Here is a 143603-nt window from a genome sequence, read left to right on the forward strand (position 1 = left end):
TCAAGTAGGAGCACAAATTTACAATGCTATACTCATTCTATGACTAGGCAACATTTGTTGCCAAAATCATAGCAGAATATGGAATTGGAAAACAATTTTTGAGTACAGATTCAGCAATATTTATAAAGTCCTATATCGAAGAATGTACAATAAGAAAGTGAGATAAAATATTCATTCAGTTGAAGGCCTGAAGGGAAAATCCTGGCCTTTGGGAAACAGAGAAAACCTACAAAATTGAACTATATTTCACGAAATGTACCTCGGAATAAAATTATTATCCTCAACTCCTCAATTGAAGAATCTCCTCAACTCCATGTTACAAGATCTTTTTTACCCATTCTAAGCCCTTGACTAACTTTTTCCATTTAGAGCTTGTAACCACTAATAAAGCAACGAGACGTCTCTAGATTTAGAGAGATGGAGTACATAAAGGTTTCCAATGAATCACAAGAGACATACCAGGAAAGGGCACCCTCAAATCTGGTCAATGTAAGGAAAGCTGTTTAGCAGGTAGGCCATGGCAATTCTCAGTGACATCATCATTAGGCCCTGCCTAAAAAATCTCTTGTAATCTGGAGAGCTTTATCTTCTTCTGGGATTTAACAAGTGTTGTCATGACTGCATCTCCCTCTCAGGTATTCCTTCTATACCTCTAAGATTCAGTAATTGGCACCTAATTCAGAGTAAACAGCCATTTGAGAGTAAGAACAAAGAGATCAGAAATTTGGAGAAGGAAGTTGCCTTTCTGTCTTGGTCTATAAAAAGAGGAAGAAATATGTTTGCTTGGGAAAGCTCAGTGACTCCTTGGTAGGGGTTGAGTGGTATTGTTGAACAGATAACATTGACATGAGCCTTCCACAAATGGGAAGCAGCAGCTGGGGTCCTCTAAGAAGCATCTGGACTTCTCTGTTCTTATGGTTCCTTGAAGTCAGAGATTTTATATCATTCATTTCTTTATTCCAAAAGCCTAGTGATGGGAAGGGCACAGTTGTTTTCCTTATGGCACATGGCCTTTATTGCTTTTGACAAGAAGTAAAAGGATCTAAGGAAGAAAGGAGGGACAGTACAAGTATTGTGTCCCTAGCTCAGAGTAAACTCCTCCATGCTGCAGTTATCTATTGTGCAGGCTTTTTCTGACACTGATATCTAGGAGAGAGAAGTGCTTCTAGTTGAGGCTTCTCCATCTCAGTCTTTCCACTATTATATCTCTGACTACCATTCCCTGACAGTGACCCATTAGATTACTAAGTAAACAGCTTTGTTTAACTCGCAGTTTTCATTTATTTCTTATATATTTTTTACAAATTATATTTGTCTTTTTAAACAAATATACTCCTATATTTACATTTAAAATATTTCCTTTAAGAGTTTCCTCCCATAAGATCACTAACTGGTCCCTCTTCTCTTCTTCTATAAACCACCTTACACTCCCTTCACATTTCCTTTAACTGTGAATCAAACAAAGGGAGGACCAAGGCCTTCTACTTCCATTGGTGCCCAACAAGGCCATCCTCTGCTACATATGCAGTTAGATGCAATGGTCTGTCCACGTACAGTCTTTGAATATTGGTTTAGTACCAGAAAGCTCTGGTACATTGGCCTTTTTGTTCTTATGGGGTTTAAAGCTCCTTCAGCTCTTGTTATCCTTTCTGAGAATCTACCAAGAAGAGGTCCATTTTAGGTCACTGGTTTGCCAGTAGCATTCCCTTCTTTATATGACTTGTTCTAGCTGTGTTTCTAAGGGCATATCTATAACTGATTCCTAGCTGAATGCACTTCTTAGCTTCATCCATCTTACCTGGTTTAGGTGGCATGTACATATATATATATATATATATATATATATATATATATATATATATATATGTGTGTGTGTGTGTGTGTGTGTGTGTGTGTGTGTGTGTGTGTGTGTGTGTATGGTGCATATATATATATATACTTTTGTTGCCTCCTACAGCTATTTAGTTAGGTGATTAGTTGGAATGCTAACATGGATTCTGCACACCTATTTAAAGAATGTAGAATTTACAAATGACAATGTCAAATTGTCAATGTCCTGTACTTATGAAGGTATTGAAGTTGAGGTTTCACTGTTCCTCAAGCCTTTCTTTTCCCTGCCCATCCTCCTGTTTCTTATACTTGGACATAAGAAAAAATCATGTTAACACATCTAAAACCTTTAAGTCTAGCCATGGGAACACAGGAAGTTAGATAGTATAGTACAGATATCAAATGTGACTAGAGATCCAATATATAAAGCTTTATAGATGTCTGGTAATCTTTAGAATATATAAGGATTTGGGAGTTTATCATTTGAAGTAGGTACACAGTATTTACACTGTTATACTCATTCTATAGCTGTACCTCGTGTGTTGGCAAAATCATAGCAAAAAATGTAATTGGAAAACAGAATTAATGAGTAAGCATTCACCAATATTTATAAAGTCCCCTATTAGAAAATGTACAATATCCTTCAGCTCTTGTAATCCTTTCTCAAAATCTACCATCAAGAGATCTGCTTTCAGTTCACTGGTTTGCCACTACCATTCACTTCGGTATTTGATATGCTCTAGCTGTGTCTCTCAGGAAAGAGCTATATCAGTTTCTTCTAATCATGCTATTCTAAGCTTCATCAATCTTACCTAGTTTTGATGGCTGATATATACATATATGTGTGTGTGACCTACAGCTATGTGGTTAGATGGAATTTTGACATGGATTCTGGGAAACAAGATCAAGAAAGTAGTATCCACAAATGACAGTACCGAATAGACTCTCTCCTGTTCTTACGAAACTAATGAAGCTGAGGTTTCACTGGACCTCAAGCCATTCCTCATCCTGCACATCCTCCTGAATCTTGTGTTTGACCTGCAGAAAGTATAATGTAAAACATCCAAAACCCTCAAGTCTCTTCCTGGGAATACAGGGAGATGGATATTAGTGAACTGATATCTAATGGAACTAGAGAAACACATTCTATAGTCCATGCTATACTTTACTTTAATGATGTCTTTTAATTTTTGGATAAAATAAGAATTTGGGAGTTTATCATTTGAAGAAGATACACAATATTTACACTTTTATATTCACTCTATAGCTTTGCCCACTTTGTTGCCAAAATCAACGCAAAGAATTGAATTGGAAAACAGAATTTTTGAGTACACATTCAGGAATATATATAATGTCACCACCCAAGGAATGTAGAAAAAATTTAATACAATATTCATTCATTTGAATATCTGTAGCAAAAATACTTACCTTTGAGAAACAGAGAAAACCTAGGAAATTGAACGGTATGTCACAGGAATGGACCTGGGAATAAAATTATTATCTAGAAGAATCTCATCCAGACATATTTCTAGACATTTTCTACACATGCCAAGCCCCTGACTAACTTTCTCCATTCAGAGCATGTAAACACTAATGAAACAAATAGAAGTGCTTAACTTTAGAGAGATTTAGTACTAATGGTTTTCACTGTGTCACAAGAAACACTCCTGGAAAAGGTACCCTCGAAATTGGTCAATGTAAGGAAATCTGTTCAGCAGGTAGGCTATGACAGTTCTCAGTGACATCATCATTAGGCCCTGACTGAAAATCTCTTGTATCCTGGAGAGCCCCAGCTTCTTCTGTGATGTCACAAGTATTGTCCTGTCTGAAACTGCCTCTTGGATATCCCTTCATTGTCTATAGGGTTAACTAATTGGTCTCTAGCTCAGAGAAAACAGCAATTTGGGAGTGAGAACAAAGAGGATGAAAATCTCAGAGATGGGGAGAACGAAGATGGCCTTATGTTTTGGTATAAATAAGAAAGAAATATATCGACACTGGGAAATCTCACTGAGTCCTTGGCAGGAGTTGAGAAGGTACATTGACGTGATTGAATTGACCTGAGCCTTCCACACATGGTATCAGGAGCTCGGAGTCTGTCAGAAGCATCTGGACTTCCCCACTTCTAGTGGTTCCTGTAAGTCAGGGGGTTTATATCATCAATACCTTTATCCCAAAAGCCAGGTGTTGGGAAGGGCACTGTTCTTTTCCTTAGAGCTCATGGCTTTTATTTTTTTGTCCAGAAGAAAATGGTCCTAAGGAAGAAGTGAAAGACAAGTATTGTGTCCTCAGCTCAGAGTAAAGTTCTCACTTATTTTGATACCTATAGTGCAGTTTGTGTCTGATACTAGTATTTGGGAGAGAGACGTGTTTCTAGTCCATCATATCAGTCTTTCCAGTAGTATTACTCTGACTCCCATTGTCTGATAGTGACCCTTTAGATTTCTCAGTCAATCTGTGTGATTAGTTGGCAGTTTTCTTATTTTTAACTTATTTAACTGTTTTTTTATTTTTTAGCAATTTTTTGCTTTGATTTTTCCATATTTACATTTGTAATATTTTTGCCTTTCTCAGTTTCCTGCCCATAATATCCCTAACCGGTACCCTACCCTTCTTGTATAATTGCCTTTACTGCCCTTTGACATTCCCATGAATTGGTAATAAAACCTAGTTTAGGCCAAGAGCATCTCCTTCCATTGCTGCCCAACACGGCCATTCTCTTCTACATATGCAGTTGGAGCCATAGGTCTATTCATATACAATATTCGTATAGTACCAGAAAACTCTGGTTCATTGGCATTATTATTCTTATCTGACTGAACGCTCCTTCAGCTCTTGTAATCCTTTCTCAAAATCTACCAACAAGAGATCTGTTTTCAGTTCACTGGTTTGCCACTACTATTCACTTCTCTATTTGACATCCTCTAGCTGTATCTATCAGGAAAGACCTATATCTGTTTCTCCTAAATATGCAATTATAAGCTGCATCAAGCTTATCTATGAAGCTATGTAACCACTAACGAAGCAGAGAGAAGTCTCTAGCTTTAGAGAGATGTAGCATGTAATGGTTTCCACTGTTTCCCAGGAGACACTCCTGGAAAGGTCACCATTGAATCTGGTCAATGTAAGGAAATCTGTTTAGCAGGTAGGCCATGGCAGTTCTCAGTGACATCATCATTAGGCCCTGCCTGAAATATCTCTTGTATCCTGGAGAGTCCTAACTGCTTCTGTGACATCACAAATGTCATCGTGACAGTAACTGCATTTCAGATATTCCTTCCTTATATCTATGGTTTAATAATTGGCCTCTAATTCAGAGTATAGAGCCATTTTAGAGGGAGCACATAGAGGATGAAGAGATCAGAGATGTGGAGAATAAAGCTGGCCTTCTTTCTTGGTATAAAATAAAAGAAGAAATATGTCGATCTTGGGAAAATACCCTGGGTAGATGGCTTCAGTTCTTTTGTTCTCTAGGTTCACCGAGCTCTTGGAGAAGATGCTGAACATCCTAAAGACCTTTGGGCAAATGGTAAAGTTAATAGATTCCCCTTTTTATATTTCAATGGTCCTGGGGATTGTATGACTGATGGTAAATATTTCCCAGGAAGAGTGCTAGAGCCAGATTGATTTTTAGATGCTTTAGAAGACATGAAATTTTCTGATATACTTCGGCTAATGGCACAAGATCTAAATGTTTTTTTTTTTTCGATGTGGACTTTCTTTCAGACTTTTGGGAATATAAAAACGTTTTATATTTTTGAAGTCTAATTTGCACAATGTAAAAACACTTTGAGCATGGAGAACACTTTTTGGAGCCCTAAAGAGGGCTGAAAAAATTCCTGGAAACCCTGTGGCAGATGATGAACATGCCTTTTGGGTAGAGGAGGAGCTACTTGAGCATCTTTGGATGATATGGGATTTCCAGCATTCCCTTGTAAAGATTGGTAAATTTCCACATTTCCTTGATCATTTATGGACAATTCCAAAGCCCTTTGGACAGATGGAGAAAGGTGGGACTCACCTAAGGAGTAGTTGTAGCTTTTGGTGTCTCTTTTGCATAAGACGATGGCACAAGGTCCCTTTTGGGAGATGGGGGATGGTCAACTGTCTTCCTTTGAGGAGATATTTCTCAAGATTCCATCAGAATGAACAAATCTTAACACTATGTTTCTAGAAACTGGATGCATGTGGTCAAATTTGGTAGAGGGAGAATTTCAAATATTTCTCCCCAGAGTGGACAGGTGAAATAAATCTACTTGGGTAGATGGGGATAGTTGTAAAGCATGCTGTTCAGATGCAGTAGATCCTAAGACATCCTTCTCAGATGAGGAAGATCTTAATGTACCATGTATATGTGTAGAAATCCTGACTGTGATGTCAGAATGGGGGGAAAGTATTAGAGCTACCTCTGAAGATGTGACATCTCCTAGAGCATCCAGGACATATGTGAGAGGTCTGAGAGACTCTTGAGCAGATAAGGATGTTTCTAGATATCATTATGTATTTGTGGAAGATACAAGAAAAATTTCTCCTGCTGGAGAAGTGTAGACAGACTTTCGTATAGAAGTGTCAGGCTACCTAGCCTGATTGATAGGCAAAATAGGTTCCAAGGCCCCTTCAGAAAATTATGTAAAATCCAGAGCCTTTAAGGTATTTGGAAGATGTTCTGGGTCTGCTATTGGGTATAAATAAGGACTGACAACCCTTTGTGCACATTTGGAAGAGTGTTTACCAAATTCTCTAGTTGGGGAAGATCTTGAGGAGATAAGGAAGTTCCTATAGCCTCCTGTGAAATTTGCGAGGTTGTATGCATTCTTTCACACAAATGGAGTCCAGTGAATCCCTTTCTTCAGATGTCGAGGTTGCTACAGACACTGGTGTTTGCATATCATGTTCCACCACTCCTTTTCACATTTGGTTGGACCCAAGACGATCTCTACAGATGGAATATGTCCAAGGAAATCTTTTGTATATGTGTCACATCCACAAGCCTTTTCTAAAGATGTGGCTGTGGGTAGATCTCCTTTTATAGATGTTTCTTGCCCCACGGTTGTGTAATGTCTACCGATCCCCAAAGCCTGAAACATTGTGAAAACTGTCGTATTTTTCCCTAATGTGGGTCTTTGGTCACTATCCTTTTCATTGCTCATCTAAATTCTTTGATTCTCAAGTAGATCAGAGGACTACGTGAGCGAGTCACTCTCATGTAGAAGACCAAGGAACTTTCCGTACTTGCATGTATTTGCTCTTGGGAGCATGTAAATAAAACTTTCAGTTCCAAGAACAAATCACAGCCGTCCAATGGGAACTCATGAACCAAAATCTTTCTTTATGTCATCAGTGAACTTTAGCACACTGATAACAACGGAGACAATAATATAAAGGAATAATCTTGGAGTAATAATAATAATAATAATAATAATAATAATAATAATAATAATAATAATAATAAAATGACCTCGGGGGATCACAGATTAAGGAAAGTAAATGTTGAGCAGTGTTTCTCAAGGGGTATTGTATCCATGAAAGCAAATTTCCTCACACATGAAAATCACTCACCCTGTCACGGCTTCACAGCGAGAATCGAGAACCAGAGTGATCTTTTCTTAGGACAAGAGAAAGATTCGCCAACCTTCCAAAAAGAAAACCAATCCAGACAGTCTGTGTGAGGATGGTTAGCTTATGCATGACTAACAAGCACATACACACCACACGCGAACACACATGCATACACACACACATGCACACACACCCACATGCACACACACCCACATGCACACACACACACACACACACACACAAACACACACACACACACACACAAATCTCTGATGTTTGCTTCTTAGAGTGTCCAGGTGCACACCAGGTGTGAAAGGATGAAGTGGATCCAGGAACCAGTCGATCAGCAGAATCTTGGTCTGCCTGCAAGTGAGTTAGGGGTTCCTCCAAGGAATTCAGTGTCACAGCTCTTTGAGAAGGTATTCAGGGATGCGCTGTGTGCTTATATTTTACTCAGGGTGAATAAGGGCTACACAACACTTGGAGAGCAGGAAGGGGTTTTCGGGTGCATTTACATTGATGGAGGCCTCATTTGGTTGAGATTCTTTAATCTCTGTCCCAGCCTTGGTCTGTTATTCAGGGATTTCCATTTGATCTCTTCAGAAACCGACTCCACTGAATGTTCCCTATCCCCACCCCTGAGGTCTTGGTTGCTCGATATCAAAGGATTGCAGGTTCGGACTCTGCATTCTCCATCAGATTAAATCCTCATGAAGGTCGCCTTCTAGATGCCATGAACTAACCAGTGCATCAAGTTTCTTCATTAACCCGTATGTCCCCTAGTTCTGTCCGGTTCTCTCTGCACCGCGCTATCCCTCCATCTTCCCCACCGATCCTCTGCTCCTGTCCTCAGTCGCCCTCACTCACCCACAGAATCTGTTCCAGTTTTCCATTCAGAGAGGTCGATGCTTTCCCCCTCACCGACTTTCTCCTTTCCTGTGTCCTCTCTGCATTTGTAGATTTTAGATAGAATATGATTTGTCTCACAGCTGATACCATGCGTAGGTAAACGCTAGCCATGTTTGTGTCTCTAGGTCTCAGCTCCATCTCGGGCTGTTTTTTTTTTTTTTTTCTAGTTTCATCTATTTTACCTGAAGCTTCATGATATCATGCACCCATCCCTATGATATCATTCCCCCACCCCCATGATGTCATCCCCAACTCCCATGAAGTCATGCCCCACCTGTACGATGTCATGCCCCACCACCATAATGTCATACCTACGCCCCTTGCTAGAATGGTTGCATCCATTCACCAGGCAACATTCTGAATGCTGCCCTGTTACCACACTCCTCCAGGCTCCTACCATTTACAGTCCCTCTTTCTATCCTCTCCCCTTCTTCTCTGAGAGAGTTGAGGACGCCTCTGGGTGCACCCTCTCCCATGGCACATCAAATCTCTGCACGACTAGGTTCATCGTCTCCCACCAGGTCCTGAAAATGCAGCCCAGGTAGGAGAACAGGATCCACAGACAGGCGACGGGTTTAGTGAACCCAAGTGAAGACCATTATGCTCCTCTGCCTTTCTCAGTCCTTCCCTCAGCTCTTCAGTGAGACTCACTGGGCTCCATCCGATATTTGTCCATGCGCCTCTGCTTCTGTGTCAGTCGGCTGCTCGGTGGAGCCTTGAAGAGGACAAGAATGCTACCCTCCCGTCTGCAAACACAAGGATGGACCATTAATAATGTAAGTGTTTCCCATTTGCCCATAAGATAAGTCTCACATCCGGCCACTTATCCTTTGGCTATTCCCTCATTTCCTCTTCCATATCTGTCCCTGTGTCTATAATAGAGAGGGCAATTCCTGGGTCAAAATTTTGAGGGTGGGTTTGTGTCCTTATCCTTCCATCTTAGGTCCTCCGTGGCTATGGAAAGTGACCATTTCAGTATCCGTATCCCCACTGCTACAAGTCTCAGCTAAAGTCAACCTCATGGACACAGAGTAGCCTCACCCTCCCCAGATTGCAGGCAAATCATACAGATAGCACCCACCCTGGACAGTCATTGATTTCAGTTTATTCTCTTGGCCCTCTGTCTCTCTTGCCCTTCTCTCCCAAGAAATGATTCTCAAACCCCATTTCCCTTCCCATCCCCACATCCACCCAATCCTTTCCTTCCATCTGCCTCCTCTCATTATTTTATTCCTCTCTCTGAGTGAAATTCAAGCATTTTGGGGGGTCTTTCATCATGTTTAGCCTCTTTGGTTCCATAGATCGTAGTGTGTGAATTCCGTGCTTTTTGGCTAATACCCTCTTTTAAGTGAGTATGTACATGTTATTTTGGGTCTCAGTTATCTCATTCAGATCAATACTTTCTCATTCCATCTACTTGACCGCATCTTCACAATGTCCCTATTTTCATAGCTGCGTATTATTCCATAGTGTAAATGAACCACATTTTCTGTACCCATTCTTTGGTTGAGGGGCATCTGGGTTATTTCTATTTTTCTGCTCATTATGAAGAAAGCAGTTAGGAACCATATGAAGCACATGTCCTTGCGGAATGTCTGAGGTCTTTTCAGATATAAGGCCAGAAGTAGTATATCTGGGTCTTTAGGAAGAATATTCCTCATTTTCTCAGAAGCCACTGGATAGATATGCAAAGTCATTATTCGGATTTGATCTTCCCCCAGCAAATGGTATATGTGTCCTGATATTTATCTATTCTTCAAAGGAGATTGTCCCTGACTAGACCTCTATCATGGTTTATGGAGATCTCATATGAACATTCTGTCCATTTTAACTGTTCAGTAAATGCAAGAACCTATGTCAGGGAGCCAGAGGGGAAATTTGTTACTGAAGGGTTGAAGGTGGGGTTAGGTAGAGAGGGAGAAGTGAGTAAGAAAGGTATAGTATTATTACTATATAATAATTTAATATATTAACATAATATATTAATATTAATTATATTTTATCATGATATTAATAAATAACAATTTAATATATTAGTATATCCATATTTATTATTAATTATAATAATATAGTTTAATATATTAATATACTATAGTAATATTTATTATATATTATCATAATGTCGATATTTAACAACTTACTATGTTAATATAGTATATTAATATTAATTATATTATAATGATAGTATATAATAATTTAATATATTAATTTATTATAATATTTTATATATGTATACACACAGATACATATATATATATATATATATATATATATATATATTTTTTTTTTTTTTTTTTTTTTGGTGTGAAACATCCAAAAAGTTAACTCCAAGTGGAGTTCGCACGTTAATGGGAAATGCTGAAGGTAGAATATATTTTTTTTTCACTTCATTTTGCTTATATGGTGGATCACTTTGATGGGTTTTCATAGATTGATCTACTCCTGCAGCCTCAGTAGGAAGCCTATATATAAAATGGCACTGAATGGCAGTTTTCATATGCCATTTGATATTAGTTTCGAGCATTTTACCTAGTATTTTTTCCACCAATATTCGTAAGGGAAATTCATCTGAAATTCTTTTTTGTTGAGTTGTTGTGTTTTAGGTGTCAGGGTGACAGTACTGTCATGGAATCAGTTTGGAGTTTTCCTCCTGTTTCTGTTTTTGGGAGTAGGTTGAGAATTCTTTGAAAATCTGGTAGGAGTCTGCGCTCAGTCACTCTGGCCCTGAGGCTCTTTCAGTGGGGAAACTTAATTACTGTTTGTGTCTCTTTAGGAGTTGTACAGCTATTTACATATTTTATCTAACCTGAATTTACCTGTGGTCAGTGTAATCAGTCTACACAATCATCCACTTCGTTCAGAGTTTCGAATTTTGGAGGCAGCAGTTTTTTGAAGTGAGACCGAACGATTCTGTTCCCTTCATCGTTGTCCATTTATACGACTCCCTGTTCATTTCTGATTTTGTTATTTGGATGCTGTCTCTCCACCTATTACATTGTCTGTCTGAGGGTTTGTCTGTCGGGTTGATGTTCCCAAGGAACCAACTCTTGTTTTTTGACCTTTGTATTCTCTTTGTTTCTGATGGATCACTTTCACCCCGAGTCTGATAATTTTTTGCTGTCTCCTCCTTTAATATGTATTTGTTTTTTTTTTTTTCATTTTAGAGATTTAGGGTGTCCTGGGAAGTTGCTAGTGTGGGGTCTCTCCGATTTCTTTATGAAAACAACCTGTGCTGCATATGCATGTTCCTCTTAGCAGTGCTTTCCTTATTTCCCTTAAGATTGGAGAAGCTGTGCCTTCATTTTCATTAAATTTTTGAACCATTTTTGTTTTTCATGTCTTGTCTGAACTGGTGGTTTTTCAGTTGTGAGGTATTGAATAACAATGTGTTTACACAATTTTTCTTATTGTTGAATTCCAGTTTTAATCCATGGTGACCTGAGAAGTTCCAAAGGTTAGCACAGTCTTTCTGTATCTGTTGTGGCTTTTATAGAGTGAGAGAACATGGTCAGTATAGGATAAGGTTCCATGAGGTACTGAAAAGAAAGAGTGTACTTTTATGTTCGTGTAAACTATTCTGTAGATATCAGTGAGGTCAATTTTATTGAATGCTGTGTTAGTTACATCATTTATTTATTTATTTATTTTTAGTTTCGGTCTCAATGACCTGCCCTTGGTTAGAGTGGGACATTGAAGTCCACCACTATTAATGTGTGAGGTTTGATGTGATATTTAAGTTTCAGCAATATTTCTCTCACCAATGTTGCTGCTTTTGTCTTTGTCATATAGTCATCCAGAATCGAGATGGAATTTTGGTGTATTTTTCCTCTGATGCATATGAAGTGTCTTTCCCCCATCTCTTTTGATTACTTTTGGTTGAAAGTTTGATTTGCTGGATGTTAGAATGGCTACACCATCTTGTTTCTTCTGTCCCTGTGCTTGGAAAACCTTTTCCAAACCTTAGTCTGAGGTTGTGTCTATTTCGGTTGCTGGATTATGTTTCCTGAGTGCAAGAGAAGGATGGATCCTGTTTTTAAATCCATTGTGTTAGCCTGTGTCCTTTTACTGTTGAGTCCAGGCCATTAATGCATAAAGGTATTAAGGAGAAGTTATATTTAGTTCATGCTATTTTGATATTGCGGGAGCAGGGTTTTTTGCTTGCATGTTTTTGGTTTTTGTGTTTTCGATTGGGATGTTTGAGTGTGTATGTGAGTATTAGATCTGTTCTGTAGGGTGCATGGTTTTTTTTTTGTTTGCATGTTTTTGTTTTTGTTTTTTTTTGTGGAGGTGTTAGAGTACGCATTTAAATATGAGATCCTTTCTGTAGGTTTTGCTGTGTAATTATTAAATTCTAGTGGGAGGCAGAGATGGTTCAATTTCTGAAAATCCATCAATATAATCCACTATATAATGAAACAGAAAGAAAACAAAAATCACATGATAATCTCATTAGATGTTGAAAAGCATGCAAACATATTCCAACCCCCCTTCATGTTAAAAGCATGAGAGCAATTAGAGATATGAGTCCTATGCAGAAACATAATAGAGGCAATGGACATCAGGCCATTACCCAACATCAACCCAAATGGAAAGACGTAAAGCAATTACATTAAAGTCAAGGACAATGTAAGGCTGCCCACTCTCCCTATTCATTATAGTATTTGAAATACTATCCAGGGTAAAAGCATAGTTCAAATTTGGTTCTGACATGGAGTATGGCCAAGGCATGTGAAGAAGGATTGGCACAGAGCTTTAGAACTCCTGGGGTGTGCCCTACTCGTCAGCACAGTCTCATTGCACCTTGGTGAGTCATGAACCCCACGAGGACTTCAAGCAGAGTGTCGCTCAGTTATTGCCTCATTCTCTCTTAATCAGAGAAGTACATGAACATCCTCATGGAGCTTCCCACCACTCAGAAGGCAGTGCCATTGGCATTTGCAATAACAGTGGTCCAGGTCTTTTAGCAATTGCCCCTGGGCAGGTCAGTTCTCCTATCATTGCCCAAGGAAATGTAGAATGGACAGCCAGGACCACAACCATTAAAAAGCATTTGGAAAAATAAAATTGTTTGTGAAGCTGGCTAAGATCGTTTCCCTACTGACTCTTATATAAAAAACAATGTATGGAACAATTTGTAGTTCGGAAAGGCTGGGACCTTTTAAGGTCAGGGATCAAGAAAATTGGCGGCACAGACTAATGGTGTGACTGTCACAAAGGCTGGACAGTTGATGACTGATAGCTGACCCAGTTTTGCCCTCAGCTTCCTGATAGGATTTAATAAGGATTGCCAATCACAGATGAGCAATCTGATCATTTAAAGGAGATATGACATTTTTATACAGATGTTTATATTTGTTTTTTAAAAGATTCTTAAAAGAGTACTTTTAAGATAAATAATACAATACTTAACCATTTCTCTGTAAATTCAAATTGCTTACTTATGAAGTTACATTGGACTTGGGAATAATTTGTTTTCTTTAGGTATTTTTGTAATATTTGTTCTAATACTGTATTGGGTATCACTTTTTTCAGCACTATGCAAGAGAAGAAAACTAAAACATGATCAAATTTTTTGTAATGCAATATTCAATAAATTAATGGTCTATAGAGAAAATACTGCCCATTGGAAACATAGAAAACCTAGAAAATTTAACTGTATGTCACAGGATTGGACCTGGGAATAAAATTAATCTCCAGAAGAATCTCCTATACTTTATGTTCCTAAGTTATTTCTACCCATGCCAAGCCCCTGACTAACTATCTCCATTCAGAGCATGTAACCACTAATGAAGACAAGAAAAGCCTCTAGATTTAGAGAAATGTAGTATGTAAAGGTTTCCACTGTGTCACAGGAGACTCTCCTGGAAAAGGCACTATCGAAACTGGTCAATGTAAGGAAAGGTGTTTAGTAAGTAGGCCATGGCAGTTCTCTGTGACATCATCATTAGGCCCTTCCTGAGAAATCTCTTGGATCCTGGAGAGCCCTAGTTTCTTCTGTGATGTCACAAGTGTTGTGTCATCATCTCCCTCTTAGATATTCCATCAGTACCTCTAGAGTTTACTAATTGATCTGTAATTCACAGTAAACAGCCATTTGAGAGGGAGAACAAAGAGCATGAAGAGATCAGAAATGGGCAAAGGAAGCTGGCCTTCTGTCCTGCATAAAGAAAGGAAGAAAGATGTGATGTATGGGAAAGCTCAGTGAGACATGGGTAGGCATTGAGTGGGATAACTGAAGAGATAGCCTTCCAGATATGAGGATCAGGAGCAGGGAGCCTCTCAGAAGCATCTGGACTTCCCTCCTTGTTATTTTTCTTGGAAGTCAGAGCGTTTATATCATTAATTTCCATATCTCAAAAACCAAGTTTTGGAAAGGGCACGGTTGATTTTCTGAGAGCTCATGGCCTTTATTATTTTCGGCCAGAGGAAAAGTTCCTTAGGAAGAAGGGAAAGACAAGTATTGTGTCCAGAACTCAGAGTAAACTTGTCAATGCTTTGGATTCTTATAGTGAAGTTTGTGTCTGACACTGATATCTGGGAGAGAGAAGTGCTTCTGTCTGAGACTTCAGCATCTCAGTCTTTCTTTTTTTCCACTAGTATTACTCTACCATTCCCTGATAACGACTCTTTAGATTACTCAGTCAATAGTTGTGATTAGCTGGCAGATTTCATTTCTTTAATTTCTTTCATTTTTTTTTATTTTTTAGCAAATTATATTGTTTTTTAATTGGATATTTCTGTATTTACATTTTAAATATTATTTCTTTTTTCTATTTCTTGCCCACAAGATCCCTAACTGGTCCCCCTCTCCTTCTTCTACAGCCACCCTTACTGCGCCTTCACATTCCATTTTACTGGGAGTCAAAACTAGGGAGGACCAACGGCTTCTCCTTCCATTGGTGCCCAAACAGGTCATCCTCTGGTACAGATTCAACTGAGGCCTAGGACTGCCCATGTATAGTCGTTGAGTATTAGTTTAGTACCAGAAATTTCTGGTTCATTGGCATTGTTTTTCTTATGGGGTTAAAATCCCCTTCAACTCTTGTAATCGTTCCTCAAATACGAACAAGAGTCTGTTTTCAGTTCACTGCTTTGACACTAACATTCACTTTTTTATTTGATATACTCAAGCTGTGTCTCTCAGGAAATATCTATATTCGGTTCCTTGCAGAATACACTTCTAATTAGCTTCATCAATCTTATCTAGTTCTGGTAGCTGATATATATAGGGAGGACTAAGGGCTTCTCCTTCCAATGGTGCCCAACAAGGCCATCCTCTGTGACATAAGCATTTGAAACCATAGATCTGTCCACGAACAGTCTTTGATTATTGTTTTAGATCCAGACACTCTGGTTCATTGACATTGTTGTTCTTATGTGGATGAACGCACCATCAGCTCTTGTAATCCTTTCTCAAAATCTACCATAACTCTGGCGTCAGAAAAGGAATAAATCTGTAGTGTACCTTCTATTTTTAGTTCGTAGAATAGTTTGTAGAATATTGGTATTAGTTATTCTATGAAGGTCTGAGAGAATTCTGTTCTAAACCTTCCTTGTCCTGGGATCTTTTGTTTGGGAGACATTTAATGACTGCTTCTACTACTTTACAATTTCTGGGAGTATTTAGATGGTTTATCTGATCGTGATTCAAGATATGTTGGTATCTTGTATCTGTCTAGAAAATTATCCATTTAATCTTTACTTTCCAGTTTTGTTAAGTATAGGCTTTTATAGTAGGATCAGATAATTTTTTGAACTTCCTCATTTTCTATGGTTATATCTCTATTTCACTTCTGATTTTGTTATTTTTAATTTGAATATAAAGGATTTACCCGTCTTCTGGATTTTTCAAAGAACCAGCTCCTGGTTTTGTTGATTCTTTATATAATTCTTTTTGTTTCTACGTGGTTGATTTCAGTACGGAGTTTGATTATTTCCTGCTGTCTAGTCCGCTTGGTGTATTTGGATTTTTATTGGTTCTGAGATTTCAGGTGTTCTGTCAAACTGCTAGTGTATCATAGCTCCTATTTCTCTTTGGAGGCTCTCAGAGCTATGAGTTTTCCTCTTAGCATTGCTTTTTTGTGTTCCCAAGTTAGGCCTTCCATTTCACTAAATTCTAAGAAGTCTTTAATTTTTTTCTTTATTTCTTCTTTGAACAAGTTCTCATTGAGTAAATCATTCTTCAGCTACCATGTACATGTGGGAGTTTGGTTGTTCTTGTTGTTATTGAAGACTATTCTTAGTCTGTAGTGATCTCATAGGATGCATGAGATTAACTCAATCTTCTTGAATCTGTTGAGGCCTGTTTTGTGATGGACCATATTGTCAGTTTTGGAGAAGGTACCATGTGGGACTGAGAAGAAAGTGTCAGGTGGCACAACAGGACAAGCTAATAACTAGCAGGTGATCATCCTCAGATGGACAGCCTAGGATTGTTGGGCCCTATGCAGATAGAAATTTCAAGTCCAGTCTCAATAGCTCTATCTACAAATTGTCACTTGATTCAAGGCTGAGGAACATTACAGAAGAAAGGGCAAGAAGATTATAAGAGACTAAAGTTTACTGTTAGATGGTGACTCAAAGTACCAACAGAAATTACACTATGATATCTCACTAACACGAATGCCTCAACAACAATAGAGGAAGAGAGGGAATGGGGAGAATGAAAGTTTAGTTTTCTTTCTGTTTGAATTCCCTCCTCCTCCTCCTCCTCATCCTCCTCCTCCTCCTCCTCCTCCTCCTCTTCTTCTTCTTCCCCTCTCTCTCTCTCTCTCTCTCTCTCTCTCTCTCTCTCTCTCTCTCTCTCTCTCTCTCTGAGTCTCTCTGTCTCATTGTTGGGTATTTCCTGTTTACATTTCAAATATTATTCCCTTTTTCAGGTTTCCAGTCCATAAGACCCTTAACCCTTCCCCCTATCCTTCTATAAGGGAGTTCAAATCCCCACTCAGCCACCCTACACCTCCCCACATTCCCCTACACTGGGGGACAAACCATGTCAGAAAAAAATTGTTTCTCATTCCATTGTTTCTCAGCAAGGCCATCCTTTGCTACATGCAGTTGGAACCATGGGTCAGTCCATTTGTAATCTTCCTGTTGTGGTTTGGTCCCTGGAAGCTCTGGTTGGTTGCCATTGTTATTATTATGGGGTTAAAAATCCCTTCAGCTCTTTCAATCCTTTCTCTAATTCCTTCAAATGGGGTCTGAATCTTGGTTCAGTGGTTTGCTGTATGCATTTCCCTGTGTATTTGACATATTCTGGCTGTGTCCTTCAGGAGTGATCAATATCCAGTCATTGTCAGCCTGCACTTCTTAGCTTCATCCATCTTATCTAGTTTTGGTGTCTGTATATGTATGGGCTGCCTGTGGGCCAGGCTCTGAACGGCAGGTACTCCAGTCTCTGTTATAAACTTTGCCTCCTTATCGACTCCTAATGGTATTTTGGTTCCCCTTTTAAAGAAGTAGTGAAGCATCTGCATTTTGGTCATCCTTCTTGAATTTCATGTGGTCTGTGTATTGCATGATGGGTAATTCCAGTTTTGAATATCTACTTTTCAAAGAATGTATACCGAGTGTGTTTTTCTGTGATTGAGTAACCTCACTCAGGATGATATTTTCTAGTTCATTCCATTTGAATTTCATGAAGCCATTGCTTTGATAGCTGAATAATATTCTATAGTGTAGATGTACCAAATTTCTGTATCCATTCCTCTGTTAAAGGGCATCTGGGTTCTTTCCAGCTTCTGGGTATTTTTAATAATGCTGCAATGAACGCAGGCAGATATATTTCTCTGTTGTATGTTAGACCATATTTTGGGTATATGTGCAAGAAAGGTATAGCTGGGTCCTCAGGTCTTGGAATGTCAAATTTTCTGAGGAAACTTCAGACTGATTTTCAGAAGGGTTGTACAAGTCTGCAATCCCACCAACAAAGGAGGAGTGTTCCTCTTTCTCAACATGCTCACCAGCATCCTCTGTCACCTGAGATTTATATCTTAGCCATTCTGACTTGTGTGAGGTGGAATCTCAGATTTGTTTTGATTTTAATTTCCCTGATGACTAAGGATGTTGAACATTTATTTAGGTGTTTTTTTGGCCATTTGATAACATTCAGCTGAGAATGTTTAGTAACTCACTGTACCCAATTTTTCATGGTGTATTTTGGCTTTCTAGAGTATAATTTTTTAAATTCTTTGTATATTTTGGATATTAACCACTCTCAGTTATAGGATTGGTAAAAAAGTTTTCCCAATCTGTTGGTTGTAGTTTTACCCTAAATGACAGTGTCTTTTGCCTTACAGAACTTTGCTATTTTATTAGGTCCTATTTGTCCGTTCTTCATCTTAGAGCATAAGTCGTGGGTGATTTTTTCAGGAAATTTTCTCCAGTGCCCATGTGTTCAAGAGTCTTCCCCACCTATTCTTCTATTAGTTTGAGTGTATCAGGTTTGATGTGTTGGTCCTTGATTCACTTGTTCTTAAGCTTTGAACATGTTCATACAAAAGGGATAATTTGCATTCTTCTACATGCTGACTTCCAGTTGAACAAGCACTATTTTTGGAAAATGCTATATTTCTTCCTTTGGATGGTTTTATCTCCTTTGCCAAATATCAAATAATAGGTGTGTGGGTTCATTTCTGGGTCTTCAATTATATCCCACTGGTCTATCTATCTTTCTCTTTTCCAATACCATGCAGTTTTTACAACTGTAATACTGCTTGAGTTCAGGGGTGATGATTCCCCAAGAAGTTCTTTTATTGTTGAGGATAGTTTTAGCTATCCTGGCTTTTTCTTATTCCAAATGAATTTGCAATTTGATCTTTCTATGTCTATTAAAGAAGTTAGTAGGGCTTTGGGATTTAGCTCTGTGGTAGAGCACTTGCCTAGCACGTGCAAGTCCCTGGTTCAGTCCCCAGTTGTGAAAAAAAAGAAAAAAAAAAAGAAGTGAGTAGGAAATTTTATGGAGATTGCAGTGAATGTGTACATTGCTTTTGGCAAAATGGTCATCTTTACTATATTAACCCTGTCAATCTATGAGCATGGTAGCTCTTTCTATCTTCTGAGATCGTCTTCAATTTCTTTCTTCAGATACTTGAACTTCTTGTCATACAGATCATTCACTTGCTTGGTTAAACTTACACCAAGATATTTTATATTATTTGGCACTATTGTGAAGTGTGTGATTTCCTTATTTTCTTTCTCACCCTGTTTATCCATTGAGCATATGAAGGCTACTGATATGTTTGAGTTACTTTTATACCCTGACACTTTGCTGATGTTATTTATCAGGTAAAGAAAATCTCTGGTGGAACTTTTGGGGTCACTTATATACTATCATATCATCTGCAAATAGTGATATTTTGATATCTTCCATTCCAATTTGTATTCCTTTGACCCCCTTTTGCTGTTTGGTTTCTCTGGCTATGACATGGAGTCCTGTTTTGAATAACTAGGGAGAGTTGGGAAGCCTTGTCTAGTTCCTGATTTTAGTGGGATTGCTTCAAGTTTCTTTCCATTTAGTTTGATGTTAGCTACAGGTTTGGTGTATAATTCTTACATGATGTTTTGAGATGAGCCTTCAATTCATGATTTTTCCAGGACTTTTATCCCCTAGGGTTGTTGAATTTTGTCAAATGCTTTCTCACCATCTAATGAAATTATCATGTGCTCCTTATCTTTGAGTTTGTTTACATGATGGATTACATTTATGAATTTTCCTATATTAAACCATCCTTCCATCCCTCGGTTCAAGTCTTCTTGATCGTGGTGGAAGTTTTTTTGATGTGTTCTTATATTCGGATTGCAAGTATTTTATTGAGTATTTTTTCATCAATATCCATAAGGGAAATTTGTCTGAAGTCCTCTTTCTTTGCTGAGTCTTTGTGTGGGTTAGGTAAAAAAGTAATTGTGGATTCATATAAGGAATTCGGTAATGTGAAATCTGTTTCAGTTTTGTGGAAGAGTTTGGACAGCATTAGTGTGAGGTCTTCTAAGAAGGTCTGATAGAATTCTGCACTTAACCCATCTCGACCTGGGCTGTCTTTGGTTGGGAGACTTTTAATAACTTCTTCTATTTCTTTAGGAGTTATGGGGTTGTTTACATAGATTATGTATTCCCGATTTTCTTTGCTACCTGGTATCTGTCTACTAAATTTTCCATTTCCCCCAGATTTTGCAGTTTCGTTGAATATAGGCTTTTATTGTAGAATCTGGTGATTTTTTTTAATTTCTTCAGATTCTTTTGTTATGTCTCCCTATTCATTTCTGATTTTGTTAATTTGGATAAAGTCTCTTTGACATCTGATTAGTTTGGCTAAGGGTTTATCTATCTTATTGTTTTTCTCAAAGTAAAACTCCTGGTTTTGTTGATTCTTTGTATCATCCTTTGCATTTCTACTTTGTTGAAATCAGCTCTAAATTTTATAATTTCCTGCTTTCTACCCTCCTTGGGTATACTTATTTCTTTTTGTTCTAGAGCTTTTACATGTGCTATCAACCTCCTGACATTATGCTCTCTCCTGTTTCTTTCTTCCAAGCACTCAGAGCTATAAGTTTTCCTCTTAGCTCTGCTTTCATTGTGTCACATATGTTTGGGAATGTTGTATCTTCATTTTCATTAAGTTGTAAGAAGTCTTTAATTTCCTTCTTTATTTCTTCCTTGACCAAGTTGTCATGGAGTAAAGCATTTTTCAACTTCCATGGATACATGGGCTTTCTGTCATTATTGTTATTTTTGAAGACCAGTCTCAGTGTGTGGCAATCTTATAGAAGGCATGGGATTATTTCTATATTCCTTTATTAGTCAAGGTCTGTTGAGGGATCGATTATGTGGTCAATTTTGAAGAAGGTTCTCTGAGGTTATGAGAAGAATGTATATCCATACTTTTTAGGATGAAATGTTCTATAAATATCTGTTAAATCCATTTGGTTCGAAACTAATATTACTTTCTCTACGTCTCTGTTTAATTTCTGTTTCCATGATCTCTCCAGTGCTGAGGGTGGGGTGTTGAAATCTCCAACAACATCATGTCTGGTGCAATGTGTGCTTTTAGCTTTAATAAGGTATCTTTTATGAAGCCTCAGGATTTCTCGTGAATCATTTATATTGAACAAACTCATATGTAAATATAACATTCTGGTTCTTGAGTTGATATTCTGGAAATTTAACTGGGAGAGGCAAGGCCTCACTCTCTAACTAGCGAGCTACCTATACAAATACAAAAACTACTAATGAACAGGAAGTTGCTTTAAAAATATTTCAAAATAAAAATTTAGTCATTTTCTGTGTTGGCTATGGGAAGGTTGTTTATATGTTTTTGTTTGCTTGTTTGTTTTAATTTAATATGGAGAATATTTACAGTACATCAAAATAAGTGTGAAATGAATCACAATAGAATCCTATGCATTCCAGCGTTTTTTTTACAAGAACAGAGTCCACTGAATGGTCAAGTATATACAACAGCACTCCTGCTTCATAATTGCCAGAGCTTTAAGTCTACCCTATGTTCTCTACACTTAGATTTTTATAACTTTTGCATGAATGGGTCAGACCTAATCTGATAGATCTAATAAGCTATTATACCTGACTATGTCCCCTGATCCCGTGTGAAAACTATGTATTGTTTTTTTTTCTTGTTTTTTTGGGGGGAGCTGTGTTTTTCATTAATCCCAATAGAAAATTAATCTAGTGATCAATCAGTGAATGGAAACGAAAATTATGTATTATGATGAGAAATTCCCCAAAATAGATTGTACACAAAGGTAAATCTAAAATGTTTGTGGGTAGATATGCACACATGCTAATGAAACATGTATCTGAAAAGCATTCCACACACAATCAACTTAAGTGATTTGGGAATTTAAACTATTCACACAGAAGAAAACTCATGGGGAATACATTTTTTTTTCTTAGCTGTGTTTATAAGGGACCAAATGGTGAAGCAGGATGTAAAGAAATACTGTTATCCTTCATTGTTGCTTATACTAACTTTTTAATTCATGTACAACCTCTATGTGCTCTTTTTCTATTGTGTTTTTCTGTATCTCTGTCTCTGCATGAATATATAGGCACATATGTGTATGTGGCATACAAGTGTGTGTATTTTTGTTTGTATATGTGTGTGTGTGTGTGTGTGTGTGTGTGTGTGTGGTGTATGTGTGCATATGGGTGTGTGTCCTATATGGTATTTATGAACATAGGTAACATGTGTATTTACTTATAATTTGGAAATAGTGAATCACACATTTAATTTGTGGATCAACCATGTGCTGATCTACTCACATACCTCTGACATTTTATTATATCAAGTGAATAGAGAGAGAGCCTAACAGTCTGGTGATATCTCCTACTCTACTCTTGTCAGGAAAAAGTGGTGTATCATTTGGCAAGAAAACACAAACTTCAGCAAAGACATATAAACTCCACAAAACAGGAAAGGACATCTCATTTGAAGGGAAAAGTTATCAAACTGGGAAAAAATGTGTTTGTCACATTCCAATATTTGAGGGACATGAGACTGAACTTCAGAAGATATAATGGAAAGGGACAGGCAGAATCCCCAACGGACCAAATTAAGCTAAACACTGGAGCTTGTCATTACACAAGAGCTCAGAGATTGGTAAAGATGGTAAACATAATGATAAGAACTTTGCAGTCCATACTCAGTCTACATAAAAGGCAACAATGAGAACACGATGAAAAGTAGTCACCACTACAGTGCTAACAGCTACTTTAGCAGTTACATTGTGAAAAACAGAATGTAACTATACACAGAAGAGAAGGATGATATTTAAAAACAGAAAAGGCTGTGCTGGAACTGAACAGTTTTACATGTAGGTAACCAAACAAGAACACAGCAGGTGCCATATGCGAAAGTGAGCAAAGAGGAATGAACTGTATAGATACTATGTGTACAGATATACAGGTAATTTGCTGGAATTCTAAGATATTGAGATGAAAGAATAGGAAGGAATTTCTATTAAGCCGGTCACCATATTTGCTCTTAGAATACTCACATTCAAGAGACTGAGGGAGAGAAATTAGGAATTTCAGGTTAGCTTGGACTACATATCAAGACACTACATATTTTATTCTTTTTTTTCTTTATTTAATCAATCATCTGGTTGATAGAATATCATGGACAACATTAAGAAAGCAGATATTTAATGCCTACGCAGTGATACTCCTGCTAAGAAAACATGTTGTAAAAAGAGAGAGGAACTATTAAGTTACAAATACCAGCTGTCATATTGAAGGTTGTGGCATTAAGGGGTATGGTGTTGTTTGGACGATCCTTCTTGACTTTCATGGCTCACCTTACACATCTTAAAAAGCTTCTCTGATGATCTCATTACTGTGAAGACATCGATATGTGCCTTGCCTTAATTCTATGTATTAAAACCAGTAATCATTTATTTATCAAATGATTATTTGATTTTACTTTATCTTCAAAAATTATGAGTCTTGAGGAAATGATATCTTTATTGTATGGGTTTGAATATTCATAATAGCAATCAAAGAATAATCTGGGCCAAACACACACACAGGCTGGTTGGAAAGACTATACCTGTGGCAACATGAAAGCATAGAAATGAGTGTGTTGATCTGTTTTTCTGCATAACATTGATGACTAGTTAAAGATAAGAATGGGTAAAAATTGAGATACAGTAAAGCTTTTCTTTTCCTAAATTTGAATGATTCCTTTTGCAGCATGTGAAACTGAACTCAGACCCTTAGTAAACCATCTGCCTGAGCTTCATTAGTGCCAGGACTGCAAGTTTGCACCATCTCTGTAAATATTTGGACACTTGGCTCAATGCTTAGCACACTTTTGAAAATCCCCTGGTATTAACAGAGAAAGCATTAGATTTGAAAATCTGTGAGAATAAATCACTTCTACGCTTTGATTTTTGTTACTACAGAGAAAGACTTTGACTCTGATGTAACTGAGTGTCTAAAAGTATTAACAATTAATGTCTCTCATCTGCAAGAATCCTTCTAATGGCTTATTGCTCTGTCTTCCAGGAGATGAGTGTCAATTGTGTCAATTGCTCTTTGTGGCAGGAAAAGGAGCTCTTTGTGCTCTTGTTTGTCAAATGCTTTGCTATTGCCAAGAACTTTGAGGTTCCTGGAGAATGCTTCCTCCTGTTCTCCCTCATTCTGCTCTCATAGCCTTTGCTATCTACACTAGTCCATCTCTACACACCCCCATGCACTTCTTCTTGCAATCTTATGTATCCTGGAAATTGGTTACACTGGCTCTGTCATACCCAAGAAATGGAGAGCCTTGTAAGTGAGATCTGAGGAATCTCTCAGGAGGGATCTGCCACACCGATGTTGTTCTTCACACTTTTTGGTATAACTGAGTGCTCCCTATTGGCAACCATGGCCTTTGGCCACTGAATGGCCTTGCTTCACTATGCAACCCAAATTTGTCGTGAGGTATGAGCCCATTTGGTAATTGATTCAAGGGGAATAGGTTGCCTTGTAGGGTTTGAAAAAAACTACTTGAGACCCAAATCTAACAACACACAAGGAGTTGATAAATTCTTGGTCATCTTCCATACCACAGTGACATCCAGGCCTAACCTAATCATCTATAGCTTAATGAACCAAGAAGTCAAGGCAGTACTGAGAAGAACTCTGGGTCAGAAGAAAGTTCTCATAATAAATAGGTAATTAAGGATCCCAAAGTGCCCTATCACAAAGGTACAAAATCTGTGAAAGAAAGAAATAAAAACCACTGTGCTCTTTCTTGCTGTCTTGAAACAATCTTTAAGAAACATAAATTTATTTTAGAGTGTTCTCTTTATTCACCACCATGCTTAATTGCAATCAATTGTAAAGTATGCTTGCTACTAAATTACTTTAGTAAATTAGTCCAGTACTTAAACATTTTCATCGGGCAGAGTTTAAACCACATGTTAATGTCTCAGTGCCTTGAAAATACTCTGTATCCATTCACAGCTGTTTGGAAATCTTCCCGAAATTGTTTGTAAATGGTCTCAGCTCGTTATGCTACAATTCCATAATCTTCAGTACATGTAAATTCATTGCATTTCACTGGAACTGCTAAGTAGTCCTCAGAACAGTGAATTCTTAGACTCTGCTTTCTCTACCATTTGGTCAGTCCATACTTCAATTCTGGGCACCCAGGGCATATGATTTTGGAACAGGTGTAGTCTTTCCTCCACTATTTGATTTCTAATAGGGCAGTGGAAAAGAATTTCAGGCAGGTGATTCTCAACATCAACATCATAGTTTCAGATAAACACACACACACACACACAAACACACACACACACACACACAAGCAGGCATGCACACATTATACAGGAATTGAAGTGGGTTTACAAGTGACAGAATAAAAATATAAAAGGCAGCTAGTGTCTGATAATTAGATTCAGGTTGCTATTAAACAAGAAAATAAATTAACATAAAATTAGAATCTTGAGTCTTTATGAGTATAATGAAACAAAAGTAAATTCCATTTAAGTGTGCTGAAATTATGGACGACATTAAAAAAAATTACCGTGGCACTAACACTACAGTATTGTTTTAGGCATAAGTCACCAAACAAAGACAACAATTATATTTCCCTCCGACTCATTGTTCTGAGTCTACTTACATGCAATAAGGACCATTCAGGTCAAAATATTGGTTAAAAAATGACCGAGATGCTGAAAACAAAGCCTAAAGTTTTGAAGAGACACACAGCCTTTCCATAGGCTTTAAGGAATTCTCCTATAACTTCTAATACTTTAAAGTGAAATACAAAAGAAAAATACATTAAAATATTTTAACTACAAAAGGAAAATAATTTAAAATAATTTCATTGCTCCATAATTGGGTACTGTTAAGATGACAGGCATCCTCCTAATGCTTAACTGCCATAAGCATAGCAAGAAACACTTTTTGTTATCTGTGTCAAGTACATGTAATCTCAACATAAAAGAGAAAAAGCAATGGGCAAATCCAAATTAAAAGACATTCTAGCAAAGTAATTATTTATCTTCAAAGTTGTGGTCACATAAGATAAAAATAGTCATGAATTATCACAGAATAGAATGACGTAAGATATATAATAACTAAATTTCAACTGGATTTCTGGATTGGATATGGGCATAGAAAGTGTACAGTTCTAGAAACATTGTTGTTTACTGTGTTACTTGTAACATTTTTTTTCAATTTTCTGTTTTTTGAGAATTAGTCATTAGATTGATTAAAGTAAACAAAATTCAGGAATTATGTTACGATATAAAAACCATATTGTTTCCTATCTATTAAATCTGATTTTCTTGTATAGTTTGACTTCTGCTTTATTTATTGTATTTATTCATTTTACTAATTTATTTAGGTCTCAAATGTTGTCCTCCTTCCTGTTTTCCCCCACAGAGTCCCTTGCCCCAAACACCGTCCCTTTCTGACTTCTTCTTTCAAAAAGACAAAACAACAGTATTTACAAGGCATAATAGTAGTTATAATTGATAATAGCTGTTCATTCGGCCACTCATTTGAAAGCCTACAACATTGATAGTGCAGACATCAGGAAATACCCTCAAAAATGATCTTCAAAAATGAAATATTCTCCAGTTATCAGCTATCAGCTTTTAGTTTGACCAAAGTGGAAGAATACAAGAACAAAATTATCCTTGTAATGTATGTAGAGAAAATTGATCAGACAAGAAGGAAAAAAGATAGCAACCTACCTGGATTCAACACAAGAGTTCCTGTAGTGTATTCTGCATGAGTTTATAGAGTTTATGGGCTAATACCTGGAAATGAACTCCTAAAAAACCAACGAAGTAACATACAAAATAACCACAAACTGCAAGATTTATAAAAGCTGAACAAATATGTGGAAAGCATTATTTCCAACTGTATATGAGAATATTAATGTTTATTAATTTTTATATTAATAAAATTTTAATTTCATTACTGCAAATTTTTATTGCATTTTTTAAATAATAGATTTTAAGTGACTCATGTGATCAATAACGTTTAGTGGCTTTGATTGCACTATAGATCAATAAAGTGTTTATTTGACTGTGATCATCACTAAGAATATTCACGAAAATCAAATTATGTCAACCAGGGACTGCTCTTCTGTTTTTATACTTTTTGTTGTACATGTGTAAGAGGTTTACCTGCTTGTTCACGTGTGCAACACATCCATGCCTAGTTTCCAGGAGGTTGAAGAGGGTGTGATATTCCACCTGAAATTACAGCCACCTGTAGCTGTCACATGGGAGCTGGGTATCAGCCTCGGGTCTCTGGAAGAAGAGATAATGTTACTAATCCCCAAATCATTTCTTCATCTTCAGCAAACATCATTTTTTTTGTAAATATAGTGCCTAAGCTGACCTGTCTTCTGCTTAGACCACTGTTTTCTCAAATGTCATAATTTCATATTAAACGCATACACACCTGCTTTTTACCTTCATATATATATATATATATATATATATATATATTCAAACAGACACACACAGACACACAGACACACACACTCACATACGCAGACATACGCAAAACTGATCTTATCTTCAAGTTTACTTACTTACTTACACACACACACCTATTCTTATGTTAAAGTTTACTAAGTTACATAAACCCACACACACATACACACACACACACACACACACACACACACACACAACTGCTTCTTACCTTCAAGTAGACTTAGTTATTTTCATAGGTATTTATTTATTCACTTTACATGCTGCAGGTTGCCCCCCTCCAGTTAAACCCTCTCACAACACTCCTTCCAGCCCTTTCTCCTCTGAGAAGGAGGGAACCCCACGGGTATCTCCTCACCTTGCATATTTAGTCTCTGTGATCACATGCTCTGCTACTGAGGACAGACACAGCAGCCTAGATGGATAGGGGTGTGGACGTAGAGATAAATTCCAGAAATAGGCAGAGAACTGGGGTCAGAGTTGCCCATGAATCAATGGGTGTTTCCTTAGCTGAGACTCACAGCCTCAGTGATATGGACCTGAAGAAGCCATCTCCTGTAGCCAGAGAGCAACCCAAATAGAATGATTGAGACACCAACCTTTGACCCAAAATTTACTCTGACCACAAGAAATGAAAGGGCTGTGCATAGAGCAGAGAGTGAGGAATAATCAACCAATGCAGACTGAGAACCACCCCATGGATGAACACTGATCCCTGACACTATTAATAACACTCTTATGCTTGCAGAAAGGAATCTAGCATGGCTTCCCTCTGAGGGACTCCACTAAGCTGCTGACTCAGACAGAAGTAGACATCCACTAGCCAAATTATGGGTGGAGCTTGGGACTCTGATAGAAGAGCAGAATGAAAAGGATTATGGCCTCTAAGAGCATAGGCACTCCACAGGCTTTGTCTTCATGTGGGTCCCAAAGAACTAGGATTGGGCTTTTCCAAAACATGTTGTCTATAGGTGGATACATACCAATATCAGTGCTCCATCTTTAAGGTACGACAACACCCATTTCGGGGGAACCCGTAAAAAGACAAAGCTACACATTTCCTACCTATGTGCTGGGGGATCAAGTTCAGTCCATGTTCACTCTCTGGTTGGTGGTTCAGTCTTTGGCAAACCCCAAGAGTCCCCTTGAGTTGACCCTATTGTTATTCTTGTGGAATCCCTCATATCATCTGGGCCTCAATTCTTCACCGTTGTTTTTTTAATAAGATTCTCCAAGCTCCAGTTAATGTTTGGTGGTGAATCTTTACACTTGTTAGTCTCAGCTGTTGGTTGGAATCACTCAGAGGATAGTTATGCTAGGATTCTGTCTGAAATCATGATAGACTATCTTTACTAGGGTCAGGGAATGGTGAATGCCCACGGGGTAGGTCTCAATCTGTGCTAACCATTGGTTGGACGTTCCTTCCATGTCTACTCTACCTATCTTTGTCTCTGAAGGTCTTGTAGGCTCTGTTCATTTTGGATTTAAGGTTTTGTGGGTAGTTTTTTTTTTTCCTTGACACATCATCGGGAGTCATGCCTGACTACAGAAGTGGCAAATTAAGGATCTGTATCCCCACTGCTAGAGTCACCACAATAGACATCCTGGGGCCTGCCTTTCCCAGTTCTCTGGCACTTAATAGAAATGTGCACCCCACACTTGTGATTTCCGTTCCCTTTTTCCTGCTTTCCCTATACCTGATTCCTCCAAACCCACTATCCCTAATTCCTCCAAACCCACTATTCCTCCTACCCACTCCCTTCTCTACCTCCCCTCCCATTCAGTTTCCTCCCTCCCTGATTCCGCCTCAATATCTATTCTGCTGAATGCATTTTAAAGTCAATATTTAGGAAAAAAGACTGAGGAAGTATAGGAAGTATGCCATAAGTAATTGTGGTGGATGCTTAGACAAGATATGAACATATTAAATTTTATAGAGGCCAAAATTACTACATATATTGTTAGAAGAGACACTGTATTTATTACATTCAACATGGAGGGAAACCATTTATATATTCTATTAAGTTATACAAGGGAATCTGTTAAAAGTGTTAAACACAGCACACAAATTTATTACTTTGAAAGCTCTCTTTGTTGCAAATATTTACACAATGAAAAGTACAAAGGTTTAAACTCATGTGAGTGTACTTTGTTGTAAAGTTAAATTTATATATACAGGTTGATGAAAACAGTCATCTCAGATTCACAGGGGATAAATACATCAGAGAGTTCTCTATTACCTTACCTGTCTTCTTTCCTTAATTCCTGATGAAGACTCATCTCATTTGCAGCCCCTGCTGTGAGAGATGGATCAGAAAATGCCTGAGTGTCTACAACCCACAAGACATCGATAAAAATATAAAAGACAACATCTCCAAATAGTATATGCAATTGAAACTTTCTTGTAGATCTTGAAACAAAATGCAAAGAACAAACCCACATCCCAGGATATTACTACATATAGGAAATGGTAGCTGTAGGAAGCATTCTCAGGGGATTTTAAACTTCTGCACCTAAAACCAAAACTACCTCCGTGAACATGAAGATTTATTCCTTTGGCAAGAAAGTCAGTCTGTCTCTTAACAGTCGTGTTGTCTGTCCATCACTAGAGTGATGGCCATGCTTTATGAATGTGTACAGATAAACACATACCAGTTTTCACGTCTTCAAAGAATTTCTAGAAGAACCTGAAAGAGAATATATAATGTTACAGAGACGAAATATGGGAATTTAAAGTAGCCAGCATACATATGTTCTTAAAATTTTTTGCCTACTATTATTTAATAATTTTGACTATTCCTGCTATGAATGAAAAGATGGTTATGTATGTCTACATATCCCCAAAGCCTGAAACATTGTGAAAAACTGTCTTTGTCCCTAACTTGGGTCTTTGGTCACCAAACTTTTCATTTCCCATCTAAATTCTGTTTCTCAAATAGATCAGAGGACTACATGAGGGTGTCACTCTCATGTAGAAGACCAAGGAACTCTCTGTACTTGCATGTATTTGGTCTTGGGAATATGTAAATAAAATTTTCATTTTCAAGAACCAAAACATGGCCGTCCAATGGGACCCACGTGAACCAAATTCTTCCTGCCATCAGTGTACATTAGCACACTGGTAACAGCACAGACTATAATATAATGGAATAATCCTGGAATAATAATGATAATAATAATAATAATAATAATAGAATAATCCCCTCAAGGGATCACAGACAAAGGTAAGTAAATGTTGAGACGTGTTTTTCAAGGATTATTGTATCAATGAAAGCAATTTTCACTTGGACAGACTCCTCGTACATGAAAATCACTCAACCTGTCATGGCTTCACAGAAAGTTTTGATAACAGGGTGGTCTTTTCTAAGGACAAGAGAAAGATTTGACAACCTTCCAAAAGGAAAAGCAATCCAGACAGTCTGTGTGTAAGGATGGTTAGCTTGGGCATGAAACACACACACAAACATACACACACACACACACACACACACACACACACACTCACACACACATGCACACACACACATGCAAACAAACACACACAGACACACACACACACACACACACACACACACACACACACGTCTCATGTAGGCTTCCTAGAGTGTCCAGGTGCAAAAGGATGAAGTGACCCCAGGAACGAGTCGGTCAACAGAATATTGGTCTGCCTGCAAGTGAGTTTTGTAGTTGTTCCAAGGTATTCAGTGTCACAAATGTGTTAGAAGGTATTCAGAGACGCGCTGTGTACATATATTTTACTCAGGTTGAACAAGGGCTACACAAATCTTGGAGAGGGGGAAGGGGTTTCGGGTACATTTACATCGATGGAGGCTTAAGGTACCAGGAAGGCCTCATTTGTTTGAGCTTTTATAATCTCTGTCCCAGCATCGGTCTGTTGTTCAGGGATCTCCATTTGACCTCCTCAGAAACCGACTCCACTTAATGTGCCCCATCCCAAACCCTGAGGTTCTACTTGCTTGATTTCAAAGGATTGAAGGTTCGGACTCAGCGTTCTCTATCAGATTAAATCCTCGGAGGTTGTCCCCTAGATACCATGAATTAACCAGTGCATCCATCAAGTTTCTGCATTAACCTGTATGTCCCCTAATTCTGGCCAGTTCTCTCTGCACCGAGCTATCCCTCCATCTTCCCCACCGACCCTTTGTTCCTGTCCTCAGTCATCCGCACTCAACCACAGAATCTGTTACAGTTTTCCTTTCAGAGAGGTCGATGCTTTTCCCCTCATGGGCCTTCTCCTTTCCTGTGTCCTCTCTGGATTTGTGGATTGTAAATAGAATAAGATTTATCTCACAGCTGATACCATACATAGGTAAACGCCTGCCACGTTTGGGTCACTAGGTCTCAGCTCCCTCTCGGGCTGGTTTTTCTTTCTAGTTTCCTCTATCTTCCATGAATCTTCATGATATCATGCCCCCACCCCTATGACATCATTCCCCACCCCCATGATGTCATGCCCCACTCCCATGACGTCATGCCCCACACCCATGTTGTCACGCCCCAGTACCCGTGATGTCATGCCTACGCTTCTTGCTAGAATGGTTGTACCTATTCACCAGGTAACATTCTGAATGCTGCCCTGTCACCACACACCTCCAGGCTCCCACCATTTACAGTCCCTCCTCCTATCCTCTCCCGTTCTCTGAGAGAGTGAAGGACGCCTCTGAGTGCACCCTCTACCCTGGCACATCAAGTCTCTGCAGGACTAGATTCATTGTCTCCCACCAGGTCCTGGAAACACAGCCCGGGTAGGAGAACAGGATCCACAGACAGGCAACGGGTTTACTGAACCCACGTGAACACCATTGTGCTCCTCTACCTCTCTCAGTCCTTCCCTCAGCTCTTCATTGAGACTCACTGAGCTTCATCCGATATTTGGCCGTGTGCCTTTGCTTCTTTGTCAGTCGGCTGCTCGGTGGAGCCTTGCAGAGGACAATAATGCTACCCTCCTACCTGCAAACGCAAGAAAGGACCATGAATAATGTCAGGGTTTGCCGTATGCCCATAGGATAAGTCTCACATCCGGCCACTTATCATTTTGCCATTCCCTCATTTCCTCTTCCATCTCTGTCCCTGTGTCACTTATACAGAGGGCACTTTCTAGGTCAAAATTTTGGGAGTGGGATTGTCTCCTTATCCTTCCACCTTAGGTCCTCCGTGGCTACGGAAAGTGACCATTTCAGTATCTGTATCTCCACTGCTACGAGTCTCAACTAAAATCACCCTCATGGACGCAGGGGTAGCCTCACCCATCCCAGATTGCAGGCAAAAGATACAGATAGCACCCACCCTGGACAGTCACTGATTTCAGTTTATTCACTTGGCCCTCTGTCCCTCTTGCCCGTCTCTCCCAAGAAATGATTCTCAAACCGCATTTCCCTTCCCATCCCCTCAGCCACCCAATCCTTTCCTTCCATCTGCCTCCTCTAATTATTTTATTCCTCCTTCTGAGTGAAATTCAAACATTTTTATTGGGTCTTTATTCATGTTTAGCCTCTTTGGTTCCATAGATCGTAGTGTGTGAATTCTGTACTTTATGGCTAATACACTCTTTTAAGTGAGTATGTACAAGTTATTTTGTGTCTCAGTTACCCCATTAAGAACAATAATTTCTCATTCCATCTACTTGACAGAAGCTTCACAATGTCCTTATTTTTCATAGCTGCATATTATTTCATTGTGTAAATGAACCACATTTTCGGTAGAAATTCCTTGGTTGAGGAGCATCTGGGTTATTTCTATTTTCTGCTCATTATGAAGAACAAAGCTAGGAACATGATGGAGCTCATGTCCTAGTGGTATGGCAGAAATATTTTCTGATACAAGGCCAGAAGTAGTATAGCTGGGTCTTTAGGAAGAATATTCCGCATTTTCTCAGAATCCACTGGATAGATATTTAAAGTCATTATACAGATTTGATCTTCACCAAGCAAATGTTATTTGTATCCTAATATTTATCTGCTTCCTCAAAGGAGGTTGCCTTGACTAGACCTCTATCATGGACTCAGGTGATCGCATATGAACATTCTTCCCATTTTATTCGGTCAGTAAATTCTAGAGCCTATTACTGAGAGCCGGAGGGGAAAGTTGGTACTGGAGGGATGAGGGTGGGGTTAGATAGAGAGTCAGAAGAGGGTAAGAGAGGAGTTGGGGATTTATCTCAGTGGTAGAACGCTTGCCTAGCAAGCGCAAGGCCCTGGGTTTGGTCCTCAGCTAAAAAAAAAAAAGAGGGTAAGAGATATAAAATGTTATTACTATATAAAAATTTAATATACTAGCATAATATATTAATATTAATTACATTTAATCATGATATAAATATATACTTTACTATATTAATACAATATATTATGTATTATCATAATGTTGATATATCACAATTTAATATGTTAATATAATATATTAATATTAATTACATTATTATATGTTAGAATATGAAATTTTAATATATTAATTTATTATAATATAATATTTTATATATGTGTATGTACACACATACATATATATGTATACCTATATATACATATATATTTATACATACACACACACACACACACACACATATATATATATATATATATATATATATATATATATATATATATATGTATATTGCATTATAGGCAACTTCAACAAAGTTAACTCCATGTGAAGCTCACAAGTTAATGTGAAATGCTGAGGGCAAAATATATTTTTACAGTTCAGTTTGCTTATATGGTGTATCACCTTGACGGATTTTCATAGACTGAACCATTTCTGGAGCCTCAGGAGGAAGCCTACTAGATGGCACTGGATGGAGGATTCATATGTCCTTGGATTTTGTTTTCTCTAATTTTACCTAGTATTTTTTCGACCAATGTTCTTAAGGGAAATTCGTCTGAAATTCTTACTCTGTTGAGTCGTTTTGTGATTTAAGTGTCAGGGCGACTGTGCTGTCATGGAATCAGTTTGGCGATTTTCCTCCTGTTTCTGTTTTTTTGGAGTAGGTTGAGAATTCTTTGAAAATCTGGTAGGAATCTTCCCTCAAACAATCTGGCCTTGGGGCTCTTTCAGTGGGGAAACTTTTAATTACTGTTTGTGTCGCTTTAGTTGTTGTAGAGCTATTTACATAGTTTATCTTACCTCAGTTTACCTGTGGTCAGTGTTATCCATCTACACAATCATCCATTTCATTCAGAGCTTCTCATTGTGTAGACAGCAGGTTTTTGAAGTGAGACCTAAGGATTCTGTGACTTTCATCAGTGTCCATCGAAGCGGGTCCCTATTCATTTCTGATTTAGTCATTTGGATGCTGTCTTACCTACTATTACATTATCTGTTTAAGACTTTGTCTGTCTGCTTTATTTTCCCAAGGAACCAGCTCTAGTTTTTGTTAATATTTGTATTCTTTGTTTCTGATTGATCACTCTCACCCCGAGTCTGATCATTTCTTGCTGTCTCCTCCTTTAATATGTATTTGCCTCTTTTTATTCTAGAGTTTTCGAGTGTGCTAGGAAGTTGTTATTGTGTGGTCTCTCTGGTTTCTTTATGAAAGAGCTCTGTGCTGCATGTGCACATTCCTCTTAGCACTGCTTTTCTTAAGTAATTTAAGTTTGGAAATGATGTGTCTTCATTTTCATTGAATTCTATGAACGCTTTTTTTTTCATGTCTTCTCTTAACCAGTGGTTCTTAAGTAGTGTGCTGTTTAATTTCCATGAGTTTATAGACTTTTTCTTATTGTTGAAGTCCAGTTTTAATCCATGGCGATCTGACAAGGTCCAATGGTTAGTGCAGTCTTTCTGTATCTGCTGTGGCTTGTTTAGTGAGGGAGAACATGTCAGTTTAGGATAAGGTTCCATGAGGTACTGAAAAGAAAGAGTGTACTTTTGTGTTCATGTGAAATATTCTGTAGATATCAGAGAGGTCAATTTATTTGAAATGAGTGTTAGTTACAACATTTATTTTTTTGTTTTAGTTTCTGTCTCAATGACCTGCCCTTGGTGAGAGTGGGACATTGATGTCTCCTACTACTAATGTGTGAGGTTCGATGTGATGTGATATTTAAGGTTCAGCAATATTTCTCTCATCAATGTTGCTGCTTTTGTCTTTGGCATATAGACATCCAGAATTGAGATGACATTTTGGTGTATTTTTCCTCTGATGAATATGAAGTGTCCTTCCCCATCTCTTTTGATTACTTTTGGTTGAAAGTCTGATTTGCTGGATGTTAGAATGGCTACACCATCTTGTTTCTTATGTCCATTTGCTTGGAAAACCTTTTTCAATCCCTTAGTCTTAGGTTGTGACTATCTCTGTTGCTGGACTATGTTTCCTGAAGGATGGATCCTGTTTCTAAATCTATTGTGTTTGCCTGTGTCCTTTTACTGTTGAGTAGAGGACATTAATGCTTAAAGGTATTAATGAGAAGTGATATTTTGTTCATGCTATTTTGATGTTGCAGGAGCAGGATTTTTTGCTTGTAGATTTTGGTTTTTGTTTTTTTGGATTGGGATGTTTGAGTGTATATGTGAGTATTAGATCTGTTCTTTAGGGTGCATGGTTTTTTTGTTTGCATTTTTTTGTTTTTGTTTTTTTGGGGGCTGAGTATGAACGTGAATAGGAGATCTCTTCTGTAGGTTATGCTTTGCAAATATTAATTTCTACTGGGAGGCAGGGATGGTTCATGTTCTGAAAATTCATCAATTTAACACACTATATAATGAAACTGAAAGAAAAAATCACATGATAATCTCATTAGAAGCTGAAAATTTGCAAAAATATTCCATGGCCCCTTCATGTTAAAAGCATGAGAACAGTCAGGTAGCCAGTCCTATGCAGAAACATAATAGAAGCAATGGATAGCAAGCCAGTACCCAACATCAACCTAAATGGAAAGAAACATAAAGCAATTCCATTAAAGTCAAGGACAATGTAAGGATGCCCACTCTCACTACTCAGTATAGTATTTGAAATTCTATCCAGGGTAAAAGCATGGTTCAAATTTGGTTCTGACATGGAGTGTGGGCAAGGCCTGTGAAGGAGGAATGGCTTTAGAACTCCTGGGGTATGGCCCACTCTTCAGCACAGCCTCGTTGAAACTTGATCATTTATGAACCCAATGAGGACTTCATGCAGAGTGTCTCTCAGTTATTGCACTCATATTTATCTTAATCTAAGAAGTACATGAAAATCCTCATGGAGCGTTCTACCCCTCAGAGGGCAGCGCCATTGGCATTTGCAATAAGATTGATCGAGTTCTTTTAGGGATTGCTTCTGGGGCAGATCAGTGCTCCCATCATTTCTGAGAAATGTAGAATGGTCAGTGATGACAACCACCTTTAAAAAGCATTTGGAAAAATAAAATTGTTCATGAAGCTGGCTAAGATGTTTTCATCACTGACTCTGATGTAAAAAACAATTTATGGAACAATTTGAAGTTCGGAAAGGCTGGGACCTTTTAAGATCAGGGATCAAGAACAAGGGCGGCACAGGCTAATGGTGTGACTGTCACAAAGGCTGGACTGTTGATGACTCATTTCTGACAAAAGTTTACCCTCAGTTCCTGATAGGATTTAATAAGAATTGCCAATCACAGATGTGCATTCTGATCATTTAAAGCAGATATGACATTTTTATACAGATGTTTATATTTCTGTTTTTTAAAGATTCTTATAAGAGTACTTTTAAAGATAAATAATACAATACTTAATTATTGCTCTGTAAATTCAAATTGCTGCCTACAGTGAAGGGAAACCAACTGAAAAAGAGTACATTGCTTACTCTTTGTTACTCTACAGCAAATTGCTTACTTATGAAGTTACGTTTGCCATGGGAGTAATTTGTTTTCTCTACGTGTATTATGTAATACTAGTTCTCATACAGTATTGGGTAATACCTTTTTCAGCATTAAGCACAATAAGAAAACTAGTACATGATCACACTTGCAATTTTTCATGGCTTGAAAGATTTCACTAGGATAACAAAGCTACTTGTTGTGGTTTGCCCTGAAGTTGTCTGTTTTGATGCTAATTCCACTGCCCCAAGGACAGCTGAATAGTCCTGTACTCAGAACTCAGGTGACTACACCAGAAACACCTCACCATTGAATATGTAAAGTACAGGTGAGGGGCAGGTACAGGATAGAAGGAGGACTATTATTGAAGGAGAAGTAAGGATGGGTAAGAGAGATGTTTGAAGGAAGAGGAGGAGACTAGAGGATAAAGAAGAGATAGGAGGAGGAGAGGGTGAGAAGCCATGGCAGGTGAGGTTAAGATTTTGCTCTTTGTATTTACAGGTTTTTATTAATGTTCAAAAGGGATGGATGGTAAAGTGCTTGTATATTTAAGTGGGCAATTATATCTTATCAGTTGGGTCAAAATAAGTGTGTTGTGTGTTATTCTATGTGATGGTTTGAGTATAGGAAAGTGTGTGGCGGCAAGGGACACTGGGCCAACAGTGAGTAGGGATGTTTTTTCACCTTGATATCTACCAGATATATTTGGACACTATGGTGGTGCTAGTGATAGCAGGGTAAAAGACAAGTTTTCTTTTTTTCTTTTTTCTTTTCACAACATATGGCAAAACAAGGTGATTGGCAAGAATCCACTAGTAATCATAAAAGCTGAGAGAACCTTTTTATTTTCTAAGTAAGAGGACATAGGTGCCATATTAAGTCATGTGATAACTTTAGGGCTGGAAATCAAACAAAGAAATGGGGAAGCAGCCTGGGCTGACAGGATGTTGGTCCCCTGCTGTGTGATAAGTAATGGCAGCTCAGAGAGGTAAGAGATTAAAGCTGCTTTTTAAAGAAAGTTGTTTAGAAAGTCTTTCAGGATACTCATTTTCTTTTTAACTTGGGCTCCACAGGAATTTGGGTGGAAATCCTAGTTAAACAAGATACTTTTTTTCAGGTATTATTAAAAAGTGATTAAGTGTGTTGTTAGAAAGAAGAGAGTAGAGAGATTACCTGAATCAGGTAGGGATTTTCATCTACTGTTCAGAACTTAGGGAAAAATTAGTCACTACCAAGTAGAGAGTTGTGATGAAATGTCTGTAACACCAGGGAGAGTGAACACAGACATATATTGTAGAAGATTAAGGATGAAGAAAAATCTGTGGCTTCGGGTGGAGAGCTTAACAGATTGAGATATTTTGGGCAAAGGTCCTGGTTTGATGTTTTCTTGAATGATATTAGAATTGATAGAAGGTATTTGGTTAGTTTTATGAATTACCCCAGTATATGGCTTGTTGATGACGACTAGTGATGGTTTGTGGTTACTTTTGATATTTACCAAAATAGGAAGCGCAAATTCTCTAAACGTGGGCTCCACGGAAACTTTGGGTTAATTTCCTGATATCATCGAGTAAAGAGTGATATCAGGCTCATTGTTTACATAAATTCCTGTTTAAAAAATTGTTTAATCTTCATGATGGGTGTGACTGTGAGTTTTATGCTTATAATATTACTCTGGGAGAGAATGCAAGGTACAAGCTTTTCTTGTTTCAGACTAAAGGACAGAGTTTGTTGGAAAAAGATTTTGTCGTTTTGTTTTTAAAAATTGTGATTAGGCTCTGGAATCCCCACAGAGTCATACTGATCAGATTTGATAGCGGTAGACCGCCTGAAAAATATATTCAGGAGAATAAAACCAAAAGATATCTCGATTCTAAGCCTTTGTCTTAAGAGTTGTATTTTGCAGAGTGTACCTACTTGGAATCCTGGTCTCAGTGACTTTCACCTGGGTCCAGTCAGGACATATCTGCTATCGCATTTGCTTCATTCTTCCTACCCCCTACCCCTAAGGATATCTCAACGCCCAGGAACACCTTGAAGAAGTTATGGGGGAGTTGTTGTCTCAATTCCCTGGAATTTGTGTGGTGGGGCTGGAAGTGGTTAGTCTGAAGTTTTTTTTAAAAAGAATTTAAAATTGGTTGAAATTTAGCAGGGAGGAATAAGCTAGATTGAGTTATACAGTCAGAATCGCATTTGTTTACTAAGCTTAATCTTATCTTTGTTTGGGTATAGAATTTATTTGACAAAAAAAAAATTAAAAGTACAAGAGGCAATCCTAATATTGTTGTCATTACAAACTTCTGAGTTGATTACACCTGTGAGTTAAGATTCAAATAGCAAAGTCATGGCTCTCACTTTGTAAGAGTACTATCAAGACAAAATTAAGATATAAAGACAACATTCCAGATTGTCTTAGATAGATAGATGGTTTTCAAAATTGTCAGAAATCCACATAATTTGAGATTTAGAGCTATTATTTATCTTTAGTTTCTCCTAACTGTTCCCCTTTGGGAGATGAAATAAAGAATTTGAACATCTCTACCTCCAGGTGAGGCAATACTTTGTGGCTAGTCAGTCACTGGAAAAAATTCCTGTTTCATCTAGAGATTTATACTATCCACGAAAGGGCAAATTATGCAGAGAATTTGACTGATAAACCCTGCCAATACAGGGTAATCAGCCCTTTCAAGTCTGCATTTCAAGAGGCTGTCAGTTGATCTTGGGTCAGAAAGCTGAACACTTATGGTCACATGTTGCTAACAGGGGACTGTGCTAGTGGAGATTTGTCTCTACAACCTCTCAGTTCTAGAAGTCCTCTTAGGCTTCCTATGTGTATAGATATTTGGTCATTCTCAGATTTCTGATGGGGTTGGAGACTGATTATAGTCTCATTGCTTCTCAGGCTGTATAACTCTGAATATACATAGTGTATTGGATAGTTATCAGATAGTATACAAGCTAGCCAAGACACAATATAGATTTTAAGCCTCTCTGAAGCAGGAATGAAGAAATAAATGTTCTTTCTAACTGATATAGTGATGGACTGGGTGTTGAGTATATCATATGCTTTATAAATTGTAGAAAGGTAATAATTTTACTCAATTGATATATAAATGAAAAGGCTGTTTAACTGGACAAAGAGAGGAAAACGTTGTTTACACTGAAGTTATCTGTATTTTGATGCTAATCTACTGCTCCAAGGAGAGCTGCCTAGTCCTGTACTCAGAACTCAAGTGACTTCCCCAGAACCAATTCCCCATTAAATTTATGAAGTACAGGTGAGGGACAGGTACAGGGTAGAAGGAGGACTATCATTGGAGAAAAAGGAAGGATGGACAGTAAAGAAGTTTGAAGGAAGTAGAAGAGACTAGAAGAAAAAGGAGAGACGGGAAGAGGAGAGGGTGGTAAGCCATAGCAGGTAAAGTTAATATTCTGTTCTGTTTATTTACTGGTTGTTATTCATGTCCCTAAGGTATGGATAGTACCAGGCTTTGTATGCTTAAGTGGGCTATTATATCTCTTCAATTGGGTCAAAGATTATTGTGTTGTGTGTTCTTTTATGAGAGGTATTGAGTGGAATAACTTGTGTGGCAGTAAGAGACACTGGGCAGCTAAAGAGTGGAGATGTATTCAACCAAGATATCTAGCAGAGACCTGGGAAACTACGGTGCCATCGTTAGTGGGGAAAGGACTACTTTTTTATTTTTGTATGTTTGCAACAACACATTCACTTCTGTACTTGACATGCTCTAGGTGTGTCCCTTAGGAAAGACCTATATATGGTTCCTTACAGAATGTGCTTCTTAGGTTCATCAATCTTATCTAGTTTTGGTGGCATAAATATATATAATTTTGGTGGTTCCTCCAGCTATGAGATTAGATGGAATTTTAACATGGATTCTGAGCAGCTATGTCAAGAATGTAGAATCCACAAATGGCAATGAGAAATAGACTTACTCCTGTTCTTCTGAGGTGATTAAAGTTGAGGTTTCAGTGGACCTCAAGTTCTTCCCTCCCTGTCAATTCTCCTCTATCTTATCTTTGGCCTGAAGAAAGAATCATTTTAAAATATCCAAAACCATGAAATCTCAACCTTGGAATGCAGGAAGGTAGATATTACAGAAATGATATTTAATGGGACTACTGAACCACTTTCTATAGTCCATGCTGTACTTTGATTTACTCAGGCAATTATTTTTTTGCATAAAATACAAATTTGGGAGTTTATCATTTTAAGTAGGTACACAATATTTACACTGTTAAATTCACTTCATAGCTTGGCCACGTTTGTTGACAAAATCATTGCAAAAAAACAAGAATTGGAAAACAGAATATTTGAGTACACATTCAGGAATATCTATAAAGCCCCCTATCAAGGAATGAACAATTAGAAATGAAACACAATATTCACTCAATTAAACGTCTGTAGAGAACAAAGGACCTTTGGGAAATAGGAAAACCCTAGGAAATTGCACTGTTTGTCACAGGAATGGACCAGGGAATAGAGTTATTATCCAGAAGAATCTCATACAACCCATGTTCCTAGACCTTTTCTACCCAATACAAGCCCCTAAATTACTTTATCCATTCAGAGCCTGTAAACACTGATGAAGCAATGAGAAATCTCTAGCTGTAGAGAGATGTAGTACATAAATGTTACCACTGTGTCACAGTAGACATTCGTGGAAAGGACACCCTTGAATCTCGTCAATGTAAGGAAACTGTTTAGCAGGTAGGCCATGGCAGTTCTTAGTGACATCATCATCCCTGAACAATCTCCTGTAATCTGTAGATCCATATCTTCTTCTGTGATAACACAAGTGTTGTGGTTACCGAAACTGCCTCTCAGATACTCCTTCAGTACTTCTAGGGTTTCCTACTTGGCCTCTAATTCAGAGTAAACAGCCATTTGGGAAGGAGAACAAAGAGGATGGAGATATCAGATATGGGGAGAACAAAGGAAGCTGGCCTTCTGTCTTGGTATAAAAAAAGGAAGAAATAAGTGGTCCTTGGTACAGCTCAGTGAGTACTTGGTAGGAATTTAGAGGGATTGATAAAGAGATAGCCTTGATCTGAGCCTCCCACCTATGGGAATAAAAAGCTGGGAGCCTCTCAGAAGCATCTGACTCCTGTTCTTATGGTTCCTTGAAATCAGAGAGCTTATTTCATTAATTTCTTTATTCCAAAAGCCAAGTGTTGGGAAGGCCACAGTTGTTTTCCTGAGAGCTCATGGCCTTTACTCTTTTTGAACAGAAGAATTAGGTCCTATGGAAAAAGGGAGATAGGTATTCTGTCCCTAGCTCAGAGTAAACTCTTCCATGTTTTGGATATCTATCGTGCAGTCTGGGAAGCAGTAGTGCTATTAGTTGAGACTTCATCATCTCAGACTTTCCACTAATATTTCGACTGACTACCACTTAACTTTTCTGAGTCAATAGGTATGATTAGTTGTCAGTTTTCTCTTTTTTTATTTCTTTCATTTTTTTGTTTTAGCAATTTTTATTGCTTTTTTAACATGATGTTTCTACATCTACATTTAATATTATTTTGTTTGCCATTTTCCTGCCCATAAGATTCCTACCCGTATTCTTCTTCTTCTTCTCTTACCCTCCTGACTGGGCCTTCACATACCCTTGAAGTGGGAGACAAACCTAGAGAGGAACAATAGCTTCTGAGTCCATTCGTGATGAACAAGGCCATCCTCTGCCATATGCAGGTTGAGCCATAGCTCTGTCCATGTACATTCATTGAATATTGGTTTAGTACCAGAAAGCTCTGGTTCATTGACATTGTTGTTCTTATGGGATTGAAAGCTATTTCAGCTCTTGTAATCATTTCTCAAAATCTGCCAGCAAGAACTCTGTTTCAGTTCACTGGTTTGCCACTAGCATTCAATTCTGTAGTTGACATGATCTACCTGTGACTCTCAGAAAATATCTATATCCAGTTGCTGGCAGAATGCACTTTTTATCTACATCAATCTTATCTAGTTTTGGTGGCTGATTATATATATATATAGTATATATATATATAGTATATATAATATATATATACTATACTTTTGGTGGCTCCTACACCTATGTCGTTAGGTGGAATGGTAACATGGATTCTGAGCAACCAGGTCAAGAATGTAGAGTTCAGAAATAACAATGCCAAATAGATTCCCTAAAGTTCTTATGAACCTATTGAAGTTGAGGTTTCACTGGTCCTCAAGCCATTCTTCTCTCTACCCATCCTCTAGTATCTTATGTTTGGCCTACAGAGAGAATCATGGTAAAATATACAACCCTCAAGTCTAACAATGGGAACACAGGAAGGTAGATAGTGTACTGATACAAAACAGTAGTAGAGAAGTGAATTCTATAGTCATTTTGTCCTTTGCTTTGATGAAAATGGAATTGGAAACAGAATTTTTGAATATACATACAGGAATAGTAATAAAAACTCTTATCAAGGAATGTACAATTAGAAAGTGAAATACAATGTTCATTCAATTAAGGTCTTAGGCAAAATCCTGGCCTTTGGAAAATAGAGATCACCTGGGATATTGAATTGTATGTCACAGGAATGAACCTGGGAATAAAATATTATCTAGAAGAATGTCCTCAACTCTATGTTCCGAAATCTTTTCTAGCCATGCTAAGCCCCTGACTAACATTGTCCATTCCGAGCTCGTAAACACTAATGAATAAAAGAAAAATCTCTACGTTTAGAGAGATGTAGGACATAAAGGTTTCCACTGTGTCACAGGAGACTCTCCTGCAAAGGGCACCCAAATCTGGTCAATGTAAGAAACATGTTTAGCAGGTAGGCCATGGCAATTCTCAGTGACATCATCATTAGGTCTCCCTGAAAAATTTCTTGTATCCTGGAGAGACTTCACTTTTTCTGTGTTGTAACAATTGTTGCCTGACTGCAACTCCTCTCAGATATACCATCAGTACATCTAGGGTTTACTAATTGGCTTCTAGTGCATTGAAAACTGCCATTTGGAGAGAGAACACAGAGCATGAAGAGCATGGGGAGTAGGAAGCTGGCCTTCTGTCCTGGTATAAAGAAGAAGAAATACGTGGTCAATGGGAAAGCTCCTTGAGTCTTGGTTAGGGGTTGAATAGGTACAAAGAGATAGCCTTGATCTGAGCCTTCCACACATGGGAATCGGGAGCCGGGATCCTCTCAAAAGCATCTGGACTTCCCCGCTTGTTATTTTTCTTGGAACACAGATAGTTTATGTAATTCAATTCTTTATCCCAAAAGCCAGGTTTTGGGAAGGGCGCTATAGTTTTTTCTGAGAGCTCATAGCTTTTATCCTTTTGCCAAGAAGGAAAAATTCCTTAGGAAGAAAGGTAAGTCAAGTCCTCAACTTGTGGTCCATTTTGGTAGAGGGAGAATGTTGACTATTTCTCCCCAGAGTGGACATGTGAAATAAACCTACTTGCATAGATGGGGAGAGTTGTAAAGCATGCTGTTGAGATGCAGTAGATCCTAAGACATCCCTCTCAGATGAGTAAGGTCTCAATGTACCCAGTATATGTGTAGAAATCCGGACTGTGGGGTTGGGGATTTAGCTCAGTGGTAGAGCGCTTGCCTAGGAAGCGCAAGGCCCTGGGTTCGGTCACCAGCACCGAAAAAAAAGAACCAAAAAAAAAAAAAAGAAATCCTGACTGTGAGGTCAGAATGTGTGGAAGGTATTAGAGCTACCTCTGAAGGTGTGACTTCTCCTAGAGCATGATGGACATATGTGAGAGGTCTGAGAGACTCATGAGCAGATAAAGATGTTTCTAGATATCGTTGTGTAATTGTGGAAGTTCCAAAAAAATTTTTCTTCTGCTGGAGAAGTGAAAACAGACTTTCGAATAGAAGTGTCAGTTCTAGCCTGATTGATAGGCAAAAGAGGTTCCAAGGCCCCTTCAGAAGATAAGGTAAAATCCAGAGCTATTGAAGTATTTGGCTGATGTTCTGGGTCCTCTTGTGGGTATAAAGAAGGACTGGAAACTGTTTTTGCATAATTGGAAGACTGTGTAGCATATTCTGTAGTTGGGGAAGATGGATGATCTTGAGTAGATAAGGAAGTTCCCATAGCCTCCTTGAAGTTTGCGGAGGTCATATGCATTCTTTTGCACAAGTGGAATATAAGGAAGTTCCTTTCCTCAGATATCGACGATGCTACAGATACTGGTGTTTGCATATCATTTTCCCCTACTCCTCTTTCACATATGGTTGGATCCATAAACATCTCTACAGATGTAATATGTCCTAGAACATCTTTTGTATATGTGTCGCATCGACAAGCCATTTCTAAGATGTGGCTGTGGGTAGAACTCCTTTTGTAGATGTTTCTTGTCCCATAGTCTCTTTATGAGATAGAGTACAAATCAGAGAATCCTGTTCAGTTTTGGGAAATTCTAGCATCTCTGAGGTCTATGTGGAAAATTTTGGAGACTCTCCTTTCAATACAGAATTACCTGAGTCCCCTCAGGAGGTAGGGGATGTTTTATCTTCTCTGTACATTGTATAGATATGGAGTCTGCATGCCTCATTGACTGTGCGTTGTGAAAAACTGGGATTTTTTGGGTCTGATGACAAGTCAGGAGGGTCCTTTTTGGTGGTAGAGGATATTTGAATAATTTTCTGTTTTACAGGAACATTGGAGGTACTGGGGGTGATGGTGAGGGTGCTAGATCACATTATTTATGTGCAGAAGGCCCAAGAGTCCCTTGGGTAGACTGAGAATTTTCTACCACATCTTGGACTGGTTTGGAACCCTCAAGAGCCCCTTCTGAAACTGGCAATGGTCCTTGATTTAATGATGTCCATGCAGAAAATTTTTTCTCTGCTTGGGCTGGTATGTGAGTTATGAGGTTCACTTGGGGATTTGTGCCTGCATTTTGTCCCCCTTGGAGTATAAGTGATGATTTAAGCCCATTTTTAATATTGGAAGTCTTTGAAGATCCTCTTGGTTTGATAGGAAAATACTGAAATCCCCTTTGTCAGCAGAAGCAGGTTTCAAACTCATTTTACCCTAAGCAGATTGCATAAGGAACGTTGCTGGAAATGGGGGACAGCTTGACGGTTTTTGTGAGTGGACATAGCTCTCTGCCCTGCTTTGGCAGTTGGCGAAGTTAATAAAGTCTCATATGGAGAGGGAGCAGGAATTAATCCATTTCTGGAATATGAGAAATCAGTGAGATTACTTTTAAGAAAGAAATTTTGCAGCCCTCTTTGTCTGATGGTGCCTGTTGTACCTCCCCTTGACTACAGGGGTCTTCTCCACCACACTTTGGAGGAGAATTGGAAAGATTGGAGACCTGTAGGATAGGGAATGAACATTTGAATCTTCTTTGGAAACTCTGTGGGATAGAGAGCTGATCACCCAGTAGATTGGGCAATACTGAGACCTCAGGGAAGAATAGACTGCCACCTCTGCCCACCTGGGCCCACATCCCTAGCCCAAGAGGAAACATCATAGTGCCTCAGGACACATGAATATAGGAGCAATCAAGCTGCAGGAGCCCTGGAGTCCAAATTGCACCTGGAACTGAACTGGTCCAATCAGTATTCTACACCCAAATCTCTTGCGGTATGGGGAAGACTTAGACCATCAGACGGGTGGAAACCCCTGAGACCTCTGCTCACATTCCTGACTCAAGAAAAAACCACCAAGCTCCATCTAGGACTCCTGTGCACAGTGACCTAGGAGCAATCGGAGCAGGACATTTCTGGTTCCAGTCATCATGGAAAGCTGAAAGTCAGCCCAACGAGGGACTTCAGGCCTAGGATCAGAGGTGAATCCAACTTTTCTGCTTAAGTGACTTGACTTGTGGACTCAGGACATGCAAAGGCAGAACTCCTCTGGGACCAGGCACTTCCAGTTTCTAGATGGCTCCTGAACCTCGATGATCCCGACCTAGAACTCCCTGATCCTAGACTCTCTCGGAGAGACAGCTGATCACCCACGAGTGTGGGCAATACTGAGCATACAAGGCACAGAGACTGCCACTTTTGCCTACCATTACCCACATCTCTGGCCAAGACAAAACTGCATAGTGCCTCTGGACCCAGGAATATAGGAGGAGTAAAACTGCAGGAGCACCATGTTCCTGACTGTGCCTAGATCTGAACAGAATTGGTCAAACAGCTCCCTGCATACAAATCCTGAGGGTGGGGGAACTAGACCTTGAGAGGACCAGACACTCCTGGGAAACCAGAGGAGACTACACTCTTCCCAGACTCCTGACTAAAGAGAAAAACACCTTGTGCCATCTGTGCCCCCTCCCCAAACAGAAGGGCCTAGTAGAAGTATGGGAAATTCCTTCTAGATCCTGAACACAGGGACAGCAGAAAGCCAGTGGACAGGAGCAACTGCACGCATGAGAACAGAGTACTCTGTTCCCATAACTGGGAAAAAAAACATAAAACAGGAATACAGGTCTACAGCAGTCCTGACTAATGAGCCTACAGGACAGTGAAGCCATCGTCAGAAAGAGGTAGACAAGCTAACTCCAGAGACAACCTGATGGATAGAGGAAAGCACAGGGACACAAACAACAGAAATCAAGTCTACTTGTGCTCATCAGAGCCCAAATCTCCCAGCAAAGGTAACACTGGAGATCCAAACACACCAGACAAGCAAGATCTAGATTTAAAATCACATTTTATCATGACGATGGAGGATGTTAAGAAGGTCTTAAATAACTCCATTAAGAAAATACAGGAAAACAGAAAATACAGAAGTAAGCAAGTAGAAACCAAGAAAGAGGGAACACAAACATAACTTAAAGAACTACTGGAAAAAGAGCAAAACAGGAGAAGAAAATGAACAAAACCATCGAGGAGTTAAAAATGGAAATAGAAACAATAAAGAAAGCATAAAGGAAGACAACTCTGGAAATGGAAAACTGAGGAAAGTGACCAGGAGTCATAGATGTGATTATCACCAACAGGATAAAAGAGATAGAAGCCATAAACTAATGAAAAGAATACTCCATAGAAAATATTGACACAACGGTCAAAGATAATGTAAAACAGAAAAAAGCTCCTAACCCAAAATATACCGGAAATCCAGGACACAATGAGAAGATCAAACCTAAGGATAACAGGTATAGAAGAGAGAAAATACTCCCAACATCAAGGAAAAGTAATATCTTCAACAAAATTATAGAAGAAAACTTCCCTAATCTAGAGAAAGAGATGCCCATATACATACACAAAGCCTACAGAACTCCAAATAAATTGGACCAGAAAAGGAAATCTTCCCATCACATAATAGTCAAAATATCAAATGTGCAAAAAAAAATATTAAAAGCAGTAAGGGAAAAGGTTAAATAACATATAATGGCAAACCTATCAGAATTACACCAGAATTCTCACCAGAGACTATGAAAGCCAGAAGATCCTGGACAGATGTCATAGACAAACTAAGAGAAAAAAAAAAAAAAAACCGCTAGCCGAGTCTACTGTATCCAGCAAAACTCCCAATTAACATAGATGGAGAAACCAAGATATTTCATGACAAAACCAAATTTACACAACATTTTTCTACATATCCAGTAATACAAAGGACACTAACTGGCAAACCCCAACACAAGGGGGCAAGTAAAATCGTAGATAAAGGAAGAAATTAATCTTTTCAAAACAAAACAAAGAGAAGCACACAAACATAAACTAACCTCCAATTATGAGAATAAGAGAAAGTGACCATCACTATTCCTGAATATCTCTCAACTTCAATGGACTCAATTCCCCACTAAAAAGACACAGATTGACAAACTAGATATGTAATGAGAATCCAGCGTTTTGGTCTACAGGAAACACACTTCAGAGACAAAGACAGAGACTACCTCAGAGTAAAAGGCTGGAAAACAAATTTCCAAGCAAATGGTCTGAAGAAGGAAGCTGGAGTAGCCATTCTAATATATAAGTTTGACTTTCAACCAAAAATCTTCAAAAAGCATAAGGAAGGACACTTCAAATTCATCAAAGGAAAGATCCACGAAGATGAACTCGAAATCAAACATATCTGTGCTCCAAAATCAAGGGCACCTACATACATAAAAGAAACCTTACTAAAGGTCAAAGAACATATTGCACTGCAAACAATGATAGTAGGTAATTTCAACACCCTACTCTCATCACTAGACAGATCACAGAAACAGAAATTAAACAGAGACATAGACAGACTAAGAGAAGTCATGAACCAAATGGACTTAACAAATATTTTAGAACATTCTATCATAAAAAAAGTATATGGTTTCTTCTCACCACTTTATGGCACTTTCTCCAAATTTGATCATATAATCAGTCAAAAAGCAGGCCTCAAAGGATACAGAAAGATAGAAATAATCCCATGCATCCTATCAGACCCCCATTGGCTAAGGCTGTTATTCAATAACAATTAGGAAGGAACACCCAAAGATACTTGGAAGTTGAACAATGATCTACTCAATGTTAACTTGGTCAAGGAAGAAATGAAGAAAGAAATTAAAGACTTCTTAGAATTTAATGAAAATGAAGGTATAATATACCCAAATTTTTGGGGCACAGTGAAAGCTGTGCTAAAAGGAAAACTCATAGCTCTGAGTGTCTGCATAAAGATACAGGAGAGAGCATACAGCAGCAGCTTGACAGCACACCTAAAAGCTCTAGTACAAAAAGAAGCAAATATGCACAGGAGTAGTATAAGTCAGGAAATAATCAAACTCAGAACTGAAATCAACCAAGTAGGAAAAAGGGGACCATACAAAGAATGAACAGAACCAAAAGCTGGTCCTTTGAGTAAATCAACAGGATACATTAACCCATAGCCAGACTAACCAGAGAGGACACAGAGTGTGTCCAAATTAACAAAATAAGAAATGAAAAGGGAGACATAACAGCAGAATAAGGGCAAATTAAAAAAGTCATCAGATCATCCTATAAAAGCCTATATTCAACAAAACTTGAAAATCTGCAGAAAATGAAAATTTTCTAGATGAATGCCAGGTACCAAAGCTAAATCAGGAACAGAAAAAACGTTTAAACAACAAATAACTGCTAAAGAAATACAAGCAATCATTAAAAGCCTCACAACCAAAAAGAGTCCAGGATCACATGAGTTTAGTGCAGAAATCTATCCAAAATTCATAGAAAATTTCATAACAATATTGTCCAAACTATTTTACCAAATTGAAACAGATGGACCACTACTAATTCCTTATATGAACCCACAATTACTCTTATACATAAACCACACAAAGACCCACCCAAAAAAAAAAAAACTTCAGACCAATTTCCCTTATTAATATCGATGCAAAAATACTCAATGAAAGTCTTGCAAACCGAGTCCAAGAACACATCAAAACAATCATCCATCATGATCAAGTAGGTTTTATATCAGGGATGCAAGGATTGTTTTGTATAGGGAAACCATCAACGTAATTCATTATATAATCACTCTCAAAGATAAAATCCAATGATTCTTTTATTAGATACTAAAAATGCATTTGTCAAAATCTACAACCCTTCATGATTAAAGTCCTGGAAATTATAGGAACTTAAGGACCATTCCTCAACATATACAGCAAACCAGTAGCTAAAATTAAACTAAATGGAGAGAAACATGAAGCAATCCCTAAAATCAGGGACATGACAAGGCTGCCCACTCTCTCACAATTTATTCACCATAGTTCTAAACGTCTTAGCCAGAGGAAGCAGACAATAAAAGGAGGTGAAAGGGATATAGATTGGAAAGGAAGAAGTCAAAATAGCACTGTTTGTAGATGATATGATAGTATACTTAGTTACCTCAAAAGTACCACCAGAGAATTACTAAGCCTGATAAACAATTTCAGCAAAGTGGCTGGGTATAAAAATAACTCTTCACAAAAACTAAACAAACAGAAAAAGAAACTAGGAATATGACACCCTTCACAATAGTCCCAGATTATATAAAATATCCCAGGGTGACTTTATCCAAGCAAGTAAAAGATATGAACATATGAGCAGAATATCAAGTCTCCAAAGAAACTGAAGGAGATTTCAGAAGATGGAAAGATCTCCCATGTCCATGTATTGGCAGGATTAATAGAGTAAAAATGGCCATTATACCAAAAGCAACCTACAGATTCATTCCAATCCCCATCAAAATTCCAATCCAATTCTTCATAGAGTTAGACAGAACAATTCATAAATTCATCTGGAATAACAATAACACAGAGTAGCTAAAACTGTCCTCAACAATAAAAGGACTTCCTTGGAAATCACTATCCCTGAACTCAAGCAGTATTACAGAACAACAGTGATAAAAACTGTATGGCATTGAGACAGAGGCAGGTAAATAAACCCGTGGAATAGAATTGAAGACCCAGAAATGAACCCATAGACCCATGATCACTTAATTTTTAGTAGTCCAACATTGTCAGAAAAAAGTATTTCTCATTCAATTGTTTCTCAGCAAGACCATCCTTTGCTACATACTTTTGGAACCATGGGTCAGTCCATGTATAGTCTTTCTGTTGTGGTTTGGTCCCTGGATGTTCTGGTTGGTTGGCACTGTTATTATTATGGGGTTGCAAATCCCTTCAGCTCTTTCAATCCTTTCTCTAATTCCTCCAACTGGGGTCTGATTGTTGTTCAGTGGTTTGCTGATGGCATTTGACTCTGTTTTGTCATATTCTGGCTATGTCTGTCAGGAGGCATCAATATCCAGTTATTGTCAGCCTGCACTTCTTAGCTTCATACATCTTATCTAGTTTTGGTGTCTGTATATGTAGGGGCTGCATGTGGGACAGGCTCTGAATGGGAGGTCCTTCAGTCTCTGTTATAAACTTTGCCTCCTTATCCCCTTCCATGTGTATTTTGGTTCCCCTTTTAAAGAAGGAGTGAATCATCTGCATTTTGGTCATCCTTCTTGAGTTTCATGTGGTCTGTGTATTGCATGATGGGTAATTCAAGCTTTTTGGATAATATCTACTTATCAATGAATGTATTTCAAGTGTGTTTTTCTGTGACTGAGTAACCTCACTCAGGATGATATTTTCTAGTTCATTTTATTTGCGTATGAATTTCATGAACTCATTGTTTTGATAGCTGAGTAATATTCTACTGTGTACATGGACCAAATTTCTGTATCCATTCCTCTGTTGAAGGACATCTGTATTCTTTACAGCTTCTGGCTATTTTAAATAAGGCTGCTATGAACACAGGCAAATATATTTCTCTGTTGTATGTTGGACCATATTTTGTGTATATGCCCAAGAGGGGTATAGCTGGGTCCTCAGGTCATGGAATGTCCAATTTTCTGAGAAACCATCAGACTGATTTTCAGAAGGGATATTCGAGTTTGCAATCCCACCAAAAATGGAGGAGTGTACCTCTTTCTCCACATCCTTGCCAGCATCTGCTGTCACCCAAGATTTATATCTTAGCCATTCTGACTGGTGTAAGGTAGAATCTCAGATTTGTTTTTATTTGAATTTCCCTGAGGACTAAGAATGTTGAATAAGTTTTTTAGGTGTTTTTTGGCCATATGATAACCTTCAGCTGAGAATGTTTTGTAACTCACTATACCCTATTTTTATTATGGTACTTTTGTTTTCTAGATTTTAACTTCTTAAGTTCTTTGTATATTTTGGATTTTACCCACTATCAGATAGAGGATTGGTAAAAATCTTTTCCCAATCTGTTGGTTGCAATTTGTCTGAATGACAGTTTCTTTTGCCTTACAGATGATTTGCTGTTTCATGAGGTCCTATTTGTCAATTCTTCATCTTAGAGCATAAGTCACTGGTGTTTTGTTCAGAAAATTTTCTCCAGTGCCCATGTGTTCAAGACTCTTCCCCAAATTTTCTTCTATTAGTTTGAGTGCATCTGGTTTGATATGTGTCCTTAATTCACTTGGACTTATCCTTTGTACATGGTCATAAGAATGGGATAATTTGCCTTTGTCTACATGCTGGCTTCCAGTTGAACCAGCCCTATTAATTTTGAAAATGCCATGTTTCTTCATTTGGATGGTTTTGTCTCCTTTGCCAAAGATCAAATTATAAGTCTGTGGGTTCATTCCTGGGTCTTCAATTCTATTCCACTTGTTGTCCTGTCTGTCTCTGTACCAACACTATTCAGTTTTTATCACTGTTGCTCTGTAATACTGGTTGAGTTCTGGGGTGATGATTCCCTGAGCAGTTCTTTTATTGTTGAGGATAGTTTAATTATCCTGGCTTTTTCTTATTCCAGATGAATTTGCAAATTGCTCTATCTCTATTAAAGAAGTGAGTAGGAGTTTGATGAAGGTTGCATTGAATGGGTACATTGCTTTTGGCAAAATGGTCATCTTTACTATATTAATTCTGTCAATCCATGAGCATGGAAGCTCTTTCTATCTTCGGAGTTCTTCCTAAATTTCTTTCCTCAGATACTTGAACTTCTTGTCATACAGATCATTTACTTGCTTCCTTAATCTGACACCAAGATATTTTTTTTATTATTTGGGACTATTGTGAAGTATGTGATTTCATTATTTTCTTTCTCAGCCTGTTTATCCATTGAGGAGAGGAAGGCTACTCTCATCTTTGAGTTAATTTTATACACTGACACTTTGCTGAAGTTATTTATCAGGTTAAGAAGTTCTCTGGTGGAACTTTTGGGTTCACTTAAGTATATACTATCATATCATCTGCAAATAGTGATATTTTGATATCTTTCCTTCCAATGTGTGTCCCTTTGACACCTTTTGCTGTCTGGTTTCTCTGGCTATGATATGGAGTCCTGTTTTGAATAAGTAGGGAGAGAGTTGGGCAGCCTTCTCTAGTCCCTGATATTGCTTCAAGTTTCTTTCCATTTAGTTTGATGTTAGCTACAGGTTTGCTGTATATTTCTTACACTATGTTTTGATATGAGCCTTCAATTTGTGATATTTCAAGGACTTTTATCCACAAGGATTGTTGAATTTTGTCAAATGCTTTCTCACCATCTAATGAAATGACCATGTGCTCCTTATCTATGACTTTGTTTACATGATGGATTACATTTATGAATTTTCCTATATTAAACCATCCTTCCATCCCTGGGTTCAAGTTTACTTGATTATGATGGATGATTTTTTTGAAGTGTCATTAGAATCGGTTTGCAAGAATTTTATTGAGTATTTTTTCATCAATATTCATTAGGAAAATTGGTCTGAAATCCCCTTTCTGTGCGGAGTCTTTGGTGGGTTAGATATAAGAGTAATTGTGGATTCATATAAGGAATGCGCTAGTGCTCCGTCTGTTTCAACTTTGTGGAATAGTTTGGACAATATTAGTATGAGGTCTTCTATGAAGGTCTGATAGAATTCTCTACTGAACCCATTTTGACCTGGACTCTGTTTGGTTGGGAGACTTTTAATATCTGCTTCTATTTCTTTAGGAGTTTTGGGGTTGTTTAGATAGTTTATTTTTTTCCTGATTTAAATTTGCTTCCTGGTATCTGTCTACGAAATTATCCATTTCCGCCAGATTTTGCAGTTTAGTTGAATATAGGCTTTTATAGTAGATTGTGATGATTTTTTTTAAATTTCTTCAGATTCTGTTCCTTTTTTATTTCTTTTTTTTATTATTATTTTTTTATTAACTTGAGTATTTCTTATATACATTTCGAGTGTTATTCCCTTTCCCGGTTTCCGGGCAAACATCCCCCTCCCCCCTCCCCTTCCTTATAGGTGTTCCCCTCCCAACCCTCCCCCCATTGCTGCCCTCCTCCCATAGTCTAGTTCACTGGGGGTTCAGTCTTAGCAGGACCCAGGGCTTCCCCTTCCACTGGTGCTCTTACTAGGATATTCATTTCTACCTATGGGGTCAGAGTCCAGGGTCAGTCCATGTATAGTCTTTAGGTAGTGGCTTAGTCCCTGGAAGCTCTGGTTGCTTGACATTGTTGTACTTTTGGGGTCTCGAGCCCCTTCAAGCTCTTCCAGTTCTTTCTCTGATTCCTTCAACGGGGGACCTATTCTCAGTTCAGTGGTTTGCTGCTGGCATTTGCCTCTGTATTTGCTGTATTCTGGCTGTGTCTCTCAGGAGCGATCTACATCCGGCTCCTGTCGGTCTGCACTTCTTTGCTTCATCCATCTTGTCCAATTGGGTGGCTGTATATGTATGGGCCACATGTGGGGCAGGCTCTGAATGGGTGTTCCTTCAGTCTCTGTTTTAATCTTTTCCTCTCCCTTCCCAGCCAAGGGTATTCTTTTTCCTCATTTAAAGAAGGAGTGAAGCATTCACATTTTGATCATCCGTCTTGAGTTTCGTTTGTTCTAGGCATCTAGGGTAATTCAAGCATTTGGGCTAATAGCCACTTATCAATGAGTGCATACCATGTATGTCTTTCTGTGATTGGGTTAGCTCACTCAGGATGATATTTTCCAGTTCCAACCATTTGCCTACGAATTTCATAAACTCTTTGTATTTGATAGCTGAGTAATATTCCATTGTGTAGATGTACCACATTTTCTGTATCAGATTCTGTTCTTATGTCTCCCTTTTCATTTCTGATTTTGCTAATTTGGGTACAGTCTCTTTGACCTGTTAGTTTGGCTAAGGGTTTATCTACCTTATGTTTTTCTCAAAGAAAAAGCTCCTGGTTTTGTTGATTCTTTGTATCATCCTTTTCATTTCTACTTCATTGGTTTCAGCTTTGAGTTTAATTATTTCCTGCTCTCTACCCCACTTGTGAATACTTAGTTCTTTTTGTTCTAGAGTTTTACATATTTTATCAAGCTCCTGACATATGCTCTCTTCTGTTTCTTTTCACAAGCACTCAGAGATATAAGTTTTCCTGTTAGTTCTGCTTTCATTGTGTCACATATGTTTGGGAATGTTGTATCTTCATTTTCATTAGTTCTAAGAAGTCTTTAATTTCATTCTTTATTTCTTCCTTGACAAAGTTGTCATGAGGTAAAGCATTTTTCAACTTCCATGTATGTTTGGGCTTTCTGTCATTATTGAAGACCAGTCTTAATGTGTGGTGATCTGATAGAATGCATGGGATTATTTCTATCTTCATGTATCTGTTAAAGTCTGTTGAGGGATCAATTATGTGGTCAATTTTGAAGAAGGTTTCCTCAGGTTATGAGAAGAATATATATCCTTATTTTTTAGGATGGAATATTCTATAAATATCTATTAAATCCATTTGGTTCATATCTTCTAATACTTTCTCTACATCTCTGTTTAATTTCTGTTTCTAAGATCTGTCTAGTGATGAGGGTGGGGTGTTGAAATCTCCTACTATTTTCATGTCACGTGCAATGTGTGCTTTTAGCTTCAGTAAGGTTTCTTTTAGGAAACCTCAGGATTTCTTGTGAATCATTTGTATTGCAGAAATACAAATGTAAATATAGCATTTTGGTTCTTGAGTTGATATTCTGGAAATTTAACTCACAGAGGCAAGGCCTCACTCTCTAACTAAAGAGCTACCTATACAAATACAGAAACTACTAATGAAAAGGAAGTTGCTTTAAAAATACTTCAATTTAAAAATATAGTCATTTTCTGTGTTGGCTGTGGGAAGGTTGTTTATTTGTTTTTGTTTGTTTGTTTGTTTTAATTGAATATGGAGAAATATTTACAGTACATCAAAGTAAGTGTGAAGTGCATCACAATAGTTTCCTATGCATTGCAGCATTTTTTCAAGAAGAGCAGAATCCACTGGAGGCAAAGTATGTACAACAGCACTCCTGCTTCAAAAGCCAGAGCTTTCAGTCTACTCCATGTTCTCTACAGTTAGAGTTTTATAACTTTTGCATGAATGAGTCAGATCTAATCTAATAGATCTAAAAAACTATTATACCTGACTATGTCCCCTGCCCCCATTAGAAAACCATGTATTGTTTTTCTTTTTTTGTTGTTCTTGTTTTTTTGGGGAGTTGTGTTTTTCATTAACCCCAATAGAAAAATAATCTAGTGATCAATTAGTGAATAAAAACGAAAATTATGTATTATGGTGAGAAATTCCCCAAAATAGAGTGAACACAATGGTAAATCTAAAATATTTGTGGGTAGACATGCACACATGCTCCTGACCCATGTAGCTGACAAGCATTCCACACCCGATCAACTTAAGTGATTTGGGAAATTAACTTATCACACAGAAGAAAACTCATGGGGAATACATTTTTTTTTGTATCCGTGTTTATAAGTTACCAAATGGTGAAGCAGGATGTAAATAAATACTGTTATCCTTCATTGTTGTTTATACTAACATTTTAATACATGTACAATCTCTAAGTGCACTTTTTCTATTGTGTTTCTCTGTGTCTCTGTCTCTGCATGATTATATAGGCATACAAGTGTGTGTGTATGTATGTGTGTGTGTGTGTGTGTGTATGTGTGTGTGTGTTCATGTGGGTGTGTGTCCTATATGGTATTTATGAACATAGGTAAAATGTTTATTTATTTAAATTTTGGAAAGACTGAAACCCACATTTGATTTGTGGATCAACCATGTGCTGATCTACTCACATACCTCTCACATTTCATTATATCAAGTGAATAGAGAGAGAGCCTAAGAGGCTGGTGATATCTCCTACTCTACTCTTGTCAGGAAAAAGTGGTGTATCTTTTGGCAAGAAACCCAAACTTCAGCAAAGACATATACACCCCACAAAACAGGAAAGGTTATGTCATTTGAAGGGAAAAGATATCAGACTGGTAGAAAAATGAGTTTGCCACATATCCAATACTTGAGAGACATCAGATTGAACTTCAGAAGATATAATGGGAATGGACAGGCAGAATCCCTAAGGAGCCAAAGTAAGCTAAATACTGGAGCGTCTCATTACACGAGAGCTCATGGATTGATAAGGATGGTATACATAATGATAAGAACTTTGCAGACCATACTCAATCTCCATATAAGGCTACAATGAGAAAAAAGTGAAAAGTAGTCACCACCACAGTGCTAACAGCTACTTTACAGGTTACAGTGTGAAAAACAGAATGTAACTGTAGAAAGAAGAGACGAATAATATCTGAAAACAGACAAGGCTGTGCTGGAATTGAACAGCTTTCCATGAAATTAACCAAGCAAACACACAGCAGCTGCCCGATGCAAAAGTGAGGAAAGAAGAATGAACTGTATCTACTATTTGTACAGAAATACAGGCAATTTGGTGGAATTCTAAGATGTTAAAATGAAAGTATAGGAAGATATTTCTATCAAGCCAGGCACCACATCTTGCTCTTAGAATACTCACATTTAAGAGACTAAGGGAGAGGAATTAGGAATTTCAGGTTAGCCTGGAATACATATCAAGACAACACTCTTTTTTCTCTTTTTTTTTAAAATTTAAATCAATAGTCTGATTGATAGAATTCATGAACAATATTAAGAAAACAAAAATTTAATGCTTAGACAGTGATACTCTCACTAAGAAAACATGTTCTATAAAGAGACAGGAACTATTAAGTTACAGATAACAGCTGCCATATTGAAGGATGGAGTATGAAGGGTTATGGTCCTGTTTGGTTGAACCTTCTCTTTCATGGCTCAGATGTGTCTCTGACCACGTCATTATTGTGCAGATATCAAGATGTTCCCTGGCTTTAAATTTATGTATATAAACTAGTAATCATTTATTTATCCAATATTAATTTTATTTTACTTTATCTTCAAAAATGATGAGTCTTGAGGAAATGATACCTTTATTGTGTGGGTTTGAATATTCATAATTGCAATCAGAGAATAATCTGGGCCCAACACACACACGCACACAGGGTGTTTGGAGAGACTATAACTGTGGCATCAGGAAAGCATAGAGATGAGTGGGTCGATCAGTTTTTCTGTATAATATTTATAACTAGTTAATGATAAGAATGGGTTAAAATCGAGTTGCACTCAAGGTTTTTTTTTTTCCTTTGTTTGAATGATAGCTTATACTGCATGTGAAACTGAACTTAAACCCAAGGTAAATCTTTTGCCTGAGCTTCATTAGTGCCAGGACTACATGTTTCCACCTTCTATTGTAAATATTTGGACACTCGGCTCAATGCTTAGCACACGTTGAAAAATCCCCTGGTGTTAAGACAGAAAGTATTAGATATGAAATTATGTGAGAAAAAAATCTTTTCTAAGCTCTGATTTTTGTGACTGCAGACAAAGACTTTGATTCTGATGTACCTGAGCCTCTAAAATAATAAAAAATTAATATCGCTCAAGTGCAAGATTCCTACTAATTGCTTACTGCTCTGTGCTTCTGGAGATGAGTGTCAATTGTGTCAATTGCTCTTTCTGGAAGGAGAAGGCTTGTCTGTCAAATGCTTTGCAATTACCAAGTTCTCTGAGGTCCCTAGAGAATGCTTCCTTATGTTTGCCCTTATCATGCTCTCATTGCCTTTGCTATCTGCACCAGTCCATCTCTACACACCCCCATGAACATCTTTCTCGTGAACTGTTGTATCCTGCTTTGTACTTTTGTACTTTTTGTTGTACATATATAAGTGTATTACCTGCTTGTCTATGTGTGCAACACATGTGTGCCTAGTGCCCAGGAGGTAGAAGAGGGTGTAAGATTTAGTGATGCTGAAATTACAGCCACCTGTGAGCTGTAACATGGGAGCTGGGGATTGGCCCCGGGTTCTGGAAGAACCGATAGTGCTGTTATCACCGAATCATTTCTTCATCTTCAGCAAATGCCATTTTTTGTAAATATAGTCCTTAACCTGACCTGTTTTCTGCATAGAACACTGTTCTCTCAAATCTGATATTGTAATATTAAACACACACAACTGCTTCTAACCTTCATATACATATATATATATACTCACACAGACAATACATACAAACACACACACACAAACACGCACACACACGCGCGCACACACACGCGCGCACACACACACACACACACACACCCATACAACTGCTTCTTACCTTAAAGTAGACTAAGTTATTTTCATAGTTATTTGTTTATTTATTCACTTGACATGATGCACACTGTCCCCCTCCAGTTCACCCTTCTCACAATATTTCTCCTAGCCCTTTCTCCTCTGAAGAGTTTCAGACCCCACAGGGATATCCCCTCATGATGCATATCCAGTCTCTGTGATGTAATTACATCCTCTGCTACTGACTCCAGACAAAACAGCTAAGATGGATAGGGGTGTGGAGGTAGAGGTCATATCGAGAAAGAGTCAAAGAGCTGGGGTAAGAAAGATGCCCGAGAATCATTGGGTGTTTCCTTAGCTGAGAATCACAGCGTCAGTGATTCTACCTGAAGAGCCCTCCTCCTGTATCCAGAGAGCAACAAAAATGGAGTGATAGAGACACGAAATTTTGACCCAAAATTTATTCTGACCACAGAAAATGCAGGGTCCGTGCATAGAGTAGAGAGTGAGGAATGGTCAACCAATAGTTAGTAGAGATTGAGACATCCCCCATGGATCAGCACTGATCCCTGACACTATTAATGACACTTTGTTATGCTCACAGACAGGAGTCTAGACTGGTTTCCCTCTGAGAGACTCCACTAAGCAGCTCACCTAGACAGATGCAGAAACCCATTAGCCAAACCACGGGTGGGCTTGGGGACTCTGATGGAAGAACAGAATGAAAAAGATTATGGCGTCTAAGGATATATGCACTCCAAAGGCTTTGTCTTCATAAGGGTACCGAACAACTAGAATTGGGCTTTCCCAAAACATGTTGTCTATAGATCGGACATCTGTGTCTTTAAAATTCATTTATTTATTTACTCACTTTACATCCCAAAATCGGTGCTCCATCTTCAAGGTACACCAATACCCATTGTCGGGGGCACCTGTAAAAAAACAAAGCTATACATTTTCTATCTATGTCCTGGGGGCTCAGGTTCAGTCCATGTTCACTCTCTGTTTGATGGTTCAGTCTTTGGCATATGCCAAGAGTCCCCGTGAGTTGACTCTATTGGTCTTCCTGTGGAGTCCCTCATATCATCTCGATTCTTCATGGGCTCGATTCTTCACCGTTTTTATTTTTCCCCAAAGGACTCTCCAAGCTCTAGTTAATGTTTGGTGGTGAATCTTTACACTTGTTACTCTCAGCTGCTGGGTGGAGTCACTCAGAGGACAGTTATGCTAGGATTCGGTTTGCAAGCAAAATAGAGTATCTTTACTAGTATCAGAGATTGGTGCTTGCCCATGGGGTAAGTCTCAATATGTGCTAACCATTGGTTGGACGTTTCTTCCATGTCTGCTCTATCTTTGTCTCTGAAATACTTGTTGGTGGTGTTCATTTTAGATTGAAGTTTTTGTGGGTGGCTTTTTGTCCTTGTCACATCACTGGGAGTCATGCCTGGCCACAGAATTGGCAAAATAAGGATCTGTATCCCCACTGCTAGAATCACCCCAATAGACACCAGGTCTCTGAAACTTCCTAGAGATGCACACCCCACACTTGTGATTTACATTCTTTTTTCCCTGCTTTCCCTACACCTAATCCTCCAAAGTTCACTCCCTTCCCAACCTCCCCTCCCATTCTGTTTCCTCCCTCCCTCCATCCTCTTCAATATCTATCCTGCTAAATTCATTTTAAAGTCAATATTTAGGAAAAAAACACTAGTAAGTATAGGAAGTATTCCATAAGTAATTGTGGTTGATGTGTAGCCAAGATATGAACATATTAAGTTTTATAGAGGTCAAAATTAGTACATATATTGTTAGTAGAGACACTGTCTTCATTACATTCAACATGAAGGAATTCCATTTATATATTATTTTAAATCATACAAGGGAATCTATTAAATGAGTTACACACATCACAAAACTATTACTTTTAAAGCTCTCTTTATTGCAAATATTTACCCAATTAAAAGTACAAAGGCTTAAACAGATGTGAGTGTATTTTGCTTCAAAGTTAAAGTTTAGATATACAAGTTGATGACAACAGTCATCTCAGGCTCAGAGGGGATAAATACATCAGGGAGTTATCTATTACCTTACCTGTCTTCTTTCCTTTATTCCTGATGAAGACTCATCTCATTTACAGCCGCTACTGTAAGAGATGGATCAGAAAATGCCTGAAAGTCTACAACCCAGAATCCATCTATAGGAAAGAAAAAAGACAACATCTCCAAATAGTACACAGAGTGAAACTTTCCTGTAGATCTTAATACTTGAAACAAAATGCAAAGAGGAAACCCATTTCCTAGGATATTACAATATACAGGAAATGGTAGATGTACGAAATATTCTCAGGGAAATTTATACTTCTGCACCTAAGAACAAAACTGCCTCCATGAAGGTGAAGCTGTATTTCTTTGGCAAGAAAGACAATTTGTCTGTTGAGGGTTGTGCCGTCTGTCCATCACTAGAGCAACGGCGATGATTTATGAACAAATAAACACATACCAGTTTTCACTTCTTCAAAGAATTTCAAGAAGAACCTGAAAGAGAATATATAATGTTCCAGAGAAGAAATTTGGATATTTAAATTAGCCAGCATAAATATGTTGTTAAAATTTTCTGCCTTCTATTAATAATTTTGACTATTCCTGCTATGAATAAAAAGACGGTTATGTAATGTCTACCAATCCCCAAAGCCTGAAACATTGTGGAAAACTGTCTTATTCTCCCTAACTTGGTCTTTGGTCACCATAATTTCATTCCCCATCTAAACTCTCTGTTTCTCAATTAGATACAGGACTATGTGAGGGTGTCACTGTCATGTAGAAGACCAAGGAACTTTCTGTACTTGCATGTATTTGCTCTTGGGAGCATGCAAATAAATCTTTCAGTTCCAAGAGCAAAAACATGGCCATCCAATGGGACCCACATGAAATAAAATCTTTCTTCCTGCCATCAATGAACTTTAGCACACTGATAACAACACAGATAACAATATAATGGAATAATCCTCTAATAATAATAATAATAATAATTTAATAATTCCCGCGAGTGATCACGGAATAAGGAAAGTAAATGTTGAAATATGTTTTTCAAGTGATATTGTGTCCAGGAAAGCAATTTTTAATAGGACAGTCTCCTCACACATGAAAATCATTCAATCTGTCATGGTTTCACAGAGAGAGTTGAGAAACAGAGTGGTCTTTTAGGACAAGAGAAAGATTTGCCATCCTTCTTAAAAGAAAAGTAATCCAGACAGTCTGTGTGAGGTTGGTTAGCTTATGCATGACTAACACACACAAAAGCACACACATACACACACAGACACACACACAAACATGCAAACACACACACAGATACACAGACACACATAAAGAGACTTAGACAGACGAACAGACATACATACAGACACAGACAGACAGACACAAACACACAGACAGAGACACACATACACATACACAAACACAAACACACACACATATACACACACAGAGAGACACATAAACTCATACAGACACACACAGACACACACACATACACACACATATACACAAACACAGACACACAGATGATAACCAATATACAGATACACACATACACAGGGACACACACACAAACACACACACACACACACACACACACACACACACACACACATACACTCATCTCTTGTCTCCTATCTAGAGTATCCAGGTGCACAACATTTGTGAAAGGATGAAGTGGACCCAGGAAACAGTCAGTCAGCAGAATATTGGTCTGCCTATAAGTGAATTTTGGTTTCTTCCAAGGATTTCAGTGTCACAGCTCTGTTAGAAGATATTCAGGGACATGCTATGGTTGTGTGCATATATTTTACTCAGGGTGAAAAAGGTCTAAATGAACCTTGGAAAGCAGGAAGGGGTTTTCGTGTGCATTTACATCAGTTGCAGACTTAAGGTACCAGGAAGTCCTCTTTTGCTATATCTTTATAATCTCTGTCCCAGCATCGGTCTATTGTTCAGGTATCTCCATTTTACCTCCTCAGAAATCGACTCCACTGAATGTGGCCCCTCCCCACCCCTGACATCCTACTTGCTCGATTTAAAAGGATTGCAGGTTCGTACTCTGCATTCTCTGTCAGATTAAATCCTAAGGAACGTGGCCCTCTAGACACCATGAATTAACCAGTGCTTCCATCGAGTTTCCACAATAATCCGTATGTCCCCTATTTGTGGACGGTTCTCTCTGCACCACGCTATCCCTCCATGTTCCCGGCTGACCCTCCACTCCTGTCCTCAGTCGCCCTCACTCACTCACAGAATCTGTTACAGTTTTCCTTTCAGATAGGTCGATGCTTTTCCCCTTCTCCTTTCCTTTGTCCTCTCTGTATTTGTTGATTGTAGATAGAATGTGATTTATCTCACAGCCGATACCATGCATAGGTAAACACCTGCCATGTTTGTGTCTCTAGGTCTCAGTTCCCTCTTGGGCTGATTTTTTTCTAGTTTCCTCCATTTTCTCTTAAGCTTCATGATATCATGCCTCGATCACTATGCTGTCATTCCCCGACACCTATAATGTCATGCCCCACCCCCATGATGTCATGCCCCCATCCCCATGTTTCATGCCTTCGCCCCTTGCCAGAATGGTTGTATCTCTTCACCAGGTAACATTCTGAATGCTGCCCTGTCACCAAACTTCTCCAGGATCCCAACATTTACAGTCCCTCCTCCTATCCTCTCCCCTTCTACTCTTATAGAGTAGAGGACCCCTCTGGGTGTACCCTCTCCCATGGCACATCAAGTCTCTTCAGGACTAGATTCATTGTCTCCCACCAGATCCTGAAAATGCAGCCCGGGTAGGAGAACAGTATCCACAGAGAGGCAACAGGTTTAGTGATCCCACGTAGGACTATTGTGCTCCTCTACCTCTCTCAGTCCTTCCTTCAGTTCTTCAGAGAGACTTACTGAGCTCTGTCTGATACCAAGCCCTGTGCCTGTGCATCTGTATCAGTCAGCTGCTCGGTGGAGCCTTGCAGAGGACAATAATGCTACTCTCCCATGTTCAAACTTTAGAAAGGTCCATTAATAATGTCAGTGTTTGTCGTTTGCCCATAGGAAAATTCTCACATTCGGCCACTTGTCCTTTGGCCATTCCCTCATTTCCTGTTTCATCTCTGTCTTGTGGTTATTATAGAGGGGGCAAGTCCAGGGTAAAAATTTGGGGGGGGTGTTTGTGTCCTCATACTACCACCTTGGGTCCCCTGATGCTACAGAAATTGCCCATTTCAGTATCTGTGTCCCCACTGTAATGAGTCTCAGATAAAGTCACCCTCATGTATGCCAGGGTAGCCTCACTCGTCCCAGATTGCTGGCAAATCACAGAGATAGCGCCCACCCTGGAAAGTCACTGATTTCAGTTTATTCTCTTGGCCCTCTGTCCCTTTTGCTCGTCTCTCCCAAGAAATGATTCTCAAACCCCATTTCCCTTCCCATCCCTTAGGCACCCAATCCTTTCCTTCCATCTGCCTTTTCTCATTAGTTTATTCCTCCTTCTAAGTGAAATTCAAGCATTTTTCTTGGCCCTTTCTTCTTATCCTCTTTGATTGCGTAGATCTTAGTGTGTGAATTCTGTACTTTATGGCTAATACCCTCTTTTAAGTGAATATATACATGTTATTTTGGGTCTCAGTAACCTAATTCAGGACAATACTTTCTTATTCCAGCTACTTGACCGCAGCTTCTAAATGTCTTTATTGTTCATATGTGTGTAGTATTCCATTGTGTAAGTGAACCATGTTATCTGTAGCCATTGTTTGGTTGAGGGGCATCTGGCTTATTTCTATGTTTTGTTCATCATGAAGATATCCACTAGGAACATGATGGAGTACATGTCCTTGTGGTATGGCAAAGGTCTTTTCACATATAAGACCAGGTGTAGTATAGATATGTCTTTAGGAAGAATATTTCCCATTTTCTCAGAATCCACTGGATAGATATAAAAAGCATCATACGGTTTTGCTCATCCCCCAGCAAATGCAATTTGTATCCTGATATTTATCTGCTTCCTCTAAGGCGGTACCCCCGACTAGCCCTCTATCATGGACTCAGGTGATCGCATATGAACCTTCCTCACATTTTAACTGCTCAGTAAATGCTAGAGCCTATGTGAGGGAGCCAGAGGGGAAAGTTCGTACTGGAGGTATGACGGTGGGGTTAGGTAGAGAGGCAGGAGTGGGTAAGAGGGGAAAGGAGAGAGCTGAAGAAAAAGAGGAGGAAGTAATGATGGAAACAATCCATTTGGCATGGAGAAAGCACATGTAGCAAGGTGTTTTATGGTTGGGGAAAAAGTTATGATAATGTTAGATCTACCCAATACACGTTTATAGATCATAATTATTATAACCAGATTGTGTGTTTTCTTTATAGGCTCATTGGGTTTGGAAATTCCAACAAGCTTTCCTCAACAGTATGTATGAAAAGATGTTTTCCATCAGTTTTCCTCTTAAACTACAAGATGAATTTGTATTAAATAAACCTATGTAAATACACTTTGAAGGCTTTTCTGTGATTAGCTAAAGGGTTTTCCATTGTGAATGAAGAATGGTGGATTTCAGGCCAATACCACCTGCTCTCAGAAGATAAGACACAGAGAAATATACACAATAACAAATACTAAGGAACAATGAACTTGGAGAGAGTATTCTATGGAATATATAGAACAATAAATTTGACCTGTCTATTACTGGTTAGCTGGGGACTTCATTACGCATATCTATGTACATAAAAATATTTTCTTTTCCTTCTTAAGATTGTACGGTTGTTCTGAAAACTCTGGATTTTGTGTTAAGATCTTTGCATATTTAACAATAGTTTGAAATATTAGTGTTAAAATCAAAAGTCATGCTTTGTACATACTTTTTAAGCAACAAAAAAGAGAAGTGTCTGCTTGGGATTTATTAAGAAAGTAACTATGTTAAACATGAATTTATTTTTATGATATATACCTTCTTTTCATGTACCATGCTTGTTGATGAAACCTTAGGAAATAGAAATGAATAATAACCATCTTAGTAGAGTTTCAGGATTTTATTGGATCTTGTTTGACATGAGAATTTCTATTAAAATGCTATCTTTTTTCTAAGTCTCTTAATTTAACTGGAGAGGTTTTCAATAACTCCTAGTCCGTTGTTAATTCATATAACTGGTCTTTGGTGTTGTTATTGAACTTTTTGACAGCAATTTCCTAATGTTCTTTATTTTGAAGGTTTATTTAATATATATATGTATATATATATGCATATATGTATATCTAAAATATTTTATAAAAAGATAAAAATTTAATGGAAATATCACTTAGTGATTGACAGTTTTATAAGCATTCTCTAAAGTATTGAGTATTCTACATTTTTAATTAGTATAAAAATATTATAAATAGCAAATCCTTTATTAACTTTAACATACACTGCTCTAGTTAATATAATCACAAATATGTTAGTTATTTTTATCTTTGAAAATTTTTCTTAGTTTGTCAGTAATTAATCTTAACTTCTCTATCTGAGCATTCTCATCGTTATTCACAAAGAAATATATTTCTGTTTTATTGAGAATAGTAAGGAATGTTCATTGTTACGTAGATACATAAGAATGTGACAATATACACAATGGTATTTCATTCAGCCCTAGGAAAACTAAAGTATGATGGTTTCAGGAAAATAGATGTAAGTAGAAAATATACCGAGTGAGGTAACAAAGTCTCAGAAAGGTAAATATCATGTGTTCTTTCTCGTATAGATCAAAGATCTCTTTTTAATATATTCGTATTTATGTGAAGCTGTGGGTGGTTTGAGTTCTTTTAACTGGTATATGTCGCAGAGATTAGAAAGTAGGGTTGTAAACAGTGTGGTATGGAAGATATTGAACATGCAGGATATGAATGTCGAAGGAAGAATAATGAAGAGAGACTAGTATAAGTGGTGGGGGACATAAGACAGGTGGGAACAAAGAACTGAGGAATCGATGATGATGTTGAATGTCTAGAAAAATAACCTAAGGCAACCTGTTACTTTATAGGTTAGGTTAAAATAAATATCAAAATTTAAAACTAATACCATAATGTTTAATGCTATATACATCATGTTTGAGGAAAAATGCCAGCAAGTGATATCAAAATGAAAACAATATATTTATCTTATTTGATCTTAGTCATATTATCCATAATTATTTGCTAAAAACATCATTTGTCTGACAAATTTATGGCACCACTTGAAAATTATCTGTGGTATAATAATTCCTTATGATGGTAGAGAATTTTTAATATTAGGTCAATTTTTAAAATCTGTGATTTGATCTATGTTTTAAGTTTCTTTTAACTTTAATTTGCTCCTCCTGACATTCACTCATACTACATTATAATTTTCAATTTTAACATACTACAATAAAAATATGATTCAGCAGGGTTGTTGAAATTGCTCAATTATAAGTAATATTATACATAAACTACAGGACATCCTCCACAAAGCTCATAGTTACAAAAAAGATAAACAAGAAGAATGGCCAAGTGCATATGATTGACTCTATGTTGAATGGGGAATAAAATAGTCTAGGAGGCAAATTAAGGGAAGGAGCGAGATGGGAGATTGAAGGAAGAGGAGAATGAATCCTATGTGGGAAGGGACAGGAGATATGACCTGATAGTCAGTAGAAGGAAAGGAAATATTGAACTTTTAGAGTTGAGGAGGTAGGGGATATCTCCAGGAAGAGAAAGAGACCTGGGATAATGGATGTACCCACGAATCAATGGGGGTGACCTAAGCTGTGACTTACATTGGTGACAAGGAACATTAAGAGGTGAACTCCTGTACACTGGAAGGACGTCAAGTGGAGGAATAAAGACACAAATACACCCAAAAAATTTTCTAGGCAAAATTTTTGAAGTCTAAAAGAAATTCTGAACTACATTCTAGGGTCCATGTTGTCCTTTGCTTTATTGAAGGCTGGTAATTTCTGTATAAAATAAGGATTTGGGAGATTATCATTTGAAGTAGGTATACAATATTTATATTGTGATATTCACACTTTAGCTGGGCCCACTTTGTTGCCAATATCATTGCAAATAATAAAATTGGAAAACAGAATTTTTGAGTACACATTTAGGAATATATATAAAGTCCTTTTTAAAAGAATGAACAATAAGAAAATGTAATACAATATTCATTCAACTAAATGTCTGGAAGGAAAATATTGGACTTTGGGAAACAGAGAAAACTTAGGAACTTGAACTGTATGTCACAGGAATGGACCTGGGAGTGGAATTATTATCCAGAAGAATCTCCTCCACCCCATGTTCCTAGGTCTTTTTATCCATGCCAAGCCCCTGACCAACATTCTGTATTCCGAACGTGTAAGTACTAATGAACAAAGAGAAGTCTCTAGCTTTAGAGATATATAGTATGTAAAGGTTTACACTGTGTCACAGGAGACACTCTTGGAAAGGGCACCCACAAATCTGGTCAGTGTAAGGAAATCTGTTCAACAGTTAGACGATGGCAATTTCAATGAAATCTTCATTAGGCCCTCCCTGAATTTTTTCTTGTATTCTGGAGAGCCCTAGCTTTTCTGTGATGTCACAAGGGTCAAGGTGACAGCAACCACCTCTTGGATATTCTTTGAGGACCTCTAAGGTTAACTCATTGACCCCTTATTCCGGCGAAACAGCCGTTTGGGAGGGAGATAAAAGAGAAGAAGCTGGCCTTCTGTCTTTGTATAAAAAAAAGAAGAAATAAGTGGTCCCTGGGAAAGCTCGGTGAGTCTTGGGAAGCGATTGAGTGGGTTCGCTGAAGAAATAGCCTTGATCTGAGACTTCCACACATGGGAATCAGGATCTGCGATCTTCTCGGGTACTTCTGGACTTCCCTGCTTGATATGGTTCCTGGAAGTCAGAGAGTTTATATAATCAGTTTCTTCATTCCAAAAGCCAGTTGTTGGGAAGGGCACAGTTGTTCTCTTCAGACCTCATGGCTTTTACTCTTTTTGCCATGAAGAAAAAGGCCCAAAGAAACAACAAAAAGACAAGTATTGTATCCTCAGCTCAGTGTAAATGCCTCCATGCTTTGGATTCCTATAGTGAAGTTTGTGTCTGACACTGATATCTGGGAGAGAAGAGCTTCTAGTTGAGACTTAATCATCTCAGTCTTTCCGCTAGTATTACTCTGACTACCACTTCAGGTTTACAAGTCAAAATGTGTGATTAATTGGCAGAGTTTTCTTTCTTTTATAACATTCTTTTTTTTAGCAAATTTTAGTGGTTTTTTTTTAACTGGATGTTTCTATATTTTCATTTCAAGTATTATTTCCTTTCCCAGTTTCCTGCCCATAAGATCCTCACCCATTCCCATTTCCTTCTTCTCTATCCAGCCTTTCTCCCGCATGACATTCCCTTGAACTGAAAAATGTACAAGGGAGCACAAGGGATTCTCTTTCCAATGTTGTCCAAAAAGGCCATCCTTGGTCACAGATGCATTTGGAGCCATAGCTCAGTCCATGTACTTTCTTTGTATATTGGTATAGTATGAGAAAGCTCTGGTACACTGGCGTTGTTGTTCTTAAAGTGTTGAAAGTACCTTCAGCTCTTCTAATCCTTTTTCAAAGTTTACCAAGAACAGGTCCATTTTCAGTTCACTGGTTTACTACTAGCATTCACTTCTGTATTTGACATGCTGTATCTGTCTCTCAGGAAATATCTTTTTTCCGGTTCCTGGCAGAATGCACTTCTTACCTTCATCAATCTTATGTAGTTTGGTTAGCTAATGTATACATATGATTGGTGGCTCCTACATCTTGGTGGTTAAGTGGAATGTTAACATGGATTCTGCCCTACTATGTTAAGAATGTAGAATTCACAAATCACAATTTCAAATAGACTCCCTCCTCTTTTTGTGAACCTATTGCAGTAGACGTTTAAGTGCTCCTCAAGCCATGTTTCTCCCTGCACCTCATCCAGTATCTTAGGATTGGCCTGAACACAGAATCATGGTAAAACATCCTAAACCTTCTAGTCTGGTCATGGGAAAACTGGAAGCTACATAGTGCTGTACTGATATCATATGGGACAAGAAACCAAATTCAATAGTCCATGTTGTTCTTTGCTTTCCTGAGGTCTGGTAATTTTTCGATAAAATAAGGATTTGGGAGTTTATCATTTGAAGTAGCTACATAGTATTTACACTTTTATACTCACTCTATAGCTGGACCCACTTTTGACCAAAATCTTTGCAGAAAATGGAATTGGAAAACAAAATTTTTGAGCATACATTGAGGAATATTTAACAAGTCCCTTTTCATGCCCAACCTCGACCAGCAAGGAAGACATGACCAATGAAGATCTTCTTCAAGCAGTTTTACTCAGGAACCTCGATACAAAATTCTGACTCCGGGTAACTCCCGGAGCACACTTAAATAGCCAGTGCTGTCCAATCCCAGCATGCTACGAGAGTCATGAAGATAGGCTGTCATTATGTGGAAGCTAGCAGGCCAGGCAGGCATAGCCAAATAAGGACTTGCTTACTACTAGGAACACGCACATTTGTGAGGGTGGAAGGCAGACACCAGTGCCATCTTTGAGGGGTGTCACATCGCAGATGCCTATAGTTCCCCCTTTTTGTTTAATTAATCAAGCAGGCAAAGGCACTGCTGAGCATGGCGACCCGCCTCCAACCCCCTGTCTTAGGGACATCTGTTCATTTAACCAGTCTTAGGACACCTCGTCTCCCACAAGGTTCCATGCCTTAGATAGAAGGGAGGTTGCCCATCACTGGGCAGGGTCACTCACACATATTCAGGCCTGAGGTACAACAAAGTCTCCTGAATGACCTTAAGCCAGGCTTAAGGGTCTGTCCTGCTGCAAATGTCCTGCTGCAATGGCTGCAAATACCTGTAACACCATAACCGTGTGCCGCTTCTGTACAAACCTCATTCTACAGAGACACCAAAGGGTACAAGGGACACCAGCAGCAAGAGTCCAGCTAGGGTTCCCGTAATGCCTACTCCCTCAAATGATTCATAGCAGCAGCAATCCAAGATGACAATCCCGTAGCCAGTATATTATCTGCACATGTGGAATTCAGGGTCAGGATGGCTACATGTACCTGATCCATTAAGAAATCGAATTCTCACAGCCAATTGCCTAGAAGATAACTTGACAACTGTTTAAACAAATTAGAGGAGTGGGCTTAAAGTCATGACGTATCGGCATGAGTCTCAGGAACACTGATAGTATCCCCCACCGGGGCTCGGTTTGGATCAGCATTTGGGTCACACCAAGAAGTGTCAGCAGAAGCAGGATCTTCATTCTTTTTGCACCTCCTGGTCAATCATTCAGGGACCCACAACAGATCTTGCTGGTCCTGAGGAAACACACAAACAGACCCTCTTGCCCATGTCAACACGGGATCTGGTCCATGCCATAAGCCAGTGATCAAGTCTTTCCATTTCACATAAACTTTCAACATGCCCACCCGACACTGGTGTCGGTCAGCGGCAGAAATGACATCATCATCCAAAATTAAAAAAAATTAAGAGTAAACAGGGCTAAGGATATCTGTTCCTTGGGGGCTCTACCATGGCCTATTTCCCCTTTTTGTTTAATTACGCATTCCTTCAGGTACGATGTGCTTGCTCAACAATACCTTGACGTTGGGGATTATAAGGCAGGCCATGGTTCAACTGCACATCCGTGTGTTTATGCTGGGACATTATCAGTTTTTAAGTGTTGAGGCTTTCCCCAAGCAGCCCAGGCTTATAGGCAGTGTCCAATAACATTGCATGCATTTTCTCCACTCATAGGGGTAGCATGAATGACTCCTCAACAAGTATCCACAAAAACATGAAAGTATTTTAGAGTCCCAAATCCAGATATGTGAGTTACATCCATTTTTCCAATCTTTAGGGGCAAGAGGTCTCTAGGATTAACCCCTACACTAGGTTCATGGTGAAAAGTGATACACTGTTGACATCCTAAAACTATCTGTCGAGCATCTGCTCAAGACAGATGAAACTTCTGCTCTAAGGTCTTAGTAGGCATAGAAAATTGTTGATGAAACTGTCGGGCGTGATCCATTGATGAACTTAAGAATATAAACTCCATTCGGGTACATCTATCCACAAGATTATTTCACTCACTGAGAGGAACAGGCAAACCTTTATGAGCTCTAATATGTTGGACAAAAACTTGTGACCTCTTTTCCAGATCAATCCCTGAAGTTCCCTAAGCAGCTGGCATACCATGCTTTTAATTTTAATAGGGCAAGCCATTTCTAATATCTTAACTGCATTAACAAATATGATGAATCAGAGAGCAAATAAAAGGCAAAGGAACAACTTTGAATTCAATTATTTGTGGAGAGCCGGGTTGATATTGACACAAAATTGCCTCTTGTTGGTTAATCACATAAGCTCCACAGCCATTTTTGGATCCATGTGTAAAAATGTTTGGCGCCCCCTGTATAGAAACACTGGAGGTAACCTTAGAAAGATCATGGGATATTCTTTAAAGAAGGATAGCAAAGAGTGTTTTGGATAAGGATTATCTATTTCTCCATGAATCCACAGCGTAATATAGCCCAATCATTTACAGTGCCACACAAGATCTTCATATGTTGAGCTGTATAGGGCACTATGATCGAGGTTGGGGAAACACCAAAAAATTGTATGCACTGTTGGATCACATTCAGGGCTAATCGTGCAACAGCTGTAGGATAATACTCTATTGATCTAGCTGTAGAAGTCTTGGGATATACCCAAAGCAGAGGGACATCTTGCCACAACAATTCTGGGGACTGCATGTAGGTGGCTAGAATGCATAACAGAATTTCTGCACCCTGCTTCCATCGATGTAAAATGGCGCCTTGTAATCCTTTTCAACCTTCTTTAAAGCTTCCCTTGCTTCATCAGTCAATTGTCTAGGAGGATCCAAGTCGGAATACCCCAACTAAAGTATTATACATTGGTTTTACTTCATAATTTGGTAAATTTAAATAACATCTGACCCAATTAATATCTCCTAGTAATTTTTGAAAATCATTAAGAGTCTTAAGATTATCTCTAATGAATTCAACCTTCTGGGGGATAATGGTGTAAGGACATACTTTTGCTCTTAAATAATTTACAAGATTGCCCTTCTGTACCTTTCCTGGGGCAATAATCAATCCCCTAACTTCTAGCAATTTAACTAAATTTCAATATGCTAAATCTAAAATCTCTTCATTCTTTGCAGTTAAAAGGATATCATCCATAAAATGAATGCATCTCAGTGCAGGAAACTTCTGTCTAATTGGGGCCATGGTGTTGCCCACAAAAAGTTGACACATAGAAGGGCTATTGGCCATAACCTGTGGTAAAACTACCCATTCATATCGCTGCTCAGGTTCTTAATGATTGAATGATGGAAGAGTAAAAGCGAATCTTTCACTATCCCTTGGACAAAGAGATATGGAGAAAAAGCAATCTTTTATATCAATCACAATAACAGGGCAACAGACTGGCAGAGAGGATAAAAGAGGAAGTTCATGTTGCACTGGGCCCATAATTTGCATCTGTTGTTTACTAACTCATAAATAATTCCACAGTCTCCATTTCCCTGACTTCTTTTTAATCACAAATATTGGGGTATTAGAAGGTGATACTGATGGTTTTATATGCTTCATAAACAGCTTTTGCTGTGGCAAACTTCTCAGAAGAAAGCAGTCACTGAGGAATTCACACCAGTTCCTCTGTTTTCCAGGTAATATGAACCCTTCCTCAGTGGCCCCTAGGAAAAACCCAGGTCCTGATTCCTTTTTATCTCTTATGTAGTTATAGGGATATTCCTACCCTGCAGGTATTTCCCTATTCCTCTACCAGAAAAATAGCCCATACGTTTCGTAATCTTTAGTGAAGTTTCAGAATACTCACTGGTCAATTTGAAACACATATCTTTCAGCACATCTTTCTCCCAAAGGGAAATGGGCAAATCCAACTCATAGGGTTGCATAACTCCTGAATGCCCTTCCTGATCTCTCCAACTCAATTGTCTTGCACTCATGTCAGGAGTTCTGGCATAATCGATACCTTGAAATGTTTGAGATGAGGCCTGTACTGGCCATCCAGAGGGCCAATCTTTCTTAGATATTATATTTATATTGGCCCCTGTATCCAACAGTCCTAGGATCCTTTTACCATCTACCCTTAGCTCCATTACTGGGCATTGGTTTAAACCCAAGGCTAAAAATGTAAGGTCATAACCTGTGGAACTGAAAAAATTCTCTCCCCCCTCTATAGAATGGGCTACAACTCTTTCATGAAGGCTAGGCAAAAGTAATAGTTGGGCTACTCTGTCCCCAGAAGAAATGGCAGTAATCCCTTTCGGTTATTCTACAATGATCTTGACTACCCCGGTATAATCAGAGTCAATAACTCCTGGATGGGCATGTAGTCCTCTTAAAGCTGTAAATGATCTCCCTATAAGTAACCCTACTGTGCCAGGTTCATGGGGTCCTTTAAAATCAGTTTCTATAAACTGGACCCCCATCCAAGGAGTAAGTATGATCCTGGCAGTGGATCAGAGGTCCAGTCCTGCGGAGCCCTTAGTGGTTCTTCTTGGCCCCTCAGATGGCGAAGGAATGGCCATATCTTGTGACTCTGTTCTACATCCTGATTCTCAACTGGCCCATATATTTGTGGGCCCTGAGGTCATAGACCCTGCTGTCCATTTTTTGGACATGCTCCAGCAAAATCCAAGCTAAGAGGGTGTCCATTGATGTCTTTTACCGAGTGGCACTCATGAGCCCAATGGTTTCCCTTTTTGCAATTGGGGCACAGCCCTTGTTGCCTTGGGCATTGGCCACTTCCTGTACTGAATAGACTACTCCTTTCTGGACAATGCCTTTTTAGGCACCCATGTTGACCACACTTAACACACGCTTCTGAGCTTCCTCCTTTTCTCTGCGTCATCTGCATAAAAGCAGCCACAAGTTCAGCATTAGTAAAAGGTCCCCCTATTTCTCTAAAGACCTTCATCAATTCTCAAGTCCCTTGTTCTTGTGAGGAGTGATAGCGGCTCTACATTCCTTTGTGTACTGTTCATAGTCCAACTCTTTAATCAGGGGCATGGCTATATCAGGGTCTCCAAAGACTCTCCCTGCTGCTTCCGCTAATTGGGCTACAAAGTAAGAGAATGGCTCCATAGGTCTTTGAAGGGCCTTGGTGAGGTTTCCACTCACTTCTCCCTTATTAGGTAAGGATTTTCATGCCTTTGTTGAAGCTTCATTAATCTGCTGGTAAACCTGTCCTGGATACCCTGTCTGAGTATTGGCAAAGTGTCCCTGACCCAGCACAATATCTCTATCCCAGGCAGCCTGGCCTCCCCTTGCTGCCAAGTTGGTGGCCGCATGTTCATTAGCAAACTCAATAAGAAAAGCTTTCCAGCCCAAATACTGTCCTGGACTAAGACAGGCCCGAGCAAGGTTAGTCCAATCACTAGGAGTCATGTAAAATCTGTGTAAGGCCTCAACATGCACTATGGTAATTGAGACTGTAATACCATATGTCCTAACTGATTCCGCCAGGGACTTGATCACCTTAAAGTCTAAAGACTGATGATACCTTTGTTGTTTAGCATCCACATAAACAGAATAGGCCAGATGTAGTTCTGTGCAGACTGCTTTCCACACTTCTGGGCCGAAAGTATGCCCCTGGCTTCTACTTCTCCTTTCTACAGGATTAAATGGAGGAGGAGCAGATGGGTGTCATCCACGGGGCTTACCCTTCATCTTACACTTCCCCATTCCCTATGCTTTGACCTTAAAGTCTGTCTTTTCACTTGTCCTATTGATTCCTGTAACTCATCCACAACCTCTCTGTCTGTATCTGATCTTTCCATATCTGTTTTTTCCTACTTACTTGCTTTTCCGATCTTTCTTTATGGATCATTTCAAGAGCCACACGTCCCTTTTCTAAGGCTTCCTGACAGCACCTCTGATCCTCCAAGCAACAACGCACTAGACGCCAAAATTGGTGAACTCCTGGTTTTAAGATACATTGGGACCATGCTAGGTCTAAATCTTCGCCTAGATTGTCCCAACAAGCAACAGAAAGATTACCCGAGACTGTGAACCAGGATGCAATGGTATTAAATTCACTCAGAAACTTCTCTATGGTGCTCCTTTTCATCTTCAAATTTCTTGATATATACAGCTCCTGAAGAGCCAGAAAAATCGAGTGGGATTGTGAATTTCCCATCACAGCAATAGGCAAAAATGATTCCTAAATGAAAAAGCAGGTTTAGTAGCAGCTGCAAAATAAGGAGGATGAAAATGTCCATCAACTAAACGGCTGCCTGTTTTTACCTTAGGTTCACTACTACTGCTAACTTTCTTGCTCACTACCCTGAAACATTATACCTGCTAACTTCCCCTGGTCTTCATTGTCCCAGCTTACCTTGGGAACTTTTCCAGCTCTGTCCTGACTGTGAGAAGTTCTGATCTCCATCCCTGTATGGGCCACCACTTGTCACGGCCAATCTTGACGAGCAAGGAAGACAGGAACAGCGAAGATCTTCTTCAAGCAGTTTTACTCAAGAACCTTGACACAATCTTCTGACCTGGGAAATCCCTGCACCACACTTAAATAGCTACTACTAGCCAATCCTAGCAAGCCACGTGGGGACAGCAGATATGTTGTATTATATGGAAGTGACCAGGCCAAGCAGGAACAGCAAAATAAGGACTTGCTTATCCTAAGGACTTGTTTTTCTCAATGAGTGGAAGTGGGAAACCGGACTTTTTATTTTCTTAATAAGCCGATGGCAGAAACCAGAGTTGTTTTTCACAAGGAGCAGAAGGCAGAAACCGGCGCAATACCTGGGGTGGGGGATCTTGCAGCTTCCTATAGGGAAGAAGCTGCTTACATTGGAGGAACTGGGAAACAGTCAGCAAGAGATTGATGTTGGTCCACCACCTGATCCCTTGCTGAGAACAAAGTCTCCTCTTCACAGCCTGAAAACTGGGAAAGCTGAGTAAGCAGTCATAGCTAACAAGCCAATCCAGTTGTGTGAACGTTTGTCCATAGACAGGGTATAAAGGGAGAGCATTTCATTTAATTGACTAAGTTGAATATAGATCCTGTCCACTATGTTCTTATCACATACAAGGAAACTTTGGTGGATTTTGTCTATCCTGGGGTCCACAAAGATCGTTTCTCACTCTCATTGCCATTTCATCCCTGATATGATCCTTAAGATAACTGAGGGAGTCCAAGAAAGCCACAGACAAGAATATTCTACATTGTAGAGATCAAGACCTTCTCATAAGAAACACTTCCTTGAAGCTGTGAATTCAGCAGAGAGGCAAATTGCAACCAGTGCTTGATAAGGCAGCTGATATCTGGTATACAGGCTCGTTGACTAACTATTCTATTGGAGAAAGGAAGCATCAAAAGTTAGCATGAGATCAAAAAGCGACTTAAAACTGAGACAGAACTCTAATTAGTAGCAGTAAGTGTTCCCAGTGAGGGTCACAAATAACATGAAGTGTATTTGTTTGAGCAAGAGTTACTCTGCTGGAGTCCTGAGATTTCATATTTACTTAAAAATCTGTCACAGCAAACTGTATTGATATCATACACTAGTCCAGAAAGACCATACCCAAAAGTATAAAATTCCTTCTCAAATACAGTTTTGAAAATACTGAATATCATACATTTGTATGTGAGGCTAAAATTAATGTTCTACATATATGAAAGCATTCCCTCAATCCTTATATTAGTAACTTGTGTTTTTTTTTGTTTGTTTGTTTGTTTGTTTGTTTGGAAAATGGCTGAGTGTTCTTCTGTTCCACACCTGAACTGAACTGACTCTTCCTCAGATTGTATGCATAGTGGACATCTGAGTAGTAATTGACATTTTTAGCCAGGTGGGTCTCCCCATGGATCTTTTGGGCATGAATAAGCATTCATAGACATATTTTAGCTAAGAGATTCATGTAATAGCCTAAATATTACAGGATCCCTCTGCTGAAATAATTTTATTTTACACAGGTGAAGGAAGGTGTATCAAAGGCTGTGTATCAAACGTTGTAGATATTACAACATATATAGATGATTATATATCAAGAAGAATCCCTTAGGATTACACAGATTGATCTAGAAACTCCCACACGATTCTAATCCAGGAAAGTAATCACTTGGTTTAGAAATTTACAATAATTTAATACTGTGGAGCTATGTGGAGTGTTAATAGATAATGAGAAACCACCTAAATAGCACATGCATATGTATAAGATGCTATTCAAAAATTATCCAGAGGCAGTTTGGCAACCTATATTCAGAACAAAGAGATTGATTCTTCACTTCATAGATTCTGATCAGATCAAATGAGTATTAAGAAACTATATGAGAACTCACTTGTGTATCACATGACTGTACAACTAGGTAGTCACAGCAAACATGACATTCAGGAAGCATAGCCTGAACTTGCCAACAATGGACGGAGTGCATTTAGCTGAAGAGGTCTGACCTTGAAACTCAAATTTCAGAAATACCAGTTACTTTTGAATTTACAGAACAATGAATACTTTGGGGCAAAATTCTAATCTAAAGACTCCAAAAATTATTTATCAACCACCTCTTAATCCCTATGGAGTGAGTAATGGTCGATATAATGAATTTAATCTCTACCCCAGAGGTATTTGTAATTGGTGCAATTTGAAGTGATTTGATATGTTCAAGAGACATGCAAAACAAAGGAGGTCATGCTACCTTTGAACAGATTTGCTTCTCAAACATGTAGCACGTGTTACTGTGGAATGACCCACACACACACATGCACATATCCTACAATTAATTGACTTGCTCTGTGCTGTGTGTGGTATGGTGGATTTATCCAAGGTAGGAAGTATAATTACACAAATAATTTGAACCCAATATCAATGAAAAGAATTCAGAATTCCTCTTGTGAATGCCATCATAGATGAGTTAATCCAGATCAAAAAGGAAAAATGAGTTACATATTCACTTTAATCTGAATGCTAATTCTCTGAACTGTGTATCTGTATGATCAGTAGTGTAAGTGTCTAGTGAACCAGACTGTCCATATTTTGAGAAGTGCAAGTGTACTTATGTATTGGTGAAGACACAGTCAGGAAGAGGATTATCAAATGTGAAGAGACAGTGAAAAGAGCAACAATGAAGGGAATGTAGTATATACAGCTAAAATTGAGAGAAATTTGAGACATTGAAAAGAAACATAATGGAGTAGAAAGACAAAATATTTTTTAATTTTTTATCAACTAACTGAATATTTACTAGAGTTACAAGGACAGAAGATAAAATATTGAATGGTTTTATCTATGTGAAATTCAAATAATAAGTAAGTCACAACAATTATGGATTTAAACTTTCAGTAAACCTATGTTACAAATTATGACTGTGTAGTCAATAAAGAGAGAAAGGTGAACATCTCTGTTGGAAACATACATATATTATAAACATTAGATGTGTAAAATAATCTATGTATTTGTTTACATTTCAAAGTCATTTCCCATACTGGTCATCTTTCTTGAATCCCCCAAGCCTTTCTGATGCTCTTTGTTTCTATGATGATGCTCCTCCATCTATGTGCCCAGTTCCACTTTAGCCATCTAACATCCCCCTTCTTTGGGATATGACGTTTCCACAAGACCAATTGCCTTCCTTTCCAGAGATGGCAGATGAGGCAGTTGACTTCTCCATATGCTTTGCTATCTATATAGCAGTATCCATGTACTGGCCAAGTATACTCTAGTTAGTTAATTTCCTGAGACTCTGAAGGGTAAACTTAATTGATATTGTTTTTTTTTTTTATATTGGTTTCCAATCCCCTTAAGATCCTTTAGGCACTCGACTAACTCATCTTCTGTGGCTGTCAGTTCCTGTCAAATGTTTAGCTGTATCAGTCAGGTGATGGCAGAGCCCCTCAGAGAAAAGACATTAGGGTTTTATCTGCAAGTACATTTTGACATAAGGAATAGTGCGAGGATTTAAGGTGTGTGGATGAAATGATTCTTATGTTGGGGTAGTCTCTGAAGGGCCTTTCTTCATTCTCTGCTTTGTTTTTTACATTTTTTAGGCCTTGGATATTTATACGTTAAAAATTTTGAACTGTGTGGGCAGCACCATCCCTTCACTAGGGCCATGTCTAGCTACCAGAGGCTGTCTCTAGTGGTTCTCTCTCTTTGCTCCTTGGTATTTCAACTACCATCATCCCAGTAGGTGTATGGGAGCCTATTGCATTCCTTAAATCTAGGACTTTCCTGCGGATACCCAAGTTCACCACCCACCATTGATGATTATTGTTATTTATTCCAATTTTCCTCTGGATATCTCTCTCCTCTCTTTTCATTGTTGCTACTCCCTCCATTTTCTCCATCCTTCTCTACCTGTAGCTATGTCCCTCCTTCCCTCTCCTTTCTAAGTTTGTTGCATGCATCCACAATTGGCTTTCTTTTATGTTACTCTCCATGTGACAAAGGATTCTAATAGTGGATATTCTGAACTTTGTGGCTAACATCCAATTGTCCCTAAACACATCCCATGATATGACCTTTTCGATCTCTGTTACTTCACTATTATCCAGTTCCATTCCTTTGCCTACAGTGTTCATGGTGTCCTCATTTTTAATGCCTGAGTAGTGTTCCTTTGTTTTATTATAGCAAACTTTCTCTATTTATTCCTCAGTGGAGATGACATATATCACAATTGGTCCAGCATTTGACTAATATGAGTAAGAGTGCTTTGAACATGTGGATCAAGTTTGGGTATATGTGTTGAAGTGAGTGGTAAAGCTGGAACTTCAGGTAAACTATTTGCAATTTTCTCTGAATCTCCACCTTGATATCCAAAGTGACTATACAGATACCAATCCCACCAGCAGTGGAGGAGTGTCCTACTTTGCCTACATCCTAGCCCACTCTGTTAATGCACTACTTGTTTTATATCAGTCATTCTGTTTGGTGTAATGTAGAATCTCTGGTTCATTTTGATTTGCTTTTTTCTCATATCTGTGGATGGTGAACATTTCTTGATATGTTTCTCAGGTATTGAGATACCTCAGTTGAGAATTCTTGGTTTAGCTCTCTAACCCATTTAAAAGTTTGGATATTGGTTGTCTGGGGCAGTAAGGAAGTGGGTGTCAATATGGAGGGGACACCCATTATAAAACGGGAGTGGGAGATTAGGGTTGATGGACAGGAACTCAGGAAAGATAAAATCATTTGAAATGAAGATGAGAAATACCCTATTTAATGAAAATGGAAAAAAGAATAAACTTACACTTCTAAAATCTTACTGTTGTATAAATATAGCTTTTGAGATTTTAAAATATTTATTTCCCATGGAAATTAAAATTGTATGTGCACATGGAATAAAAGTGCTCAGCCCTGTATTAGCTAGTTATGGAGCCTGAGAATCAAACTTAAGTGTTCTATAACTATCTTTTAGAACATTTTTAGGAACTTATTTTAATTATTTCTATACCTTATCTGAGCCTGACACTTTTTTATTGACTATGTCCATTTGTTTTTACAAAGATACAGAAAACTTACTTAATCTTTTCACAAACATTGTCAAATATATTTCAGCACTGACTCAATAAGAATTAGAGTGGATATTATAAGGTTTTATTAACCTATTGTTTTCATATAAAAGCAAATACTGCACCTATTTATTTATTGAATCTTTTTACTTGTTTTACTGTAGGAAATATCAAATTATACATTTTCATTCATTATCATTTGCTTGAAAATATTAATTTCATTGATGATAATCTGGCCCAGATGCATTGGGAAATGGGAGAAATGTGAGGACTGCTGAGAAACGTAGGGTCTCCACTTTGTTAATCTTGGCCTAAACCAAAAACAGAGAGGTAGAGTGACTGATACTGATATGTAAAAATGAAGTAATTACAAATGGTGTATGTATTGTGAAAAATGATAAACATTCTTCAAATTTAAGATTTTTAAAATTAAAGGAAAAATTTATTTTTGATTCCTTTTAAAGATGTCCTTCTTAAGAGATTATTGGGTCTTAATATCCAATGCCCGCAAATATGATACCCTGCTCTGCTTATTATTTTTAAATGGAGTAGCTAAATGCTGAAAGAAGATTCATCCAGTATACTCCTGTCTGTTAAAAGAAAAGAATTATCTTTGGTTCCTTTATTGAATTTTCTTTAATGAAATAGATGTTTTCACAAGGAAATATTAAAGAATATAGCCATACCTGAACAAAATTTTATCACAGTTTATTGTTAGTGTTCTCACTCTGTGTAATTTCACTATAGAGTCATGAAATATTGTTACTATATCTGAGTCATTCATCACATTAAATGATCCACTAACCTTCAGCATGTTCAAATTGACAACATCCATATTGAAACCTCTAGCAACTTTTAACTTTATTTCCTTTTCTGCCCTATTACAATTTGATGCCATTTTTTCTAGTATTTACCATGGATTTGTAAATACACCTGCTTATGTAATCCACTCAGATTCACTTGTAATTATTTTTCAACAAATTTCAGTCAGTAAGAAAGTTCAGGTTTTCACACTTTTTTTTTACAATTGCATGAAGCACTTTCCTGCATGCGGTCTTCTACAAGCTCTGCTTTCTCTTCCAGAAGTGTTCTTCCTATGCTTCCTGTCACATAGACAGCTTTCAGTTCTAGGTCGGAGTAGAACTAGCACTTTGTAGCAACTTTGTTTTTCTTGTCTAAAATTTCAATGGAACAAACTTTTATTAGATAATTTATTGGGGGAAAAATAGATCATTTTATTATCTAAAAGAAAGAGAAATTATAAAGTGGTTGATGTTGAAAATTGTACTGAAATCACAGAAGGGGTAGTGATCACATTTGTAACAGAGAAATAATAGTTACGTGTATGAGAGCAATGATATTGAAGATAAAAAATGATGGATCATGATTAATTTTCTTGTTAGCACATGAGGATCTGTTGTATATTTAAATATAGTGATAGGATTTGAGGTAGAATGCAGAGCAGGGTGGAAAATGACTGAAGATTTGAACATGCAGACAAATTATGATGTTGTGCATTTAGGTAACAAAGACAAGATGCTGAAATATTTAGGCAGATTAATGTAAAGGAAGTTAAGTATTTCATGTCTGCTTTCTACCTGTGTGGAAGTGTCAAATATATATTTTATTTTAAAGATTATGGCCGATAAATCTCCCTTCAGGTATTAAAATATGAACACAATTCACATTTAATACTTTGCTCAATATTAGAAGATATTTATATCTTTCAATATTAATTACTTCATGACTGATGATTCTGAGTATGTGATATTTTTCTACTTATCATCTGTGATCTTTCATCAATGTAACTATGCATGTATGTATGTATGTATCTATCTATCTATCTATCTATCTATCTATCTATCTATCTATCTATCTATCCATCACTCTGATATATCTCATATACCAGTTCTTTGATATATTTTCTACCTCACATAGGTCTAGTATCCTGAAAGTATATCACATGCTGGAAAAGCTAATTAGTTATGTCTTATGCTAAAACATATAAAGTCACATAACTAAAGTAAATATTTAAGTTTTTATGAAATAGATGAATAATTTGATAGTATAAAAATTAATTATCTATATTGAATCTATTTTCTGAACTGTAACTTTAAAAAGAATCAAAATTTATGAAGCAGCTTTTAAAAATCTTGAGTACTAACGTATATATCAGAAAAGTTTCATAAAATTAGAAAATGGATTGCATTTGTATGTTATATATATATATATATACACATACACATATACAAATATATATATATATACACTTACAAATATATACATATATATATGTGACCACATACACACATATACATATACACATATATAAAAACATATAAACATATGCCCTTATGTACACATACACATGAACACATATATACACATACATACATACATACATACATACATACATACATACATGCTTTTACAAAGCAAAATCCTTGCTTTTAAAGAAATTGACAAGACATTATGTTTATGGTTTAGCCAAGTAAGAAAAAAATGATGTTAAGCTAAATGGCTCTGTCTGAGAACTCATGTCCGCTTGTTTAACATGATGATGGTTGTACCAATATGACTTCTATGTAATTGGGGATTGATATGATGTCCTTTGCTTCTCTAACTCACTCATACACTTTCTCCAAAAATAAGTGATTCCTTATCCCTACAACTAGATGGCATGTGCCTTTAGCCAAACATAATAGGAAAATTAACAGAGTAGCTTCATGTCTTACAAACATTATTTTATAAACTTGCTTGAAATCATAATTTTGATAATTATCATCTTGACCAAATGCACCATCAAGCTTACACATTCAAAAACACCGTGTTATCTCCTTTTTTTTAAACTAACTGTATTTTATTTCATACAAGAGTAAAAATAAGTAACTGCTATTGAGGTGGTTTTATGAGTATGCAGTACCATTACAGCTCATAGGTTGTAAGTGTTTTTAAACTCTTTATAATGGAAACATGGTCAAATGATCTACACTGTCTTGATTTTTCTCCTCTGATCACATATTGGATTTCCCATTTCAACATTAGCGGCAATAGCTCTAAATGATTGCAATAATCTCTATCCCTCTGAGGAGAAAATGATGAACAGGATTACTAAGCTACAGTAATATATTTGTCGCAGCAGAAACCATTCAAACATTTTATATTTTTCCAAGGAAAATCTGGCTGTAAATACTAAGACAAACAAATAAAGCAGCAGCAACAATATTTGTGCATCTTGACTCTCTGCTGATCTTCAATTCCCTGAGAGAAGCACAACATAGAACTTCTCTTTGTCCAGGCTACCAACAGAAGCTTGCTGTTTACTAGGTTTGCCACTGCTGCTGTTTCCTGTTTCTTATGACAACTCTGCAGAACTGAAATACTAGAGTATTCATGAATTGTTCGCTAATGGAACAAGCTGCCTGTTCCAACTTGCGAACTGAAATTCTGCTTTCCAGACAACAGAAATGGGAGTTGCTCCAATGAACCTTTCTAAACAGGGCCACCACCCTCACTCCCCAATGCCTCCCATCCTTTATTTTACTTCTGGTGCCTGGACGGGTACAGGGAGGTTACAGGTTTTTAGAGTCATCAGCAAATATCGATATTTATAAAGAATAAAGTTATAGTTTGAAGAGTTATCAGCTATTGTCTGTCCTTTGAGTGTAATAATACTCAGGTATTTGATGTATGCTGCATGGAAGGACCCTGAGGAGGCCAAGTTAACAGCAAAAAGACAGGTATTTTCTGGTCCAGCATATATCGGTGTATATAAAGTTTTTATCAACAATGGTAAGAAGAAGGAGGTTTGGGGTCTGGGAGGAGAGAGAAGGAAGATGGTTACTATGTGTAAACTGCATGGCTTCTCTGCTCCATAAATTCAGAGAGATCTGGGTCAGAGAGGGAGTGACAGGCACACACCAGAGATGCTGAGCACTATACCAAAAATGTTAAAGTGCTAAATTTTGTGCTGTATATATTTTGATACCAAACCAATCCAAAGAAAACAAAAAACAAATAAAGAACCATGATTGTGTATAACGATCTGCAGGAAGAACTTTGTCTGAGGCTCTCAATATTCAACACTAAATAAATAATGTCAAATAAATGATGACCCAGTCACTCATGGAGCTGGCCACCAAGTAATATTGGCAATAGTATTTTTAAACAGCGTTGAATCCCATGGCAAGTGTTCACTGCACAATATGTGGAAAATATATGCACTCTTTTTTTTTCCAGTGGGAACCCTGCTCTGGTTACATGTGTTCATGCATTTGTGTGAACTTTCAGCTTCCTGAGGTCCAGGCTCACTGACCATTGTTTTGCTGCTGCAAGGATAGCACTGACAGCAGTGAATCATAATAAGCTGCTGTCCAGTGAATGAAGAAGGAGGTGAGGGACTAAATACCAATCAAAGAGTATACATGGAGGCATCCATGGCTTCAGACTGATATATAGAAGAGGATGGCATTTTCCGGCATCAATAGGATGAAAGGCCTTGGTCCTATGAAATCTGGTTTCCCTTGTGTAGGGAATGCCAGAGTGTTGAGGTGTGAGTGGGCAGGCAGGATTGGTAGCAAACTCACAGAATCATTGGAAGGGTGGATGGGGAAGTGGAGAACCAGGAAAAGGTATAACATTTGAAATGTAAATACATAAAATATAAAATTAAAAAAGAAGGAAATTAGTGAGAAAGGAACAGGAGGCTTACCTCAAAGGAATGAGAGAGATTCTAGATGCTGGTATAAGTTAAAATATTCAAGAATCTTTGTCATGTATGAATGGCAAGAGTCAGCAGACTATAGTACCTCATGTTTTAAAAAAAAAAAAACAGTAACTGAAATAATAGTTCTATCTTCTTAAATGAACACACAGAATCATTGGAAAGAAAAATAGACAGCTGGTTTTATTGGTTTAATTGGTTAAAGAATCATTGGCATATCTTCCAATATAGCTTAAACCACACTCAGAAAGATTTTTATGGGATAAGACAGCAATAGAGAGTATTGGGTCAGTGTTGGGATACAGGTATCTTCCATGTGTTTTCAGTCACATACAAACAGCCTTTTAAACTGTGAAAATATAAAATTATTAATTGATTGAATGCAATCCTAACAATATAATTCCTTACATGAAGCAGTACTTTCTGTGTGTATGACTTTCGCTCTTAGAATAATATTAAGAGATGAATTCCTTTAAAAATTGATAAAAGTGCTGTGGTATAGTGGTTTAATAGAGCATCTAAAGTCTTACTGTCTAGGATGGAAGCCTGGCTCTCCATTATCTAATCATAAAGCAAATAAGAATGTAAAGAGACAAATGCCTCTGAGAAACCACTCACTATAAAATATAAAATGTCCTTATACATTAAAAAGAATAATATAAATATTTTAGATCTTCTAATAGGATATAAGGATGATCATTTTAGAATGGGTTCAAATTGCCATACAATATATTTTTTTAAAATTTAAAGCTCACACGTGTGAAGTTTTGTTTAGTAAGAACTGTTATTTAGCTAGTATGCATTAATCATCTACCTGACTTAACACTTTAATTCGAGTTGACTCATTTTTATTGCAACCTTTTCAATTGCGAAATTTTTGTCTGTTCTGGGATATCAACAACCATTTGTGTGCGGGTGTATTTGTCAAATATGTAGAGCCAGAATAACTCTGATGTGCCGTGGTGAATGGAGTTGCTACAATACCTAATGTTTACAGGATATATTTTGATAATAAGTACAAGAATAAAGAAAACACTGTAGTACATATATTTTTGCGAAATATATTTGTAAATATTTTGAGATAAAAATGCAAAGGCATGGTATTTCACCAAATGAGAATACCTGATTGCTAAAATGCCAGAAAATAAAAGATACTTATTCTGAATTGCAAGGGAATGCAAAATCAAAATTAACAAATATAATTTGATGGGATGGCTCTGGTATATGCAATATTTTTATGTCACAGAATTAAACCCATACATTAGTACTCCTTGGTACTTTAAAAAGCAAAGTGATCTAACTGCATTTTATTTCTTGTAAGGCAGCTGAAAAAGAACCCAAAAGCTCTCCCTTAAATCTATTAAAACTTGTTTTACATTAGATAAATATCTCCTTTATTAAGAGTAGAAGGACATTTTTATAAAGTACTTTTGTAATTTGAGACATTCAAAAATGAATTTTGTCATTCCCCAGCTCCGAAAAAAAGAACCAAAAAAATAAAAGCAAAAAAACAAAAATGAATTTTGCTTTCTTTTTTCAAAAGCCAAAAGCAACATACATGAAGAAAGTCCATCAGTAGTGAGAAAGATAATTATGCCGTTCTTCAATAATTATTTCCTTTGGTAAGTGGAATTTTATCCAGTTGTTTCAGAAGTAATCTAAATATTTCATTTCCATCAGTAGATGTGGACAAAACCATGATATAAACAAATTAAATTCACTGCTATGGTAAAATCTCATTAAAGTCAAACAATATATGCCAGCTACTGGAACTTTTCCAAGCAATTCCAATTGACATTCTTTCACAATTTATTTTTAGATTAACTGCAGTAAAAAAAAAATACTCCAGTACTAACCACAATATCTTTGGAGTTAAGTTCACAGTAAATTCAAATTTTTTCCTAGATACAGAGTATTTTTAGTTAAACTATCCTTTCTTTGTAAGGAAAAAAATAAGATCGATTGTCATGGGAAGCAGGTCACAATCAGAAGCATCACACACTTTGTGGTAATCTAACAGATTTGAATTTCATTTTTTCCATGAATGTTTAAACAAGATTCTCTCTTTTTAGTATTCCCAGTCTCTTGATTGCTTTCTGGATATCACAGATCCTGTAACCATTGGGTTAAAAAGTGTTCACTATGTCATGAATATAAACTTAGTCTTAGAAATTCCCTGTTGGTTGCTACTTCTGCATAAGGAAGTTTGAATCAGATCACTCAACTTGACTCCACAGAGATGTCATCCTTCTCTAATTAGCAGTTGCTCATTTTTGTCCATAATACCATGTCTTAGCCAGAGATTGTATAGCTGTTCTGAAATACCATGACCAAAGGGGAAAAAGAAAGTTGGGGAAGAAAGAGTTTATATAAGTTTAAATTTTCTTTTTTTAAACTTTATTTAATATATTTTTACAGTCCAGATATTATCCCGCTCCCAGGCCATACTCTGACTGTCCTACATACCATACCCACTTCCTTCATGTCCATCTGAATGAAGCTGTCTCCCACTCCATCCCCATTCTACCAGACCTCTCCACTACCTGGGGACTCAAGTCTCTTTAGGGGTAAGTGCATCTTAAATGGTTGTGTTCAGACTCTGCACTCCAGTCTTAGGGGCTTCATAGTTGCTGGTGCATGTTGCTGCATTCGTGGCTCATTGTCTCAAAAATCAGAAGTCCAGGTTAGTTAGCAGGGTTTGTCCTCCTCCAGGGTTGCTCCACTCCTCACCTTCCTCCAGCTTTTCCCTAGTTCAACCACAGGTGTTAGCAGCTTCTGTTCATTCGCTGAGTGTAAATGTCGGTATGTGACTCAGCTGGTTTTTGGGTGTTTTTGAAGGCAGTCATGACAGGTCTGTTTTGAGAACATGAAAAGAATGAGTAATATTGTCAGGCTTTGGGGGCCCCTACTTAATCTGGTTACCAGATATGGCAGGTCACTGGAATTCATTTTTCTCAAGCTCTTCTCTGGTTTTGTCCATGAAGATCTTTCAGACAGGAAAAATATGGGTCAGAGTTTTTATTTGTGGATTGCAAACTTATCGTTCACTTGATGCTCTCTTTTCCTTGTGTAGGTAGACTCAACAAGTTCTCTCTCCCTCTCCTGGACATTTCAGTTAGTCCTGATAGTCTCTTATCTGTCAGGTCTCTGGAATATTCTAGAGCCACCCCCCACCCACTTCCAACATGTTAGCTCCTGAGGTTGCCTGTTTCCATTTATTCTGCTAGCACTCAGGGCTTCAGTCCCATTACCCATCAATACCTGACCATGTTCCCCTCTTCCCCTCACTATCTCCTTTCTCATTCAGGTCACTCTCCCCTCCTGTTCTTCCTTTTTTCTCATATTGAGGCATCCTCACTATGGCTGTTCAGCTTGTTAAGCTTTTATTTTTCCTTGCTTTAACATTGGTTATTTTTCTTACATTTCCAATATCATTCACTCTCCAAGTTCTCCAGTCACAAGACTCCTATCACTCCCCCCCCAGTTTAAATGATGTTCCCCCTCATCAACCACCCCTATTTCCGCCACCACTGTCATTCCCCTGCATTAATTTTCTAGCTATAGTAGGCCAAAGACCTTCTCCTCCCATTGATGCCCAACAAGGCCATTCTCTGCTACATATTCAGTTGGAGCCATGTGTCTGTCATGTGTACCCTTTGAATGGTGGTTTACTCCCTGGGAGCTCTCGTTTATTGGTATTGTTTTTCTTATGAGGTTTCAAGCTCCTTCATCTCCTTCAATCCTTTCTCTTATTCCTCCAACTGGGACCCTATTCTTAGGTCAATCGTTGGAGGCTAGCATTCAACTCTCTATTTGACAGACTCAGGCTGTGCCTCTCAGAAGACAGTAATATCTGGCCCCTGTCAGCATGCACTTTTTATCTTCATCGATCTTACCTTGTTTGGTATATATATATATATATATATATATATATATATATATATATATATATATATATATATATTCCCCAGATGGGGATGGGACAGGCTCTGAATGGTCATTCATTTACTCTCTGTTCCAAACTTTGTCTCCATATACCCTCCTATGAATATTTCCCCCTTTTAATAAGGACTGAATTATATGCATATTGATTGTCCTTCTTTACCTTCAAATGATCTGTGAATTGTATCTTGGATAATTGGCACTTCAGGGCTAATATCCACTTATCAATGAGTGCATACCATGTGTATTTTTTCTGTGATTGGGTTACCTCATTCAGCATGATATTTTCTAATTCCATCCATTTGCCTATAAGAACAAGAATAGCAACAAACTAGAGCTCCCAGAGTCTAAACCACCATCCAAAGGGTACACATGGGCACACCAATGGGTCCGTCTTCATAGGAAGCAGAGGATGGCACTGTTGGGCATCAATGGGAGAAGACTTTGTCCTGCCAAAGCTTGACCCACTATGGTAAAGAAATGTCAGGGCAGGTAGGCAGGAAGGGTGGGTAGATGATAGGGGCATCACCCTTATAGAAGCAAGGGGAGGGGCATGGGATAGGGTGTTCATGGACGGTAAACAAGGGAATAGGAAAACATTTGAAAGATAAAGCTATATGCAGTAAAAAAATGAATTTGATAGCTTCTGGGAGAAGGAAAGACAAATTTCTTGTTAGTTAAAAATTACTTTACTTGTTATCATATGTATATCTTTATCATATATTTGTCAATATGTGCTTTGTGTAGGTGACAATGGACCCAGAGGCTCTGAATCCCCTGGAGCTAGATTTAAAGGCAGTAATGTGTTCATGACACGGGTACTGAGAATCCATCTTGGGTCACCTGGAAGAGTAAAGTATGCTCTTAAACACCAAGTATTTCCAACACACAAAGATTATTAGTTGTTTTCATTGGTGTGACCATCTCTTAGTCTAATCACAATCTAGGCCAAATCCAATTCTAAACTGTTGTTGAGAAACACAAATTGAACATGATGTTTGCTTTTTATGAAAAATAAAATACTCAAAAGTAGAAAACTTTAGTTACAGAGCTTAACAATGAATTCTCAATTGAGGAATGTTGAATGGGCTAGAAGCACCTAAATAAGTGTTCAACATACATAGTCATCAGGGAAATTAACATCAATATTGTCTTGAGATTCCACTGTACAAATATCAGAATGGCAAAAAAAAAAAAAAAAAAAAAAAAAAAAACCTCAGGCGACAGCAGATGCTGTTGAGGACATGGAGAAAGAGGAACTCTCCTCAATGGTGGTGGAATTGGAAGCTGTTGTGACTACTCTGAAAATTACTCTTGTGTTCCTCAGAAATTTGGAAATAATTCTATCTGAGGACACAACTATAACAGAACTGGGCATATATCTAAAAGATACTCAAAAATACAAGATGGACAAATGATCCACTAGGTTTATAGCAGCCTTATTTATAAGAGCCAGACGCTGGAGAGAACTCACATCTCTCTCAACAGAGGAATGGATACAGAAAATATGATATATTTACACACTGGTCTACTTACTGTTCAGCTATTTCAAAAATGATTTAATGAAACTGTTAGGCAAATGGATGGAACTAGAAAATATTTTCCTGAGTGAGGTAACCCAAATACAATAGGACACACGCGGTACACACTCACTGATAGGTGGATATTGGTCCAAAACCTCATAAAACCTTAGAAACAATTCACAGACAATATGATGCTCAGAAGAAGGACAAACAAAGCGTAGATGCTTCAGTCCTTCTGAGAAGGGATAGCCAAATATTCACAGGATGAAATATAGAGAAAAAGTATGGAGCTGGGATTACAGAAAAGGTCAGACAGAGACTGCCACTCAGGGGATCCAACCCATAAACAGTTACCAAACCCAGACACTATTGCTGATGCCAAGAGATGCATGCTGACAGGAGACTGATATGGGATTCTCCTGAGTGGCTTTACCAGTGCTTTACTGATACAAATGAGGTTCTTCACATATAACCATCAGATTGAGCACAGGGACCCCAATGGAGGAGTTAGAGAAAAGAGAAGGATCTTAAGAGTTTTGAAATCCTTTAGGAAGAAGAACAATATCAACCAAAAAGACCACCTCCCCCATCGAGAACTCCCAGAGATTAATCCACTAAGCAATGTGTACACATGGCTCCACCTGCATGCGTAGCTGAGGATGGTCTTGTCAGGCATCAATTGAAGAAGAGGCCTTTGACCTAGTGAAGTCTTGCTTCCCCAGTGTAGGGAAATATCAGGGTATTGAAGTGGGTGTGGGTGGGTGTAAGGAGAGCATCTTCATTGAAGCTGGGTGATGGGGTAAGGAAAATGGAAGAGGGGTGACCCAGGAAAAGGTAAAATATTTGAAACATAAATACATAATGTATCCAATTAAAAAGTTTAAAAAATTAAAAAAAAAACTTCCAACTGTAATGCATTTTTTTTCTTTTTTAAACGTTTTTGAATATGTTCTCCTTTACACTCCAAATATTATTCCCATTTCTGGTTTCATACCCAAAAACCCCCAATCCCATCCCCCTTATACCTTCTTTTATGAGGGTGTTCCCTGCAACCCATACCCCTTCTGCCTCTCCAGCCTGACATTCCCCTATGCTGGTGGGCTGTAGACTTTTCAGGACCAAGGGCATCTTTTCTCACTGGTGCACAACAAGGCCATCCTCTGCATACGTATATGTAGCTTGAGCCATGGGTCTGCCCATGTGTAATCTATGGGTAGTGGTCAATGTTTTTATTTTTTATTTACTTTACACTCCAGATTTTATTCCCTCCTGGTTTACTCCCTGATATTTCCACATCCCATACTTCCTCCCCACCTAATGGTTTGCTGCATCTTTTCTAACTGAAACCAGAAACAGGAGTCCTCTCCTCTATGTGTGCTGTAGGCCTTATCCAGCTGGTAAATGCTGCCTGGTTGGTGAGCCCGTGTCTGAGAGATGTCAAGGGTCCCTCCTGGAGTGATGCCCTACTCCTCAGCTTCCTCCATCTTTTCCCTAATTCAAGCATAATACTTAGGAGCTTCTGTTTGTTGGTTGGGTACACATACATGCATCTGATTCTTACAGCTGCTTGTTGGATGCTTTTTGTGGGGTAGCACTCATGATTGTTCTTTTATGCGAATGCCCAATAGCATCAGTATTGGTATCTAGTGGTGCTTCCATTTGAGCTGGATCCCGTTTTGGCTTTCTGTTCCTCAGGCTCTTCTTCATTTCCATCCCTGCATCTCTTTTAGACATGAAGAATCATGAGTCAGAGCTTTGTCTGTAGGATAACAACCTATACCCTCACTTGATGACCTGTCTTTCTGCTGGAGGTAGGTTCAATAAGTTCTCTCTCGCCACTGTAGGGCATTTCATCTATCCAACCGTCCTGGATTCCTGAGGGTATCTGCCTTCTCTGTTATCCAGTACACTCTATAGAATCCTCCTAAGCTGTTTCCGCATCGGGTCACCTGTTTCCCGTCTTTCTGCTGGCCCACAGGACTTTAGTCCTGTTTTCCCAACTAATAGAAAACCATGTCCCCTCTCCCCAAGCCTTTATCTTTTATCCCTCAACAGTCCCACCCTCCATCTTCCCTTCTGGTTTCTTTCTTCTCCCTCCAAATTGGCTTGAAATGTTTCCACTTGCACCCTATTCCTTGATGAACATTTTGAGTTCTGTAGCCTATGTCTTGAGTATTCTTTACTATTATTGTCTAATTTCTACATATTATTGAGAATATACAATGATTGTTCTTTGGGTCTGAATTACCTCATACAAAGTGATATTTTTTGTAACACAAAATGGATAATGCCATCCATTTGCCTACAAAGCTAAGGAAGACAGTTCAACAAAATATTAGGTAATTTTCTTACTTACATTTCAAATTAATTTCCCCTTCCCGGATTCATGTCCAAAATCCCCCATCCACTCAACTCTCACTCCCCCATATGGTTATAGGCCCACACATTCTTCTCTACCAACCCCCATATTACCCACACTGGGTTCAAACCTTGGCACGACCAAAGGCTTCCCCTTCCACTAGTGCCCCCACAAGAATATTCTTTGCAACATATACAGTCTGAGCCCAGGGTCAGTCCATGTATATTCCTTCAGTAATGGGTTAGTCCCTGGAATCTGGATGGTTCTCATTTTTGTTCTTCTGGAGATGTAAGCTCCTTCAACTCTTTCCATGCTTTCTCTAATTCCCCAGAAGGTCGATTTCTCTGTTCAGTTGTTTGCTGCTAGCATTGACATCTGTATTGGAAATGCTCAGAGATCTATATCTGGTCCCTTCCACTATGCATTCTTAGCTTAATCAATCCTATCTAGTTTGGTATATATATATATATATATATCACATGTGGTTCAGGCTCTGAGTGTCCATTCCTTGTGTCGATGCTCTAAAATTTGCTTCCATTTACCCTCCTCTTTATATTTTTCCCTTCTTAAGAAGAAGTGGGAGCATCTGAACTTTGGTGATTCTTCTTTAGAGCTTTCTGAGGTCTCTGGATTGCATCTTGAGTTGTTCGAGTGGTTTGGCTTATATATATTTATCCATGAGTACATACCAAGTGTGTTTTTCTGTGATTGAGTTGTCTCATTCAGGATGATATTTCTAGTTTATTTCATTTGCCTGTGAATTTCAGGAAGTTGTTGTTTTTGATAGCTGAGTAGTATTCCATTGCGCAGATGTACCACTTTTTTTAAAATCCATTCTTCTCTTTAAGGGCATCTTGGTTCTGTACAGATTCTAGCTGTTATAAATAAGGCTTCTATCAACTGAGTGGATCATATCTTTTTTCTGTTTTGGACCATCTTTTGGTTATATGCCCAGGAGTGGTATAGCTGAGTCCTTAGTTAGTGTAATATCCAAATTTCTGAGGAACCGGCAGACTGATTTCCAGAGTGGTTGTACCAATTTCCAATCCCACCAACAATGGAGGAGTGTTCCTCTTTCTCCACATCCTCACCAGCATCATTGGCTTCTGAGTTTTGTTTTTTTTTTTTTAACTTGGCCTTTCTTACTGGTGTGAGGTGTAATCTCAGGGTTGTTTTGCTTTGCATTTCCCTGATGAGTAAGGATATTGAAAATTTCTTTTGGCGCCTTTTGACCATTTGATAATCCTCAGCTGAGAATGTTTAGCTTCGTACCCATCTCGTTATATGCTGATAGAAAAAAATGAAAAATAATCAATACCACTTCATGTTAAAAGTCTTGCAACATATCAGAAATTCAAGGTCCATACATAAATATAGTAAATCAGTATTCAAAAAAAAAAAAAAACAGAAGCCAACATCAAACTAATTGGAGAGAACCGTGAAGCACAAAATCAGGGGATAAAAATGATTTCCCAATCTGCACTTACTTCTATAATATAGTACTGGAATTCGTAGCCACCGAAATTAGACAACAAAAGGAGACCAAAGGGAATTCAAGAAGTCAAAATATCACGATTTGTAGATGATATTATAGTATATTTTAGTGAACCCAAAAATTCCACTAGCGAACTCCTTCAGCTCATAAACAACTTCAGCAAAGTGGCTGTATATAAGATTAAATAAAACCTATCAGTAGCCTTCATCAATGCCTTCCTCTACTTCAAGGATAAAAAGGTTGAGAATAAATTAGTGAACTGACAGCCTTCACATTTATGACAAATAATAAAAAAAATATCCAGTGTGATTCTAACCAACCTCGGTGTTGGAAACTAAACATATTTGCTCTTAAGAGTAGTAAGTGCTCTTAACCACTAAGCTAATACTACAATACTTATTCCATAATCAACTCAACCTATTTATAATTTTCTCATGTATTTCAGGGTATCTTTGAATTTGTGACATCTTGCCATCTTCTAGGTGCAGAGACTACATTCAGGCATTATATTTTCCAGTTGTCTTTCCTTTATCATAGTAAGATGGGTTGGATTAAATATGTTAATATTATGCAGTAAATCTTTCAAATTTTTACTTATCGAACCTTGGGTAAGTATATGTTTCTTTCCTCTTCCATGATTATATTAATTTTAAAGTTTGCAGTTCTCTGTTTCTTTACACAATCCATCTCATGTGTTTTTACTTTCATATAGAATGAAGTAAAAGCCTTTTATTTTTTCCTTGAATAGTTAATGCACTAAGAAAATGTGTTGATTTTCCTATTTTAAGGCCAATATATTATTTCTTTAAAATATTCGTAGTTTTGTATTTTCTTTTTATTATTATTAGTGTTCTCATTTGTCTCACTATTAATATTCAGTGTAAGTTTTTATGTGTTCTGGTCATGTAGAGAATATAGAAATCTTCCAAAGATATATGTAGGTATCAAGTTTAGGTACTTGGTTTTTCATGGCATGAAATATTATCTGCTCAACCCCCTCACTGCAACACACTATAACACTTTAAGGTGACATATAGTTCCAGGCTCCCTTTATATATACAATGCTTTCATCATTTGGCTTTTAATAAATATTTTTTGCCTATTCTAATATATTTTATTTTCCATGTACACTTGGTAACTCTAGTATGCTTATTTTAATATTTAAATAATAATTTAATCATAATTATTATGCATTTTATACCTAGCTAATATGAAATTATCTTAGATACAATTGAATACATGCAATTAGTTACCTAAAGCATGAAATTTGGTACATAATTTTGTTCATTATTACTATGCATTTGCAGAAAACAGAGAATATTTCATTGTCACAATCCTGATGCCAATTTTACACAGTATAACAACTATCTGTAACTTTTAATCACTTAAAAGGAGGTAGGATTATATTGTTAAATTATATTTCCCCAACAACATGTAAATAGATTTTATTTTGCTTCAATTAATTAAACATGCTATAGCAGGAAAATTTTAATTTCCTATTTTTAGTTAAGATTAAGTTTAAATTTTACATTTTCCTTCCTATCAGAAAGTCAATATTCTTATACAGGAAGATGTGCCAGGCACAGGTCGAATTTCTAGTATAACCTGTAATTACAATCATCAGTCTTATCAGTTTCAAGGGATTGTTTACATCATTCCTGTAAATCACAATGATCAACATGGCAGAATAACCATAAGGGCAGTGCAATGGCATAAATAGCTTGGTGATAGCCAACAGCTCTCTAAGTTGGCTTAAGTGCTGTTCAATGAACATGGTTGGTACTGGTAATTTAGCCACATATATAAGGCTATTGCAGCAGTGGTTATGGGGGAGAATTTACAGCCCTTTACTTACTTAAGCCAGTATCATACCTAACAACAATCAAAGCCATGTGTCCTTATATACAGAATTAATTACAGTCTCTGCAACAAACATCACAGTAAAACTCCCAGCCATTCAAAATGCAAGGTAGAAATTTCAAGCCCAGTCTCAATGGCTCTATCAACAAAATGTCACTAGATTCAAGGCTGAGGAACATTACAGAAGAGGGGGCAAGAAGGTTGTAAGAGACTAAAGTTTACTATGAGATGGTGTCTCAAAGTTACACCAGAAATTACCCTTATAATATCTCACTAACACAACGGCCTCAACAACAGCTGACGAAGAGAGGGAATGTAAAAGAATGGAAGTTTAATTCTCTTTCTGTTTCAATTCCTTTGTCGTCGTCGTCTTCTTCTTCTTCTTCTTCTTCTTCTTCTTCTTCTTCTTCTTCTTCTTCTTCTTCTTCTTCTTCTTCTTCTTCTTCTTATTCTTCTTATTCTTATTCTTATTCTTCTTATTCTTATTCTTCTTCCTCTTCTTCTTCCTCTTCTTCTTCCTCTTCTTCTTCCTCTTCTTCTTCCTCTTCTTCTTCTTCCTCCTCCTTCTCCTCATCCTTCTCCTTCTCCTCCTCCTCCATCTCCTCCTCCTCCTCCTCCTCCTCCTCCTCCTCCTCCTCCTCCTCCTCCTCCTCCTCCTTCCTCTCTCTCTGTCTCTCATTGTTGGAGATTTCCTGTTTACATTTCGAATGTTATTCCCTTTCCAGGTTTTCAGACCATAAGCCACTTAACGCTTCCCCCTACTCTTCTGTAAGGGAGTTCACATTCCCACCCATGGTCTTTCCACACCTCCCCACATTCCCCTATACTGCGGGACCAACCATCATAGAAACAAGAATTTCTCAATACATTTTTCCCAGCAAGGCCATCCTTTGCTACATATGAAGTTGGAACAATGGGTCTGTCCTTGTATAGTCTTTCTGTTGTGTTTTCGTCCTTGGAAGCTCTGGTTGGTTGGCATTTTTATTATTATGGGGTTGCAAATTCCTTCAGCTCTTTCAATACTTTCTCTAATTCCTTCAACAGTGTTCTGGCTCATGGTTAAGTGGTTTGCTGTTTTCATTCGCCTCTGTATTTGACATATTTTTGCTGTGTCTCTTAGGAGGGATCAATATCCACTCATTGTCAGCCTGCACTTCTTAGCTTCTTCCATCTTATCTAGTTTTGGTGTCTGTACATGTATGGGCTACTTGTAAGTCAGGCTCAGAATGGCAGGTCCTCCAGTCTCTGTTATAAACTTTGCCTCCTTATCCCTTCCTATGGGTATTTTGGTTCCCCTTTTAAAGAAAGAGTGAAGAATTTCCATTTTGGTCGTCCTTCTTGAGTTTCTTGTGGTCTGTGTATTGCATGATGGGTAATTCAAACTTTTTGGATAATATCTGCTTATCAATGAATGCATATCAAGTGTGTTTTTCTGTGATTGAGTAACCTCACTCAGGATGATATTCTCTAGTTCATTCTATTTGCCTAGAATTTCATGAACCAATTGTATTGATAGCTGAGTAATATTCTATTGTGTAGATGTACCATATTTCTGTATCCATTCCTCTGTTGAAAGGCATCTGGGTTCTTTCCAGCTTCTGGCTTTTGTAAATAAGGCTGGAATGAACACAGTCAAATATATTTCTCTGTTGTATGTTGAACCATCTTTTGGGTATATAACAAAGTGTAGTATAGCTGGGTCCTCATGCCATGGAATGTCCAGTTTTCTGAGGAACCTTCAAAAGGGTTGTACCAGTCTGCAATCCCACCAACAATGGAGGGGTGTTCCTCTTTCTCCACATCCTCTCCAGCATCTGCTCTCACCTGAGATTTATATATTAGCCATTCTGACTGGTGTGAGGTGGAATCTCAGATTTGTTTTGATTTGAATTTCCCTGATGACTAAGGATGTTGAACATTTATTTAGTTGTTTTATGGCCATTTGATAACCTTAAGCTGAGAATGTTTTGTAACTCACTGTAACCCATTTTTAATAGGGTCTTTTTGCTTTCTATATTGTAACTTCTTAAGTTCTTTGTATATTTTGGATACTACCCACTGTCAGATATACAATTGGTAAAAATCTTTTCCCAATCTGTTGGTTACAGTTCTGTCCAAATGATAGTGTCTTTTGCCTTACAGAAGCTTTGCTGTTTTATGAGGTCATATTTCTCAATTCTTGATCTTAGAGCATAAGTCATTGGTGTTTTTTTCGGGAAATTTTCTCCAGATCCCATGTGTTCAAGATTCTTCCCCACCATTTCTTCTATTAGTTTGAGTGTTTCTGGTTTGATGTGTAGGTCCTTGAGTCACTTGAACTTAAGCTTTGTAAATGATCATAAAAATGAGAAAATTTGCATTCTTCTACATACTGACTTCCAGTTGAACCAGCACTATATTTGGAAAATGCTATGTTTCTTCCTTTGGATGGTTTTATCGCCTTTGCCAAATATCAAGTGATAGGTGTGTGGGTACATTTCTGGGTCTTCAATTCTATTCCACTTGTCTATCCATCTGTCTCTTTGCCAATACCATGCAGTTTTTATCACAATTGCTCAGTAATACTGCTTGAGTTCAGGGGTGATGACTCCCCCAAAAGTTCTTTTATTGTTGACAGTAGTTTTAGCTATCCTGGCTTTTTCTTATTCCAAATGAATTTGCAAATTTCTCTTTCTATCTCTATTAGAGACATGATTAGGAATTTTGATAGAGATTGCATTGTATGTGTACATTGCTTTTGGAAAAATGTTCATCTTTACTATATTAATGCTCTCAATCCATGAGCATGGACGCTCTTTCTATCTTCTGAGATCTTAATTTATTTCTTCAGATACTTGAACTTCTTGTCATACAGATCATTCAGTTGCTTGGTTGAACTTATACCAAGATATTTTATATTATTTGGGACTATTGTGAAGTGTGTGATTTCATTATTTTCTTCCTTAGCCAGTTTATCCATTGAGGAGAGTAAGGCTACTGGTATGTTTGAGTTAATTTGGTACCCTGACACTTTGCTGAAGTTATTTATCAAGTTAAGAAGTTCTCTGGTGGAACTTTTGGGATCACTTAAGTATATACTATCATATCATCCGCAAGTTGTGATATTTTGATATCTTCCCTTCCAATTTGTATCCTTTGACCCCTTTTTGCTATTTGTTTCTCTGACTATGACATGGAGTCCTGTTTTGAATAAGTAGGGGGAGATTTGGGCAGCCTTGCCTAGTCCCTGATTTTAGTGGGATTGTTTCAAGTTTCTTTCCATTTAGTTTGATGTTAGCTATAGGTTTGCTGTATATTTCTTACACTATGTTTTGAGCCTTCAATTCATGATTTTTCCAGGACTTTTATCCACAAGGGTTGTTGAATTTTGTCAAATGCTTCCTCACCATCTAATGAAATGACTATGTGCTCCTTATCTTTGAGTTTGTTTACATGATGGATTGCAATTATGAATTTTCCTATATTAAAACACCCTTCCATCCCTGGGTTAAAGTCTACTTGGTCATGATGGATGATTTTTTTGATGTGTTCTTAGATTCAGTTTGCAAGAATTTTACAGAGTATTTTTTCATCAATATCCATAAGGGAAATTGGTCTGACGTTCTCTTTCTGTGCTGAGTCTTTGTGTGGGTTATGTATACGAGTAATTGGGGATTCATATAAGGAAGGCGGTAGCACTCCATCTGTTTCAATTTTGTGGAATAATTTGGACAATATTAGTATGAGGTCATCTAGGAAGATGTGATAGAATTCTGCACTGGGCTTTGTTTGGTTGGGAGTCTTTTAATATATACTTCTATTTCTTTAGGAGTTATGGAGCTGTTTAGATAGTTTATTTGTTCCTGATTTCACTTTGCTACCTAGTATCTATCTACGAAATTGTCCATTTCCTCCAGATTTTGGAGTTTTTTTGATATAGGATTTTATAGTAGACTCTGATGATTTTTTTTAATTTCTTCAGATTCTGTTTTTATGTCTCCCTTTTCATTTTTGATTTTGTTAATTTGGATACAGTCTCTTTGACCTCTGGTTAGTTTGGCTAAGTGATTATCTATCTTATTATCTTTCTCAAAGAAACAGGGCCTGGTTTCGTTGATTCTTTGTATCGTCCTATTCATTTCTACTTCGTTGGTTTCATCTATGAGTTTGATAATTTCCTGCTTACTACCCCGGTTGCATTTACTTATTTCTTTTTGTTCTAGAGCTTTTACATGTGCTATCATGCTCCTGACATATGCTCTCTCCTGTTTCTTTTCACAAGCACTCAGAGCTATAAGTATTCTTCTTAGCTCTGCTTTCATTGTGTCACATATGTTTAGGAATGTTGTATCTTCATTTTCATTAAGTTCTACGAAGTCTTTAATTTTTTTCTTTATTTATTGCTTGACCTAATTGTCATGGAGTAAAGCATTTTTCAAATTCCATGTGGGCTTTCTGTCATTATTGTTATTGTTGAAGACCAGTCATTGTTGAAGACCAGTCTTAGAGAGTGGTGATCTGATAGAATTCATGGGATTATTTCTATCTTCCTGTATCTGTTAAGGTCTGTTGAGGGATCGATTATGTGGTCAATTTTGAAGAAGGTTCCCTGAGGTTATGAGAAGAATGTATGACCTTTTTTTAAGGATGGAATATTCTATAAATATATGTTAAATCCATCTGTTTGATAACTTCTATTACTTTTTCTCCTTCTCTGTTTAACTTCTGTTTCCAAGATCTCTCCAGTGATGAGTGTGGGCTGTTGAAATCTCCTACTATTTTCATATCAGGTATAATGTGTGCTTTTAGATTTAGTAAGGTTTCTTTTATGAAACCTCAGGATTTCTTGTGAATCATTTTAATTGCACAAATTCAAATTTAATTGTAACATTCTGGTTCTTATTTTGATATTCTGGAAATTTAAGTGGGAGAGGCAAGGCATCACTCTCTAACTAGAGAGAGATACCTATACAAATACAGAAACTAATAAAGAAAAGGCAGTTGCTTTAAAATATTTCAAATTAAAAATGTAGTCATTTTCTGTGTTGACTGTTGGGAGATTGTTTATTTGTTTTTGTTTGTGTGATTTTTTAATTTAATATGGAGAAATATTTATAGTATATCAAAATAAGTGTGAAATGCTTCAAAAGAGAATCCTATGCATTCCAGCATTTTTTCCTACAAGAGCAGAGTGCACTAAATAGTCAAGTATGTAAAACAGGACTCCTGCTTCATAAGTGATAGAACTTTAAGTCTAACCTATGTTCTCTTCACTGAGATCTTTATAACTTTTGCATGAATGGGTGCAGATCTAATCTAATAGATCTAATAGGCTATTATACCAGACTATGTCTGCTGCCCCCATGAGAAAACTATGTATTATTTTTCTTTTTTTTTTGTTGTTGTTGTTGTTTTTGGGAACTGTGTTTTTCATTGTCCTCAATAGAGAATTAATCTAATGATCATTTAGTGAATATAAATGAAAATTTTGTATTATGGTGAGAAATTCCCCAAGTTAGAGTGTACACAAAGGTAAATCTAAAATGTTTGTGGGTAGACATGCAAACATGCTCATGACCCATGTAGCTGACATGTATTCCACACCCGATCAACTTAAGTGATTTGGGAAATCACTTATTCACACAGAAGAAAACTCATGGGGAATACATTTTTTCCTTAGCCTTGTATATAAGCGGCCAAATGGTGAAGCAGGATGTAAGCAAATACTGTTATTCTTCATTGTTGTTTATACTAACATTTTAATTCATGTACAATCTCTATGTGTTCTGTCTCTATTGTGTTTCTTTGTGTCTCTGTCTCTGCATGAATATTTAGGCACACATGTGTATGTGGCATACAAGTGTGTGTGTGTGTGTGTGTGTGTGTGTGTGTGCATGTGGGTGCGTGTTTCTTTTATGGTATTTATGAACATAGGTAACATGTTTATTTATTAAAAATTTGTAAATACTGAAACCCACATTTGATTTATGGATCAACCATGTGCTGATCTACTCACATACATCTGGCATTTCGTTATATCAAATGAATACAGAGAGAGCCTAACAGGCTGGTGATATCTCCTACTCTATTCTTGTTAGGAAAAAGTGGTGTTGCTTTTGGCAAGAAAACCCAAACTTCAGCAAATACATATACACTCAACAAAACAGGAAAGGACATCTCATTGAAGGGAAAAGTTATCAGATTGGGAGAAAAATGAGTTTGCCACATTTCAATATTTGTGAGACATGAGACTGAACTTCAGAATATATAATGGGAAGGGACAGGCAGAATCCCGAAGGAACCAAAGTAAGCAAAACACTTGAAATTCTCATTACACCCGAGTTCAGAGATTGTTAAGGATGGTAAACATAATGATAAGAACTTTGCAGTCCATACTCAGTCTCCATATAAGGCTACAATTTGAACAAGATGAAAAGGAGTCACCACCACAGTGCTAACAGCTACTTTAGCTGTTGTATTGTGAAAAACAAAGTGCAACTATAGACAGAAGTGGAGGATGATATTTGAAAACAGACAAGGCTGTGATGGAACTGAACAGTTTTCCATGAAAGTAACCAAGCCAACACACAGCAGGTGCCATATGGAAAAGTGAGCAAAGAGGAATGAACTGTATAGATACTATGTGTACAGAAATACAGGTTTTTTGGTGGAATTCTAAAATGTTGAGATGAAATAATAGGAAGGAATTTGTATCAAGCCAGGCACCATGTCTTGCTCTTACAATACTCACATTCAAGAGACTGAGGGAGAGAAATTAGGAATTTCAGGTTAGCTTGTACTACATATCAAAACACTAAATCTTTTATTCTTTTTTATTTATTTAAATTAATTTTCTGATTTATAGAATATCATGAACAATATTAAGAAAACAGAAATTTAATGCCTACACAGTGATACTCCTGCTAAGAAAATATGTTATATAAAGAGACAGGAACTATTAAGTTACAAATACCAGCTGTCATATTGAAGGTTGGGGCATGAAGGGATATGGAGTTGTTTGGTTGATCCTTCTTCACTTTCATGGCTCACTTTACACATCTTAAAAAGGTTCTCTGACGACCTCGTTACTGTGCAGACACCGAAATGTCCCTTGCCTTTAATTCTATGTATTAAGACCAGTAATCATTTATTTATCATATGATTATTTGATTTTACATTATCTTCAAAATAATGGGTCTTGAGGAAATTATACCTTTATTGTGTGGGTTTGAATATTCATAATAGCAATCAAAGAATAATTGGGGCCCAACACACACACAGGGTGGTTGTAGAGACTCTACCTGTGGCAACCCAAAAGCATAGAAATAAGTAGGATGATCTGTTTTTCTGCATAACATTTATAACTAGTTAATGATTAGGATGGGTAAAGAATTGAGATACAGTCAAGGTTTCCTTTTCCTTAATTTGAATGATTGCTTATACAGCATGTGAAACTGAACTCAGACCCATGATAAACCTTCTGCCTGAGCTTCATTAGTGCCAGGACTACAAGTTTGATCCATCTTTGTAAATATTTGGAAACTTGGCTCAATGCTTAACACACTTTGGAAAACCCCCTGATGTTAAGAAAGAAAGTATTAGATATGAAAATGTGTGATAATAAATCACTTCTATGCTTTGATTTTTGTGACTACAGAAAAAGAATTTGACTCTGATATAAGTGAGTGTCTAAAAGTATTAAAAAATCCATATCTCTCATCTGCAAGAATCCTTCTAATGGCTTACTGCTCTGTCTTCCAGGAGATGAGTGTCAATTTCTCAATTGCTCTTTGTGGCAGGAAAAGGGCTTGTCTGTCAAATTCTTTGCAATTGCCAAGAATGTTGATGTTCCTGTAGAATGCTTCCTCCTGTTAACCCTCATTCTGCTCTCATAGCCTTTGCTATCTACACAAGTCCATCGCTACACACCCCCATGTACTTCTTTCTGATGAACTATGTATCCTGGAAATTGGTTACACTGTCTCTGTCATACCCAAGATATGGAGAGCATTGTAAGTGAGATCTGAGGAATTTCTCCAGAGGGTTATGCCACACAAATACTTTTCTTCACCCTTTTTGGTATAACTGAATGCTGCGTTGGCAGTCATGATCTTTGGCCACTGTATGGCCCCACTTCACTATTCAACCCAAATGAGCAGAGAGGTATTAGCCAATTTGGCAGTTTTTTCATGTGTAATAGGTTGCCTTGTAGGGTTGGGACAAAACTACATGAGACCCAAATATAACCACCCACAAGTAGTTGATAAATTCTTTGTCTTCTTCCATACCACAGTGACATGCATGCTGAACCCCATCATCTATAGCTAAATGAACCAAGAAGTCAAGGCAACACTGAGTAGAACTCTGGGAGGGAAGAAACTTCTGATAAAAAATAGGTAATTAAGGATCCCAAAGTGCTCTTTCAAAAAGGTGCAAAGTCTGTGAAAGAAAGAAACAAAACCACTATGCTCTTTCCTGCTGTCATGAAACAAACTTTAAGACAAATAACTTTGTTTTAGAGTGTTCTCTTTATTCACCACCACACTTAATTGCAAACAATTTTAAAGTATGCTTGCTACTAAATTACTTTAGTAGATTAGTTCAGTACTTAAACATTTTCATCTGGGCATAGTTTAAACTACATACTAATGTCTCAGGGGCCTTGAAAATTCCCTAAATCCATTCTTAGCTCTTGGAAATCTTCCAGAAATTTTTTTGTAAATGATGTCAGCTCATTATGCTACAATTCCATATTCCTCATTACGTGTAAATTCATTGCATTGAACGGGAACTGCTAAGAAGTTCTCAGGACAGTGAATTGTGTACCATTTCCTCAGTCCATAATTCAGTTCTGGGCAACCAAGGCCTATGATATTGGAACATGGGTAGTCTTTCCTCCACTTTTTGATTTCTAATAGGGAGGTGGAAAAGAATTTCAGCCAGGTAATTCTCAACATCATTATCATAGTTTCAGATAAACACACACACACACACACACACACACACATACACACACACACACGTACAAACACACACGTACAAACACACAGACACACACACATAAACAACAGACATACACATACTCACACACACAGACACATGCACAACTTCTCCTTACCTCAAGTTTACTTACTTACACTCATACACACACACACACACACCTGCTTCTTACCGTCAAGTTTACTTAGTTACACAGACACACAAACACACACACACACACAAACACACTTGCTTCTTAACTTCAAGTAGACTTAGTTATTTTCATAGTTACTTGTCTATTTATTCAATTTACCTACTGCACACTGCACCCCTCCAGTTCACCCCTCTCACAATCCTTTCCCCAGCCCTTTCTCCTCTGATCAGAAGGTAACCCCAAGGGTATCTCCTCACCTTGCATATCTAGTCTCTGTGATCATATCCTCTGCTACAGAGCCCAGACACAGCAGCCTAGATAGATAGGGGTGTGGAACTAGAGGTCATTTCCAGAAAGAGGCAGAGAGCTTGAGTAAGAGATGCCCATGAATGAATGGGTGTTTCCTTACCTGAGACTCACAGCCTCAGTGATATGGACCTGAAGAAGCCATCACCTGTAGCCAGAAAGCAACCCAAGTGGAATGACAGAGACACCAACTTTTGAGCCAAAATTTATTCTGACCTGAAATGAAAGGGCCGTGTATAGAGCAGAGAGTGTGGAATGATTGACCAATGGTTAGTGCAGATTAAGACCCACCCCATGGATGAGCACCAATCCCTGACACTATTAATGAAACTCTGTTATGCTTGGAGAAAGGAATCTATCATGGCTTCCATCAAAGAGACACCACTAAGGTGCTGACTCAGACAGAAGCAGACATCAACTAGCCAAACCATGGGTAGAGCTTGGGACTCTGATGGAAGAATAGAATGAAAAGGATTAGGCCTCTAAGGACAAAGGCACTCCAGAGTCTTCATGTGGGTACCAAACAACTATAATTGGGCTTACCCAAAACATGTTGTCCATAGATGGGACATCTGTGTCTTTAAAATTCATTTATTTATTTACTCACTTTACATCCCAATATCACAGATGTGCATTCTGATCTTTTAAAGCAGATATGACATTTTTATACAGATGCTTAGATTTCTGTTTTTTTAAAGATTCTTATAAGAGTAATTTTAAAGATAACTAATACAGTATTTAACCATTTCTCTGTAAATTCATATTGGTTACTTATGAAGTTACATTGACCTTGGGAGTAATTTGTTTTCTTTAGGTGTACTATGTAATATTTGTTCTAATACTGTATTGGGTGTCACTTTTTTCAGCACTAAGCAAGAGAAGAAAACTAGAACATGATCACAATTGTGTAAAACAATATTCAATAAATTAATGATCAATAGGGAAAATACTGCCCGTTAAGAAACTGAGAAAACCTAGTAAATTGAACTGTTTGTCACATGAATGAACCTGGGAATAAAAAATATTATATAGAAGAATCTCCTGTACTTTGTTCCTAAATCATTTCTACCCATGCCAAGCCACAGACTAACTTTCTCCATTCAGAGCATGTAACCACTAATGAAGACAAGAGAAGAGTCTAGGCTTAGAGAGATGGAGTACATAAAGGTTTCCCCTGTGTCACAAGAGACTCTCCTGGAAAAGGCACCCTTGAATCTAGCGTAAGAAAAGCTGTTCAGCTGGTTGGCCATGGCAGTTTGCAGTGATATCATCATTAGGCCCTTCCTGAAAAGTCTCTTGTAACCTGGAGAACCCTAGCTCCTTGTGTGATGTCACAAGTGTTGTCCTGACCGCAACTGCACATCGGATATTCCTTCAGTACCTCTAGGGTTTACCAATTAGCATTCTATTCAGAGTAAACAGCCATTTGGGAGGGAGAACAAAGAGGATAAAAGATCAGAAATGGGGAGAATGAAGGAAGCTAACAGAGATGGGGAGAAGGTAGCTGGCCTTCTGTCTTGGTATAGAAAAAGGAAGAAATATGTGGTCCTTGGGAATACTCAGTGAGACCTGGGTAGGGGTTTAGTGGTTCTACTGAAGAGATAGCCTTAATCTGAGCCTTCCACATACAGGAATTGGGAGCTGACATACTATTAGAGGGAGCTGGACTTCCCTCGTTGTAATGGTTCCTGAAAATCAGAGAGTTTAAATCATTAATTTCCTTATTCCAAAAACCTGGGGTTGGGGTGGGCACAGTTGTTTTCATGAGAGCTCATGGCTTTTATTAATTTTGGCCTGAAGAAAAAGGTTCTAAAGAAGAAGGCAGAGACAAGTACTGTGTCCACAGCTCAGTGTAAACTCCTCCATGCTTTGGATTCCTATAGTGCCGTTTGTGTCTGATACTGACATCTGGGAGAGAGAAGTGAGATTTCATCATCGCAGTCTTTCCACTAGTGTTACTCTGATTGCCATTCCCTGACAGTGACCCTTTAAATTTCTGAGTCATATGTGTAATTAGCTGGCAGACTTCTTTTCTTTAATTTCTTTCATTTTTTAAATTTTTAGCAAATTTTACTGCCTTTTTAATTGTATATTTCTATATTTGCATTTCAAATTTATTTTTCCCAGTTTCCTGTTCATTAGAGACCTAATTGGTCCACCTAACATTCTTCTATAATCTCCCTTAGTGCACCTTGATATACCCTTACCTGAGAGTTAAACCTAGGTTGAACCAGGAAATTCTCCTTCCATTGGTTCCCAACAAGGCCATCCTCTGTTACATATGCAGTTGGAGCCATAGGTCTGTCCATGTACAGTATTTGAATATTGGTCTACTACCAGGAAGCTCTGATTCATTTGCAGTATTGTTCTTATGGTGTTGAAAGCCCCTTTAGCTCTTTTACTCCTTTCTCAAAATCTACCAAAAAGAAGTCTGTTTTCAGTTCACTGTTCTGCCACAAGCATTCACTTCTGTATTTGACATATTTCAGCTGTGTGTCTCAGGAAAGGCTATATCTGGATCCTGTCAGCATGCACTTCCTTCATTTTCTGCTCTAAATTCTTAGATATTTTTGTTCCCCCTTTTAAAGAGGAGTGAAGTGTACACAGTTTGGGTGTCCTTCTTGGGCTTCCAGAGGTCTGTAGTCTGCATATTCGGTAATTTGAGCTTTTGTGGGAATATCTATTTTTGGTGATTTCATACCATGTGTTTTTCTGTGGTTTTGTTACCTCATTTAGTAATATATTTTCTTGTTCAATCCATTTGTCTTCGAATTTCTTGAAATCATTGCTTTTGACAGCCGAATTGTACACCATTGTGTAGATGTACTACATTTTCTGTATCCATTCCTCTGATGAGTGCCATTAGGCTTCCTTCTAGCTCCTGGTATCATGAATAAGGCTGCTATGGACATAGTTGAGCATGTGTCTTTTTGCATTTTGGAGCATCCTTTGGTTATATGCTCAGGATAGGTATATCTGGGGCCTCAGGTAGTGCACTTTACAGTTTTCTGAGGAATCTCCAGACTCATTTCCATAACGGTTGAACCAGTTAATAATCCCACCAACAAAGAAGAATCATACCTCTTCCTTGACAACTTTATCAATATCTGCTGTCTCCTGAGTTTTATATTTCAGCCATTCTTACATGTGTGAAGTGGAATCTCAGGGTTGTTTTCATTTACATATCCTTGATGACTATGTTCTTTGAACATTTCTTTAGATGCTTCTCAGATATTTGATTTTCCTCAGTTGAGAAATCTTTGTTTAGTTCTGGAACATAATTTAAATAGGTTTATTTGTCTGAAGTCTAAGTTCTTGCGTCCTTTGTATGTATTGGTAATAGCCCTCTATCAGATGGAGGATTGGTATAGACCTTTTCCAAATCTGTTCCTTGCTGTTTTGTCCTAATAGTGTCCTTTGGCAGACAGTTTTCTTTTTTTTTTTTCGGAGCTGTTGACCGAACCCAGGGCCTTGTGCTTGCTAGGCAAGCGCTCTACCACTGAGCTAAATCCCCAACCCCCCGACACTTTTCTACTACTGTGAAGAACTGTCAGATAGTAAACTAGAACATGCACTGGCTCCTCCCTGACTTCTCTACGTGTTCTGAACAATAATTGGTGAAACTAAACAACCATGTTATACCCCTACATGGCATGCCTATCTATAGTCGTGGGTCTAGAGATACATATCAGTGATTCTGGGCATCTGTCAAAGAAATGTAGGCTGGTGGAGTTTGCAGTTTTCATCCTGGCTTCTGTAAAGACAGGCTATGGTGTTGTGAAGCCAAGATACACCATGTGCAGCTTTGAATAGGCCTGAAAAGGCTGACTCCTTGGATTTCTGAAGCATTGCTAAGTGATCCAGAGAAAATCAGCACCACCTGCTCAATAGAGCTCTGGGAATGCTGACACTCTTGCTTCATCTCTATATGAAGCTAGGTCCAAAGATCACCTGTCAGGTATGTTCTTGAATATCCTTCAGTGGGCAAGCATTGGAGTGCAATGAAATACTGTGTAGGAGAGGTGTGGGAAACACCTGAACTCTTCCATTAGAGATCAGAGAGATGAGCTGTATTCATATTCAGTTGACTGTGTATGTTCCTTGTCTTTAGCTTTGATCATGCAGATCTATTGTCTCAAACTTCATTGTTCATGTGGCCAAGTTGTGGGGGAGAAACGACTCACAATTTGTTCCCATTTTCCCATCCTCCATTCTTGGGTAATAGATTTTAGTGAAACCCTTCACATTTTATATTGTAGACCAACTGACCTAACTTTTCTTCAATAAGCTCTTCTCTATTGTCCCTACACCGTGTGTGTGTGTGTGTGTGTGTGTGTGTGTGTATGTTTGTGTGTGTGTGTGTTTCTGTTTGTGTGCTTAAATGGTTAGTTTGCATGCAAGTTTAGAGAAACCTTGTCACTGAAAGAAGTCTATGTAAGAAATCTATAAACTGTGTATGGGGCAGCATCCAAATGTTATCCCACAACATGACATTCTCGAAAGAGTAGCATAATCTTAAAAAAATACACTTGAAATTAAAACTTGGAGGAAATGCCCTGTCATTGCCACATTATCATTGTTAATTCTGACATTTTTCTCTTGGCTTCTGTGACCAGACATAAACGGTCTGAAGCAATGTTGCATCCTGTTGATCTGTGAATAAGCTGGAGTAGGCTATCAACTCGGTCACATGAATCATATGAAAGGCTTGACAAGACAGTATCAGGCCATTGTGACACTGCCCTCCGGAAACATGTAAGTGTTGACAATCACAGAGTTGGGTCTTATGTCTGAACTTTGACACCAATCTAAGCAAAGTGTAATGTGTCAGTTCACTTTCTGAGTGCCATTCACAAGCCAAGGGTAAGCTCAGATGAAGCACCATTGAAGATAGATTCTGTCCCTTGTGAGCTGCATCGCAGGGTATGTGGAAGACCATTTAGCCTCTTGTGACATGGGAGATCAGAGTAATGAGGGGCAGACAGAGGGGACAAATCTGTATTTTTTCTGGACCAATATAACTACATTTTCCAGGCTAAGGATTTGCTCATGGTAGTCTAGTGTCTCACATTGGTATAGGCCAGTCTGTATGAAGTCTCAATAGCACAACTGTCTCCAGGCTTCTTTCTTAGTTACTGGGATTTACAGGCAGCCATTTACACTTTGTCTTCTAGATTCAAAAATTATTTTCTAGCTTCATATAAACAAGGCATATTCTTTCACTCTCTCTCTCTGTATATGTGTCTTTCTCTGTCTCTCAGTCTCATCTCTCTTTCTCTGTCTGTCTGCCTCTCTGTCCTATTTTTTAGCTATCCTATAACAGTCTTTACTAATGATAACATATTTCATGTCAGTTTATGCACTTGCTTCTCTCATAAACCCAGTGTGATCTGAACTTGCTGTCTACTGGGGAACCACAATTAAAAATAGAATTTATGTCCAAATCTACTAGACTAGAACTTTAACAACTCAGAAGACGTAGAATGTTTAACAACTCCCAACAAGCCTAGGGGCCAAGGATAATGTATGGAAGGAAAATTTTCAGAGAACCAAGAAATGCATGCCAGGCTGACCATGGACTGGCTTCTCTTTACAGGGACTGCCAGCCTCAGGAGAAAGGTAACATGGGGCTTTAATAAACATGCATCGTGTAATAATACCTAGTCTCTTCCCTTACTTTACCCTTCCCTGTCTGTATTTTCGTAATGGATGTTGTACATAAATGTAGTAGTGATTGCCTTTCAGGAGTATAGAAGTTATCATATGTGGCACACAAAGAAGAATTTGACTTTTCTTCCCTGGCTGAAGCTCCTTACCAATGATCTACAACATCTTTTTCCCTATGACTGCTGCTTTGTTTTGCGTGTGTGTGTGTGTGTGTGTGTGTGTGTGTGTGTGTGTGTGTGTGCGCGCGCGCGCGCGTGTGTGTCTGTCTGTCTGTCTTTCTGTTTTTGTCTCTGTCAGTCTGTTTCTTCCACATGATACCTCTTTATACTTCAGTTTGACTTCTTAATTGGTCATTCCAAGATTGACCCATCATACTTTCTCTGACTGTTTGTTTTGATGTCTCAAATTACACCTGTGTTAATCAATGCACCTATAGTCAGAATTGTTCTACTTATCACATCACAACCAGCCTCATGGCTAAGGTAAGTAATTTTTGAGGCTCTGAGGGAAGTTCTTATAAGAATTTATATGTTTTCTGTATTTTTTACTCCGTTTTCCAAACTTTTGCTGTCTGTGGATCTTCCCCAAGTCTTTCCTTAATTGTATTTATCTATATACCTGGCCTACTGGGAAGACATAATCCCAACCCTCCAATATTACTTAGCAGGAGGAATAGATGAAGAATTTGGAGAAATTGGTCATTTAGCTACAGAAGATATCCCCTGAGATGGATTAACTGTGTCGAATCATCGCGTCACTGACAAGCAGTCTGAACTATATTCTCTATTTAATTTCTTCTTTGTCATGTTGAGTGTGCTACTTAAGGTGGGGAGGACCATTTGTGGGCTGTATTTGAAAATTGAGTCTTCACTATGCATGCATGAAGGTGGTAAAAAATACAATAGATCAGTGATATCTCTGGGTTAGAAGGGATAGTGAAAGAAAGTTTTCCCTGTGTCTCAATCAAAGATCCTGGAAAGGGCAATTGGCTTGTTTATTTGGATAAGATCTAGTTAATGGGTAGTTATGTGTTGTGGACTCTCTTCTGGATACTCTAATGTATGCTGGAATTTCCATGGTATTCTGTGTGATGTCACTACTGTTATGAAAACAGAAACTGCCCTTGTGGCGTTTAGTTAGTACTTATTGGTTTAACCACACAAATGTGTTTCAGGATGATCAAGCTATTATACAGAAAAAAGAGTGCATGGAGAGACGAAAGAGAGAGAAAGAAGAAATTAAGATACTTTCTTGTTATAGAAGTGAAAACATAAATCATCTGGTGGAAAAGGGCAAGTGAAAGCAGTGGGTTAGTTCTGAGGAGCTTTCTAGAGTAGGTGGTCTTGGCTCAGTCCTTCTAGGAGTAGGACTTATGACCTGAAGACTCTGGATTCCTAAAGAAGAGACCCAGTTGCAGGAATATCCGATGAATTTTTGGCGGAGAGCTAGGAATTCTGTAGCATGCAGCTGGTCTCCTGTGAGTTCCTTTATTTCATTCTGAATGAAGAAGAATACCAATAAGAGCCACGGGGATAAAAGCTTTGACTCTCACGGTAGAGTATTAAATTTTACCTTCGGTGGATTCCTGGACATGCCATTGGAATATTATGATAATAATGGTGACAGAGCTACTCCCCTGGACATGCGTCAAGGTCTCTGACTCTTTGTCTTGAACATATATGATTAAGGCTTGGTGGTCCTAAACACTATGGACTCCAGGACTTACCTGCATTCCATCAGATATGAACTGAAAATGACCTCCCTTTCTTCATGTCATGGCAAGATTTTGTTGCTAAGGGCCAGTGGGACTGCAGAAGGGTGTGAGGCATATGACTATTGATCATGGTTGTGTGAAAAAAATAGCTAATAGGTCCAGCTTGAAGAGAGCTTTCCTCCTATTTCAGTGCTTCCAAGTGTCTGTAGACTTCCCCTTTTGTCATGCTTCATTGGGGGACTAGCATTTTTCTCTCATGTGCCTGGGCCATTACTATGCATGTTCCCTTGTGTTTCTCTACAGGGTCTGCTGAGAAGGCATCATCCCAACCATCCACCATCTGTGAGCAAGTACAACAGATTAAGAATTTGGAAAAATTGAATAATGAACTCCAGAAGATGACCTGTGAGTTGGGTAAACTCCCACAAATGCTGACCCATTGTACCAACACCATTTGGACAAAAGATAGCCATTATGCCCACTTCTTTATTGACTGTCCTGACCCCTCTGTGTTAACCTCAGTTTTTCCACACAACAGGAAAATGCAACTGTAATGTCCTCTTGAACAAACTAATTTTCTTATGTGCCTCTCAGAGTCAGGACTTGAAGTAAGGGTAGGAGTTTGATAAGAAACTATTTAATTTCTCAGAAAATCAGAAGCTGTGATTTGAATAATAGTCTGGGGATATGGCAAGTAATGTGTGAGCTCTCATCATGTATTTTAATAGACAGAGAATGCATTTACTGTCCTCAGAGGAATACAAAGAGCTGATCAGCTACAGAAGCACAGTAACTTAAACTTTGATAAGTAAACTTTAATTTATTAATTTTAAAGATTTATTTTATTTGATTTTTATGAGTATTCTGTAACTGTCAGTAACAACAGAAGTGGGCGTCAGATGCCATTATACATGGTTGTATGCCACGATGTTTTTTTTGGGCCATTAAGCTCATGACCGATAAAAAGCAGTCAGTGCTCTTAAATGCTGAATCATCTTACCAGTCTACATTACTTTTGATGGTGATGGTGATTGTATTGATGATGATGATGTTGATGATGTTGTTGTTGATAATGATGATGATGATGATGATGATGATGATGATGATTATATTGCGACTCTAAATGGACCAAGACATACTCTCCTCCAATGCTCCTCCCCCTTTCCTGTCTCAAGAAGAATCTACAATAAGGAAGACACCATCAGAGCTGCCCATCCTCCACAGCACTAAAGAAAGCAAAGATTTACTTTGGCCTGGTAATGAAGATTTTGTTGTTGACTGGGCTCATAGCTTCAGACCTGAAGCCAGGTAGACTATGGAAAGGGAGCTCCTTTTGGAGGAATCTGCTTATCTTGGAATAACTGGGAAATAGTGAGCAAGCATAAGATGTTGATCCACCACCTTATCCATTGCTGAGAATAAAGTCTCCTGGGAACTGGAAAAGCAGGGTAAGCAGGCATGGCTAACAACTCAATCCAGGTGGGTTAATGTTTGCCCATATAGGGGGAGCAATTCATTGACTAAGCTGAATGTATATCCTGTCCACTGTGTTCTAAACCCATGCAAGGAAAGTTTTGTTGATTTTGTCTATCCTGTGGCCCAGCAAGTGTTTTTCACATTCTGTATGCAGTTTCTTCACTGATGTGAACCTTGCGAGAATGGAGGAGCAAAGGAAAGCAACAGAAAAAACATTCTCCATTGTAGAAGATCAAGGCCTTCTTATAAAAAAAAACATCCTTGTATCTATGAATTCAGCAGGGAGTTAAATTGCAACCAACCTCTGGTCATGCAGTTTATATCTGGTACACAGGCCTGTTGACTAACTATTCCATGGGGGAAAGAAAGCATTAAAAATTGGCATGATAAAAAACACTTAAAAATGAGTCAGAACAATAATACCTAGCAATAACTGGTCCCGATGAGGGTCACAAATAACATAAAGGGTATTATATTGAGCAAGATTTTCTGGTGGAATACTCAGATGTTCATATGTGCTTGAAAATCTGTCGCAGAAAACTGTATTGCCATCATACTGTAGTCCAGAAAGTCCATACCCAAAAGTATATTATTCCTTCGGCAGTAGAGTGTTCCAAGTACTTCACATCACACATTTGAATGTGAGGCTGAAATTAATGTTCTACATAGATGAAAGAATTCCCTCAATCATTGTCTTAGTATTTTTTTTTAAATTTGGAAAATGACTGAGAATTCTTCAGTTCCACACCTGAACTGAAGTAACTCTTCCTCTGACTGTATACATAGAGGACATCTTAGTAGTAGTTGCCAGTTTTAGTCAGTGGCGTCTTCCCATGGATCTGTTCGAGCCTGATATCCATGCATAGTCATATTTTAACTAAGGGAATCATATTGTATACAAAACATTACGGGATCCATCTGCTGTATATATTTGTCTTTTACACAGTTGAAGGAAGGTGCATAAATGTATGTATATCAATGTTGAAGATATTACACCCTCCATAGATGAAAATATATCAAGAAGATTTGCAGGGCTACACAGACTGTTCTAAGTATCCCCACACAATTCTAAGCCAGAAGGTACAAGAAATCACTTCACATGGAAACTTAAAATAATGTGATGCTATGGTATATACTGTTAATAGATAATGAAAAACCACCTAAAAATCACATGCATATATACAAGATGCTTTTCAAAAATTTATCCAGAGGGAGTTTGCAACCTACATTTAGCACAAAGAGATTGATTCCCCACTTTACAGATTCTATTCAGAACCATTGAGTATTAAGAAAACTATATTAGAACTCACTTGCATATAATAAGACTGTATAACTAGGTAATCACAACAAACATGACATTTGGGAAGCATAGCCTGAACTTCCCAAGAATGGAGGGAATGCATTTAGCTGGTGATTTCTGGCCATTAAACTCAAATGTCCAAAATACCAGTTGGATTTGCATTTACAGAACAATAAATACTTAATGAGTTTTATGACAAAATTTGAATCTAAAGTCTCCAAAAATTATTTATCATTGAGCTCTGAATCCCTATGGAGATTGGAGGATATTATGAGTTTAATCTGTGACCCAGAGGTATAAGTAAATGGTGCAATTTGAAGTGATTAGATATGTTAAAGAGGCATGCAAAACAAAGGAGGCCATGGTATCTTTGAAGAAGTGTGCTTCTCCCACATGTAGCAGGAGTTACCATGGAGTGACATTCACACACACACACACACACACACACACACACACACAAACACCCACACACACACAACCATACACACACACACACAACCATACACACACACACACACACACACACACACACACACACACACATCCAACAAATAAGTGACTTTCTCTGTGCTTTGGGGCATGCTGCATTGATCCAAGGTATGAGGTGTATTCTCCACAAATAAGTCAAACCCAATGTCAATGAAAGAATACAGAATTCCTCCTCCTTTCTTGAGAAAGAATTCTGTGTTGAACAATGCTTACATTTTAAAGTTTAAGAGGAATAATTTGAAAATAGTAACAACTGAATCCCACTTTGAAAAGAACATTTTAGAGATGTCTAGAGACTCAATTTTCATTTTATGGAACTGTAGTTGCTCAGTTCTCATGATTGTAGGATTGAACCAGGGCATTACTAGTCATAACTCTATTGGGACAGGTCTTCAAGTTGAAAAACCTAAGCAAACTGGCAACAGCATAATTCGAAAGGGAGAAACTTGTGCTTGGGAAAATCCAGTACCTAAGACTGAGGAGCTGGTTCAAAGCCAAGGAGAAACATTGTATCTAAATAAGGACTTCCTGATGCAGAACTTGTTACTAAAATGAAGAAAGCTAAGGGCTTCAGGCAATATGCTTTTGGAAGATTTTGAATGGTAGATATTATATGCTATTAATTTAGTGGTACACATTGAGAGGACAAATTTTTAAAATCTTTATCTCCTTAGGAGTGAAAACGTTTGAGCTGACTAAATGCTATAGACCAGGTAGGAAGGGGAAGTGAGTGTCCATTCAGACATTGGAATTCCCTTCATACTGAACATGAACATGAGAGGGTTTCAAAGAAGTGTTGAACCACATCAAAAACTGCTGGTCATCCAGGAGGAATCTCTGTGGGTTAATTCATTCTTGTTCTGAGGAATTTTCAAGTTTATTATTGGAAATCAGTCAAGAGAAATTCAAAATCTAGAAACCAAATTCTGTACATGTCTTATATTAACCTTGAAGGTCCTTGACCTGTAAAGGCCCCAAAGAGGCATAGCTAGATTCATCTTTAAAACTCTATTGCAATTGGTGACTGACTGCCTTCCTGCTATGTTCCCAAGGGCAGCCACAGGGTGTGACTGTGGTGCTAAATCTTCAACAAGAGAATGCTGGTTAGCTTAATTACTGTGTTTTGTTTTGGGTTTGAGTTTGTTTTCTTCAGGGATTAAAATTGCTTGGTTTGGTCGGAAGTTTTGATATTCATTCTTTTTTAAATTTTTCTTCTTCTGTTGAATTTTCAGTTCGGTTAAGGTCATGCACTTTATACTATGATTTTATCATTTAATCACTTTTTGAAAAAAATTAGTATATATTTTTTAGAATTATTGTGTTTTTCACTCTTAAGAAACTTGTTTTTTTATGTGTGGTGTAGCCATCCTGTAATCTGACAAACCGTATGCGGAGATAGGTCACTGAAACATTCATTGTCCTTGGGATTGAGAGTTTGTTCACAACAAGCCAGAGGTAAATATGTGGATTGGACTTTTGATGTTTCTCATATGACCCACTGTGGATACCAATTTCATGATGGAAAAGGTATCCATGATGCATCCTTTTGGTCATATATTTAGGTTCTCATAAAATACAGGACTCTAGGGGTGATCGTATAGGACAAACTAGTGACTCAATAGTTTTGCTCTATTGATTCTCAAGAAATGAAAACATTCACCAATGGGGTTAAAAATAGAAGTCACAAAAACCAGACCTATCTGTCTCTGGTTTCATGAAATATAGTCACAGTGGGAACCACTTGGGAGAGATAATGAATTCCATGTTTCTAAAAACCTTTTTTATACTTAGTTTTTGTGTTTTAGCCTTGAATATATATTTGGTGCCTATTTTGAATAGTTGTTTGGGTCAGTTTGTTATCATTAACATTATTATTGCTATTATTATTTATTATTATTATTTTTTTAATCTTTCCTAACTTGAGTATTTCTTATTTACCTTCCCGATTGTGATTCTCCTTCCTAGTCACTGGGCCAACATCGCCTTAACACCTCCCCCTCCCCCTCAATATGGGCTTCCCCTCCCCATCCTCCCCTATTAAAACCCTCACTCCAACAATCACATTCACTGGGGATTCACTCTGGGCAGAACCAAGGGCTTCTCCTTCCACTGGACTCTTCCTACCTATTCATTGCTATATATGAGGTTGGAGCCCAGGGTCAGTCCAGGTCCACTATTTGGATAGTGCCTTAGTGCCTGTAAGCTCTGGTTGTCTGGCATTGTTGTTCATATGGGTTCTCGGGCCCCTACAAGCTCTTCCAGGCCTTTCTCTGATTCCTTCAACGGGGGTCCCAATTCAATTCAGTGGTTTGCTGCTTCCATTGGCGTATGTATTTGCTGTATTCTGGGTGTGTCTTCAGAGAGAACTACATCCGGTTCATGTTGGCCTGCAATGCTTTGCTTCATCTATATTATCTAATTATGTGGCTTCATATGCATGGGCCACATGTGGGGCACACTCTGAATGAGTGTTATTTCTGCCTCTGTTCTAAACTTTGCATCCCTATTCCCTGCCAAGGGTATTCTTGTTCCCCTTTTAAAGAAGGAGTGAAACATTTGCATTTAAGATCTGTATGGTAAGAACTTCAAGCCTCTGAAGAAAGAAATTGAAGAAGACCTCAGAAGGTGAAAAGATCTCCAATGCTCATGGATTGGCAGGATTAATATAGTAAAAATGGCCATTTCACCAAAAGTGATCTGCAGATTCAATGCAATCCCCATCAAAATACGAATCCAATTCTTCAGAGAGTTAGACAGAACAATTTCCAAATTCATCTGGAATAATGAAAAATCCAGGATAACGAAAACCTCAACAATAAAATGACTTCTGTGGGAATCACTATCCCTGAAGTCAAGCAGTGTTAAAGAGAAATAGTGATAAAACTGCTTGGTATTGGTACAGAGGCAGACAGACAGATCAGTTGAATAGAACTGAAGATGCAGAAATGAAATCACAAACCTATAATCATGTGATTTTTGACAAAGGAGGCAAAACCACCTAATGGAATATAGCATTTTCATCAGATGGTGCTGGTTAAATGGAAGGTCTGCATGTAGAAGAATGCAGATAGATCCATGATTATCACCCTATACAAAGCTTTAGTCCAAGTGGATCAAGAACCTCCACAGCAAACCAGATGCCCTCAAACTAATAGAAGAGAAAGTAGGGAAGCATGTCTAACACAAGGGCACTGGAGAAAATTTCCTGAACAAAACACCAATGGCTTATGCTCTAAGATCAAGAATTGACTTCAGACCAATTTCTCTTATGAATATCGACGCAAAAATACTCAATAAAATTCTGGCAAACCGAATCCAAGAACACATCAAAACAATCATCCACCATGATCAAGTAGGCTTCATCCCAGGCATGCAGGGATGGTTTAATATACGGAAAACCATCAACGTGATTCATTATATAAACTAACTGAAAGAACAAAACCACATGATCATTTCATTAGATGCTGAGTGAGCATTTGACAAAATTCAACACCCCTTCATGATAAAAGTCCTGGAAAGAATAGGAATTCAAGGCCCATACCTAAACATAGTAAAAGCCCTATACAGCAAACCAATTGCAAACATTAAACTAAATGGAGAGAAACTTGAAGCAATCCCATTAAAATCAGGGACTAGACAAGGCTGCCCACTCTCTCCCTACTTATTCACTATAGTTCTTGAAGTTCTAGCCAGAGAAATCAGACAACAAAAGGAGGTCAAGGGGATACAGATCGGAAAAGAAGAAGTCAAAATATCACTATTTGCAGATGATATGATAGTATACTTAAGTGATCCCAAAAGTTCAACCAGAGAACTACTAAAGCTGATAAACAACTTCAGCAAAGTGGCTGGGTATAGAATTAGCTCAAATAAATCAGTAGCCTTCCTCTACACAAAAGAGAAACAAGCCGAGAAAGAAATTAGGGAGACGACACCTTTCATAATAGACCCAAATAATATAAAGTACCTCGGTGTGACTTTAACAAAGCAATTAAAAGATCTGTACAATAAGAGTTTCAGGACACTGAAGGAAGAAATTGAAGAAGACCTCAGAAGATAGAAAGATCTCCCATGCTCATGGATTGGCAGGATTAATATAGTAATAATGGCCATTTTACCAAAAGCGATCTACAGATTCAATGCAATCCCCATCAAAATACCAATCCAATTCTTCAAAGAGTTTGACAGAACAATTTGCAAATTCATCTGGAATAACAAAAAACCCAGGATAGCTCAAACTATACTCAACAATAAGAGGACTTCAGGGGGAATCACTACCCCTGAACTCAAGCAGTATTACAGAGCAATAGTGATAAAAACTGCCTGGTATAGGTACAGAGACAGAGAGATAGACCAATGGAATAGAACTGAAGACCCAGAAATGAACAAACACACCTATGGTCACTTGATTTTTGACAAAGGAGCCAAAACCTTCCAATGGAAAAAAGAGCATTTTCAGCAAATGGTGCTGGTTCAACTGGAGGTCAACATGTAGAAGAATGCAGATCCATCCATGCTTATCACCCTGTACAAAGCTTAAGTCCAAGTGGAACAAGGACTTCCCCATCCAATCAGACACACTCAAACTAATAGAAGAAAAACTAGGGAAGCATCTGGAACACATGGGCACTGGAAAAAAATTTCCTGAACAAAACACCAATGGCTTATGCTCTAAGATCAAGAATCGACAAATGGGATCTCATAAAACTCTAAAGCTTCTGTAAGGCAATGGACACTGTGGTTAGGACAAAATGGAAACGAACAGTATGGGAAAAAAATCTCTACCAATCCTACAACAGATAGAGGCCTTATATCCAAAATATACAAAGAACTCAAGAAGTTAGACCGCAGAGAGACAAATAACCCTATTAAGAAATGGTGTTCAGAGCTAAACAAAGAATTCACAGCTGAGGAATGCAGAATGGCTGAGAAACACCTAAAGAAATGTTCAACATCTTTAGTCATAAGGGAAATGCAAATCAAAACATGCCTGAGATTTCATCTCACACCAGTGAGAATGGCTAAGATCAAAAACTCAGGTGACAGCAGATGCTGGCGAGGATGCGGAGAAAGAGGAACACTCCTCCATTGTTGGTGGGATTGTAGACTAGTACAACCATTCTGGAAATCAGTCTGGAGGTTCCTCAGAAAATTGGACATTGAACTGCCTGAGGTTCCAGCTATACCTCTCTAGGGCATATACCCAAAAGATGCCCCAACATATAAAAAAATGTACTCCCCTATATTCATCGAAGCCTTATTTATAATAGCCACAAGCTGGAAAGAGCCCAGATGCCCTTCAACAGAGGAATGGATACAGAAAATGTGCTACATCTACACAATGGAATATTACTCAGCTATCAAAAACAATGACTTCATGAAATTCGTAGGAAAATGGTTGGAACCGGAAAATATCATCCTGAGTGAGCTAACCCAATCTCAGAAAGACATACTTGTTATGCTTTTATTGATAAGTGGGTATTAGCCCAAATGCTTTAATTACCCTATATCCCTAGAACAAATGAAACTCAAGACGGATGATCAAATTGTGAATGCTTCACTCCTTCTTTAAAGGGGGAACAAAAATACCCTTGTCAGGGAAGAGAGAGGCAAAGATTAAAACAGAGACTGAAGGAAAACCCATTCAGAGCCTGCCCCACATGTGGCCCATACATATACAGCCATCCAATTAGACAAGATGGATGAAGCAAAGAAGTGCAGACCGACAGGAGCTGGATGTAGATCGCTCCTGAGAGACACAGCCAGAATACAGCAAATACAGAGGCGAATGCCAGCAGCACACCACTGAAGTGAGAACAGGACCCCTGTTGAAGGAAGCAGAGAAAGAACTGAAGAGCTTGAAGGGGCTTGAGACCCCACACGTACAACAATGCCAAGCAACCAGAGCTTCCAGGGACTAAGCCACTACCTAAACACTATACGTGGACTGACCCTGGACTCTGACCTCATAGGTAGCAATGAATATCCTAGTAAGAGCACCAGTGTAAGGGGAAGCCCTGGTTCATGCTAAGACTGAACCCCCAGTGAACTAGACTGTTGGGGGGAGGGCGGCAATTGGGGGAGGTTTGGAAGGGGAACACCCATAAGGAAGGGGAGGGGGAGCGGGATGTTTGCCCCGAAGCCGCGAATAACACTCGAAATGTATATAATACTCAAGTTAATAAAAAAAAAAAAAAAGAATTGACAAAGGGGAATGTTGTAAAACTGCAAAGCTTATGTAAGGCAAAGGACACTGTTACTGTTTCTGTTTTGCATAAGTGTTTTCTCTGCTTTAAGTGCTATGCACCATATACATGTAATTCCCACTGAATCCAGTTGGGTGAGCGAATTCCAAAAGGAGATGGGTTTCCCTTTTTGTTCTATGCTTAGCAAATGCTCAAAATGCATGAGCTGTGTTTCCAGGCCATGTGCATGACTTTTATCTTTTCTTTTGTACTGTATTAATTGAACTGGATCAAACTCAACCAAAGAGAGAAGTTTTGTTATACCTACAGGAATATATATATATGATATATACATGGTCATTTTCTAAACTGCTAGCATCCATGTAGGTTGTTCGTGGATACAGCATTAAACCTCAGCATTTCTAAACTCTCAAATCTCATCCTTGGTGGCAATGTAGATTAGACCCATCAGATGAAATGAAGAATTGAAAAACAGTATTTGTGGTGAAAGTGGAAAGGAATCACATTGATGTATCATAAATGCAGTGCTAAGAGCAAGATTCAGACTAGTCTGGTGGGATGCAGCCTGCAGTGGAGACAACAGACATTTGGTGGAAAATGATTCAGTTCAAAAATGGGAAGGGAGAAATTTAGTTGATATTGTTCTAATGGATTTCACAACATTTAAAATGCGTTTCTTCCAGGTCAGTGAATGACTGTTGTAAAGCAACTCCTGTAATGAACTTTTGCGACCAAACAGCCTGAGAATTAATGTGTGAAAGAATTAATTCTGTGTCTCCCCAGACTGTTGCTTTGAAACTAAGAGTCAAAAGTATCCATTCTATGAATGATATGTAGATATATACACATTATAGCAGGATGGATACAGAGTTTATTCATATCCGAGAATGAGGTATTCAGCAGGTGAGTTGGGTCAGGAATAAAGGTAACTTTTGATTACTCTTGATACCTGAAATCCTTTCCCAGGAGTCCCATTATTGAAAGAAAGAACAAACTTCAGACAATCTGTCTCAGATTTTTTATACATTTCAGTTTTCCTGGTCTTGGCCCACAAAAAAAAAGACATCTGGTTTTCCAATTCTTTTTTATCCTGTAATTCTTCTACATGATACACTCATGCAAATATATTACTGTGTATTGACAGATTACTATTTTTTTTTATTCTGTTGCGAAGAACTATAGAAAATAAGAAGGCTGTATCAAAGCATCATATGAAAATCATGCTAAGGGAATGTGGCCATTGGAAATTTGTAACATAGCTGAACCTCTTACAAGACACAAACTGCTCTAAAAGGTCTTCTCTAGATTGCTGGTGAAGAAACTGGTATTCACTAACAGAACATAAAGGATGGATCTCTCTGTATAGAGAAATGTGATTTGTCACAATGATCACAGGCTATGGACCACATAATTTAACAGTGTCTGGCTATTTGGAAAGTCCTAGAATCCATTAGTTTATTGATCGAAAAGGCTAGATGTCTCATATGGTCATTAGTATATGGATAAATCTTCAGAATGAAGGTTCTAATGTGTGTGAGGGTTTGGTAGCATTGTGAGTGCAATCAGGAAAAAGCAAAGCTTCTTTCTTCCATGTTTTGTATGGGCTTCAAGTTGAATGCATGGTTTAGAATACATTGGGATTGCAATTCTCAAACAGACTAGTATCTTCAAATGAACTTTCTTTTCTGGTAAGCTTCAGCCTGTCAGCATGGCTCACATATATGTGAGCAGCAAGATCCAGTCAGGGTAGGCTGTCCTGTTCATCGATCCCACCTGTACCTTTTGCAGAAATATGCAAGAAAATCTCAATCAACTCCCTTACAAACATGGTGCTCAGGGATTTGGAGAAATCACAGCCACTAACAACAGCAATGTGATTCAAGATTACTTAAAATAGGTCACTGGAGTGAGAACAGTTCCTTGGGTCTTCATAGGTAAAGGAAGACAGCAAAGGCAAATGCAGTGATCCAATCTCCCTACAACAGAATGGGGATCTGATGATGTGGCTGAAGTAGATTGGAGCTCTGCAGTTTTGAAAGGGGTGGCAGTAAAAGCCATGCTGACAGCAGACATTCAGTCATGCTGAGGCCAGCGCACCTGAGAGATGATGTGCATCATGGAGGATGTCAGTATTTTCTTATGATTGGGATTTTCAACAAATTGGCTTTTATTCTATTCCTCAGTGCTAAAATCTGATGCTGTTTGCCTGAAACCATGGAGGGAGGCTTAACAGATCACACAGGATTGAGTATCCATTCTTCATGTGCTAATATGTCTCTACCTCTAAGCCCATATTTAACAATCCAGTGCATCTAAATCTCCAGTGAATAAGTTACTGTTTTTGTACCATGCTGTTCTGCTGAGGTCATTTTGCAGAATTACACTTCCTAATGATTATTAAAACAATGAATGTTGCGAAGTTGTTGATGATCTACACACTGGCCTTTCCCTCTCTCAATCACGTACTTCTGCATTTACAGCTCTAAGCCAGTGTTCTCAACCTTTCCCTACCAAAACCCACAGAAGTTCATGCTTGTATGAGGATGCTGTCTGAAAAACAGATGAAGAGCTTTAGCAGAGTTGTTCCTCACTGAAGCAATATTAACTTAGACAGCAGACCATTTGATAAATTCAGCTCTGTTCACAAACTGGTTAATTGCCAAGAAAATCCCAAACAGTTGTGAGTTGATTCTAGTCAGAGTCCCAGAAAAGTCAAATATGCAAAATTTCAGAGCTCTCTTTCAAAGACTGTCTATGAGACAAGTTGCTTGCAAAACACTGTCCTAAAATATTTATTCCATTCACACTTCTACATTTTGCTTTGACATATTGCAATGACGTTTATTAATTATGGAAGTGCAGGTCTCTTCACTGGTTTGCAGTGAGAATTATTCAATCCTAAAAAAGATGTATCTGCAGATGACTAAAAAAATAAAAATAAATAATAGATCTTGATTAAAGTTCTGGGTTAAAGATGCAACATCCTACCACAAAGATCAGATTAGGAGTAGATTTGACATTATATATATATGTGTGTGTGTGTGTGTGTGTGTGTGTGTGTGTGTGTGTGTGTGTATTAAATCAGACTTGTATTTCTGGTATTTTAAGAAAGCTTACCTGGTTGAAGATTATTTTTAATGTCGTCTTAAATCTGTTCATCAGGATTTTATTGAGATTATGCGTGTATCAGTGTAAATTAATCTGTAATACTCAGTCTTCATCTGTTTCTGTGGTCCTTCTGTAATTCTTTGTCCCTCTCTCTGTACCTTTCTTTTTACCTCATTTTCCCCCTGCCTCACTTTCTCTCTTTTGTTCTCTGTCAATTGTTGGATAATACCAGATTCAAAATAGAATTTTAATGAATTCAATACTTTTGTCTATTTTATGGAATAGTCTAAGAAACTTTCAATGCTTTTTAAATGTATAATCCAAATCTTAAACTGAATACATGTGGTCCTATGGTATTTTAGGAGGGAGATATTAAATGCCCAACTCTGTGTCATTGTTCAGAATAGTGCTGTTTAAACTATGCATATTGAGGTGATTTAATATTGGTATATCCAATACATCCAGTAAATCATTAATTGTTTAAAAAACATTCTAGATTTGGGACTGTAAATATAAAAAGTGTTTTCTCCATGTCTCCTCCCTTCTCTTTAATTTTGTTTATTCTACCCTTTCTTTAAATAACTTGGCCAGAGGTAATGAAAATCTGGTTAATACTTTCCACGAAAGAAATCTTCCTTTCATTCATTATATTGTTGTCCTCATTTTATTGATTTCAGCCACGATGAGTTGGATATAAATGTTATACCCATTCCACAAGGCTCAAAGGCCACCATGGAACAAGGTGCAAAAAGACTGTAGGTGTCCAAAATGTGGGGGTGATCATAGGGAAATCGTGTCTTCTGGATACACAGAGTGCTCACCTCATGCCACATAGAACCTTTGGTTCCCTGCATAGCTTCAAGCTAGTCAACAGTGAAGAATGCAGTGTGAATGCCTGAAAGCTGTTACTCCTAATTGACATACTATGGACAGTTAGTGTCTTCTGTTGGAGGGTTGAACGATTTTTGTAAGGGATCATTACAGGGTTATTAAACAGTATTTTAATGTAGAAGATATACAAAGGTATGGTTCAAAGTGATGTAGGGAAAATAAAGGGGAAAATTATAATCAAAATATTTTGGTGGAAATTCTCAAAAAATAAAAGAATTAAAGTATATTCCTCAATAGTATGTACATAGAGAATGTTTTAATATATAGGGCTGTTTCATAAAATGACCTTTATGAATTCTGTTAGTTACAAAAGATCTGCCGATTCTGTGACTTTAGTGAGAGCACATTACATGATTTGACCTTAGTAAATTTATAGTGGCTATTTTCAAATATAGCAAGCGTTTTTTCCATGTACACGTTCAACAATGGGCTTCTATAAATCATAATGTAAAGACAAAAACACTGTATATCCAGAAAAAATAATTAATTGGGTACATATCTAAACAAAATATTCACAATTAAAGATACTTAAATGACTAAGAATCTAATGCAAAATATATATCCTCTTATACATTACAGAAATGCAAATCAAAATTATTCTGACATTTTTCCTCCCTTTCAGAAACCTTAGTATAAAAACACATGAGCCAACTTATCTTTACTGTGTTATGAAGAGAGGAGAACATTGCTATTCTCCTGGTGGGAACACAAACTTCTACAGCAACTTTAGAAATCAGTATGGTGTTTCTTCATGAATGTAGAAATGGATACACCTAAAGATATATCTCGAGGACATATATCCAAATGTTGATTTATTCTAGTATAGAGACCCTTGATAATTTGGAAATATTTAAGTTTCTCTTTAACAAATGAATGCATAAGGAAAATATGGTGCATTGACAGACTAGAAAAAGGAAAGCATGTAATTTTCATGACAGTGAATGTATCTTGTGTAACTCACCAAAGATGACTTAACCCAGATCAAAAAGGGAAAATGAGATACTTTTTCACTTTAATCTGAATGTTAATTCAGTCAACTCTGTATCTGTATGATCAGTTTAGTGTCGCTGCCCTCATTTTGGGAAGTACAAGTGTACTTATGAATTGCTGAGGAACAATGTCAGGAAAAGGGATGTCAAATGTGAAGAGAAAGTGAAGAGTGTGACAATGGAGGGAATAAAGAGATGTACAGCTACAATTGAGTGAATTTCAGTCATAGAATGGAAACCTAATGGAGTAGAAACACTTTTTTTTTTAAATTTTCATCAAGGTTAATAACGATTTGTTATAGCTACAGGGACAGAAGATAAAATATTGATTGGGTTTATCTATGTAAATTTTCAATAATAAGTACATCTCAAAAATTATGGATTTCACCTTTCAGTAAACCTGTAATACAGATAATGACTGTATAGTCCTTAAGGAGTGAGATGTGACTGTGTCATTTGGGAACATAAATGTGTTATATTATAAGCATTATATGTGTACAATAATCTTTTTATTTGTTTACATTTCAAATATCATTTCCCCAAATGGTCTTTCTTCCTTGAATCACCCAAGCCATTCTGATCCGCTTTCTTTCTAAGATGGTGCTCCCCCATCTACATGTCCACTTCCACTTTAGTCCTCTACCATCCCTCTTCTCTGGGATATGACGTCTCCACAGGACCAATTGACTCCCTTCTCAGAGATGGAAGATGAGGGAGTTGTCTTCTCCATATGCTCTATGATCTATGTAGCAGAAGCCATGGACTGACAAAAGTATACACTTGTTTGTCGTAAACTTCCTGAGACTCTGAAGGGTAAACTTAATTGATACTGTTGTTCTTCATATTGGGCTCCATCCCCTTCAGATCCTTCAGTCAATCCCCTAACCATTATTTTCTGGCTCTTACTTTCTGTCAAATGATTATCTCTATTTGAATCTGGTACTTCCAGGTGATGGCAGAGCCCCTCAGAGGACAGACATATTAGGGTTTTATCTGCAAGCATATCTTGACATCAGGAATAGTCTGAGGATTTGGAGTCTATGGATGAAATTGTTCTTCTCCTCGGGTGGTCTCTTTATTGTCTTTCCTTTAGTCTCTGCTCCATTTTTGTCTTTGGACATTTATAGGTTAAAGTTTTTGAACTGTGTGGGCATTAACTGCTCTTCACAGGTGGGCATGTCTAGCTACAGGAAGCACCCTCTTGTGCTTCTATCTCTTTGCTGCTTATTATTTCAACGACCACCGTCCTAGTAAATGTATGGGACTCTCTTTCATCCCTGACATCTGCGATTTTCCTGGGGATACCCAAGTTCACCACCCCCACCGATGCTTATTGTTATTCATTCCAATTTTCCTCTAGATTTCTCTCTTTTCTCTTTATATTGTTTCTATTCCCCCATTTTGTCCATCCTTTTCTATTTCTAGCAAGGTCCCTCCATCCCTCTGTCTTCCATTATCATTTTGTTCTCACTTCTAAGTGGGTTGCAAGAATCCACTTTTTCCTTCTCACATTTTACCCTCCATGTGATAAATGATTTGTGTATTGGGTATATTGATCTTTTTGGGGCTAACATCCACTTCTCACAAAGTACATCCCATGTTATGTCCTTTCTGATCTCTGCTACTTCACTAAATTCCAGGTCCATCCCTTTGCCTAAAAGTTCTTGGTTTCTTCATTTTTAATAACTGAGTTTTATTTCTTTGTTTAAATATAGCACACTTTCTGTATTTATTCCTCAGTTGAGTTGACGTATATCATGATTGTTTCCAGCATTTGACTAATATAGATAAGGCTTCCATGAACATGTTCAACCACATGTCACTCTTATATGTGGATCATGTTTGAGTATTTGCGTTGAAGTGAGTGGTAAAGCTGGGTCTTCAGGCCATGCTATTTGCAATATTCGCTTAAACCCCACATGGAAATCCAAAGTGGCTATACATATACCAACACCACCAGCAATGGAGAAGTGTTCCACTTTCTCTACATCCTAGCCTACTCTGCTAATGCATTAGTTTTTGTCTTAGTCACACTGATTGAAGTAAAGTAGACTCTCAAGTTCATTTCAATTTGCATTTTTCTGATAACTAAGAATGTTGAACGTTTCCTGACATGTTTCTCAGCTACTAAGATACCTCAGTTGAGAATTTGAGAATTCTTGATTTAGCTCTCTAACCCAGTTTAAAAGTTGGGTTACTTGGTTGTGTGGGAGTTTACCTTTGTGAATTATTTCTATATTTTTTCTTATGTCACTCTACCAGATATAGGGTTTGAAAAAGTCTTTTCCAAATGTGTAGATTTCTGTTTTTTCCTATTGGCAGTGTACTTTGCTTTAAAGAAAATTTTCAGATTGAAGAGATTTCATATATTGACTGGTGATCTTAGAGCCTGGACCTTTGGTATTTTGTTCGGAAAATTTTGTTCTATGCAAATGTGTTTTAGGCACTTTCTGACACTTTCCCTTCTGTTGGTTTCTGCATATATGGTTTTATATAGATATCCATTATGCACTTGGACTTGAACTTTTAAGAAAGAGATAGAAGTGGATCAATTGGCACTCAGATATATCCAGACCAACAGTTAGCGTGGCATCATTTCTTAAAATGCTTTCTGTTATGTACAACATACTTAGTCATCAGGTAAATGCAAATCAAAACAACACAGAGATTCCACCTCACAGCAGTGAGAATGGCTAAGATCAAAAACGCAGGTGATAGCAGATTCTGGAGAGGATGTAGAGAAAGAGGAATATTCCTCCCTTGTTGTCGGGATTGCAAACTGGTACAACCTCTCTTTAAATCTGTCCTGAGTTTCCTCAAAAATTGTACATTGCACTGCCTGAGGACCCAACTATACCTCCTCTCGGCATATACCCAAAAGATGCTCCAACATACAACAAACAAACATGTTACACTTTGTTCATATCAGCCTTATTCATAATATTCAGAAGCTGGAAAGAATCCAGATGCCCTTCACCAGTGGAATGGATACAGAAAATGACATGTATTTACACAAAGTACTACTATTTAGCTATTAAAAACAATGAGTGCATGAAATTCATAGTCAAATGGATGGACCTAGAAAATATCATCCAGAGTGATGTTTCCCAATCTGAGAAAAACACATATAGCATGCACTCACTGATAGGTCGAAATTAGCCCAAATGCTCAAGTTACCTAACATCCAATGCACAGACCACATGAAAGCCAAGGAGGCCCAAAATGCAGATTATTTACTCCTTCCTTAAAAGGGTAACTAAAATATCCATAATAGGTGTAGGAAGGCATTGTTTTTAGGAGAATGAAGGAATGGCCATTCAGAGACTGCTGGACATGTGGCACACACACACACACACACACACACACACACTCACACACACACAGACACACACACAGAGAGATATATACATATACATATATATACATATATATATATATATATATTTATATAAAAACTTATAAGAATTATGAAGCTAAGAAGTCCATGCTGGCAGGAACTGTACATAGATCACTCCTGAGAGACACAGCCAGAGCATGTGAAACACAGAGACAAATGCCAGCAGCAAACCATTGAACTAAGCATAGGACCCCCTTTGGAGGGATTAAAGGAAGGACTGATGGAGCTGAAGGAACTTGCAACCTCTAAAGAAAAAAATTACCAGCCAACCAAATCTTCCAGGTACTAAACCACAACCCAAAGACTATACATGATCTGACCCTGGGCTCCAACTGCATATGTAGCAGTGAATAGCCATGTTGGGGCAACATTCTGAAGCCCTTGGTCCTACTAAGGTTGGATGCTTCATGTAGGGGAAAGTATGGAGTGGTGCTTTAATGAAGGGAATGGTTGTGGAGGGGACAACCACCTTATAGAAGGGGTGGGCGAGAGGTTCAGGCTGATGTCCTGGAACCCCAGAAAAGGAATATTATTTGTCATATAAATAGTAAATACCCAATTTAATAAAAATGGAAAAAAGTGTAGTCTTACACGACAAAAATCTTACCCTTAAATAAATATAGCTTTTGAGATTAAAACATTTATTTCCTATAGAGATTAATATTGTGTATGCACATGGAATACAAGTGCTCAGCACTATATTAGGTAGTTATATGGAGCCTGAGAACTGAACTCAGATGTTCTAGTAATATCTTTCAGAGTAACTTTAAAATGTTTAGGAATTATTTCTACATTTATCTGACACTTATCTTGTGACAATGTCCAATTTCTGTTAAAAAGATACAGAAAAGTTACTTATTCTTTTTACAAACATTATTACACATATTCCAGCACTGACTCTACATGAATTGTCGTGGATATTATAAGGTATTATTAACCTATTTTCTTCCTATAAATGTAAATTCTGTAGTTATTTATTTATTGGATCTTTTATTTTTTATTGTACGAAATATCAAAATCTACATTTGCATGCCATTATCACTTACTTAAAATATTAATTTAATTGACTGTAATATGTCCCATATGTAGTGGACCATGGGAGAAATGTAAGGATTGCTGAAAAGTGTAGTCTCCTCCTTGTTAAGCTTGGTATGTATCAAAATCAGAAAGGTAGAGTGACTGATATTGATACATAAAAACGAAGTAATTATGTATGGTGTCCTATGCTGTGAAAATGATGAGGAAACTCAATATTTAAGATTTTTATGTTTAAAGGAAACAAAGTTATGTTAGATTAATTTTAATGGATATCCTTCTGAGGATATAATTGGGCCTTAGTAACGAATGCGCACAAATATGATACACTACTATGCTTAAGATTTTAAATTAATAATACCTGGAGTAGACAAATGCTATATCATCCACTATACTCTTGTTTAGAGATTGGATATGTCAGAGATGAAAAGGGTTATCTTCGGTTCCTTATTGAATTTTGTTTAATTAAATGAATGTTTTCAAAAAGAAATTTTAAGGAATATAGCCATACCTGAACACATTTTTGTAACTGGTTTCTGTTAGTGTTCTCATTCTGTGTAATTTCACTATAGGGTCAAGCAATATTGTTAGTATATCTGATTCATTCATCACATTTTATCATCCGCTAACCTTCAGCATGTTCAAATTGACAACATCCATATTAAAACCTGTACCAACTTTTAACTTTATTTCCTCTTCTGACCTATTACATTTGAAGTGATTTTTCTAGTAATTACCAAGGATTTGTAAATAAACCTACTTAAATAGTCCACTCAGAATCAATTGTTAATATTCTTCAACAACTTTCACTCAACATGAAAGTTCGGGTCTTTTACACTTTTTGTTTACAATTTCCTGAAATACTTTCCTGCATGAGATCTTCTGCATGTCTGCTTTCTCTTCCAGAAGTGTTCTTCCTATGCTTACTCTCACGTGAAACTGTCTCCCACTCCACCCCCAGTCTAACAGACCTCTCCACTCCCTGGGGACTCAAGTCTCTTGATGGTTAAGTGCATCTTCTCTTGTTGTGTCCAGAACCAGCACTCCAGTCTTAGAGGCCTCATATTAGCTGGTGCATGATGCCGCATTGATGACTCAGTGTCTGAAAGAAACACTTGTGTCCAGGTTAGTTAACACTGCTGGTCCTCCAATAGGGTTACTCACCTCCCCAGCTTCCTCCAGCTTTTCCCTAGTTTGACCACAGGCTTACAGGCTTAGCAGCTTCTGCTCATTGACTGAATGTTATTGTCTGCATCTGACTCTTTCAGTTGCTTTTTCGGTCTTTCAGAAGGCAGTCATCTCAGGTCCGTTTTGTGAACATGACAAAGCATGAGTTATAGTGTCAGGCATTGGGGGCATCTACTTAATCTGGTTACCAAATATGGCGGTTCACTGGAATTTCTTTTTTTTTTTTTTTTTTTTTTTTTTTTTTTTTTTTTTTTTTTTTTTTTTTTGGAGCTGGGGACCAAACACAGGGCCTTGCGCTTACTAGGCAAGCCCTCTACTACTGAGCCAAATCCCCAACCCTGGAATTTCTTTTACTCAGGCTCTTTTCTGGTTTTGTCCCTGAAGTTCTTTTAGACAGCAACAAATATGGGTCAGAGCGTTGATTTGTGGATGGCAACCTTATCCCTCACTTGATGCTCTCTCTTCTTCATGGAGGTAGTCTCTACAAGTTCCCTCTACCCACTCCCGGACATTTCACTAAGTCCTGATAGAGGTTACCTCTCAGGTCTCTGGAATATTCTAGAGCCACCCCCCACCTCCATCCTTTTAGTTACTGAGGTTGCCTGTTTCCATTCACTCTTCTGGCACTCAGGGCTTCAGTCCTACTCCCCACCAATACCTGACCATGTTCCCCTCTTTCCCTTACTGTCTCCTTTCTCTCCCAGGTCCCTCCCTCTTCCCTCCTGTGGTTCATTTCTTCTCCCTCTCAAGTGGGATTGAGATTCCTCACTTGGCCTGGTCAGCTTGTTAAACTTTTATTTTTCATTTATAAAAATTGGATATTTTTGTTTACATTTCAAATATAATTCCCTTTCTAAGTTATCCAGTCATAAGACTCCTATCCCTTCCCCCAAATTCTTCTATCAAGGTGTTCCCCCTCACCAACCATTGCCTTTCACAGCAACCCCTGACATTCCCCTTACCTGGGGTTCCGGGCTTGGTATGCCTAAGAGCTTCTCCTCCCATTGGTGTCCAACAAGTCCATTCTCTGCAAATAAGCAGTTGGAGCCATAGTTCTTCCATGTACAGTATTTGAGTATTGGTTTAGTACCAGAAAGCTATCGGTCATTGGCATTGCTGTTCTTATGGGCTTGAAAGCCCATTCAGTCCTGGTAATCCTTTCTCCAAATTTACTAACAAGAGGTTCCTTTACATTCGACTGCTTTGTCAATAACCTTTACTTCTGTAATTAACATGCTCTACCTGGGTCTCTCAGGAAACATCTATATCCATTTCCTGGCAGCATTCACTTCTTAGCGCCATCAATCTTATGTAGTTTTTTGGCAGATCTATGTATGTATGTATGTATGTATGTATGTATGTATGTATGTATGTATGTATATATTTTCTGGATCCTATACCTATATGATTATTTGAAATTTTAGTTTGGATTCTGTGCAAATAGGTCAGAAATGTAGAATCAGCAAAGCCAATGCCAATCAGACTCCCTCCTGTAATTATGAACCTATGGAAGTTGAGGTTACTCTGGATATCAAGCCATTCTTCTTCCTGCCCATCCTCCTGAGTACTGTGTTTGGACAGAAGAAAGAATCATGGTAAAATCTCCAAAACCCTTATGTCTGGCCCAGGGAACACAGAGAGGTATATATTATAGACCTGTTATATAATGGGAAAACTGCTTTCTATAGTCCATGATGTCCTTTTCTTTATTGATGTCTCATGAATTTTGGGTAAAATAAGGATTTAGGAGTTTATCATTTGAATTAGGTACACAATATTTACACTGTTATATTCACTCTATAGAAGGGCATGCTTTGTTGTTTATTAATTGCAAAATGCAATTGCAAAACAGAATTTTTGAGTACACATTCTGGAATATATATATATATATATATATATATATATATATATATATATATTCCCCTAATAAGGAAAGTACAATATGAAAATGAAATAGAATATTCAATCAATTAAAGTCTGTAGGGAAAATACTGGCCTTTGGGAAACAGAGAAAACCTAGGACTCTGAAGTGAGTGTCACAGGAATGGACCTGGGAATAGAATTATTATCCAGAATAAACTCCTCCACCCCATGATCCTAGATCTTTTCTCTCCAAGGCAAGTGCCTGACTAACTTTCTCCATTCAGAGCATGATACCACTAATGAAGCAAAACGAAGTATCTAGCTTTAGAGAGATGGAGTAAATAAAGGTTTCCACTGTGTCACAGGAGACACTCCTAGAAAAGGCATTCTCGAAACTGGTCAGTGTAAGGAAAGCTGTTTAGAGGTAGGCCATGGCAGTTCTCAGAGAAATCATCATTATGCCGTCCCTGAAAAATCTCTTGTATCCTGGAGAGCCTTAGCTTCTTCTGTGATGTCACAAGTGTTGTTGTGACAGCAACTGCCTCTCAGATATTCCTTCAGTACCTCTAGGGTTTACTAATTGGCCTCTAATTCAGAGTAAACATCAATTTGGGATGGTGAACAAAGAGGATGAAGAGATCAGAAATGGGGAGAATGAAGGAAGCTGGCCTTCTCTCTTGGTATAAAAAGAAGAAGAAATATGTGGTCCTTGGTACAGCTCAGTGTGTACTTGTTAGGGATTTAGAGGGAATGCTAAAGGGATAGCCTTGATCTGAGCCTCCCACCTATGGGAATCAGGAGGTGGGAGCCTCTCAGAAGCATCTGACTCCTGTTCTTATGGTTACTGGAAATCAGAGAGTTTATATCATTAATTTCTTTATTCCAAAAGCCAAGTGTTGGGAAGGGCATAGTTGTTTTCCTGAGAGCTCATGGCCTTACTCTTTTTGACAAGAAGAAAAAGGTCCTAAGGAAAAAGGAGAGACAGGTATTGTGTCCCTAGCTCATAGTAAACTCCACCATGTTTGGGATATCTATTGTGCATTCTGGGAAGCAGCAGTGCTCTTAGGTGAGACTTCATCATCTCAGTCTTTCAACTAATATTTCCAATGACTAACACTTTGTAGAGAGCGGCTTAGCGAAACAAAGTTGGCGCTGACATCCAGCCTTGTCTGGATGTCGACAATTTACTGCGCATGTGCAGGCTTGTCCCCTTGCTAGGGCTCCCTCTAGTGGTGAACAGCAGTACTGCACATGTGTGGTTTTTGCACCAGGTGTCAGTTGACCGTTAATATGCTAATGAGGGGCAGTACCATGCTAATGGGGTGATTCATTCTCTGCCAATCCCTGGAGGTCAAGTAGTGGGGTGATAGTGGGGTGATCCATGCCCCACCAATTCCTGAAAGATAATTAGCATACTGTTGTGTATATAATGCGAGCGACTTTGCCACTCGGGGTCCCTGTTCAAGAGAGCTGTAACACAGTAAAGGCTTGTTCGCAGAAGATTCCTGTTACCGCGCGTCGTTCTTGCTGGCGGGACATTGGGCGCTCGATATGTGGTGCCGAAACCCAGAAACCAACATCACCAGTGCCGAGGGGACCCTTCAGTGTGCTGAAGAGGATTCAGAAATGCGAGAAGGTAAATTAAAGGGTAAGCTTCTAGAGGCATGCCCCTTTTTGGAAGCGAGCATGTCAGAAACGGAGCTGAGTGAGAAAATAGGCTTTGAGAGGCATGCCCCTTTTGGATTTAAGAGAGCATGTCAGAAACGGGGTGGAGTGAAAATTAGGAGCGTGCAAAAAAGGAAAAGGTTACTAAAACAAAAGTGAAAGAGATACAAAAGGCAGAAGAAATGCCGCTAGAGGAAAAAATAAATGTGCCCCGGAGGACGAAGTACAAGTAATCCAGAGAGGATACTTTGTATCCATTAAAATAATTAAAAGCCTTAGAACTGGCTGGCAGTGACTCTGAGCAAGAGTTGTCAGAGTCAGAGGTGGAGGAATTAGAGGAAGAGGCAGCCATATATGAGGAATAAAGATATGGGCCTAGGTTGAGAGCCACTGTGAAGAAACCTAAAGTTATGGATCCTTAGTGGGCAAGGCTGGTAATTTTGTTTCTTTTTTTCTTTGTGTGGGATAGAGAAGCCACAGACAGTAAGCTTAAGCCTGGACCAAAACCTCTTTGGCGAATGGTCCCTGCCTGCTTAGAGGATAAACGATGTGAGGAAGTCCTTAGAGCCGATAGGACAGGTCAGAGGGTCCTTACAGAGCATCAAGAAAGTATGTCAGAGGGAGAAAAGGTTTTGAAAGAAAAAAAGAAAAGAAAAGGAGATAAAATGAACAGAGAGAAGGTAGAGATAAAAAATGGGGTCAGTGCAGCTTTTGTTGTGGCTCAAGTTGAGGCTATTGCTAGGTATGTGATTAGGCTCTGGAAACCTCACAGAGTCATACTGATCAGATTTGATAGAGGAAGACCACCTGAAAATTTATTCAGGGGAATCAAACAAAAAGATAAACTTGAGTGTGCCTACTTGAATTCCTGGTCTCAAGGAGATTTAGCAAGTGACAAGGTGCTTCTCTTAAAAAAGCAGTTTCAATCGGCCCTTGGAGCCTTGCACCTGTAGCTAAGATATGTGTAGCCACTTCAATTTTGTTTTCTGATTGGTTTTAAATGTATAAATATTCTCTACATGCCTCGGTTATGGATTATTGGCTTTTAAGTTATTGGATATGGTTTTAAAAATGTAACATTGATAACAATAAGTTGACATAAAACTGGTAAATTTGGATGGAGTCATTCTAGATAACATGTGGCATGAGCCAATCTAGGGAAACAGGTCTAAATTGGGATGCCTTTGCTACAATTTTTTACTTTTTTAATTTTTCTTTGGAAAGATCACTGCCTCAGAGCCTTTGTCTGGAGTGTTAGATATTTATACAGATGGCTCCAAGACAGGTGTAGGTGCCTATATGGTTGATTCTCAAGAACCAGTATTAATTCAATACAGTCCAGGTACCCACCAAATTACAGAATTTCATGATTCTTTTAATTTATTTTCTGACTCTGCTTATGTAGTTAATGCTGTGCGCTCACTTGAAACTGAAGGGCCAATTCGGTCGAGTAGTACCGTATGTCAAATTCTTTCAGAATTACAAAATTTGATCTGGGCCAGAAAAAATAAAATTTTTATACAATATATTTGAGCCCATACTAATTTGCCTGGTCCCATGACCAGTAATAACACCCTGGTGGATGCTAGTACTAGTAGAGAGTTTATTTTTCATGCCACTCCGGTTGATCTCGCTAGAGGATTTCATCAAAAGTTTCATGTACCTGCATTTACTCTTCAACAAAAATTTAAAATCTCTAGAGCTGTAGCTGTAGCTGTAGCTGTGATGTGGTGTTAAGTTGCCAGAATTGTGTTCAATTTCACTACCCTCCTTATGTGGGGATTAACCCTCGTGGTCTGTGGTCTGATCCCACTAAAACTTTGGCAGATGGATGTCACACACATATCTCAATTTGGAAATTTAAAATATGCTCATGTTTCTGTTGATACCTGTTCCAGTATTATACACGCTACTCTGATGACTGGTGAAAAGGCTCGTAATGCCATTAGCCATTCCTTAGAGGCATGAAGAGCCTGGGGAAAGCCTGATAGTCTCAAGACAGACAATGGGCTTGCCTACACTGCAAAGTTCTTTCAGGCATTTTGCCAGACAATGCATGTCGGTCATACTACAGGCTTACCATACAATCCCCAGGGTCAAGGAATTGTGGAAAGAGTACATCGTACCTTAAAAGAGCTTATACAAAAACAAAAAGAGGGAATTGCCAGTGGCCAAATAGCAAAAGGACAACTTTCTTTGGCTCTTTTTACTCTAAATTTCTTAATTTTGGATGTGCATGGCAGCTCTGCTGTGAATCGCCATGCTGCTACTACACCTATAACTAAGGCAAAAGTAAAGTGGAAGGATATCTTAACTGATGAATGGTGTGACCCAGATCCCATGATTTCGAGATCTAGGGGAGTGATTTGTGTTTTCTGCAGAATCAAGAAAATCCTATTTGGGTACCTGAGCGTTTGACTCGAAAATTGCCTTCTGCTCTTCCTGAAGATGAGACTTTTAACCCTACTATTACTACTGGGAATGGTAATACAGGTTAATTCGCTCACCCTGTGGGCTATTGCCAGATTCTGGCCAGTACCCATGCCAGTTCATAGCAATTCTACTGTTTTGAGAATAAGACTCACAAGCATAATCTCTGGCCTTGGTTTCAATGGGTGCTGTTCCATGAGCAAGGGGCATATACATCCCTGACCCCCTTTGCTAGGTTGATGGGAGAGAACTTCGTGCTGTATAATGTTTCAGATACCAGAAAAAGGGGATACCAGGTTGATTAATATTCAATATAATAACCACTTGGCAAATAATACTGCCACTAGTACTTCAGTATGTGTTAGATCACCTTTTTTCTTTCTGATAAGCACTAATGTAAGCAGTGGTGCTTTAAATTGTAATAGCTCTGATGTAGTCTGCTGTTTAGCTCAATGCTGGGATGGCAGGAATGACACCGCAGTGATGGTTAAGATTCCCTACTTTGTGCCAATCCCAGTGGAGGCAAACCCAGATAGCTTTCCTATTCTTAATTTGCTGAGAGCCAAAAAAGATTTTGGAATTACAGCAGCCATAATTTCAGCCATTGTGCTGTCTGCTGCCGCAGCTACCACAGCTGCAATCGCTATGACCAATTAAATACAGACGGCTGAGACTGTCAATCAGATTGTAGAAAGAACTGCAGTGGTGCTAGAGATACAAGAAGAATTTAATACCCATTTGGCATCTGGCCTTCTATTACTCAGTCAAGGGATAGATTTAGTTCAAGAACAAATTGAAGCACTGTATCATATGACACAGCTGTCTTGCGTTTCCTCCCTTAGAGGTTTATGCATTACTCCTTTGCGAAATAACTTTTCTCAGCATTCTCAACAGAGCAAAGAAATCTCGAATTATCTGAAAGGAAACTGGTCCATGAAAGCAGAGCAAATATCAAGACAATTGCTGATGCAGATTGCTGTCCTCAAAAGCACTAGGCTGGACTCCATCACAGTTGAAGAGTTTACCTCATATATTACCAATGCTTTCTCCATTTTCAAGGAGTGGGCAGGCATGTTTGTCCCGGGGAGCTATTGTCCTCTTGGGATTTGGAGTAGGTCTCTGGCTTATTGGCCATTTAAGAAGAGAACATGCCAGACACAAAGTGGTTGTTTACCAGGCTATGACCACCATCAAAAAGGGTGCTTCTCCAAACATATGGCTGGCCTCTTTGAAAGATCAAGAGTTCGCCCAAGATCGTTTTTGTCACAGTCATGTGGAGTCATTGTATCCAGGGACGGGCAACATTCCTCCAGCTCGGACCAACTCAAGACATGGGGCCCGGTGGCAACAGGGTAACTCTATGACGGGTAAGGCCGATTTTGGATGAGAACGACCTAAGACAGGAGCAATGACAAGATTGACATGGCACCCAGATCTAGACCTTTCATTTTATTAAACAAAAAAGGGGGAGATGTAGAGAGCGGCGCAGCGGAACAAAGATGGCGCCGACATCCAGCCTTGTCAGAATATTGACAACTTACTGCGCATGTGCAGGCTTCTCCCCTTGCTAGGGCTCCCTCTAATGGTGAACAGCGGTACTGCACATGTGCGGTTTTTGCACCAGGTGTCAGTTGACCGTTAATATGCTAATGAGGGGTGGTACCATGCTAATGGCGTGATTCATTCTCCGCCAATCTCTGGAGGACAAGTAGTGGGGTGATAGTGGGGTGATCCATGCCCCACCAATCCCTGAGAGATAATTAGCATACTGTTGTGTATATAAGGTGAGCGACTTTGCCTCTCGGGGTCCCTGTTTAAGAGAGCTGTAACACAGTAAAGGCTTGTTTGCAGAAGAGTCCTGTTGCCGCACTTCATTCTTGCTGGTGGGACATAGGACGCGTGACAACACTTTACTTT

At 38.1% G+C, this 143603-nt stretch overlaps 1 pseudogene; it reads left to right on the top strand.

Annotated features, from left to right (window-relative positions):
- Positions 4824-86261, top strand: LOC103694634 (vomeronasal type-2 receptor 116-like; annotated as a pseudogene).

Source organism: Rattus norvegicus, chromosome Y (assembly GCF_021556685.1).
Source record: "Rattus norvegicus strain SHRSP/BbbUtx chromosome Y, alternate assembly SHRSP_T2T, whole genome shotgun sequence".
NCBI classification, from domain to species: domain Eukaryota; kingdom Metazoa; phylum Chordata; class Mammalia; order Rodentia; family Muridae; genus Rattus; species Rattus norvegicus.